The sequence below is a fragment of the Lissotriton helveticus genome, chromosome 3_1 (genome assembly GCF_964261635.1).
Source record: "Lissotriton helveticus chromosome 3_1, aLisHel1.1, whole genome shotgun sequence".
In the NCBI taxonomy this organism is placed as follows: domain Eukaryota; kingdom Metazoa; phylum Chordata; class Amphibia; order Caudata; family Salamandridae; genus Lissotriton; species Lissotriton helveticus.
Window position 1 is genome coordinate 1,957,758,940 of NC_136061.1, and position 144,179 is coordinate 1,957,903,118.

General features: G+C 46.2%; 1 protein-coding gene across 1 annotated transcript; it reads left to right on the top strand.

The window, feature by feature from the left end:
* The first annotated feature begins 27,102 nt into the window (after positions 1-27,102).
* On the top strand, positions 27,103-75,256 carry SKOR1 (SKI family transcriptional corepressor 1). Its single transcript, XM_078684074.1, has 8 exons — positions 27,103-28,944; positions 35,294-35,414; positions 36,347-36,457; positions 37,076-37,147; positions 39,665-39,739; positions 40,457-40,531; positions 41,042-41,107; positions 74,536-75,256. The coding sequence occupies exons 1-8, from the start codon at positions 27,121-27,123 to the stop codon at positions 74,643-74,645; spliced, it is 2,454 nt and encodes an 817-aa protein (XP_078540200.1). The 5' UTR covers positions 27,103-27,120; the 3' UTR covers positions 74,646-75,256.
* The last annotated feature ends 68,923 nt before the right edge of the window (positions 75,257-144,179 follow it).

Consider the following 144,179-nt stretch of genomic DNA (forward strand, 5'->3'; position numbering starts at 1 on the left):
CTTACTTTTTGTCCCACAACACAGTTTAATTACACAAATGTAAGGATTGATCTGTATAAATACATTCGAAAATTAAAACTGATGAAAATACACAAATTACACCCAAAGGTACAGGATGCAAGAAATGAAAGTGCTATGGAGAATCACGAACCTCTAACAGGAATGGACTTAGAAGCTCTTCGCACTTTGAGGGAACTCGAAACTGAGACACTAAGTGTCCCTGGAAACAGGAGTGAAACAATGGAATTCCTGGATGAAATAGGAATCACCCAAACTGGAGCCGCGAGTACTTTAAAGAACAAATCACGCTTTAATCCACAGACAACATACGATGCCATTGATACATTCCAGGACTTGGTAATAGAGGACCTGAGAAATTTGCAAGCAAGGGGTCCCAATCTGAGCAAAGAAAATGTAACAGTAGTACAGAAAAAAATAATAACCAATTTGAGTGCGGATGATAATATAATAATTAAAGCATCTGATAAAGGAGGTAACGTGAAGATAATGGACAAAATAGAATACCACAATGAAGAGGCAACTCTCGGACAAGGAGTGTTATAAATTAACAACACACATGAAGTATGAAAAAGTATGCAAGACTTTCATGAATTGGCACAAAAATGGAGAGAAAAAGGGATATTGAGAGAAGCGGATTTTAAATGTATATATTGTGAGACACCTGAAATACCTTCCTTCTACCATCTCCCGAAAGTGCACAAGAGTCTATCCAGTCCTCCCGGGAGGCGAACAATATCTTCTAAGAACAGTTTGTTAGAAAATGCTTCTATTTACATTGATTGTTTTTTAAAACCATTGGTGGTGGATCTAAGTTCTTATGTAAGGGATACCAAGGACTTTCTGCGCATCATTGCGAACATTCAATGGGAACCAGACATGCTGTTGATGACTTTAGATATTACAAGCCTCTACACAAGCATAACACATCAGAAGGGTTTGGAGGCCATAGAATTTTTCTTAAAAAAACAAAACCTAAAACACTATGAACATAACACTATGCTGATGGAATTGACAACATATTGTCTTAAAAATAACATTTGTTTTATTTGCAGGATAACTGTATCACCAACAGCAGGGTACTGCGATGGGCACGTGCTTGGCCCCCAGTTATGCAAATGTATTCGTGGGCTGGTGGGAGAAGCACGTGGCCTGGGTAGGACAGAATGAGAGATGGCTGGATAAAATAGTCCTATGGTCTCGCTACATCGACGACCTTTTTATTTTATGGAGGGGTCGATAGAAGAAGCAACTGAGTATATAACAATACTGAATAATAATGACATGTACCTAAAATTCACAGGATGTATTAGCAAAACCAATGTACGTTATTTAGACCTGATGGTGTACATAGAAGATAAAAGGATCGAAACAACAGGAAACCCACAGCTGGAAACAGCACACTACACGCAAATAGTTTCCATCCAAAAGCGTTATCTATGGGGTTCTCTATGGGGAGTTGATAAGGCTGAAGCAGTATTTCTCACGAGATGAGGAGTAACCCTGGGCAGAGCACTTGGCTCCGCCCAGGGAGTGCACGTAGTGTTGCCTACTACGTGATTCGCAAAGTAGGCATAGTAGGCAACACTACGCACACCCGTGGACGGAGCGAAGTTGCCCGCCGCCCTCTTCTAAACCCCTAATTTGGATTTGTAATAGTTTAAAAGGTAAGGAAAAGCACTTACCTTTTATGCGGCGTCCCGGGGCTTCATCTTCTTCTTTGCGCCGACTTCATCCAACCAAATGCGCATGCGCGGGTGCCCGCGCATTTGGTTTGGATAACAGATATGTAACAGATAATGTAATTGGACCTTTAATTCCACTCAGTCCCTTGATTACATATCGAAAAGGCCCTGTGCGTAAAGATCAATTAGTCAGGAGCCATTTCACAAAGGGACCAAAAAGAAAAGATTAAGTGACAGGGTTTTACTCATGCATGAGCTGTAAGGCCTGCAAAACTAGCCAAAAAATCATAGAATTTAGTATTCCAGGAAGGAAAAGTAAGCGTCAGATTAGGAAAGTTATGAATTGTAATTCAGAATGCACAGTATACTGTTTGACATGCCCGTGCAGCAAAAACTATGTGGGGAGTACTATACATCCTACAAATTAGAGCACATGCGTGCTATTAAAAACCATGATTTAACATACCCTGTGGCACAACACTTTAAGGAGAAACACCAGTCCAATGCCAATCTGCTCAAGTTTTTTTGTTTAGATCAGGTCCCGAAAAATGCGAAAGGTGGGGACAGAACAAGAAAACGTAGGAAGTTAGAATCGCGTTACATTGTTGAGCTACAGACTAAGACTAACCCTGGGCGTAGTGGGCGGAGTGGGGCTCCGCGGAGCTACGTGAAGTGGGCGCACAACTACGCCCACCCACGCACTCCGCGTAGCCCCACTCCGCGCCGCCCGCCTCCCTCCCGCCCTCACTAAATACATAAATAAATGAATAAAAAGCTTTTAAAAACACTTACCTTGTCTGCCGCGTCCCCGTGGCTCCCTCTCGCCGTCCCGCGATTCGCGCCGCCACCGAATCGGATCCTAATGCGCATGCGCGGGCGGCCGCGCATGCGCATTCCTCACGAGAAATGCGCATGCGCGGCCGCCCGCGCATGCGCATTAGGATCCGAAATGGCGGCGCGCATCGCGGGACGGCGAGAGGGAGCCCCGGGGACGCGGCAGACAAGGTAAGTGTTTTTAAAAGCTTTTTATTCATTTATTTATGTATTTAGGGAGGGAGGGAGGGAGGCGGGTGGCGGCCGGCTACGCACCGTCTGCGGAGCGCGCGTAGTGCCGCCTGGCTACGTCCTCTACGCAAAATGCGTAGGAGACGGCACTCCGTGCACTCCGTGCACGGAGCGTAGCTGGCCGCCCACCCTTAACTAAGACCCCCGAGGACTAAATAATGAAGAGGAGCTCTGGGTCCACTTAGACTAGATTAGGGTCTATATGAGGATGAATAAACTAATTGTATTTATGTGAAAGGTGAGAATTTGTGCTTGCTGAAAAGAATCCCGTCTAGCCACAGAAAGACAAGATTAATTTGGGTAGGAGGTAAAATAAGGGAGGAGGAAACAAAAAGCATAATAATGCAGTCCCATGGTGTGAGAAGAAAATATATCCACACAGTAGAGATAGATCATTCAGGGCAGACTCAGTGTGAACTGTAACTAGAGTTTCAATAAGGATGAAGTAAAAATAATTAATTAATTTGGAAAGATTTTGGAACATTAGTTTTCTGTAAAAGAGGCCCATTCAGGGCGTGATTGATTGGACGCATATTATGGTGTTACAATAACATTAATGATGGTAGATTCATGATGTAATTAACAGCATATTGATGACAATGATCTAACTATGTGGTGTGATGGATAAAATATTAGTACGGCAAAAAAAGAACTGAGGGAATATAATGAATTGATTTTAAGCATCCATAATGGCGGCCCAGATGATTTGCAAAAACTGTATTGGTTACTTGTCCTACCTTTATTTCTACACCTCAAATGAAATGTTTTGTCCTCTCTTTATATTAATGGTTAAAACTCCTTATTTTAAAAATGACGCTGTTTTTCCCAAGCAAGTGACATTGAGAAAGGCGTGCAGCCAAAACGCGCCTGCCATGACCACTGAGGGAAGATTATTTTCGTGATATATATATATATATATATATATATATATATATATATATATATATATATTACACAGTGGCAGCCTCAATTGTAGTCATTTAAAATAGCTATAACTCGCGTCAGTAGATAGTTATAGTTAGGACCTAGTTTCCATAGGAAAAGCATTTTTGTTTTCCCAATAACTTTGGCGCCGGTTGATGAACCTTCCAAAATTTTCAAAACTTGTGGCCCGCTCCTATCCTGAAAGTTTTGGGATAATTCGGTAAGCGGGGGGGAGAAAAAAGGGGGGTCCCAAAACGTGTTTTTTTCCATGTTAATTTCCATAGGAAACTTTAGACACGGCTACAGCCCGAACTGCTGAAAGGAATTACACCAAATTTGGCAAAAAGGTAGGCCTTATTTCAGAAAGAACTCTTTTTGTTAAATGGTGTGAATCCGTTCAGTAGTTCCTGAGAAACTTTTTAAAAAAAGAGGTCGAAAAATGAATTTCCCATAGGAATCTTTAGACATGGCTGCAGCTGGAACTGCTGAACGGAATTACACCAAATTTGGCAAAAAGGTAGTGCTTGCTTCAGAAAGCATCCTTTTTTAAAATGGTGTAAATCTGTTTAGTAGTTGCTGAGAAAATCAAAAAATAAAAGTTTCCATATATAGAGGCGCGGTGGATCCGCGCACCCTTCCGACCACGAGCTTTATTCTAATTGGCTGTCAGCACTCCAAACCAGGAAGTGTTGGCAGCCATCTTGTGTCTCTGCTTTTGTATGGTACAAATGGTGTAAATTATTGAATTGGTGGATTTGAATTTGGGGTTTCTACATACTCTCATCATATATTCCAAATATTTGGACCATTCCTTGTCTATGATTTACTTGCCGATCTTAATTTCCTATTTACCTTCCAGCCCTCTGGTAGCTGCATTAAATAAAGTTAGTGTTAATGTATATATTGATAACATGGTTCCTTCAGTGTTACCATGCATCAGCATGAGCTGTAGTAGTACTGATTTAGGCAGTTTAGCTTCTACTTCATTGCAAGTTAGTGATGCAGCTCTTATCAATGCTATAGATGTCATGAATTAGCCCACTGCACTAGTATGCATATCCCTGATGTATTTGATGGTGCATATGATACTGTTGTCATATAAGTAATTTACAGTCTTAACCCTAGTCTCCAACCATGGGTGTTTATCCTGTATCTGAGTTATTTTTTGGAATTAAGAAAGATGTCAGATCAGTAGATCTGGTGCATATGCTGCTTGTGTATTCATTTATTTATGTATGTCTGCCAACAGTGTCTGGCTGTGATCCATAGACGTGGATATTCGGTTGTAGTTGTCATTTTCCCCAACACAGCTTCACCTATTGTTCTGGTGGCCAATTTAGCTCTTTTATCTACTCTAGAAACAAATCTTGAAAATAATGTAGGCAGGCAGTGGAAACTAGTAGAATTATCTGATGGTCACTGTGATCTTATTATACCAGTGAAACCTCTATAGTGTATGTTATGCTGCTGAATGTGTGAATATTCTGTTGAGTCACTTCATTTTACTTACTTAACTTAACCTGATTTCTACAGCATTTGTATCTTTATAGATTCACATGCTTTAATCATTCCCCATCCTCTGGCTGGAAATCCCTGGTACTTTTTGAATAGCAATAAACAGCAGTTTAATGGTCATAGACTCAACAGCGTGTTTGTTTAGCAGCACATCCATACCATCTGTAAGAGCTGAACCTTTAGCCAATGTTGTGGTAGTGCTGAACTCTACATCCACTAGTGGTTATTATAACTCATATTTCATAGAACAAGTTTGAGGATAGAGCAGCGCTTAATTTGTAAATAAATAAGTGATGGGGCCCTCAACACCACACATTGCCACTGCACGTACAGAACTACTAACCATCACACTGCTACAAGTGGGACAATTCAGGCTGTTTGAGGCCGCCAAAGCTTTAAGAATGGCTTGGGTGTCAGGCATTTGTTATTTTTAATGTATATTAAACTAACAACCAACTGTGTAGGATCTGGCAATTAAGTGCTGGTGCCGAGCAGCAGAAACCACTTCCTCAAATTAAGCCCTGATGTGAGTATTTACTGTGTCTCTTACCAGGGACGATGGGGGGTCTCATGTGACTATGAAACATACGAATGCTGGGGAACTGAAGTTAGAGAGGAGTAACTAATTTCTTCTCCAGCATTGGATCTTCATACATTCATATGCTTGAATAAGAATAGCAAGCATTACATCAAATTTCAAATAACCCGGAAGCAGGCTCACCTTTAATGGAACAGGTTTTCGCAGAACTGCCTGTCCCACTCAAGTCAAATCAAATCAAATATAAATCTTTATTCGGTTTATACATAGGAAACCATAAAAGTACACATAAAATAATGCAATTATTATCTTACGATTTAAAAATGTCACACTTAAAAACAGAATCACATGTCTCAATACCCACTCCTGATGGCTGTCCAGTGATAATTTGAGTTTAGTAACACAGGCTATATAAACCCAGAAATAGAAACCTACTTTGTGGCCTGCCATGTTAATGGGGGTATTTACTTGGTTCTACTCTTGCGTGTTCTGAGCAATTCATGTCAAATAATTTAATAGTACAACCATAAGAGTTAAAAAGATAAATCACTGAGAGCAATTCATAGTTTTTAAATATTACAATATTACCTTTCACACCGCCAGGTGTTAAAAACTCTATACTTGAATCATTTCTAGGTGATAATCCCTACCGGCACTAACAGCCTCACATGTTTTAAATAAAGTGCATAGTTCTGCGTGATCGGACGACAGCACAGAGAAAGTGAGTTACAACAACACATGTTTCATCATCTATGGGGCATTGTAATGCAAGAATGGTTTGGGCAGTATTCACTCTCATTAATGGAACCAAGAAGCTTTTAGTGACCAACACATAAAATTTACAGAAAAAGAGAACGTGAATCATAGACTGAGTAGCACCATCACTACACGGGCATGAAATTTCATCTAAGTTGGTCTGATACCCTATTCGGAAGCAGTAGGTATTTTGTTGTGTCCGTCCTGAAACTAAATAATAAAGAGTGCTCCCAGGTCCTCCTTGGTTTCCATAGATAACTATCTGATGCAACCTCCGTGTTCATGGACTGATATTTTCCAATCATTGCTTTCCCTGGCTCCTTCAAAGCTCTCTTATCATGCAATTGTGCTAATAAAATTGATGAAACTTATTTTAATTGATAAATGCACGTGAGGTGGTATCAAAAAAAGTGTGTGATAGACAAGCGTCATCAAAGGAACTTTTCACGGATGCCAACCATTGGATTGCCATATCTTAGTCACAATTCAGGCAGTCACTCATTATAGTCCCTGTTAGTAGGGCGTCTTCATTTCGCCAGATAGAAAGCCACAGCAAGGGTGGTTTCATTCGTATGTGGTCACTCAGATATGTGAGCCTCAGTTCGCTGTGACTACTAACATTTAATGAGGATCCTGGTATAGCCAGCAATCTCTTACAGAAATTATTTTCATCCCTCTGTAATGGTGTACAATCAGCATAACCCCAAATGCCTGCCCCATAGAAAGCTGTGGGCGAGCATTGCGCAGAGTAGATGTGCAGTACTGGATCCAGAGGCCAACCCCAGTGGGGCGTGGGAGACAAAGGATGAGCCCAAAGATCTAGCCAATTTTGCCCTACTTTGCTGGACATGTGCCACCCAGGATCCTGCCTGTCCCACTCATGCCAGCCACTGCATTCACTGTGGTTCCTGTCAATGCATTGAAAGCTTGAGGGACGGCTCCATCAACATGGCGAAGCTGTACGACAAGCTTTTCAAAGCAGAAATATCGACTCAATTGGCGCGGAATGGAGAAATATGATTTACTATGCTCTGAGAGTGAAGGCTAAAGATAGCTTCTTTGTGTTCCATGGGCACAAAATCCCGCCCGATCCAGCTGCCTTTGGTAACTCTCCTGTCCAGATGCAACAGTGTACAGAGTATAATTTGCAATTTATTTTCATTGTCAAGTAAGGCGAGGAGCATCATGACCCACTTGAAGCTTCACCTCTCGTGGGTCATTGCCTCTATTGTCAAGGGTAGGCAGAAGGCATCGCCAGCCTTTGGTGTGGAATTCAATGCATCCAAACAGAAATCCACCACCAGGCAATATGACAACGAGTATTTGAATCCACTTCCCAGATCCGCCTTGTGCTCTGGATGATACTGATCACTGAGATCCTATAAATCATCCTTTTGTGTCAAAGGGACTTATGTCCAGTTCTTCACACAAGTCATGTAGCCATCAATGTGCAAAGGAGATGCACAAAATGCATCTTTTCTGATAAAAACCGAACCAATGCATTCTGGTTTGCAGTTTGTGAACTTTGCTTCAACAGCTTATGCTGTACCAACGTTGAACTTCATTTCCAGTGTCTGAAAGAGCAATTATAGTTTGGAAAAGACACAAAAAAATATTAACCGCCTAGGTCAGTCTTCACTAAACGTGGCATAAGCAGGATCACCCGTTTAAATGGTGTGTTAAGTTTGGCGCAGCTGCGTCAGTGGGCACCAAAGTAATAAGTGGTCAAAGACTTATTTTTCTAACTTCTATGAGAATAGCTGCTTAAATGTATGTTGTATTGTGAGTATGTGTGTAAAATGCACAATGATGGTTGCTACTGTAACAAATGTTGCACCAAATCATGCTCGCAGTGAAAACAAATTGCAATAAATCTGGTAACTGTGTGTTTACCATTTGCGTCTATCTGGGGTGAACATGTTTGCTCCTTTAAACTCTGCAACTTAACATTTGACTGAAGAATATGTGATAAAAGTCGAAGAACACGGCCTCCTGGGGATACATAAGGAGTAAGGTATGAACTCCTACGAGTGGTCTCAGTGTTCGCTTGTCATACTGTGCCTGTGAAACAAGCATGGAAATAATCACACTACAAGGGGTGCCCTTGGGTGAGCCCTGTCCTGGGATGGAAGGGCCGAGCTTCCCTGGTCCAGAGCGCTGTTCTCCCAGCGGAACGAGGCGGCCCTGTCCTGTGCAGTGGCCAGCAGGGCTTGTCCTCCAAGGGTTATGATTCAGGATCGGTTTCTGCCCAAGACAAGATACTAAATTATTAAAGCGGGAAAGGTCACCGGGCTGCTGCCCCCATCTGTGGCGATACACAGCGTCGGCGCATCCTGGGCAGCTGCTGAAGTCACACTGGACAAGAGAGAACATGCACGATTTACTGCCTCCAATAGACTGCAGCCGGGAGGACGGACTGTACATAATTCATGTGTGGGCTTATCTGACCCCTGTATTATTTAACGCTGCCAAATGCCTGTGTCTGGGAGAGGGTTGTGAAAGTGCACCGGTGAAAGCTGTGAGAGTCTTGTGGCTGTGCTGAGGCAGGAGTCCTGCTTTCCCTTTGTCAGGTCCTCTGCCAGCAAAGCTTGCCACAGCTCGGTGTGTGAAGGATTGATGCTCACGGTGAGCCGTGGTGCGTACTTGACACCTGAGTTATGCCCGGCGTGTCCTGGAGGGGGTCTCTTCAAACTCATATCTATAAATACACGTGTCTCAGCCACGGCTCTCCGGCAGGCTGCCCGGCGCTGGAGTCGCTCGTCTTAGCAGAGCGAGGTGGATATAGGAATTGGTTCAATGGGCGTCGGTGGTGATGTGAGAGTAGGCATAGTAGGGAAAGTGAACCCTGGGGTCGTCCTACAGCGCGTGGAGCTTTGGCAGGGGTCAGCCGTCATCTCCGGCCGTTTCTGGGCAGTTATCACACTGTATGAGGACTGCCGGGCAGGCGCCTGCACAAGCTGGGTCTCGCGAGCTTAGGGTCTTATGTCAAGAATGCAAACCGAAATGTTAAACCTACACTGCGTTTCTGGCGGTTTTATCACCAAGACGGAGCGCCTGGGACGGCCTAGGAACATTATCAAATATTATATATCCAATATGTATCTTCCGTGTGCTCTTGGCACGTGGATTTCACTGTTCAGTGAGGTGCCTAACACTACAGGAAATGTGAAAAGCGTGATATATGATCTGAATAGTGCGTTGACTGTTCGCAGTGACTCCAGCACATTATATTTACTAGCACTGTTGAAAATAAGCCTGCGTAATACGTTGGTAGGTATATACGTGCATGGATTAGTGCATGTAGACTTATAATTATACCATGACATTCCTTCCACACATGTGTGCGACGTGTTTTTAAAAATGGTAGATGCTTGCAGGCTCTCTTTACTTCCAAGTGCTGTAAAAGAATTCGGCTGTAAAGCCATGCTCGTTTTGTGTTTATATACCGAGCACGGGTGATAAATATTTAAGTACGCATTTGTTTAGAGTCCGGGCGGCAGCAGGCTGCAGCCAGCACAATGGGTCCTGGCAGTAAGCACAGGGACTGCTGCTAAAATTACAAGTGAAAACTCTAATTAAAGCCACACGTCGTGTCACTGCCGTGCTACGGGGTCGGTCGGAGGGCTTCTATTGTCCGTGAAGGCCCTCTGTCGGACTGCGGGTTCATGTGACCATGCGGCCCCTGCAAGAGCCGGTCACAATGAGTCCTGCCCTGGCCTTGAATAATTAAAAAGTGGGGAATAATTACAGAATAAGCTAGTAATTATGGCTGAGCGGACAGGCGTCGCCTGGCTAGCTGCTGGATCGGGTTCGCCTCTGTTCGGCTTTTTCCAGACCCCATAAATGTTGCATCGTCCGGGTCCCGAGGGCATGTGCTCCAGCATTGGGCGGGCCTCTGGCAGCCCCAGGGGGCCCTGTGTCTGCTCACACCATGCTGCGATGGGGACGAGGAGCCTTGCCCGCCCCGGTACAAACACAGCTTTTCCTAGGTAACTGGTTGCCTATCACAGCCAGACACTATTGGTAATAACAATGCAATCGGCGTCCACATAAGAACAGGTGAAATACGAGCAAACAGGAGCATCCCATAATCGGGTACTTGAAGGGCACGTGTACACCACAATGATGTCACGAGTGACAATATAATAAGAGTAAAAGAGAGGTAGTAAAATTATAAACCCACCTCGCCGTATTACACATTCGAAAAGTACAAACATGAAATACCAGACACAAAAGGTAAAAATTGTATAATTCGAAATGAAGAAAAAATCCCATTTTTTTCTGAAACATTACAGATATGCTTTCTTTACACGTGTGTTTAAATAACTCAGAATTCAGAAGTGCGCTTTTATATTTTAGGTGCACATCATTGGGATATTATACTAGGAGGTCGATATGTGTTTCGATGTGAGCGCGCACATAGACAATTTAAATATTTCTAAAAATGTAGGACTAAGGTGTGAGACTTAATGTAGGGAGCTGTTATGAGTACCGACGATGTTTATACAAATCTGTAGATTAACAATGTGTGCAGAAGGCGCTGCCCCGGAAAGCCGAATAGCCTCAGAAATTCGCTTTAATTTCAGCCCATCCATTTGAGAAGGAAAACGTTTGCATATTCCGGAAAAGGAAAAAAAGATTTATGAAGGTAAATTTGCTTTCAAGGACAAATACACTTAATGATACATTATGTCCCAGAGGGCAGTATCATTTTAATAACAATACTTGTTTTAATATGTAACACATATGTTGGGCCGGGGCAAAAGCTGTTCTGGTTGAACGGGAGCCTGCTTAACAAAAGTGATAGCCCGGGGCTATCGCGGGCCGTTATTAACTTCTGTTTGATTAGGGTAATTGTTCAAGTTTGCTCCGGACAGTATGATTAATTACAGTTTAATTAACGTGTCCATACAGAGCATTTGAAGCCATACGGCCTTTATAGGAAAGAGCCTCGGGAGCTAGGCTGTCTGAAAGGAAAAGGTTGCCCGCTCAGATGCGCTCACAATCCATCAAAGCCCCCACAAGTCCAGGCTGCGCGCGCGGCCCAGCGCCGCTCTCGGCGGCCGCCGCTCCTCGCCAAAGCGCTTTACGGGCAACTTAACTCCACTTGGAGATTGTACTTTGAAGGAGGTGAATGCAAGCCTCCCCCGTCAGTCTGTACCGCTCTGTCCAGTCCACGGTAGAAGCAGCACGCCCTGTCATCCCTCTTTACTGCCAGGGGCGAGCGGCCACTAGTGCAGCAGGTGCAGTGGTACCAGGGCCAAGGCCTGCCCTCCAAAGATGACATTTTACCACCGAGATTGTACTTTGGAGAGGGTGAATGCGGGCCTCCCCGGTCTCAGTCTGTACCGCTCTGCCCAGTCTACGGTAGAAACAGCACGCCCTGTCATCCCTATGTACTGCCAGGGGGTAGCGGCCACTAGTGCAGCAGGTGCAGTGGTACCAGGGCGAAGGCCTGCCCTCCAATGATGAGATTTCACCACCTCACTATGAGGGAGGGGGCAGGCCCCTTGTTTGCATTAGGGCCCGTGACAGCCGTCATCTATGCTGCTCTGATAGGGTGACCAGGCATCCCCGATTTGCCCGGACAGTCCCGGGTTTTCCCCCCCTTTCGGCAAATTTCGGCAATTTTGGCTAATGTCCCGTTTTTTAGAGGGGGTTTCCTGAAACCAGTGAGAGGCACTTATTGGGTCTGTGCTAGTTAGCAGCGGTTAAAAGGAAGCAATTTAATTAACAGGTAGGAGGCTGGTTTTAGGAATGACGCTTTATTTATTTTCTTAGGGCTTCTTCTGTGTTCCTATCTTGATAGTTGTCATTCTGCGCAGCACCATTGATGTAAAATTGTAGTCCTTTTTCTGTTTTTGCAAAATGTCCTGGTTTTTGGTTCTCAAGATCTGGTCACCCTATGCTCTGCCCTCCTGTCTGCTTGAGTTCTGCAAGAAGCGAAGACCGTCGTTTCACCCCCAGGTGCACGGCTCGCCTAGGCCCGCACCCCTGCGCGGCCAGGATACCCTTACAAATATGTGGGTCTGTCCATCGGGGGAAGTAAAGAAACAACGTTCCAATCTCTGGACTCGGACCAGGAAAATGGCAGAGGCGACGCTTGAATAAGTGAGCAGCTTTTTGTTGGCGGCCACTTGCAGCCTCCAGCGCGTCCACCTATCCTCTCGGCTCGGAGCCCGTGTAATCCACCCTCTACCTGTCCTGCCCCTGACCCGGGGGCCTCGGTAAACAGCCACGTTTACTGGGCGCTTTATAGCTGCCACTGAAATATTCATCCGCCTTTTATTCTGCACGTGAATACAGTTTAAGGCGCGCAGTCCGGGGCAGCAGCGGGCCCGGCCATGGATAGCTCCCCGCAGAGCTGGACGCGGTATTGATCGGCGCATGAATAGTTAATCCGGAGCGGCTCGTGTTCCACCGCTTCCCGGGGAGGATTGCACACATAGATCAGAGTGTTTGCACACAGACACGGGGCCGGGGACATATGGGGCCAACACAGCATGCCCTCCGCCCCCCCTCCCCCTCCATGGATGGGAAATGAGCAGCGCCCGAGGAGGGCGAATCCGCGGCGCGCGAGGAAGCCCTCCGGCCCCCTTTGAATGCAAAGTTTAAAAAACAATCAGCCGCCTCCTCTTTTTACAGCCACTTCTAATTATGCAGCCCAAAAGATCATTAGCGAGAGCCGGGATGGCTCTGCTGTCGAGATTTCACGGCGTCTTTACTTTAAAACAAGAATTGATTCGACTCTCTCTCGGCGCCCGCCACCCCCCACACCCTGATAAATAGTACAGTCCGGAGCGTTCCCAGCATCGATTACCCCGATGTTTGGGACCGCGAAGGACTCTGCCACTGCGCCCTAGAGGAGGGGTCGTGTGTGCCAGGCGGCCACATGGTGGACTGGCAGGGCCCTCCAGAGATCTGGGTATTCTTCGTGGGGGTGGGGCGCAGGTGCAAAGATGGGCTTGATCTGAAAGGACAGTTTCAAGGGACAGGAAGAGAAGTGTGATTAAAGCGCGTGACAAAAGCAATACCCACGCTGCTCGAGTTTTATCTTCGGCCAATAAACATTTACTGCAGTTTTTAGCTGGATTGCCAGATTCGGGACAGGACTGATATCCCAACCGAGCGCTGTGTACGCGTTAATTAAAGATGTTGTTTGTAGATAGCGCACTCAGTGACACGCCAGAAAGGTATAAAACCCAAGGGAAGAGGACAATGGCTCAGCCTGGCAAACCCCTCCAGTAGGAAAAACTCGCACTGCCCAGAACACACTGGCTAAGAATCCGGAGAGAAGTCTGAGGTTGTGAGTGAGTCAGCAGGTGTTTGTCGGAGTCCTTTTCACATGCACCATATTTATATCATAAAATGGCATAAACGGTAGCACTGTATAAGGAAAGGCCCCACATCAACCAGGGGCTCTTCTCTGCCTGTGACCTGTGCGCCCCGCTTCCAACACACAACAACCAGCTTATCTCTCCCTGCCAGAAGCGCCTGTCAGGTGCTTCCCGTCCTTCAAAATTGTGACAGTGCAAGGTGTACAGAGGGGGTTCCGCTAGGGGGTCGCCTCAAGTCTCTTTTTCCGGTCTGGGAGGTGCTTGTCAGGGATCAATGGGTCCTGGGGATTGTCAGACTGGGGTATCAGATCGAATTTGGAGAGAACCGGGGGAGGTGTTCCAGGCTATCCCTGTTCCCAAGTCTCAGATCAAGTGTCAGGCTCTTTTGGCTTTTGGGGGGGTGGGGTTGGCAGGACCTGGTTTACAAAGGGGCTGTGGTGAGGGTGCCTGTGAATCAACAGGGACGGGTGGTTTATTCAATCCTGTTTCTGACCTGTAAACCCAATGGGGACTTTTGTCCTGTTCTAGACCTGAAGGCCATGAATTTGTGCATCCCTCATAGGTCCTTCAAGATGGTGTCTCAGCAGAGGATTCTGCCTTTCCTGTCGATGGGGGATTTCCTCACTTCTCTGGATTTCAGGGAATCCTATTTTCATGTACCGGTGCATGAGGTTTCACAACGATTTCTTGTGGTTTTTTGTGGGCCTCGACCATTACCTGTTCCAGGTATTGCCCTTTGGTCTATCAGCCTCTCCTAGGGTGTTTACTGAAGTGCTGGCACCCTTGTTTGGGTTGTTGCATGCTCGGGGGATCCAGGTGTTTCCTTGCTTGGATGACTAGTTGATCTCTTGCTCGTCTTTTCTTATGGCTCGGTCTCATACTCGGGATGTCTGCTGTCTCCTGCAGAAGTCTGGGTGGATCCTGAACTCGGAGAAGTCCCATATGTTCCCCACTCATGAACTGCTGTTCATTGGGGGGGTCTTCACCAGAAGGGTGGGAAGGCATTCCTGTTGGTGCCTCGCAGACTGACCCTGGTGCAAGAACAGAGGAAGGTATTGGTCTCCCTTTCATCCACAGCTCAGCAGTGGTTGAGGGTAAAGGGGTTGATGTCTGCAACAGTGATTGTTGCAAAATATATATGTATTTCTATATAAATTCGTTTTTATGCACTTCAAAAGATATCATGCTTAGATATATCACATTAACATGAGGCCTGGAGCGCCAAAGGGCTTCCTATCTGACCTTGACTGAACAAGCTCCAATAGCTATTCTGTACCCCCTTAGAGGTCATTTTCCTTGTCCTGACAACATGATATTTCTTAATCTGGTTGTGCAAGTTGCTTACACAGTGCCGAGCCAGCCTTTCTGGTCTGCCCATATCTGGCTGTTTATAATTGGCATGGTGCAGATCTTGCACATCCATGTTAGCCATATTTGGCTTAGTGCCTTATTCTAGTTCCGCTGACATGGCATTACTAAATGTATATAGCACCCAGAAACCAGCCACTCTGGGAAGAAGCAGGCTGAGAGCCCCTAAGGCCGGAGACCTGACTTCTTCCTGGCTAATTAGCAATGATGCATCCATTTTGTACCAATAAAATACATTTCGCTCTGTTTCTGAGCAAACCTGCTATGTCTGGTGAGTTTCATTCATTTGCTCCTGGGAGGGTGCCAGTATTTCCCCATCAGAAGGGTGTCAGAAGAAGTGGGACATTGGAGGATTGTGATGTCATCAGTCGGAAAGTGAGCGCCTTGCTGCAAGTGACCTTTCAGTCTTTCAAATGTGTATTTAAAACATAGTACTAATATAAGGGGCATTAACTGGAATGTAAAATAAACAGGGGACTGTAGTGAATGCTTTTAAATTATATTCTCTGTATCAATACTTAATTTATATGGGCATACACTGCAAGAGAGCCTGGGTTAGAGAATAATTTATGGTGACTGGTAAGTTACTTTATGACAATACTATTTATTCTATTTATTTAGAAGTTTTCTATAGCGCTAACAAGCCTCGAAGGTAGCAGATCGCTTTACAGTAAAAGGAATGAAAAGGTGAACAACAAGACACGTAACAAGTAAAGGCGATCAACGAAAGACAATTTGGGAGGAGGAAAAAGTTCGTACAGTAGGACTTCTTGGTAATAGGATACAGAGATACCACATAGTTCTGAGGATGCTTGCTGATCCTAGTTACCCACGACCTAGGGAACGGATAAGGAACAAGGATTGGAGTTGGCTCTTGAATTCCGCATAGGACGGTATGGTTCTGATGTGCGGGGGGATAGAGTTCCATATTTTGGGGGCATTTCCTGTGAAGGAGCAGTCCGCAGTTCTCTTCTTTCTGGTTTTTGGTAGGATGAGCAGCAGGGAGTTAGAGCTTCTCAGATTTCTAGCTTGGCCTGCTTTTTTGAGCTTGTTTGCCAAGTATTCTAGTTTTCCGGTATGGAGGGCCTTGTGGGTTAGGCAGGCTGTTCTGAAGGTACTACGCATTTCCACCGGGAGCCATTCGAGTTCTTTGAGTGCTGGGGAGATGTGGTCAGATTTTTTGCATCCTGTGATCATTCTCGCTGCCGCATGCAGTGTTGTTTTTAATGGGGCAGGTGTGATTTGGGGATGCCTGTTAGGATTGAGTTCCCGTAGTCTAGTCTAGATAGGACTAGAGATTGCATGGCTAGTTTAAGGTCCTTGTTGGGAATGAAAGGTTTGATTTTGTTCAGAAGTCTGAGGTTAAAGAATGCACTTTTTGCCGAGTTCAAAATGTGGTTTGTCAAGGTTAGTTTGGGGTCTAGGGTGAAACCCAGAGATTTTACTGAGTCAGCTAGCGTGAGAGTACCTTTAAGAGCATCGATCGACTTCAGCCACTTGATGACTTGAGGGTTGTCTTCTTTGTTTGAGATGAGAAGAGTTTCGGTCTTGTCGGGATTGAGTTTCAGGTGATTCTTCGTCAGCCAATCTTGAACATCATTTAGGACAGCATTAAGTCTGTGGATGTCATTAAGAGAAGAGGTTTCTAGGTAGATCTGCGTGTCATACGCGTAGAGGTGGAAGTGGATGTTGGCATTCCTGAGTAGTTTGGTGAGCGGTTCCATAAAGATGTTGAAGAGCTGAGGAGAAAGTACTGATCCTTGGGAGACACCCTTGTTGACTTGCTGAGTTTCGGAGGTGAAGTTCTTTATTTTTATTATTTGCGAGCGGTTATGTAGAAAGGAGGAAAACCACTCTAGAACTACTTCGCCAAGGCCAGCTCTTACTTGCAGAGTCTTGATGAGGAGCTTATGGTCCACCATGTCGAAAGCCGCGGATAGATCAAGGAGTATGAGGAGGCAGCACTTGTCTGGGTCAAGAGAACCGTGAATGTCATCAATGATGTTCAGCATCACGGTTTCTGTGCTGCGGCCTTGTCTGAAGCCGGATTGGAGGGGGTCCAGGAGATTGATGTTGTCCAGGTGATGCGTCAATTGCAGGAGTACGCAGCGTTCCAGTGTTTTTGCGAGCAGAGGGAGGTTAGATATCGGTCTAAAATTGTTCAAGTCAGTTGAGTCAAGACCGGGTTTTTTCAGCAGAGGGGTGACTTGTCCCATTTTTAGACAGTCGGGGACCACTCCGCTTTGTAGGGAGCTGTTTATGATTTTGCCCCAGATGGGTGCTAAGGTGAGCTTCATTTTTTTGATTAGTGAGGGAGGAATGGGGTCTGAGATGTGTGCTGATGGTTTGGAGGTCGAGATCAACGAGATTATCTCAGTTTCCTGCACGGGGCGAAAGCTTAGCCAAAGGAGGGGAGAGGAGCCAGATGGAAGGGCCTGTGGGATAGCCGCGTTGCTCTTCTGGAGGTGTAAGTTGTTCATATCTATAGATAATAAAAAATTTAAGACCTTGTCGTTGAAGAAGCTGGCGAAGTTATCGCATAGTTCTTTGGACGCCTGCAGGGGTGTGGGCAGAGGCTTGGATGTTTGATGTCTGATTATGTTGTAGAGCTCCTTAGGTCTGTTTTTGGAATTGGCTAGTGACTCTCGGAAGAAGCTGGATTTCATAATACATTTATACATGGATGTCAAAATACATTTTGACAAATAGCTAGGCCCTTCAAGGGTCTTATAAAAACCATTGCAGAAGAACCTATGCTAGGATGGGGTATTGATTTTCCCCAGAAAAAGAAACTCTCCCCGAATATAGTGAGTGGAGCTTCTGATTTGTTGTTTGCACCGGAACACAGGGATATGATTTTGAAATATGCGTAGTTATGTCATGGATGAATGACTGTATTTAAATAGGGTATTGATCTTCAGTACTGGACCTCTAGGTTTCCTTGAAATGTTTCTTTGATTTATATAAAAAATGGGGCACAGTATTTCCCCATCAGTGATGATTGTTCCCTGGGCCCGGTTGCACCTGCTCCCTTTGGTGAATTGTGTTCTGGGGCATTGGTGTCCAGGGTCTTAGGATTATGACCATTTGATTCTGGGATGTGTGGAGATTTCCCAGGACTTTTCCTGGTGGCTGGAGGAACAGAATCTCTTGCAGGCAGGGCTCTCCGTTTGTGTCCCAGGAGCGGTTGGTGCTGACTACGGATGCCAGCGAGCTGGGTTGGGGGGCTGTGATGGCTCAGGAGTCCGCTCGAGGAATCTGGTCGGTCCAGGAAGTGGGGATGCATTCCAATTATGGAAATAAAAGCTGTTCAGTTGTCCTTGGTGCACTTTCTTCCTTGGATCCTGCAGCAGGGTGTGCTTGTGAGAACGGACAACACAGTGGTGGTGTGTTATGTCAACCATAAATCTATATAAATGAGAGAAGCACTCCTGAATTTTAATGGTTGATATAAAACTCTGAAAATGTTTGAAATTGCATGCTACAGTGGTGGCCCGTTTGTCTAAACCGTGCCCTTAATTCAACCAACCTAACACAAGTCTCATGGACTTGACCACTATGCACAATTGCTCAAAGTAGTTATAACCAATTGTTTAATTTGTATAAATACATACAACAATTGATTCAGAACTTTTGTGCACACAGTGCTTTCTAGAGGTAACTCATTCAAAAAACTCAACTCAATCTCAATGGCTTGACATCCAGCCATTGAGATTGAGTTGAGTTTTTTGAATGAGTTAGCTCTAGAAAGCACTGTGTGCACAAAAAGTTCTGAATAAATTGTTGTATGTATTTATACAAATTAAACAATTGGTTGTAACTACTTTGAGCAATTGTGCATAGTGGTCAAGTCCAAGAGACTTTTGTTAGGGTGTTATGTCAACCGTCAGGGGAGTATGAAAGTGACTTCCCTCAACTTGTTAGCACAGCAAATTGCCAGTGGGCAGAATTGAATTTGTTGTCTCTGAGGACCCTGCATCTGCCGGGGGTGTTGAACTCAGAGGCGGATTGTTTAAGCAGGTTATTTTCCTCCCTTTCGGTGATGTGGTTGACGCCGGAGGTGTTTGGGGTGCTCATGAGAAGGTTTGGGGTCCCTGTGGTGGACCTGTATGCAGCCCCGGGGAACGCCTTGAGGGAGAAGTATTTCTCTCTGGTTCAGTCCGACTCGCTTTTGAGGGTGGATGCTCTGTCCTTTCTGTGGGAGGGGGGCTTGATGTATGCCTTTCCTTCAATTGCCTTGATTCCGAGGGTCCTACTGAAGGTCAAGTTGGACTGGGCGTCAGTGATCCTGGTGCAGCCTGCCTGGAACCGGAGGCCTTAGTTTCCACTGTTGTTGAGGTTGGCGGTGGGGCCTTGCTGGCCATTGCCTGTGGCTCGTTGTCCCCTGTTGTTTCTTCCTATGTCCCGGTGTTGTCTGGTCCGGTTGCATCTGGCAGGCTGGCTGTTGAAAGGATGAACCTCTTGGCTATGGGGTGTTCTCCTGGGATGGCTTAGTTTATCCAGCAGTCCCAGTGCCCTTTGACTCCTAAATCCTATGCTTGGCATTGAGTGCCTTTTCAGGGTTGGGGTGCGGATCGGTCTGGTCTGCTTTGGAGGTGGATCCTGTGTGTGTCTTGGATTTCCTGAAGGATGGATTCGACTTGAGTCTCGCTGTTTCCTCATTGTGGGCACAGTGGGCGGCAGTGAGGGTCTTTCGAGGTCCAGCCTGTGAGCTGGTTGTTCCTTTGGTGCCCTGGATGTTGAGGAGTTGTTTCCTCAAGAAGCCGGTGGTTATATGCTTTACACCAGGTTGGGATCTTCCGTTGATGCTGAGGCAGGGCCGGACTGGCTAGCGGGCGTTTTGGTGTGCTGCTGAGCTGGGGACTGATTTCACTGCGGTGGGGGCTGATTTCGTTGATGGGTACCTGCGTGGGCTCCTTAATAAACAAAGCAAAACAAATGGTTTTAAGCACCCGCAGGTCCCCATCAACGAAATCAGCTACCCTGCTCGGCAGCACACCAAAACGTCCGGTAGCCAGTCCGGCCCTGTGCTGAAGGCTTTGCAGTCTGCTCCCTTTGAGCCTCTGGAGGAGGTGTCTCTGCGTTTTCTGATGATCAAGGTGGTTTTCCTTGTCACTATCACCTCGGTCTGGAGGGTTGGGGAGCTTGGCTCGTTGCTTTGTTCTGAGCTCTTTCCAAGGTTCTTTCAGGATCAGGTCGTTCTCCGGCCTGATCTTTCTTTTGTTCCCAAGGTTCCTTCTTCGTTTCACTGCTCGGAGGATCTGTTTTTGCCTGTGTTGCGTCCTGATCCTCTTTCGGTGGCGGAGGTGCATCTGTACTGTTTCAATGTTTGATGGGCTCTTGGGGTGTACTTGGTTTGTACACGGCTATTTCGTATGGTGGAGTCTCTTTTTGTGACCTTTGGCCTGGCAGAAAAAGGGTCTGAAGTTTTTTGGTGCTACTCTCATTTGGTGGCTGAGGTGGGCTGTTGGGGCGGCCTATGAGTCTAGTGGGGTGCTGGTGCATGGGTAGGTTCAGGGTAGATCAACTCAGGCTGCTTCCTGGGATTGTTTTCAGGGGACGCTACTTGGAATACAACACACACCTTTATGTCTCATTATCGTTTGGTGGTGGATGGGCCTGTGTCTGCTGGCTTTGGGGACACTGTATTGCGTTCTGTACAGGTGGAGTGACTATCTGCTCTTTTGTGCTAATAAAGGCGGTTTACTGCTCTGTGGTGAAGCAGATTCTTGTTTTGGTATCTGCTCATGTGTTAAGGACTGTGACGGGAGGTCTGACGAGGAGGTAATGGCTAGTTACTTACCGGTAATATTCATTACTCAGAGTCATAGACCGGCCCATCACAGTCCTGGTTCCCATCCATCCCTCCCTGTTTGGCTTCTTTTGCTTGGTGGTACAGGATGTGCTGCTGTAGGTCAGGGGTTATGTGCCACAGGATGTGGTAGTGGCCTGAAGGGTAGGGATGGAGCTGATGGAGTTTTGCTTGGAATGTCTGTGAGGAGGATCTATTGCTTCTGCGTTAATGACTGTGATGGGGAGGTCTACGACTCAGAGTAATGAATATTACCAGTAAGTAACCGGTCATTCCTCTCACATTTAATGCCATTCCCTCTCTACCTGCCTGACCCCCTGTGCTGCGGCCCTCTGCCTCTGCTCTACCCATTCCTCTCACATTTAATGCCCCCTCACTCTCCCTGCCAGAGACCCACTGTATCATGACCCTTCTGCCTGGGCTCTACCTATTTCTCTCACATTTAATGTCATTCTGGGGCTCCAAGTGTCAGGGGGCCTTCGGCCCGCGTTCTACCCACTCCTGTGACGGGTAATGCCATTTTCTCGCCATGACAGAGGCCCCCAGTGTCGGAGGAGCCCTCTCTGGTGCCCTGTTCATCCCTATCCCCGTTAATGTAATTCCCTCTCACGCTCCAGAGACCCCAGTGCCGGATGGAGAACTCTGCCTGCGTGACCCCAGCCATTCTTATGACAGGTAATGCCCCCCTCACCCTGCCAGAGTCAGAGTCCATCGGGATCAGAGGAGACTGTCAGCGCCCCAGCTTCACCTCTCACACTTGATGCCACTCTGCCTCACCCTGTCAGAGAGTCCCAGTGTTATAGGAAGGTGGGTGCTGTGCCTTCGCCCCAGAGTGCTATCGCAGTTAATGCCAGGGTCCGTACCCACCCCTCTCGCCCTATTTGGCACTACCCCTCATGGCGAAGGCTGGAGAGCGCTGCCAGTGCGGAGGGGTGGACAGCGCCTAGGTGCTGATCTGGAACAAAATACTTTGCCTTCCTTACACATATCGCGCTCCATCTATTCCCCGCCCCTGGGCGCGCGACCTGTGGGGCGGTGGCCCCTCCCACTTCTTAAAGCGAACACCCAATCTTGTGACGCGTAGCCTGCCTCGATGACTGACAGCTCCGAAAGTCCCGGCGGCAAAGAGTTAACGTGCACATGGCGGCGCGGAGTGGGTGTGCCTTCGCCATCCCCCCGTCACTGGGTCGGTGCAGACCGTCCCGCGCTCAGGCTGAGAGCAGCATCCTTCCCAGGAGCTGCCATGTGGCCAGTCTCCAGCTTGGACCAAGACAGCGCGACCCGCTGCTAGAGGACCGGGGCTCGGGGAGCTCCATGCACCGAAGGTTGGAGGAAAGGGCTTCCCTGGCACCTGGGGACACCGGCACCCCGCACTGAACGCCCTCGGCACCTTCAGTGGACCGCAGCGCATTCTAGCCAGGGGACCACCTCGGAAAGGGACTCCGATCACGGGCACCGCCACCAAGGTAAGAACCCCCCCTGCGGCACCCTGGTGCTTAGCCCTGTGCAGATCCGCTGGACTGCTGCGAGTGTCCCAAGCTACCCCATGATGGTGGTTAGTGTCACCTCGGAATAGCCCTCAACTCCGCACGGTGTCTTCCATCTCACTCTTTTCGTAGTATAAAGAAAAAACTCATCCTGGCGCGAGGTTAAAAGCTCCACTCACACTGAAATACCGGGGTCCGCCCGCCTGCATAGACGGGCCGGGCTTCCATTCTGTATAATTACAAGCAAAGCTGCTTAATACCCTGATCCCTTTACGATAAGCTCGTTTCTTCGGTGGAAGGTCCCCTCTGCGCTCTGCGTGTCAGTCTTATCTTCCCAACTACTAATCTGCGCTAAGGACATTACCAAGGATGTACTCGGAGATGCTTAAATTGCTTCCTTTTTCAATTTAAAGCGCATGTTTTAACTACGGGACTGAGCGGCGCGCAGGGGTGGGCAGTGCGCTCAGCACTAGCGGCACTGCTTGACCCGGACATCTTCGTCTCTGCGGGGTTAAGAGGTTCTGGCAGCCAGTCTCAGGCAGATTAAGGCTAAGGACAGCGGGTTTATTAAAAGAGTACTTCGTGTTAGCCTCTTACTGGCATCCAAAGTGGAGCAGTCAGCCTGCCGAGGTGTTCATTTGCCAGGCTCCCGCCGGACTCAGGGCTGAAGCGTCCGACCGGCTTTCCTTCTCTTTAAACACCGGAGTTTCATAACCTCCTGGCTTTAAATGCTAGGGAAGAAATCACAGCACATTGGAACAACAGAGCTCTGGTACTAATAGGTAGACAACAAAAGAAGTCACTGACATGATTACCATATATCGATAGTAAAGGTTTTTAAGTGCCATGCAGATGCCGCTTTCTAGGAGCTGTTGTAATGGGGAAGACGGGTCTGCGCGTGAAGAGTGATAGCAAACAAACATTATTCAAATAACGGCCATTTTTAATATTTCAATTATTTGGTACGAGATGGGCAGTGTTTTCTCTTGGCACAACAAATTAGAGGGTAGCGCAAGAAACACGTATTAAAACATGGTAAACAATAGAAACCAAAAAATACAAAATAGAAGTATTGCGGGAAGTATAAAAAATGTTTTCAAGTCTCTGTTCTGAGCTAAATATTTCACATGGGCTGTTCTGCAAGATTTGTTGATCAACGAGATTTAATTCTTGCAGGGAAACTGGTCTACCCAATGAGAACGAATTATACCCAGGTTTCGATCCACAATATATCATTTTGCAACAGTTGATGCACATGAGCAGTGAAAATGATGCGCGTAAATCATTACATATTCTGATATTTTACTCCTCAGGAAGTGATACTGTGTACTCTGGGTTCCACACGGATTCTTGGAGCTACGAAGGAGGCCACTTCCCCAGGCAGGATGTTTGCAAATAACGTAGATTTGTAGAGATAAACCACTTTAGAGGGTTTATTAATAACCCGATGCGTTTCACAATATGTAAAACGAATACAAATCTCGTAAGTAAAGTGACTCCTGGGTCGGCTGAAATGACATTAAATTGGTCTTATCCGGTGTGGACATCACGCACCCTGTTAGCCAAGCAACGTGGTCAGTTCTGCTCGGAGTGTACTATAATAACCTACTGACATTTGACTTTGCATTATTTACCAATTATGGTACATTTATTGCCTAACGATGACGTGCAGATCAAATATTAGGTGTATACTCTTGGCAAGCCTCGCCGACGTGAGAGCGTCAGTACCACTGGCGCCCCTTGCACACACACTGAATGAATGCTTCAGCCACAACCTTTGTAATTTGGGGTATGGAGGAGCGGGACAGGCCGCCCATCCCCCACGGGCCCGAGACTGCTGCGGCCCAAGGTAGCAGGGGTGGCATCCGCGTACTCTGGGTTCCAAATTTCGGACACGCAGAGTCTAAATTAGGATCGCACACACCCCGTTGTTGTTGTAACCTCGCAAGTGTGCCACCCAAACACATGGCGCATTGATGCCCCTTTCGTGCGCTTCCCTTCGCGTTTGCGCTCTCAAAGATGGCCTTTCATGTGGGCAAGAATTAAAACAACAATAACGTGCGGATACGTTTTATTGAACCTGAGACACCGATTGAGGATAAATATGGCAGAGGGCGGTAATACTCCAATATGTGCCGCATCACATCCTTTCCCTCGGGCGGGTGTTCCTTTCCCCGGATGTTGTACACATGTGTAGTTTTGAAGGTCCCTGTCGCCAACTATATGCGTTCATTAAATCCCATCACGACTATTTTGAGGCGAAATCTCCTCAACGGTTTATGTAAATCGTTTTGATAAATCCTAACATTTAAAGTCTATGCAGATTTATCGCAAGCTACATTTCAAATAGTTCTAGTGTTCAACTCCAAAGATGCTCAGTTACCGGCTAATGCCAAACACCAGTAACCTGTCCCTTCTTGTTTCCAAGCATAGGCAGGGATGCGAACACCTTCAGTGTGCACTGTATCAGCCAAGGCGCCCAGAATCTAAAACCAGGGCCACACACCTCACACTGCAGCTGCGCCATTCAAGCCTAGCTCCAACCATCTGAAGCTGGCTCCACACACAAACCCTGAGGGTTCACTGTACCAGCGGAGGGACCCGGATTTCAGTAGGGTCACACATCCAATACATAAGGTGTAGTACCAAGAATCTGAAGGTGGGTCCACACACCCTGCATTGGGGGTTCACCAGAACAGCTGGGAAACCCCGAATATAAAATCAGGGTCTGGCAGCCAAAACTGATGATGCACCATCTAAAGTGTAGCATTAAGAATTTGAAGGTGGTTTCACACACCCAGCATTGCAGATTCACAATAAAAGCCGGGGCATTCAGAGTCCAACACTAGGGCCACACACCCAACACTGAAAGTGCATCACACAATTTAAAGAGCAGGCCAACAATCTGAAGTTGGCTTCACACACCCAGCTCTGAAGGTTCACTGTAACACCGCAGGAATCCAGAAACCATCAGTAAGGTCAAACACCCAACCCTTAGGGTACACCACTCAAAGCGTGTGTTGCACCAAGAATCTGACTCTGGGTTAGCATACCAAATACTGAAGGTTCACCATATCAGCCGAAGGATCCCGTCTAACATTAGGGGCACACGCCCAGCACTGATGGTGAACTTCTCAGAGTACACCACCAGAAATCAGAAGCCAGCATCACTCAACCGAGACTGAGATTTTATCAAATCAGAGGAGACACCCAGAATCTAACACTAAGGTCACATAACCAACCTTGAGTTCATGCTATATGAAAAATAACACAGAGAATTTGAAGCTGGGCTCGTGTGCCCAACATTGTTGGCGGCCTTTGAAATGAGGCTCCCAGGAACTATAGTGGGATGTCACAATGGATGGTATACAATCTTAACTGTGGCACCTGTTGTGTAGGAGAGAGGTCAAATAACAGTATTAGAAGATAACATGTCATAAGAGGTACTCGAATGTATAACTTGGGTGTCATCTCAAGTGAGTCAGTTTAGGAATGGAACTAGGGACCCACACCTCACATTCATGGAAGCATTCTTAAGTTCTGCATCAAGACTTAATAAAGGTGTATTCCAGCCAGTGCTGGTGACATGATCTCAGTCCTGGCTTTCGAATTTCACATCATATATGAAACACATAGGATCTAAAATGAGGGGTGTTACACACTCAACACTGGGGCTGCATCTTATTAAGTATAGTGCACAGCTTATGGAGCTGTCGATCTCATGCCCAACGATGGATACATGGTCTCTACTGGGCCTACTGTGCGGTATATGTTATCACTAGTGTGGCCACTAGAATCTGAAAATGTGGCTCTCATACATGCAAGGAAAACACACTGCTTGAGTGTTGCAACCAGGATCTGGCGCATGAGGGCACCCACTCTCTGCCAAGGTGGCATTTTCAGATCTGGAATGTACTGTGTCTTTTAGCAGATTTGATAAATGACTAAGCGAGCAGCGTTACCTTCCTTTAAGGTTGACATCACCAATGTATTTTTTCACTTTCTGCTTCCCCAAATCATATTGTATATTGATGCTTTGTCAACACTCTTGAATGTATGTAACACAAGGCTGATCGTGTAGGGCGAGGAAGTGTTCGCTCTGGTCCCCACAGTAAGAACAATACTGTCAACCAATTATTTTGACTGATAGACCTAGAACAGTCCTCCTTACTTTGAGGAACTTCACTCTTTGTTATAGATGACTGTGGTGCAGATCTGGACCCCCTGTATTGCCAGGTCCCTCCACCTCAACAGGACACCATGCTTCCATTCCTGAGCTTTCTATTTACACATCATTGTTTCCCTGTTGCTACCCATTTGATGGTTAACTCCTCTGACTTTATGTTTTCGGTATCACAGTATACACTCGTGAGTTAAATATATGTAAAGAAATGCCTGATGAATGTTCCATATTTTGGTAAGCTTTTCTAAGTAGATAAAATGAGCAGCTGGTAGGTCGACAGTAGTGTCACCAAGTGCGAAGTAGTCCTATAAACTGCATGAAAAGAATCTGTTGTAGTGTTGCATGGCTTAATGAGTTGAAGTTCCACGACCTGTGATGCGTCGGCCTTACTTCTGTCCTTTCTCTGTGTTTCTTTCCTCAGGCTTCGCTGGCATGGAGGCCCTCGCCCCTCAGCTGGGTGCTGGCAGGGAGGGGGCAGCAGGAGGAGGCCCACCGTCCCCTGCCTCCAAGCAGGAGCTGCATCCGTACTCCAACAACCTGAAGCCCAATCAGGTGGGCGAGACCTCTCTGTACGGGGTTCCCATTGTCTCCCTTGTCATCGACGGGCAGGAGCGGCTGTGCCTGGCCCAGATCTCCAACACTCTGCTCAAGAACTACAGCTACAACGAGATCCACAACCGGCGCGTGGCCCTGGGCATCACGTGCGTGCAGTGCACCCCGGTGCAGCTGGAGATCCTGCGGCGCGCGGGGGCCATGCCCATCTCCTCGCGCCGCTGCGGCATGATCACCAAGCGAGAGGCCGAGCGCCTCTGCAAGTCCTTCCTGGGGGAGCACCGCCCGCCCAAGCTGCCGGAGAACTTCGCCTTCGACGTGGTGCACGAGTGCGCGTGGGGCTCGCGCGGCAGCTTCATCCCCGCGCGCTACAACAGCTCCCGGGCCAAGTGCATCAAGTGCGCCTACTGCAGCCTCTACTTCTCGCCCAACAAGTTCATCTTCCACTCGCACCGCACGCCCGAGGCCAAGTACACCCAGCCCGACGCGGCCAACTTCAACAGCTGGCGGCGGCACCTGCGGCTGAGCGAGCGCACGGCCACGGAGGAGCTCAGCCACTCGTGGGAGGACGTCAAGGCCATGTTCAACGGGGGCACGCGCAAGCGCACCTTCTCCCTGCACTCCGGGGGTGGCGGGAGCGGCTCCAAGGGCGGCGGAGGCGGGCACGCGCACCACCACCACACGCACCACCCGCACCACGTGCCTGCACAGCCTCACCACCCGACGCACGGCCTCCACCCGCCCCCCGCCTCAGGAGACCTGCCCCCGCCCAAGGCCCTGCGCTGCTCCTCCGCGGACGACGAGAGGCCCTCCCCGGGCTCGGCCCCCGCGCCCTCCTCCTCGGCCGGCCTGAGGCCGTACCCCGTCATCCCAGTGCCCAGCAAGGGGGGCTTCGGCGTGCTGCAGAAGATCCCTCCGCCGTTATTCCCCCACCCCTATGGCTTCCCGGCCTTCAGCCTCTGCCCCAAGAAGGACGAAGGGAGTGGACTGGGCGACCCGGGCAAGGCGGGCGGGGGTGGTGGAGGTGCGGCGGGGTTACCCGGCATGTTCTGGCCCGCAGCCACCACCAAAGACGCCCTCTACCCGCCCTTCCCCATGTTCTGGCCGGCGGCCGCGGGGGCGCTGCCCTACCCCATGAAGAGCGCGGTGGGACGCGTCCCGGAGGCGGCGCCGCCCGCGGGCGGGGATGAGACCAGCGGCCGCAACACCCCCAAGGAAGCGGGGGAGGGGGACTCCCGGCCCGAGGAGGAGCCGCCGCGGTCCGGAGACGAGGAGGGGGCCCCGGGGCCGCCCCCCGCCCTCACCCCGCGCAGCAGGCTCAGCTACATCTCCGCCTTCAGGCCCGTGGTGAAGGACGCGGACAGCATGGCCAAACTCTACGGCGGCCGGGAGCTGCCGGGCCTGTACGGGGCCCGCGGAGGGTATCTATCCCCGGACCCCCTCCTCAGCGAGGGCGAGAGCCTGCGCTCGGCCTCCCCCGACCTGCGCTCCGCCTCCCCCGGCACCGACCTGCGCTCCGCCTCCCCCGGCACCGACGTCGATGTGGAGTCCAACCGCTTCCCCGACGAGGAGGACGAGGACGAGCCTGAGGAGGAAGACAAGTTAGGACGGAGGGAGCCGCAGCCCAGCACCGAGGAGGACGAGGAGGCCCCAGTGCTGGAAGAGGCCGTGCACAGCCCTGTGAGAGGCAGCCCGGGATACCAGGTGAGAGGACAGTGAGGGGCCTGGGCACTTTGAAAAGTACAGCACAGAACAAATGTAAATGTCTGACAAGGACAAGTGTGAACTTTATCAGATAGGCATATGCATCCTCTGATACACTGAAAGGTTTAATACACTGATCTAATTTGGATGTGGTCAATTATAATCTCATGCCTAAAAATCTTTATACATTTGCATTGTCTTAAAATATCTATACAAATAAAGAACTGTCATTTATAAAGCACAACAAGCGCAAAGGAATCACAGCTAGAATACATAGGATTGAACGCAGGACTTACACAAACAGCAATACATGATCTACCATTTCAGAACAGCTCGAATAAAACCGACTTCGCACCACCTAAATGTATAAAAAAAAAGAGGAAACAGGAAAACAGGAACAAACTTACTTTGAGTGGAAACTGAGCTGGCTGTTATCACCACCCTGTCTGTAATGTACAAGCTAAAACACGCTGGGAACACCTGGGCACATGAACTGTGAGTCAATGCTAGTCCTGGCTGTATTGTGGCCACAATAAGTTCCTATCACTCTGACGCAGTTAAGAAAGTAAATAGTATCTACTGAACCAATGGTTCTGCTGCAAACCAGTGTTCAATGTTCTAAATTAAAACAGCATATGGACCACATTGTCCCGGCAGTGGAGACTCACATCACGTAGCCAAAGGTGCCCCAACTGCATCTATCTGCCCATCACTCATGTAGTGCCCTTGCTGGCTTGACCCCCCTCCATCAGCAGTGGAAAGAAACTAGCGTCACTGCTGTGCTCCGGATTTGTATTTTGTCTCAGAGAACCGTACAACGTTTCTGTGACTGCTGTTTTAAATGCTATTTTGTGATGCCCACTTTCTCTTAAGCTAATTTCTACTTGTGTATCACCTCAAGAAATTCTTTCAAGACTAGCGAGTCACAGAACATTTGATTATGCAAACCCCATTGTTCACTTGAAGGGTGTGTGCACTCACTGTTCTGACTCAATCCCCGAGAACCATGTAAAGAATATTAAAACTACTCTGGTGCTATGGCTGAAATGAAAACAGCACTGCCTCTCAAAACAGGGTTCAGAAAAGGCATTAAAAATAAGATCTGTCTATTGCAATGACAACTCTGCATTCATTCACTTCATCCTTGCCCATTAAAATGATCCCAGACCTAAAATAAAGGCAGCAAACATCACCAGTTAATAGGACTATCCCCTCGTGTGTTTCTTCAAACAATGGAGCGGCTGAACATGTTAAACGATATTGTAGTGCTATGATATAGAGCTGATCAGTAACGCCAGTTTCTGGCCTCGATCTGAAGTATAAATCACATGGTCCAGTCCCAGGCACTTGTCTTTTGTGGGAAGGTTCAAACGAAAGTCCTGAACAAGCATTTACACAACGCATTCTGAGAACCTGGGCCAATCGTTTATGCGGTCCCAGGGGGCACTGGAAAAAGAGCAGCCCGAGACCAGCTGTGCAAATAATATGTACTATCAATAGTGAGGCTGGGGCCACACCTCATGGAAACTGGTAGAGGACTATTACAGTTAAGGTAGATCCAGGAGGTATGCAATATTACCAAGATATCAAGATAAAGGTCATTGAAATAATGAATGGAGATAGGGGTCAGATACTCGGTCAAAGGGGACCCTCTGTAGACCAACGCTGGGTACACGTACTTTACTGTAAACAGTGCCATGCACCAACAGGTGTCGCTGCATCTGGGGTGGTCACCGAAAGCGCACAAAGTCAGTAGTTCGGGAGTAGTGGCTGCAACTTGCAGGCTGCAAGCTGTCAATCCCTTTGTGTTGGTTGTGTCTCCGTTGCGCTCTCTCATATGTGTTGCCCTGAGTAGCCACCGAGGTTTGCCTCCTTTCAGACTGCTCCGTGTGGTCTGTGCATTTTCAACGCCGCACAGTAGATAATAAGCCAAGGACAGAACAAACAACAAATAGCTTTGCCTTTGACTTTCTTTGTCTTCTGTCCCTAAACCTGTGCTCCAGGACCTCTTTATGCGGGTCAAAACAACTGCCTGTAAGACGAACATCACAGGACTTGTGCCAAGGCCGGCCCGATGATCTGTTATAAACCTTTTAAAGAGGGCCTGAGCAGTGAGGGCTGGACCTAACCCAGATTTGTAAACGATTGTACGAGTTTGAAAAAAAGCACATTTAAAGTGAAGAATTGGACAAAGATTGGGCGGAAGCCTATTTCACCTGACAGGGCATCCGCCAAAGAGGTAATGGCAATTTGGCAAACGCCACCAGCCTCATGAATTAAACGTTGATTCCGTCCAATTAAAACCCCGAGCCACTTGGGGATGAAATGTCTTCGCATCCACAAAAAACGAAAAGCTTTAGCGGGATATCGAGCCTTTTGGTGGTCTTGTGTTCCCTCAGCAGTCTTCGGGGGTATTATTGTATCCCTTCTAAGCAGCACTGTGGATGACAAAATGTCTATAACGAAAGTAATAATCTGTCTTATGTTATCATACCTTCCTGCGGTTATATTACGCAACTGGTTGAATGCCTTGCATTATACAGAACTGTTTTGGTGTTGGCGTGACTCTTTCCTGCCCCTTAAGTGTCCCAATGCACCAACAAACTACTATCTACGATGGCTGTTTGTTTTCTAGTGTTATAATGATAAACGAGGGAGAGCTCTGTGTGTGTGTGTGTGTGTGTATGTATGTGTGTATGTGTGGTGCTTATGCCTTCAGGTGGGCAGTTATAGCCGCGAAGCCACGATCTTGACATTAATTCCCCTATATTGAGGTCCTGGTGGATTAACGTAGTACCAAACCACTTTTATGGCGCTATAGGTATTACAAGCACAAGTTTAAAAAAAAAAAGCTAAATGAAAAGACAAGTGCGGAGGGGAGCAGCTGATATGCAAATTGCTTTAATTATTTCGGCAATATTATATAAAAATATTGACTGCCTTGTTTAAAATCAACGCAAGAACAGTTAAATAAATTTTTAGTTTGTTTGCTAGTGTTTAAAAATACATTAAAAAAACTGTAATAACATCAGCAGTTTCAAGAATAGACCGAATTAATTATTGCTTTCTGCTTTAACACGACGTAAAACATTTTACAGCAAAAACTGACGCTATTCTGCCAAACATTCCAATCTTCTGTTAATGGGACCCTCTAGAAAAGCGCTTAAAGCAAAACATGACAGACGAGTAAGTAATACGTAGATTTGTAAAAATCTGGTCGGCTGCTCCTAAAATTGTTAGACTTTAACAGCGGACAACAGAGCTATTACGAATAGACAAATAAAAGTCACGAAAAAAATATAAAGTACATCATCCCTGGGAATCTCTTGGGAAACGGAGTAAAAGGTCGGCCATACAATACCCAATCTAAACCGGGCCAAGGGACGGGGTTTATAAGGATTCAGTACCCTGCTAAGGAGCAGCTGGATTTCCGACAACGTTTTAAGCATAAAACAGGTTCACACTTACATTTTTGTTAGTGGGCTAGAATGACTAACACATTATTATCGATCTCTGAACGTTTTCATTAGCCAACGCTTGTCTGGAAAACAGTAATATTCTGACTGAATCAGCTTTATTCTTGGCTCTGTGATATATCTCAGCCACAATAGTTTCTTTATATTCTTACAACTTCTAAGTATTTCCCGGCTCAGACTTGAGGCTGGGTGTGTCCATATTGGCACCAGGCTTGTTAATGCCATTTCTCGTTTCCACGTGCCCCTGCTTCTTTCTGGAGAGGCGCTGTACTTCCTAACAACAGTTTCCTCCTAAGTGGATGAACAATGCCAGTTGGCTGTTTGGCCAGAAGGCGGTGACACTGCAGGGGCCGCCGATACTCCCAGGTACAGCGCCGTTACCCGGGGTACACCCCAGCCTTCATATAAGGCATGTTTTGTTGTTCTTATGTCGCAAGTTCGCAAACCCCCTAAAACCACTGCTACTTTCCCACAAACCCCAACAGAACAACACTGCAACTTCGGATGACGACATGAAAACTCCCTGTTCTCAATGCCCAGGCTCGCACAGCTCCTCCTGTGCTGTGGGCTTTCCCACTCGAGCTTGGTGTGCTCATGTATGAGGCGCTAGCTCGAAGACCCTGCTGGTGTTTTACATCAGACATACTCCCCACCGCTCAAGACAAGCCTGAAATTGTGAGGGGAGATCAGGGGCTGTTCCAACCCGCAACAGGGCAGATGTCTTGACAGGGTGGAAAGAAGAAGCCCTATCATGCAACATTACGAGATCGCTGTACATACGTTGTGACCATTCAAGTTCAAGTTCAGAGATTTGTATAGCGCACTACTCACCCAGAGGGTCTCAAGGCGCTTCGGGGAGGGGGGGGGGGGTGTATTACTTATCGAATATCCAAGTTTTGAGTTGCTTAACTCACGTCTGTACATTTAATTACAGGAAGGGGAGAGGATGTGGCCTTACGGCCAATCTGCCTAATTTGAAATTGGGGAACCAGGTTCAAATCCCAGCGTCGCCTCAATATCCTGTGATTCTGGGAGAATCACTTCATCTCCCCATACATTTTTAAAAAGTGACCTTGGGTAATGTAACTTGTGCTCGCGTAAAGCGCTTTAATACCTTCGTGTAGAGTTCGCGCTCTATAAAAACTGCAAAAAAAATATAAATTAAAGCGGCCGGTCGTGCTGCCATGGCATCTGTGCACAAACAACACTAGCACAAGAGAAAGCGTGACAACTCCCGCCCAGTGCAAGCACATAGCTCATCTGGATGTTCGTATTAAGTGGTATTCTTTCGAAAAGTGATGATCGATGCACAGCATCGCGCAACTCGCCTAAGATCCCGCAGGCTGTCAGGGGCTGCGCCGATGCACTGCAGCAGGCAAGACGAGCCACTTAACCAAGAGACAAAACACCTCAGTTCGGCACGCCTGGACTCGCCTGCCTCGCTCACTTTCATGCGATAAACACCCTGGTGCATTAAAGGCTCAAACACGTATATAAAGGGGCATGTTTGTTTTCATGTACAGTATTTAAACGACTTAGGCACATGGTCCACACGTTTGCTTAAGGGATGCTTACGCCACCGTTTTAAGTAGGCACACAGATTTCCCGTTTGCTTTCGTGTCTAGTTTAAAAATAATTCCTTTATATTGTTGCTAAATTGTATTGATTTGTAGTTCTCTTGTACATATGGATACATTAACCCCGCCCTTGCCTACTTTGGGGACAAAGTTATGTCTGTCCTGATTCGGGGTCGCGTGCAAAGGTTTCGCTTATAACCCGAATACAAATATCTTCCTCGTTTATTGTTTTACATTGGGATACGCACACTTGCAAGTGTGCCTTATCCCAATCTAAAACAATAAAATAGGAACTTTTATCTGGGACTCCTCTAGCGCATGTCTTCTTTTTTCCGGATTTAACAGTGGGCATTTCCGGGTTTATGGTCACTTCGGCAAAATTAAGACATTAACAGCAATTGCAGCCGCATTTCTTGCTTTTATTTCAAAATTGTGGGCTGCTGTGAGATGTTAGGTGAGGTTGCGAGATAATTATATATATAAACGTAATTAATTACCACTAAAATTGAATTGGAATATAAGGCTGAAGGCTCGCAAAAACGCAATTCTAAAAACCATTTGTCGCACTGTCCTATTTAAACGACCGAGGCCCGGTATTAATAAGTGTCTTTAATCTTTGTCATTGTGCTTTCTTTGAAAACTCGACTCTGTTGTCTGCCGCCCCTCCCCGGCCTCCCAAACGGCTTTTTAATACTAAATGATATGTTTAATCCTTTGTCTGCTCTGTATGCATGCATGCGCGCGCTGCAGCGGTTTGATAGAAGGATGATGAAAAGGTGGTTAATATTACATACAAAGATAAAGCAATTTTAACATCAAAGGCACGAGGACCCCGGCGATGAGACAAATAGAAGCCGAAGGGACGGCGTTTACATTATAAAGGTATCTGAGTAAATATTGTGAACTCCTGTAAATGAACAGCTCCAGACGGGGACTACGAGGGATAATTACCCTGATTAGAGCGCACTTTGCGGGTCTGAAAATTACCCCAAATTAGGCCTTTATGGGGGCCGCTGCCTTTCAAAGCCTCTCCGTTCTCTTGCGCCTGAATTTTAATTCGGGTAATTTTCTCTGGAGAACCGACAATTAGTGTAATAAAACGGTTGTGTTCAAGCTGCGAGTGTATTTTGTAGGATGGCAGAAGACGGCCAGTACCCATTTTGTGAAGTCTCCCCTCCCCCATTTCCTGAGGGAAGTGGGTGCTGTTGGCCGACGGGAGGTCGGTGGGCTGCATGTGCTACGGGCCCCTCCCCTCCGCCCCGGTCTCACTGTGTCTCCTTGTGTCTTCCTCTGCAGGTGTACCCCCAGGACCGAGATCCGGCACCCGGTCTCCACAGCCCACACCCCGGGGGCTCCGCCGCCGCCACCTCCTACCTCTGCAACTCGGAGGCCCCCCTCTGCAACTCGGAGGCCCCCGGTAAGTAGCAGTGTCCACTGACGGAAGTGAGCGGCTTGAAACTGAAAAGTACAACTCTAGACGCACACACACTCAGGCAGCTGGGGTACATACGGACGTGTCCTTGCGGTTTCAAGTGCACTGAACTGGATGCACGTCTGTGTGATACGGGCATCGCTTTGCACTGTCAGAGCGTTATTGGCAGCTCACCAACTCGGATACACCGCGCATGTGATTGATTTTAAGTCCCCTCTCCTGCCTTTGGCAATGAGTGGTATGGACAAACATGCGTCTAATGCACCCCGCATGTGATTTGAAATGCGAGTGGTACGGACAAACATGCGAGTAATACACCTCGCATGTGATTGGAATTCCCCTCTCCTGCGTTGGGCAACGAGTGGTACGAAAAATCATGCGTGTAATATACCTGGCATGTGATTGAAAATCCCCCCCCCCCCCCCCCCGTTTAGCCGTTTGGAGGTGAATGGTACGGAAAAACATGCTTGTAATACGCCTCCCATGTGATTGAAAATCCTCTGCTCCGCGTTTGAGGGCGAGTGGTACGGAAAGCATGAGCGTAATACACCTCGCATGTGATTGGAAATCGCATGTCCCTGTTTGGGGGTGAGTGGTAAGGACAAACATGGGTGCAGTACACCTCGCATCAAGTGACGTAATACACCTCGCATCATGTGACTGGAAATACTATGTCCCTGTTTGGAGGTGAGTGGTAAGGACAAACATGGGTGCGATACACCTCGCATGTGACAGGAAATCCTATGTCCCTGTTTGAGGGTGAGTAGTACGGACAAACATGGGTGTAATACACCTCGCATCATGTGACTGGAAATCCCCAGTCTCGCATTTAGGAGTAAGAGGTACTCACAACCATCAGTCTAACGTACACTGTACTGGACTTGCTTGAAGTTAATAATTGATTTATTTTCTACTAGAGCCGGACGCAGAGGACAGTCACTCGGCGACAGAGGAGTCAGAGACCAGAAAGTCATTCCAGGAGCAGCGGAACCCCGTTCCCCAGACCAGCCCCCCCACTTCAGACAGAGGTAATCCCATGCCGCTTTACAGTTTAAACACAAAGGCACCTGTACATACAGATGGCTACCTAAATAAGCATACCAAGAACCAAAAGTTTTACAGATATTTTACTCCTTGGCTTATATCTATGTAGAAAGTGTGTTTATGATTTCCTATAAACTAGCGAATAATAAATTCATGTTTGACAATACGTATCCACATAGGAAAGGACATTGTGTAAGACGGCTCTTCCATGTAGGTTGTTTTTCTCCTGCTTAACGTTCGAACACCCCGATATAGTGCAGAGTTCTAAAGGCAGACTTAATACGTTTGTGTGTACGAATTTAATAGCCGGCAGGGCATCCAGGCGGCCTACTCTTCCGAAATGAAAACGCTGGCTGGTGCAGCAGTACAGAAAGAAGAGATGCCCCTTATTTGCTCTGGAGGGCCTCATGAATTATTCAGCCCAAAAAGCGGGGACGGTGTGCTCAGAGTTAGAACTCTTGTGTGGGGATTTCTCTCATTTGGACCCACGTGTTGACATATGACAGACACACAAACAGGGGCTAACACACCAATTTGTTCTCAATAAAAGCAGTCTGTGTTTCTCCAGAGGGCCACTCACAGTTCTCTCTGCCTCTTTCCAGATGACGAAGGGGTCAGAGTCGAAGTTACCGGGACGCACCTGGTAGAGCGGGATATTGAAAACATGGCAAAAGGTGAGCATTTCTGAAAACTGTAAGTTCGGAGACCAGATGCATGCTACGACGTCTTGCCACTGTTTTATTTTCAGTGCACATTTACTTACATTGTCCTGGCGTTTTTAAAATCGTAATAAAGATTCGCAATCCTTTTAGCTGTGAACACATGCTTGCACAATTTAAAAAAATGTTAATCATCCAAGAAATGTTTTCTAGACGCCCGAATAATCCCGCACTGAAAATAAAATGCTTCCTATCATACTCATTTCACTATATTTAGGCATCCATGCGTTAAATTACATACATTTTCTAAACAAAGAGTATCCCTTCGTAAAGCCAAATATACATTTTATGAGCGATTTCACACTCAGAGTGCAATGAGGAGGGTTACACAATCCAAAAAGGAGGTTACTTATCACACCCATCAATACCATACACGTAGCGAGACGGACAAGCGGAGTGCGGACATACCTATATGTGGTACTTATAGCAAGCAGTCAGACTCGCTTTATGTTTTACCCCTGTTAACGCAGAAGTGCGAGCTGCATGAAAGCCCATACACGTCCGGAATGATATTCTGAATCATAAACAGCCAATGAGCACGGAAGAATATTACGTATTTGCTAAATACGTTACGGACTAAATACATACGTATTATTGGTATCCAACAAACACATGCCACGGAACTCGTGGCATTTACAACTCACTCACTCGTCCGCCACTGGAAGCCCCGTTTGGTTTCATGACAACAACGAGCGGGTCCGTTAAGTACGCTCCGTACACATCCGCGCGTGCACATCTACGCCTGCTATCTGACGTACGCAAAGACGTCGACGTGCGTCCACGTCGACGAGTACGTGTGCGCGCTGCGTGTGCGCCTGCGAGTGCCGTGCGCCGGACGCTTTCAGAGGCGTCGTTGGGTGCCCTGTGCCGACCCTGGGTTGTTAGTGAACACACAGCACCTCCCCGGCACTTTGGAAGGGCTTGGTCCCATATGGCTGCCTCTACACCGAGACCGTCAGCTGTCTACATTGATGGATTTGTTATGGATAATAAAACGGACTAAACGAGTCCATTAATACATCTGTCTCAGCTAGTGAGCTCTGATAAAAAGAACCTACCCTATTTAATTGACATTTAAAAATCACTGTGCCCGGTAAACGAAAGTGCTGAGTATTTGTAATTTCTCAGAACACTTTTCCTACTTAAGGAGAAGCTCGATCCTGCCCGGAATCGTCCGCTGCAAGCCTGCGGTTGACGTTGTGTTTTATTTTTAATGCAGGCGATGAAGTGCCTTCGGGCAGAGGGGATAATTAATCTTTGTCGCGCTTCTGGGCCGGCTGCAGCCTCTGACGGGAGGCGAGGCGCGCGCTGCGAGGATGGCGGCTCGCGCGCGCAGCCTGCCAGCACCCACTGCCTCACTTCGTGTCTGCGCGCGCCTCGCCGGCTTTCTCTCAGCTGGCCCCGCGCCGACTGAGCCTCAGTGGAAGGGCCACGGATAGGCGCGAGCGCCTTCAGTCAGAGTCAGAGAGTCTCGCATACGGGCCCTTCTCAACAGAACGAGCAGCACACTCACAAACGCAGAACCGAGCACGGATCAAAACTAGGCGCGCGCGCTGGACGCTTTTTTCCCCTGCCAGCCCTGCAACTCATTCCTGGATTATTTGCTAAAAATGGATGGTCAGTGTAGCCCTGCAACGCATTGCGGCCAGTGGCTAGCGAATTAGGCTTCTTTTGTATACAAATATAAAAGCAGCACTGGCACGAGGTTAAGCATAAATCAATCGACACGTTGTTCTGTACTTTCCGCGCACACTTTGCTTCAGGTCTTGATGTAAGTAGGTGTGGGCACTTCGCGCATACTTCTTTTAAAGAATATATCTCTCTATATATAAGAACTGCAGTCCAATAACACACGTTAACTACAACTGTACTAATAAACACATTCATGAGTTAAATGTCGAATTCGAGTTTATTACCCCAGTATTTAAAAAAATGACACATGGAAACCACTTTTTACTGCCTCACAGACCACATATTTACACTATATAAATATATGAAGAGAGAGAGAAGGATAGATCCTGCGAAAGAGTCTCTGGTGGGTAGTACTGCACGCCTCCAGTGAGTTTTGCTTGCAAGTAGAGACAATTTTACGCGTGTTTTCGTGGGCTGTTAGTAAAAACAATTGGAACTGCCCTTGTTCTTATCCTGGACTGCACTTTCTATTGCAGATACCACTTACTAAAAGCAGAGGCACAACATTACTCTATGTCGCATGTTTAAATAACCCCAGAATCATATTTTACCACCAACCACAGTTTATACCTAGTATTGTCGCATTTTGCAATCACTTTAAGGGGCGATATGATAAGAAGAATGTTAATTTCACTCTTTATGTAGCGCTTCAAACGGTACTTCTGTCTTCACACGCTGTTGTCACTGGCAACTTTGACTGACTCTTGATCAGCTAAACTTGCGTCAGGTTTTGGTGTTATTTTGAATGTTGCCTTGTTCTTTTGTTCCTTTTTTAAACAGATGAGCTTCAAAAACTGCTGGTGGAACAAATGGACCTCCGAAAAAAACTGGAAAGGGAGTTTCAGAGCCTGAAAGGTACTGCTCCTTCTCCATGCTTAAACGCGCTTGCAATGCTACGACCGCAGGAGCAGCCAGCGACTAAAATGCGCACCCGGCATGCAGGGGGCAGACTTGTTGTCTTCTGCGGATGTCCCCTGTGATATTCAGAAGCAGTTATTGGTTTGTTTACAGCCTGCCATGCGAACACCTCTTACGAAACGTTAGTCTCCTGACGCAGCTGCATGCCGACCTGTAAAGTAGAAACCATTATTTGGTGGGTTGATTGAAAGACTTAGACAACGCTGGGTGGTTTCAGGACGCGCCGTTAAATATTTGAGTGGGCCAAATTAACGCCACGGTCAATCACAGGTGACCCACGTGTAAAAGGCCATCAAAAAGCCAGCATGCACAGGATGACTTCAGTCCAAAGTAACGCAGACATTTAGGAACAGATGTAGAAATTAAGAGGAGCGGAAGATCCATAAAAATAATTCATACCAACCTCAGTGAGTATACAGAATAAATGGTGCGCCCCATACATTCATTAACTAGGAAAGGATTTCAGAATTCAACTTGGCAGATTTTCATCTATCACAGAAAAATTGTCAATACTGATATTTTTCAGTTTTCATATACTGCTGCTGCTGTTTTAATGGTGGCGAGAACGGAGCATGCACTGAAAACAAGGGTAGAGGCTGCGACTGCCGCGTGCCTGGATGTATGTATGTTCACCACTGCCATCAATTTCCACAGATAACTTCCAGGACCAGATGAAAAGAGAGCTTGCTTACCGGGAAGAGATGGTCCAACAGCTGCAGATAGTAAGAGGTAAGTGAACCAAGCCAGGTTGGGAGAGGGGGCAAGGGGGCGGGAGCGACCCACTCTCCGCCTTTGCCTACAGAACTGAGTCATTTACGTTTAAATAGAAGGTAATTTAACAATTATTTTTTTATTTAATATCCTTTGTACACACTCCGATTAGCCTCAGAATGGCAAGTAAACCCAACAAACGGCTGGGAGGCATCATTACCAAGGAGTGATTATACTCCCTCACACAGTCGTTTCCATGGGTTTCTAAATTAAAAACCGAGGCGTAAAATTACCTGAGTGGTAATGCCTAAGTTTGCTTTAATTTTGGTTGCATCCATCTGCCTTAAAGCACAAATTCTCAGCATTTCACTCTCACTGTAATTCAATCATAACAAATTGCGCTCTTCTCTTTTTACTTATTTCGCTTTTTTTTGCTTAAATGCTTCTGATTAAAAGAGGATGTGTCCCTGAATCTGAATTAAATTAGACGGCATTTGAGTTTGCCTTTGTTTCTTTCTTCCCACTCAGACACACTCTGCAATGAATTGGATCAAGAGAGGAAAGCTCGCTATGCAATCCAGCAGAAATTGAAAGGTATTTTTAATGAAAGATTGTTGCTGTTTGCATTGAGAAAGTAACCCTGGTGTCGATGGGTGGGGAGACATGTCTGGATTTTAGACTGTTGGAGCATTAACCATAAACGACTTAATGGAAGACACCGTTTCATCATAAATGGATTTCAGTACAGCGTTTTTGTCACATTTTGAGGTTTCCGAGTACTTTAAATAAGGAGCATTTTTGAGAAGCCACCAAATGCTACTTATCGACATCAGAAGGGTGAAACGCCGAATGACCCTTCAGTATTCAAACACGGCACACATGTTATACTTATCTACAACACACGCATTAAGCCACTGCTCACTCACCCGTCTTACAGCAGTGGAGCTTAAGAGCTGCTCACGGGAGAATTCAAACCTTGTTTGTAAATAACTATAACCTGTGACTCGTAAGAGATAAAACAGCAATTCTCAAACGCCATTTTTCTCTTCTTATTTGCAATGCTCTATGAACAGTGGCTTCACAAGTGTATGAAATCAGTATATTTGCATGTGAGGGATATTTGAAGGTAGTTTTTTTGAAGGAATCATGAGACTGGTTGTCTCCTATTTTACACTGGAGATCCTTAGAAGCATGGCCAACTATTGTTTGCTTTATAAGTGAAAAACCTCAGCTACTTTGACCGCATTTAAGTTTTCCCTATGAACAGCACACCTATCGAGTTTTTGGCTAACTAGTACTCATGGTAGCTGGCCCAAACCTATTAACACTAGGTGTGTGACACCAAGTCACTTCTCAGTGTTTATACACAACTCAATACACAACGTTAGTTTACTTATACAAGACTTTGTGGCCTTGTGGCAGGTAAGGAAACCGAGAGAACCACACAAATAAGGCAAATGAGGGAAGGCAGCATAACAACTCTGGTGCCTACCCTGCTTCCTAAGTTTTCACCTGGGCCAATTTATACCAAAAAACGTAGGCGTGTCTAAAATTGGCCAGACCTGCTGTTAAATGAAGGCAGATTTTGATGCACAACCAGTTTGTTAGTGAAGGCTCTTTGTGCATGGAATAAAACATTTCACTTTGAAATGTGAAACGGGTTTAAAAATAGACACCAGTTGAGATGTACACGTCTAGCTTAGGTGTGGGTGAGTAGAACAAGACCGGTCTTAGCTGCCGAACTGTTCTCCTACCTCAGCTTTTAAGAAAGTCATGATATGCGGTTGTGTAAGAGCTGTTGTGCTGATTTTTTAAGACCAGCCCAACATTTTCTGCTTTGCTTGAAGTATCCAAAATCTAGCCGGTCTTTGTGGCAGATGGACAGTGATAGGCAACACACCTAAGAGGCACTTATACCTCTGGAAGCAGCCGTGCTAGCACTGCCACGTGCTGAAGCGTTTGTTTTTAGGTCGAGCATGCTATAGCGCATGCACTCTTGCTTCCAACAAGTATTGTTTACAATAAAAGGATTAGAGCCCGTGCATTGCTTACATTAATTTGTTGGCTTTCTTGTCACTCTTCTTTGCGAACTCGTAATTGTTCAGCCCATGCAAAGCGTCACTTCCTTTCCTTTCTCTGGAGCATGGTCCTAGCACAGATTGGTTCAACTTGATTAGTTACCGTCTGCTGTTCACGTTGTGATTGAGGTAATATTTTTTCTTTCATTCTCACACTGCCCCCTTGTGCGCGGTGCTTCTTTCAACTCCAACCCACTCCTTCTCCGGGTTGCTTCCCCCATCTGGTGCTCCCTCCCTCTCCTCCCCACACCTCCCTCGTTTTGCTTCCCTCCTTTGGTTGTTGCTGCTACCTCCTTCCTCGTCTTGCTTTCCTTCGTCCCTCACTGTTGCTGCTCGCACTCTCCTCCCTCACACCTTGCCCCAATAGTGTTTTTAATTTTTAAACCTACTGCACAGCAGCATGGACTGCTGTGCAACATGGCTTAAAAAAAGCACTATGATGCAGTCAACGCTGGCCACGTCATGTCGCTTTTTTTCTTGACATTAAGTCATGCTACACAGCAGCTCATGTTGCTGTGCAACACGTCTAAAAAACACATTGGCAAAGTCAGTAGACCTTACAAAGGTAAGACCTATTGTCTTTACCAATGTTTGTTTAGGCATGGGGCAGAAGTCTCCTTGAAGATAAGTTCTACATAGAGCCCGGACCCCCTAGGATGTCCCCCGCCCTCATGCAAACCCACAATAAATACTTGATAATCCAAGAGTGTGGGTATAAACGGGCATGTTTAATTACAATTAACACACATAAACATGACAAAAATGCAGTACTATATATTTAACATTTCAATTCAATATTAACACTTTTAATATCTACAATCATAATCACATATCATAACCACCGGTTATGCGATCTTCACTTGCTCCAGCACCAAGGGGCCCTCTGGCTCGCATCTCCTAATCTGAGAACCGCGCAAGACGCAACCCATCTGCATCCTTGAGCGGTGAGCCCCAGCTCTCTGGTCCTTGTCCACCATTTATGGGGCCCACCCCTCTACCACCAGGCTGCCAAGGAGGCTCGTAGGGAATTACCAGGGGCCGCTGCGGCATGCCCTAGCTCGTAACCTGGCGACCTTGCCTCCCCAGCCGATGTCCCCATTCTCCCTGCGGAGAGCTTACCGTTTCTCCCCTCAGTGCTGGCCATGGGAGTATGTAAGAAGGACTCCCATTAACCCTGCAAGTCAATGTTCTGTGGCCTCTTTTCCGCCACTCTCCCCCGCCTATCCTCCCTCCAAAATCTCTAATCTCAGGGACGTGTGGGTGGGAGATTGATGACCTCGAATAATCCTGCGGCCTGGTGCGGGAAAAAGAGGACGTTTTCAGGTGTCCCCCGGCATGAATAGCCCCCTGGCTCCACCCCTCCCTGCGCCTGTCCCCCGCCGGTAACGTGTCACCGCTGACCCGGAAGTATTTAGTAAGGCCGGCAGCCAATCGGGCTACCCGGCCGGACTATGGGGGCGGGGCGTGGGTCCAGGAGGCCGGGCCCTAATGGCGCTTGTTAAATCTTGCGCTTTCTACTGTCACTAGAAGTCAGTATCTGCTCATTTCAACAGCTATGTTAAACTAAGGACCCTGTTGCCCAGTCCAGGACTCACCAAGAATGTGTGGGCTGTATATGAATTTAATGAGGAACCATATGATAGAAAACTACTATTACCAGTAAGTAACTTTTCTTTATTTTAGTATCTTCGTTACCATTTACGAACACTGAATAGAACAGCAAGCTCATCCCGTACACAAGATACAGGAGACCAAGCTTAATAGAAAAAAAAATGAGAAAATAGCAAAGAAAATGCAAAGCAGACAGTCAAATCAGTGCCACAAAGAAGCTGGTCAATTGTGCATTCGTTCTGGAGTCACCTTTCAGAAAATAGCGTCTCATAAAATGACGGACTGACTTCTATGTTGTATCTGCAAATCACATTTATGGGAATGTTTCTCTTTTACCTCTACCTGAATGGGCACTAGAGTAACCCACATTGGTATATTGCCCCCCTACCCACAAACACACACGTTGCTGTGGACAGTTTAGATGCTGCTGGCCTTTACAACAAACAGTGTAACTATAAACGGGTTGCTTCAATGCCAAACATCTCCTTAATCTTGTCAAGAGCTCAACTAGAGCGTAACTTTATTTCTCTACAGGAGAAGATGGGTTAACTGTTTAGGGGAAACAATTTGTCCAAATTATAATAAACCTAGAAATCACAATAGGAAGAAAAGAATAATGCGTCCTTGGAGTTGCCATATAATGATGAACTATTGTGTAAGGTTCATAAAGGTACATGCTTGTATTTTGCTCATGTTCTAACCAATTAAACGACAACTAAGAAGGCCACTGTTTTGCAAGTAGTCTAAAATAGAGGGCTTACCAGTTGGGAAATGACTCCATTTATTTCCCTGGAGATGGGTAATGTTTTCTCAATGTACAGCATTCTGACTGCTAATCATGTAAAACGCTTAATTAGTGCGATTCTGAATACGACATTTATTTACGCCATAATGGACACAAACTAAACCATAATAGAGTACAACTGTAATATGATTTAGCTAAAAAGATGAGTGGTGGTAGTATCACCTTTTCTCGATTAGTTTTCGGCTCAATCTACTTACCTATCAAAGCACAAAGTGATGAATGGATTGCTTGAATTAATCTCAGCCACTGCCAATCACTCAGGCCGCATCCCAATCCATCATTTTTCGCCCATCATGCCATCTAAGTTTGGACCCAGCCATATACAAATCAGCTTTGACCCTACTCCAATGGGTACTGAGAAGAGGGGTCCCAGAACGTAAAGAGTAAAGAAAAATAAGTACAAGTAGTAAAAATAGACATGAATCTTAAGGTTGTCACAACATTGTTGTTTAATCACAATGTGTGGGTAAGTTTCATTACGAATAAATGTATACAGTTCAAGCGTATTTCGTGCCCCAGGAGGGAAGGGGAGAAGGAAGTGCTGGTGTAGGGAGGAGTGTGGGAAGATTTAGACAAGTGACATAACAATGGTCAAACGACCTTAGTATACTGTAAAATCATACGATTTACAAACATCAGGACCAGCGGTTCAAGTATACTATTTAGGCATCATGCTTCCAAAAAAGTAGTACAATCCTATGATACATAAGCGGAAGGAAGCTAAGAGTGCAAAAAGCTGTTGACGTTTCGACCCACGAATAGATGCAGGCACAGGATGATACCTTGCTAGGGGGTCTTCATCAGGACTGGGGTGGGGCGGGTTACCTGAATCAGGGTAATGGACAAGTAGTCATTTAACAGGATGAGTTAATCATGAAGATTGCACAAACATATGGTCGTACGGGAGACTGTTATAATTACCATGTAGTATGGAATACTGGATACATGGTAGAGAAAACCTCAAAGTAAGACAGGAACATCAATGGTATCAACTACGGAGGAAAAAACATGGGCAGTAATTAAAAAGGGGCTTAAAGAGTTAAAAGGGTAGTAGTATGGGTATTAAGCGCAAAATGTACATGGTACAAAACTCACAAGATGTTGGTCAGGCCACGTCTTTGTATAATCAGGCGACATGTGAAAGTGTTCTCTGTGGCTATATAAAACTGCAAAAAAATACTTGGTAGGGGGCCTTGTGCTGCTTTTGGGGAGCATTGAATCAGATAACGTAGTAAAATTACAAAGAGCACGGCGCAAGAGGCCTTTCACATCACCATAAATTCATAAACAGCCTCTGAAGATGTATAACCAGTAGGCGCTTTATACAGCGCTATATATGAAGCTGTGTGTGGTCTGCGGTGCGCAGTGTGTCTACATGAAACAGTGGAGACTGAGAGGGATTCATGAGGCCAGGATTGAGGCCCTCGCCCAGGACCATATATGTAGGACGACGAGGCCGCACAAGGGCTTCACAGGAGGACGTCCTCGAAGAAGCAGAGTAGGAACACGAAACTGAAAGACAACGCACCACACTCTCCAACATGCAGCAGTCATGAGTGACGACCCCTCAACGAGGAGTGATGCAAAGACAGAAGCTGGCAGAGTGCGGCTGCATCAGGGCATAAGGCGCCCACCCAACGCTCTCCACCAGGCCCCTGACCCCGCACCCACCCACCCAACGCTCTCCACCAGGCCCCTGACCCTGCACCCACCCACCCAATGCTCTCCACCAGGCCTCTGACCCTCTACCCACCCAACGCTCTCCACCAGGCCCCTGACCCTGCGCCCACCCACCCAATGCTCTCCACCAGGCCTCTGACTCTCTACCCACCTAACGCTCTCCACCAGGCCCCTGACCCCGCACCCACACACCCAACGCTCTCCACCAGGCCCCTGACCCTGCACCCACCCACCCAATGCTCTCCACCAGGCCTCTGACCCTCTACCCACCCAACGCTCTCCACCAGGCCCCTGACACTGCACCCACCCACCCAATGCTCTCCACCAGGCCTCAGACCCTCTACCCACCCAACGCTCTCCACCAGGCCCCTGACCCTGCACCCACCCACCCAACGCTCTCCACCAGGCCTCTGACCCTCTACCCACCCAACGTTTTCCAACAGGCCTCTGACCCTGCACCCACCCACCCAACGCTATCCACCAGGCCTCTCATCCTGCACACACCCAATGCTCCTCACCAGGCCCCTGACCCTGCACCCACCCAACGCTCTCCACCAGGCCCCTGACCCTTCACCCACACAACGCTCTCCACCAGGCCCCTGACCCTGCATCCACTCAACACTCTCCACCAGGCCCCTCACCCTGCACCCACCCATCCAACGCTCTCCACCAGGCCCCTGACCCCGCACCCACCCACCCAACGCTCTCCACCAGACCACTGACCCTGCACCCACCCTACGCTCTCCATCAGGCCCCTAACCCTGCACCCCCCCCCACCCAACGCTCTCCACCAGGCCCCTAACTATGCACCCACCCAATGCTCTCCACCAGGCCCCTTACCCTGCACACACCCACCCAACGCTCTCCCCCAGGCCCCTGACCCCGCACCCACCCATGCAAAAACACGATTCCTCGGGGTTTCAGCTGACAGGGCTTGGTATGTAAAGTGCCAATTATTACAGCAATAGTCAGAGTGGCCATGCAGGGGCTCTAGAAGGGGTGAAAAACCAACAAAGCGTCAGTAACAAGGGAATGTTCTTTTAAAGACCTGTGAAGTACTGGGTGGGGGGCGGCTATGTGTGTGCACAGGAAGCTGTTTCAGCCCGGGCTTCTCCCCTCTGCCTTGCACCCTTCTCCCCTCTGCCTTGCCCCATTCTCCCCACTACCATGCACCCTTCTCCTCTCTGCATTGCACCCTTCTCCACTCTGCCTTGCACCCTTCTCGGCCACCCCCTTGCACCCTTCCCACCCAATGGAGGGGGCTGCCACCTGGAACAATGGCACCATTTCAAAAGCATGATGGACTCCCCGTGCCTAAAAATTAATGTTTCTGTCTGTAACGCAACTGGTGCAAATGTAAAGCGCTCTGATGCCTTCGGGTGGAGTTTGCGCTATATAAAACTGCAAAAAAGTACTTGGTAGAGGGCCTTGTGCTGCTTTTGGAGAGCATTGAATCAGATGACGTAGTAAAATTACAAAGAGCACGGCGCAAGAGGCCTTTACATACCAAGCCCTGTCACACAGGGGGGTGGGGCGGGTAGAGCATGCACTGCCAGCAACCTGCCAGGCCAGTGCACAACACTTGCATCACCCTCTCTCTGCCTGCCATTATGCTCCATGCTTCTGAAAGGTTAAAAAAAAACGGGCAGTTGTTTTTCAAATGTCCAGTCCTGCAGCAGCACACTTCCGAAGCCCATACATGCCAGTAACCCGATTCAAGGCCACGTTCTCCCGATTTTTTTTTTTTTAATCTCCCTCTTTGCTCTTCTGAAATGTTGGCATGTATGAATATAGTGCAGCTCCAGAGTTGTGTTTCCACCAGCCAGCTATCAGCCTCCGAGGTGGGTGGCTGGATGGAAGAAAGGGCTCTGTCTTCATGCAGCACTGACCACCCTCAGTAAACCCTGGTGCTTCCCAGGGCTATCCAGCCACAACCCCACTCACAGGCCTCTCCGCCCTCCCAAGACTGCGGGGCAATGTCTGGCATGTGTGAGGCTTTCTCCATCAATCACTCATTGATATGCAGAGTGACCTGGCAGCACAATTTTTCCACAATCCACATCCTGTGCCGCGGCGCCCCTGGCATCTAATCACGGCGCACCGGGGTGCCGCGGCGCACACTTTGGGAACCACTGCTTTAAAGGGTTGGGATGATGTTTAAAGCACAAAATGTCAACAAGTAACTGTTGTGAGCAAGACCGCTGTAACGGTCGAAACATGTTCCCAGCTGCCGAAATAAACCAATGATTATAACCCGAGCGTGTCGAGTCCTGTAGAGGAGGAACGGGATGTTGATATATCCAACGAAGGCATCCCAAAAAGAAGCCAGAGGACACAGCGGGGAGTATTCAGGAACACCTTTACTGACAGCTACATTGGCATGATGCATTTCGGCATTTTTGCCTTCCTCAGATGCCTCTAGCTTGACAGGGAATCTCCTCCTCACACCCTCGAAATACTACGGTCCTCCTAATATGTGGAGGTCAGCTGACTCCTCCTGATTCTTCCCAGCTACACAGCAAGGTGGTGAATACAGTCGAAACGCGTCTGGGCTGTTGCATTTGGAATAAAGGAATCTTACTTTGAAAAGTATTCACGGAGCCAGCGCCTTCTTTTGAATAAAAAGTTTGGACTGGTTTGGTTACATAATTTGGCCGCTTGGTAATATGCCCCACTGTTCGTCACTTTTGGAGTGGACGAACAAGCGGACCTGCATGTTTAGTTGTAGAAATGTGCAGTTACAGTATGACCTATGTGGCTGAAGTGCACCAGTTCAGAGTCTGGTCGTGTTGTAGCATATGTGGCACTGACTGTGTGCATACTCATATTTAAGGGTATGTGTGAGAAACGGATTGTGCCTCAGGCAGCTTGAAATTCCCTCAAATTGTTAATTTCTTGTCTGATACATGTATTGTCCTTTTGTGCTTTTTAATTGATTTGTTTCAGGGTTGATGGAGGTTTTAAAAAAAAGATTTTATAACTATCACCAGTGCATGATAATATGTCTGATATGGTTCTGGGATTCAAGTGTAGGAGTAGCCTGTCGAACCATTGTAATTGTATTTATGAGATATTTATGGGCTGCTGAGCAGACTTTGTTCACGTCCTTTAGGCAAGATGTTGGGAGTTAGAGCTCGAATTCTGTAGGGGAAGCCTAGGTAGTGTAAAATCCATCTTAAGATTCTGACTGTATCTGTTGAGGATTTTACTACTGTGTCCATTTGTGGTTCCTGAATAAGATTTGTATCTAGGATGACTCAGGCTTTTTGGTGTTGCTTGTCTGTGTGGTCTGCAGGCCTAGGCACGATCTCCTGCGCTAGTGACCAGTTTTCACAGCAAATGGTTTGGATTTTGTCCAGGTTAAGCTAAAGGTGGTCAGACTGATTTGCATATGGCCATGTCTGAAATGGGGTGGTGGAGTGAGCTAAAGAATGATTATGGTTTAAACCCAGATCAGTTGACTGGGGGCGAGTGCTTGCAATGTTCAACACTCCGTCCATAATCCCCTTTGGCTTTGCTTTGTTCGCCCTAAGTTGGCAGGGTATGCCCAGACATGGGTCCCTTGCTCACTTTGCCACTGGATTCAAGCTAGCCTGGATGATGATGGCTGATTAGCCAGAAACCGGTCCCAGGATGCTTGTGTCAGGTCCAGGGAAGACATGGCTTGGCAGTTCGGGCCGGACTGTTCCCATGAGCCACAGGGTAAGACTAATTTGCATATGGCCATGTCTGAACTGGGGTTGTGGAGTGAGCTAAAGAATGATGATAGATTAAACCCAGATCAGTTGACTGGGGGTGAGTGCTTGCAATGTTCAAACTCCGTCCATCATCCCCTTTGGTTTTGCTTTGTTCGCCCTAAGTTGGCAGGGCATGCCCAGACGTGGGTTCCTTGCTCACTTTGCCACTGGATTCAAGCCAGCCTGGCTGATGATGGCTGATTAGCCAGAAACCAGTCCCAGGATGCTTGTTTCTGGTCCAGGGAAGGCATGGCTTGGCAGTTCAGGCTGGACTGTTCCCATGAGGCACAGGGTCAGACTGATTTGCATATGGCCATGTCTGAACTGGGGTGGCTGAGTGAGCTAAAGAATGATGATGGATTAAACCCAGATCAGTTGACTGGGGGTGAGTGCTTGCAATGTTCAACACTCCGTCCATCACCCCCTTTGGTTTTGCTTTGTTCGCCCAAAGGTGGTAGGCATCAACCAGTTTATTACCATGATCAGGCATGGTGCCAATCCTGATTCCATGATGTTATTTAGTGTCTTGAGTTTCAGGATTATCTGTGTAACTATAACAAGACAAGCCTATAGGTTATATTAGTCCACCCAGAGGACTGATATAGATGCTGAAAAGGAGGGAAGAGATGGGTAGGGATGGGAGAATAGAGTAATGCAAGTGGTAGGGCTTGGAGGTAAATGTGGCTGTGAGATAATATGGCTCCTATTAGATAAGAAGGAGGCATTCCAATCAAAGTCTTTGGGTGATGTTGAAAGTGACAGTGAGGTTGAGTAGGATCCAGGTGGTCGCTACATTAGCAACCACATGTGTTCATAGTCCATCGAATAGAGATACTAGTATACATAGTGTTCCTCTATATGGACGGAAGCCAACCTGGGCATCTGAAAGAGTTTTTTTCAGTAAAAGGCTGTGATTCAATTACTTTAGCCAAATAGCATTTGTTACTGATCTGTAGCTCACACAGATATCTTCATCCAGAGCATGTCCCTTACGGAGCAGTTTAATAAATGGGCATTTCAACCGAACTAGATAAATGCATGGTTGTGGAGAAAGAGGTGTTTAAATCTAGAGGATGTCCCAAGAATGGACATAGAGGGGACTTATGTATATCCCCAACTACAGAAATGGAAATGTCAAGGAATAGTAGATATTCTCCTGAGATGATTGTCTGACTGCCTTCACACTGTAATGCATTCTGTACCTGATGTAATAAGGTTAAAATGTATGCATACCTGTGTTTGTGATTATGCGGAGTTTGCAACTTATTAAAACAAAATCTTTAAACATAAATGGGCATTTCAGCTCCTTTGGCATGGAAATCAAAGTAAGCGAAGTGTTGGCTTTGCAATAGGTCTGATGGATAGGACTTTCTTTAAGCTAGTCAGATGGCATGTGTGAGTTGCATATCCAGGCATTTTGCTGTGTGATACCAGTTGTTTTAATGACTGATCTGATAATGCTGAAAATATACTTTAGGGTGCTTGTTATGTTATGTGGATTTTTATAGTGGCTAATCACCTGTGAGGGTATCCTGGTGCTTTGCAGGTGTATTGGGCTTGCCTCGAAGGCCTTACTCAAAGAGTCAGGTATTCAGCTTCTTGCGGATTTCAAGAAGTGAAGAGGAGGCTCTAATTTGGTGTGGGATGTTGTTCCATGCTTTAGGGTTGATGTATTAAAAGGCACAAATTCCTTAATTGCTTTTGAGTATGTGTGACAGGTGTACTAGTCGGAGTCCCACTGAATGGAGGTGTCTGGTGGGATAGTGGAACTGCACACAGCTGTTCAGGGAGGCTGGACCCGTGTTGAGTCGTGCATTCTATACATGGTTGAGAAGTTAGAAATGTTTGAGCTTATGCATAGGAAAAATAGTAGAAATATAAAAAAACCCTGTCTCCGAAAAACAGCAAATAGCTGATGTGAAACCTACTAGGGGTGGTCTGGGTCAGGGGGGTCTATTCTTTACCAATCTATAGGTTGTACGTGCCAGTTAGTACCATTACAACCTATTAGAATGAACTTTTGAACACACTTGAGTATACCAAACAAGAAGAGTTTTGTATGTTAAAAAATAATCAATGATGATTTATTCACCTCCCAATAGGGTTACAATCTAGCATGTTATCACAATGTTAAAAATAATTAAAAAACTCATAACATTCAGTTATACAGTCATATATATAAAAAAAGTCAAAATTTAATAAAAAAAAACAGTCGACGCAGCGTTTCGGTGCTTTTTTTCTTTTTTCACACCTTCTTCAGGACTTTACAACATTTTGACTCCATTGTTTTCTGTATTTAAATCAGAAATGAAGCATTACGAAAAAATCCACATGAATTTACCAGCTACTCAGGTTTGTTGATATCCTTTGAGCTCTGGGTCTAGTCACCTCTGTGTTGTATATGCACGGAGGAGCCACCATCAATTCGGGCAGTAATTCGGGCAGTACTTCAGAGGGTGTTGATTACACAACCTTTATTGCGTTCTTGGCTGATTCAAAAGTGGGCATCCACGGCAAGTAGATAGTGCACAGCCTCACTGTCAGGATTTCTCTCTTCACTGGTTCAAGGCTCTTGTATGTCGTAAGTGGCCTCCCTGCTCCTCCGTGACGGCGTCTTCCTGGGAATTATGCCCACTTTTGAATCAGCCAAGAACGCAATAAAGGTTGTGTAATCAACACCCTCTGAAGTACTGCCCGAATTACTGCCCGAATTGATGGTGGCTCCTCCGTGCATATACAACACAGAGGTGACTAGACCCAGAGCTCAAAGGATATCAACAAACCTGAGTAGCTGGTAAATTCATGTGGATTTTTTCGTAATGCTTCATTTCTGATTTAAATACAGAAAACAATGGAGTCAAAATGTTGTAAAGTCCTGAAGAAGGTGTGAAAAAAGAAAAAAAGCACCGAAACGCTGCGTCGACTGTTTTTTTTGATTAAATTTTGACTTTTTTTATATATATGACTGTATAACTGAATGTTATGAGTTTTTTAATTATTTTTAACATTGTGATAACATGCTAGATTGTAACCCTATTGGGAGGTGAATAAATCATCATTGATTATTTTTTAACATACAAAACTCTTCTTGTTTGGTATACTCAAGTGTGTTCAAAAGTTCATTCTAATAGGTTGTAATGGTACTAACTGGCACGTACAACCTATAGATTGGTAAAGAATAGACCCCCCTGACCCAGACCACCCCTAGTAGGTTTCACATCAGCTATTTGCTGTTTTTCGGAGACAGGGTTTTTTTATATTTCTACTGTTTAATCCCCCTCCCTGTTGCACAAAACCAGGGGTACCTCCAATTGTTTTTGCTTATGCATAGGAAACCAGTGTAGTTACCTTAGGTGTGGTGTGATGTGAGACTGGCATGGGCGGTTAAGGACCAGTCTGGCTCCTGCGTTCTGAATGTTCTGAAGTCTTATGAGTTGTTTATTGATTACCATTGGAGGGTGCTCCCGTTGCCCAGTCTGCTAGTAAGAGGGCTTGGATGATGGTTTTCCTGGTGTTGTTGGGAAGCCATCTGAATATCTTTTTCTGCATCACCAGTGTGTGAAAGCAGGCTGCTGTGACGGCAGTGATCTGGGCTGACGTGTCCAGCTTGCTATGGGTAATGATCCAGAGGTTTCTTGCTTGTGTGCTGAGAGTGAGGGTTGGTCTGAGGTCCATAGTCCACCAGGCAGAGTCCCACAGCACGGCCTGTATCCTGAAGATCACTACTTCGATTCTGTCTATGTTAAGTTTGAGGCAGTACGACTTCGTCCACAAGTTGAAGTTATTTCTGATGTTGAATGTTTTGTCCGAGCTATTAGGTATGTGTTGTCAGCACAGGTGAGTATGGTGATGTGTGCGCGGAATACATCTAACAGCAGTGTCATGAGTTTATGGGCTTCTGAGCAGTCTGGTGGCAAGCTAACTGTTTGTGTCCTTCTGGCCATCAAGGTGCAGATCTATAGGAGGTAAGTCCTTGGATGCCAGCCTTGTGAAGTCCTCAGTGCAGGATGGATTGGGAGACTGTGTTGACTGAAGAGAGGTCGAGTAGGATGAGAGCTGCAGTTTCTCCTCTGTTGAGGATCACCTGATGTTATCTGTTGCAGTGATTAGTGTTTTCTGTGTCCTGTGATTTTGTCTTAAGCTTGATTTAATGGCGTCAAGGAGCCGATGATAGGTGAGGTGTTCTGCACGGCGTCTGTCGATATCTTTATCTAGGACTTTAGCTGTGCATGGTAGGAGGGAGACCGTTTGCTAATTCACAGGTTTGGCTCAGTCTACTATCGGGTTATTCAAGAGGGTGGTGAGGGCTGCATGCTTCTGGGATTCTGAGAAAGTGTCTGTGCCGATGGAGAGGTTGAGGATTGGGGTGAGTATTATATATCAATGGGGACACCAATGGGCTACTAGACCTGGGTTACACATACGGTACAACAAAGAAGTGGTCGAGTAGCACTGATTGCTTAAAGCAGAAATTAAACAAATAATCACATTCACAATACCGAATTCTAAATATCACATTTGCAAATGTATGCAGTTTATTTGTATTAAAGTAGTGATTCGCAATCGTGGAAATGCAGTTGCTCTATCATCTCAATTGAAACCAAAAACATTTGCAACATTTGGTGCTCAGGTTTGGGTAAGTTCAGCCAGGGTGGAGTCTTCATTAGGACTAGTGAGATAGGGAGCACCTAATTTGCCATTGGTAGTGTTGAGTGGGCAAGTCAATCGATCACTGTCAATTTCTAGATCGATCTTCTGGTTATTCCCCCGGCTCCATTGCTACATCAGATGTACGTACATCCACTTGTTATATAAGAGCTCAGCTGAACCCCACTCAACACTACCAATCAGCCCTTAAGGATCACGTTGGATGTCAAATTAGGTGCTCCCTATCTCTCTAGTCCTGATGAAGACCCCACCCTAAGGCTGAACTTACCTAGCATATCCACTAGGGGTCGAAACGTCGACTTCAACCTGAACACAAGCCAGTACAACTGTAATCAATGTGACCATGTTCATATAGTGCTATGTGTTTTCTGTGGAACAATTGACCTTTCTCTAAGGCCGGCTCAGCACCACCATATGATGATGATGTATATATGTCACACTACCCTGCCTTGTCCACTATTCCCACATTTTCACTTTAATCACTACCACATTCTATCCCCCATTCCCCTAAATCAGAGCACCAAATGTTGCAAATGTTTTGGTTTCAATTGAGATGATAGCGCAACCGCGTTGCCACTATTGCGAATCACTACTTTAATACAAATAAACTGCATACATTTGCAAATGTGATATTTAGAATTAGGTATTGAGGATTGGGGAACGGGCATTGTTGATTGGGATTGTGCCTTTGTCAAAGCATGGTAAGACAATGGTCAGACTGGGCCCTGACGTGAATGGTCTTCAAGATTGCTGTAAGTTCCTCTGTGGTGATAGGGTTCAATATTGTCAGGGTGTTGCTCTGTCCAATACTGGAAGACTTATTGCAAGGTTGATGGGGCCTGGTTGTGGGTCAATTTCGCCGGATAGGTGGCTTGTGTGTTCTTGTTGGTTTCTGGGGAGAGCGACTGCACAGTCCACCTCAGATATGTTATTCCATTACAGTTAGGCCTTGTTATGGTGGTTCTTTTTTAGTGGGGAATGTTGATTGACAAACTGGCAATGGCGTGATCGGTTCAGGTGACAAAGTGGAAGTGTGGATCGTGATACGTTTGAATGAGGTAAAAACAGGATCCATACATCTTGAGTGGGAGCTGAGACTTGTTGGCTTAGTCTGAGGTTTCTGAGGCTTTTCAAGGGTGCATTCGAGTTGGGGTTGGTGAGCCTTCTAGGTGAAAGTTGAGGTCTCCAAGGAATATGTAGGTGCTGGAGTCGATAATTAGTGGGGCGGAGAATCCCGGGAAGTTGTTGGTGAAGTTGGCTTGGGGTCATGGGGTTGGTAGACTAGGGTTCCACTCAGGGTGAAGCTTGTTTTGCCGTTTTGAAGTTGTGGTGTTCCATGTAGTTGGTTCCGCTTTCTGTGTTGCTGGCACAGCTGATGGAGTCCCAGAATTCCTCCTCTGGTACTGGGTTGGTGGTCATGCTTAACGATCTTGAAAACAGCGGGGATGGCTGTAGCAATATGTGGTGTTAATGCTACATTTAACCATTTTTCAGTGACAAAAAGAAATTCCGTGTGGCATTGTTCAGTAGGTGCCACATCTCGGTTGCGTGTTTGCTGAATGAGTAGGTGTTGCAGAGCATGCATCACATTCAGGACTGTAGTGCAGGTGGGTGTTAGTTTGCGGGTGCTTGAGTGTATGAGGTGTTGGGTGGTATCTGTGTGATTGTGGTTATCCAGTATTATGGGTATCTTTCATAGATTCACATGCCTGAATCATTCCCCGTCGTCGGGGTGGGAGTCCCCGGTAAATAATTATAGTAATGTCACATGGACATATACTTAGTACTAGGCCAGAGGCCTCACATTAGTAGCCTATCTAGGTCCTTATGTAAAAAGGACCAAACTTTGGCCAGTAGCCAATCAGCCCTTATCACCCTCCTGACCTTCCTGGAAGGAGCCCTTGTCCCTCAGATTTTCTACCGCACGTCGTGCTGAAGGGAGTCTCCACTGAGCTCTGCTCAGGTTTTTTCCTATATCTTTGGATTTTATCCTTTTATCCTTTTATTCTTCAAGTTTTGGTAGTAAATATGGCTACTACTCCTAAAAAAGGGCTTTTTAGACCCTGTGCCTCTTGTAGTAAAATGAGGTTACATATAGAGGACAAACATGAAGATTGCCTGTATTGCCTCTATCCTCAGCATTCTGCCAAGGAATGTAAGATTTGTCGCACTCTCCCGGTCAAGACTTTGAAGGACAGGGAAGGGCGACTGCTTCTGTGGCTCCAGAGACTAAAGAACAAAGAGCAGGTAGTCTCCTCAGGTGAGAGCGAGTGTTCCTTCAGGAGCTTCCACTCCGCTTCAAAAAGGCCTGGGCAGTCATCTCCAGATCAGTCTGTGGCGCCTCCTCACAAGAAGCCAAAGTCTGTTGAGAGTCATCCTAAGGTCAAGCCTTCTCTTCAGATGACAGAATTCAAAAAGCCTGCTATAATGTCGTCTAGCCTGCCTGTGACGTTGTCGACAGTCTCCATTTCGACATCCACGGCGTCTACTTTCTCCATGGCATCGACTTCTACCACATCGTCGACGATGGGTAGGTCAATATCTTCTGTCATTCCTGTCACAAAATCGTCGTCGTCGCCTTTGACAGCGCTCCCGTCGACGTCTGCTTCATCATCGACGAAGGCAAAGCTTCCAGCGTCGACGAAAATCCCATCGTCGACGAGGACTTCCTCGTCGACGATGGGATCTTCGTCGACGAGGAAGATCCCATCGTCGACGAAGATCCCATCGTCGACGAAGACACAACCGTCGAGGTCGTCGACGCCACCGTCGACGGGCCTGTCGACGACGAGACCGTCGACGGGCCTGTCGACGACGAGACCGTCGACGACGAGACCGTCGACGGCGCCGTCGCCGTCGACGGTGGCATCGTCGTCGTCGAATGCTACAGTGTCGACGCCGCCGTCGACGAGGACGTCGTCGTCGTCGACGAAAACATCAATGACAATGAAAACACCTGAAACATCAAAAATAGTAGACGCTACACCATCAACAGACACCGCGTCAAAGGATTTCCACTCCAAGGGCTCTCCCTCATTGAAGTATACATATACACACTTTAAAATGTCGTCATGTTTGGTCACACCAGAGATGACCTCACCCAGCAAGGTCCAACAGTTGTTGCCAACGCAGTTTTTAGACACGGAAGATCCAGAAGATCAGTCCATGTTTCCCATAGCATCCAGTCCCTCTCATCTCAACATCAAAATTCATGAGAGTTCGGACTGTGAAGATTTTGAGGAAATTACAATTCAAGAATCAGTTCAAGAGCATACCACTGTTCAGCCTATGGTGTGCCTTCCAGCTTCAATTGTTTCTGACCTACAATTTCTAATTTCAGATTATAAACAAAGATTTCCATCATCTGCTCCTGCCTCTGGAGTACAGGTACCACAGGAAACACCAGCTCCTAAACATCGACAGCGGCCTCTCCCGAGGGATGTGCATCAGGAACAAGAGACATTTCCTCCTCAAAATTCTACGGATGAGGAAGAATATGAGGAAGAAGTGGGAATTGATGAGGCCCAGGATGAAGAAGGCGAAATACATGATGACGATGATATGGATTCTGATTATAATGCTAACCCAGATCCAATATCCCCAGACCAAGTACAGGACGATTCAACCCCTGAGGACTTAGGGGGATTCCATAATATCGTAGGAAGAGCGGCTGCAAGATTCAACATCCAAATAGCATCGGAAACGAAGGACTGTTTTCTTCATGATTTCAAAGAACCCTTCAAGAGATCAGCTCGCTCCATTCCAGTAATCGATTATATATGGGAGCAAGGACAAAAAATAATGAAAACTCCTCTCTCTCTCATTCCAGTGCCGGCTAGACTTGAAAAGAAATACAAAGCCCCAGACACTGCACCCGCATGTTTGACGGGTCAAACTAAACCTGATTCAGTTATATCTCAGGCCGCTCAGCGGAAGTCCAGGAATCCGTCAGCGACCATGACCGCTCCTCCTGATAAAGAAGGAAGAAAGCTTGATGCCATTGGCAAGAGATTTTCCTCCATGTCCGCCCTATCAATCAGGGCTGCAAATTCTCTGGCTTTACTAGGTCGCTATAAACGACAGATATGGGCAGATATAGCCCCATATCTGGGGGCGATTCCAGAAGACCAGAAAGACGAGGTTAAAAAGATTTTGCTGGAGGGTGAACGCTCTGCTTCAGAGATGATTGAGGTGGCCCTGGATATTGCTTCCACAGGGTTCCGTCAATTGGCGGGAGCAGCAGTTTTAAGGCGCCAGGGCTGGCTTAAAGCCACAGCATTCCGGCCTGAAGTGCAAGCCAAAGTCCTCAACATGCCTTTTGATGGGGAGCGCCTTTTCGGTGAACATATTGATGACATGCTGCAAGGCATTAAGAAGGATACCGAAACGGCGAAAGCCCTAGGCACTCTACAATTCAAGCAGAATTTCTTTCGAGGCTCCAGAGGTCGAGGACAACAGTCTCGTGGCAACTATCAAGGTTACAAGTCCTCTTATAATTCTTCCCAGCAGTACAAACCTCAGTATCAGCAGAGGCAACAACAACAAGGACAATCCTCATATAACAAGTCGTCCTTTCGAGGAAGAGGAGGAAAGAAAGACAATAACAGACGTCAATGACTGCTTTCTCCAGCTGGCCTCCACCTCTTCTCCACAGTTCGTAGTTGGAGGAAAAATTACCAACTTCCTTCACAATTGGAAGAAAATTACTACAGATCGTTGGGTGTTGCAGTTAGTCCGCTTCGGACACACTCTGGAGTTTCTCGAGCATCCTCCTCCAAATCCACCATGTCCGGCGCAACACAAAAATCTAAACATACTTCAACAGGAACTCTTGCTAATGCTTCAGAAAAAAGCAGTGGAAAGAGTTCCTCGAGAACAAAAGGGGAGAGGATTCTACTCCCGATTCTTCCTGATCAGAAAAAAGGAGAAGAAGCAGTGGAGACCGATACTGGATTTGAGAAACCTAAACAAATACCTCAAGAAGCAGTCTTTTCGTATGGTTACCCTTCAGGAGGTTTTTACACCTGCTCAATTCAAAAGACTATATGGTATCCTTGGACCTCCAGGATGCCTATTTTCATATCCTCATTCACAAGAGTCATCGACAATTCCTGAGGTTTACAGTGGCAGGCAGGCACTACCAGTTCAGAGTCTTACCATTCGGCCTGAAGTCAGCTCCGTGCATCTTTACAAAGTGTCTGTCTCCGGTAGCAGCATACCTTCGCCAGCATCATCATCAAGTCTTTCCCTACCTGGACGACTGGCTTGTCAAGGCTCCTACTCGAACAGGCGTGGCCAAGTCCTCTACCGCCTGCCTTCGTCTCTTCGAGAACTTAGGCCTAACGCTCAACCAGGAAAAGTCAAATCTACGTCCATCACAACGTCTCAATTTCCTAGGAGCGACATTGGATACACAGCAGGAGAAAGCCTTCCCTTCCAGGGAACGTCAGGTCAAGCTGAGAAACCTGGCCGTCCAAATTCAGACCAAAAAGAGAGTCAGGGTTCGACTATTCAAGTCGTTGCTAGGAATGATGTCTTCCAACATATTTCTCATTCCGCATTGTCGTCTCCACATGCGACCTCTACAGGAAGCTTTAACAAATCAGTGGATCCAAAGTACAGGATCTTTCGACGACTGGGTCAAGATCACTCAGGTCATGAAAAAGGCTCTGAGATGGTGGCTTCTGGGCGACAACTTGAACAAAGGCCTTCCTTTTTTACTCCCAGTCTCCCCTTATGTCATAACCACGGACGCATCACTGGAAGGATGGGGAGCGTTCCTTCAGGAATTGCAAGTACAAGGTCAGTGGTCAGTGGCAGAAAAACGACTCCACATCAATTTGCTAGAGTTACGAGCAGTACGCTTAGCTCTTCGGGCATTTCTACCCCGAATCAGGAGCTTCCCAGTGCTTGTGAGGACGGACAACACCACCACAATGCACTACCTAAACAAACAGGGAGGTACTCGATCCAAGACGTTGTCTCGCGAATCTCAGCAAATTTGGAGGTGGCTACTCCAGCACAACATTTCTCTGCGGGCAGAGTATGTCCCAGGAGTAGACAACATCCTGGCAGACTCGCTAAGCAGACAGCGCTCAATTTGCCACGAGTGGGAGCTCGACCAGAAGACGCTCGACTCAGTGTTCTCCCGTTGGGGCAAGCCTCACCTGGATCTCTTTGCGACGGAAATGAATGCGAAATGCCAACGTTACGCAAGCTGGCTTCCCCAGAAAAGATCCCTAGGGAATGCTTTTTCGATGACATGGTGCAAGACCTTTGCTTACGCCTTTCCACCGTTTCCCCTAATCCCAAGGGTTCTCCGGAAATTGAAAGCAGAGAGTTGTACCATGATCCTGATAGCCCCAGCGTGGCCGCGCCAGCACTGGTATACAGATCTACACCTTCTATCGCTGGAACCTCCAATTCTATTCAGGACATGCCCACATCTCCTTACAATGAACCAGAGACAAGTCCAACATCCGGATCCAACATCTCTCAAATTATCGGCTTGGCTCCTGAGTTCAGAGAGTTCCAGAATCTAGATCTTCCACAGGAATGCAGAGTCGTTCTAGCCCGGGCCCGGGCTGAAAGTACTAATAAGACATATTCCCTTAAGTGGAAAAGGTTCTGTTTGTGGTGTAGGGCTCCGAAATTGCATCCGTTCACTTCTACTCCAGCACAAATTCTGCCCTATTTGCTCCACCTAGCCAATTCAGGGCTGGCACACGCTTCAATAAAAGTCCATCTGGCGGCCATCTCCAGGTTTAGACGTTCTTCGTGTGGCGCTTCACTATGGACCAACAGACTGGTCAAGTCGTTTCTGAAGGGATTATTCAGAACTTTCCCTCCAGTACGAGCGTCACCACCTACATGGCAACTAAACGTGGTACTAGCTCAACTAATGAAACACCCGTTCGAGCCAATTCACAAAACAGCTCTTAAATATTTGTCATGGAAAACGGCTCTACTACTGGCGCTCACGTCAGCAAGGAGAGTGAGTGAACTGCAGGCTTTTTCTGTGCAAGACCCTTTTATCCAGTTTAAGAATGACAGGGTCATTTTAAGGACTAATCCAAAATTTATACCAAAGGTTCCGTCCTCTTTCCATCTCAATGAACCTATTGTCCTAAGATCGTTCTTCCCAAATCCATCATCTGCGGCTGAAAGATCTCTGCACTCATTGGACCTCAAGCGATGTCTCAAATTCTACATACACAGGACTGAGCAATTTCGGAAGTCTAACCAATTGTTTGTTGCATTTAGCAGGCCCAGGAAAGGCCTAGCATTGACTAAACAGAGCATTTCCAGATGGATTTCAGCGGCCATCGCATTCTGTCACCAACAGGCGGGCCATCCTCTGCCTTCAAAGGTTCGAGCACACTCCACTAGAGCGGTAGCCACCTCCATGGCGCTCTTTGCTGGGGTACCCATTGTCGACATCTGCAGAGCGGCGACATGGAAGACGCCGCATACGTTCACCAAGCACTACTGCTTGGATTCTGAACTTATGAAGGATGCAGCAGTAGGACAGGCTGTCCTACGTCATCTATTTCATTAGAGGTGAGCCTTCTTCCTATCATCCCACCTTCCAGGTAATTTACCGCACATTTCTTATCAGGTTGTGAGTATCATGTAAACTGTGTAACAACTTATGATACGTTTATTATGTCTTTCAAGATGTATGTGAGAAATGTGCTCATTATTGCTTGCTATTCTGATTCAGGCATGTGAATCTATGAAAGATACCCATAATACTGGATAAGAAATGCGTTACTTACCTGTAACAGCAGTTATCCAGTATTGGTATCTTTCATAGAATCACATGCAACCCACCCGCCTCCCCTGGAAGGGCTCACCTAAGTCTTCTCAGTAGGTACTACTTGGCACGGTGCTTACGAAAATCTGAGGGACAAGGGCTCCTTCCAGGAAGGTCAGGAGGGTGATAAGGGCTGATTGGCTACTGGCCAAAGTTTTGTCCTTTTTACATAAGGACCTAGATAGGCTACTAATGTGAGGCCTCTGGCCTAGTACTAAGTATATGTCCATGTGACATTACTATAATTATTTACCGGGGACTCCCAACCCGACGACGGGGAATGATTCAGGCATGTGAATCTATGAAAGATACCAATACTGGATAACTGCTGTTACAGGTAAGTAACGCATTTCTTCTGTGTTGTGAGGTACAGTGCGGCAGCAGCACAGTGAGCTGCAACTGGGTTTTGGGGTATGGAGGAATGCGGACAGGTTGCAGTGTAGCAGTGGGTTGGGGTTTCTGACACTGGGCGCAGACCTGACAGATACAGATGGTCTTGCCCTTGTGCCTTTGTCTGCCATTAAGTAGCTCTTTGGAGGAGGGAAGAGCAAAGGCAGTACTCACAGGGGCGTGGGAGAGAGTGGAAAAAGGGGCACAGTGAGGATACGGTAATAAGCCATGGGAAGAGAGGAAAGGGGTGCAGAAAGGACAGGAGCATTGAAAACAGGACACACAATATTGTAAAAAGACAAAGAAAAATCACTGGTATAAAACAAGGTGATTCAAAAACAAGGGTACGAAACGAGGTGAAAAGGCAAGACAGAAACGAGTGATAAGCAGTAAAAATGACTGCCACAAAGACGAGAGAGAGGCAAAAACAGGGGCACAAAAATGAAGCAAAATAAATGAAAAAAGAGTGAGAGTAATGATGATGAAAGACGAGCGAAAACAGTGGTGAGAAGGGCACAAAACGAGAAAGAAGCAGTGAAGAAAGAGCCATAGAGAGAGAGAGAGAGAGAGAGAGAGAGAGAGAGAGAGAGAGAGAGAGGGGAGCTAGGCGGGAGTCTCAAGGTTTTTGAGCTGGGTGCGAAAGAGCCATGACCTGTGGACGGACAGGTCACAGGTAAGCACTAGGGCTAGGCAGTTGTTTTGGTTTGTGCTTTGGATTAGGGTGCGTGCAGATTCTTGGTCCAATTTAGCTAAGGGGGTTTTGCTTTTTGTTTTCTTACGAAATGGCGAGAAGGCAATGGCTTCACTGGAGCAGTTTAAAGAATCTTTCTCTTCAGCAATGATTCTGAAGGCTTTTTTTGCAGGGCATGGTGCAAAGACGTAGCAAGATGAGTAGTATTGCTTGTTTTCTTTAATAATGGTTGCTTTGTAGTTGACGAGTCTGTCAGTTTTCACTGTGCTTGTCCAGGTTTTTCCTCTTTTAATTGTCATGTGTTCTGTTAGTGTTTTTGAGTATTGAAAGCTGTTTGATGAACCATTTTACCAACCTGGAGAAATCTGAGTCCGATTTCTTTCCTGCGAGATGATAGTGTCAACAGGCTTTGCAAGTCATCAATTGACACATGGGATTGCTGATACCTTGCAGCTGAATGTTTCTGCAGTATATTTAATGGTTGTCATTAGTGTGTCCAGGTTGTCCAGTTTCAGCTTTTTCCAGGTGCGTTCGAGTTCTTCAATGATACTTCCTAGGAATTGTGATGTTGTGGAACAGTGATGTTGAGAGATGGAATTGGAAAGATGGTCACTCCACGGGTCTGGAGGTGGTTATATTGCCAGTGTTGTCGAAATGAGGTTTGATTGGCTTAGGATGAGGTTCTGACCGAATTACATAAATGTGTTGCAAATTAGGTGCGGTGCTTTTATGGGGGACAGTAGGTAATCCAAAACGGGATCGCACCATGAGCGTAGCTTGGTCAGTAAGATTGGGGTGTGTGAGTTGGCACATGATGTTAAAATACATTATACGACAAGCAGGGCGCACTAGAGGGGCTTAAGGGGCAGCGGAAAGGGAGAGGAATACTGATTGGTATGGGTACTAAGTGAGGAAAAGCTCATTATTTTGCGAAATAACTAATATTTTTGAAGGCTTACTAAACACTGATTGGGAGAGAGAGTGTGTGTGCGTTTTTGTCTGTGTGTAAAAATTCCTGGTGAAAGCCGACAGACACCTCACCATACCCGACTGAAAGCACCTGCACCCAACTATTTAGCACAAAATACTTTTATTAGTGGGGTGTAACACCCCAAAAACCTCCCCTGAACCTACACTTCTGGATCGAGCCAATAGTGGAAGGCTAGCATTTGACAAATAGACATTCACTTTCTGGTGCAGAGCACTTGTGTCGGCAGGAGCTTAAGGATTGTTTATGCACATTAGGGACATCCTACGACATTTCATTAGGGCAATTATTTTTTTAGCACAATGGTGGCTGCGTCATCTGATAGCCACGTTTTAGCTTAAAATAGCCAGTCCAGAAGTCATGTACAGGTTTACTCTTTGACATAACTCTTGTAAGCATAAATTTGAGGTATTTTTTTATGGGAGTCTGATTGGATTTGAGACACTGTCATTATAGGGTAAGAAAGCTCATATATTTACATTTCCAATATTCTAGACTATATCGAGTTCTTTTATCCATCCGTAGTTTAGAGTCCAAGGGCCAGATTTATCAAGGTTTTACTTTGCCCTTGTGCTTTGCAAATTTAAGTGAGAATTATCAAGCTACGCAAGGCCACCTTGCGTGGCCCTGCAATGCTTGATAAATCTAGAGTAACATAAGGCAGCTATGCTGCCTTGCGTTGCTCTGTCCCAGGGAGGTTTTCCATGGGTGGAGCGTGTGTTTCCATGCATCCAACCATGGATTTGGGCGCATTCCCAGTTTTAACATTGGTGGTAGACCTGAAAATGTGTCAAAATGCTAGACCTCCCTAGGTGAGGCATAACAAGGAGAAATATCTTTATTTCTCTTCATTCTTTACTCTTTCCATGATCTGTAGCACACATAGAAAGAGGAAAATGGCTCTGAGGATTGTTTTTGTGCAGGAAGGTGTCTTTTCTTGAACAAAAACAATCCTGCATACAACACATTCACCCATGCACCATGATGCAAGTGTGTCTGCGTTGGTACTAGGCCGCCAAAGTGCACCAGCGCTGGGAAAGGACAGGAATGTGCCGTATAATGCTAAATACTCTGCATTCCTACCCTCTTCCATTCACCCAGTGCAGCAAGGTGGCTTTCTGTGCTGCATGAAAAAATGATAAATACGGGCCCAGATTTCTTTGTTATATTCAGGTCATGTTGAAAGGGATTGAGTAACATGCCTGTTACACATAAGGGTAGGTACTTGGAGATGATTATGTTGCCAGTGTTGTCAAAAATTCTGACAAGGAATTGTCCTGAAGAGTGTGATGGGTTGGTAATAAGCTGTGTCTATTCCAAACCACCACAGCCCAAATAGGCTTTTCGAGCCATGTATCACCCAAAACGATGAAGTATTGTTGGCTTAGACTGAGGTTTCTGTTGCAAATGCAAATGTTGCAAAATAGTTACTTTACGGTGTAAGGAAATAGAACCGCCCAAAGGCAATAGAGTAGATAGGGGAAGGCTGGTGTTTGACTGGGAGACATTCACGTTCAGGAGCAGAAGAGTTGTGTAGGTACAAGGTGTTTTTTGATTCAGACAATTTTTCGATGATAAATTTACATGCTGGTGGTTTTGTTTTGTGCATAATGGGGGCTGCGTAACCTTGAAGCCTTGTTTCAGTCAGTTATAAATAGCCAGTCTGGTTAAATGGCCCTGAAGAGGTCATGTCCAGGATTATTCTTTAACAAAGACTTTGCATTGATGGGCACAAGTTTGAGATCTTTAGTTTTAAAAAGAAGACTGGATGGGTTTGGGAGAGTGAAGTTGTCTGTTAACCGCTGCTCATGTCAATACAGTTGTAATGTTTGTAGGTACATTACCGTGGCTATTTTTCATATCAGGGTGTGAAATCTCTGTGTCATGACAGAACTTCATATTGCATGTTTTTGTGGCATAACCAAGTTGGTTCATTTTGAGCAAGTCTTTATGTTTGCAATGTTTGGATGTTTTTCAGTTCCGGGATGAAGTGTAATTGGCTTATTTGGGAGAATGTATTTAAAGTTAGTCGCAGCTTTGGTCCTTGTCATTACCGCAACAGATAGACGGCCAGCATGAAATGTTTACTCGGGTGATTTCTTGGTTCTTTGCTGTGCCAAACAAGAAATAATTTAACGTGCTTGTTTAAACTTCGGATCAGACGTGACCTTTGTAGTGCAGATTTTGTTTCTTGGGGACTTACCTTACCCTAGTCATATATTGGATAAAAGGATAAAGCATCCTGCTATAAGGAGAATGGCAGTAGGTTTGGTAGTGGGATTATAGCACACACAAGCCCAAGTTTTTTCCATGTAACTTGGATGTCCGAGTGGGGAGGGAATCTGGTAGGGGAGAATGAGAGAGGATAGGGATGCCAGGGTGCTGTGGTTTATTGGTAGATCTTTTGAAAGGGAGAGAAAGAGAGTGTATAATTGTGGGGACGCCCTTTAGACCTTTGCCTTGCTGCTGTTTTGAAAGGATTTGACACCACTCCTCGCGGAACCCGCTTCGCGGGTCCCGCTTCGTCCAGGCTGTGCATCTGAAGTGTTGGCCCCTGCTGGGTGAGTGACAGGGCTGCGAGCGCTGGGACCGGGTCTCGCTTTCCCAGGAGTCCCGGCTATCCCAAGGCCGAGTCACCTGGCCCGCTCTCCCTGACCGCCCCCGCCCCGCCTAACCACTTCAAAAAGACCCTGCCTGCTGCTGCTACGTGGGACGCCCTTTAGACCTTTGCCTTGCTGCTGTTTTGAAAGGATTTGACACCACTCCTCGCGGAACCCGCTTCGCGGGTCCCGCTTTGTCCAGGCTGTGCATCTGAAGTGTTGGCCCCTGCTGGGTGAGTGACAGGGCTGCGAGCGCTGGGACCGGGACTCGCTTTCCCAGGAGTCCCGGCTATCCCAAGGCCGAGTCACCTGGCCCGCTCTCCCTGACCGCCCCGCCCCGCCTAATCACGTTTCCATGCCCATAAGAGACGGTGAACCCCGCTGCGCGGGAGCGCCCGGGGCTAAGCCCGGGCAAAGAGCGGGCCCTCTGTGGCCCTCCGAGGCCTGAGGAGACTGGGCTGGGCCGTACCCCCTGTTTGTCTATTACCCCATTGATCGCACGGTGGGTAAGTCTACCCCGGACTTCTGGTTGGTGGCGGGTTTACTCATTCCAAATGTCATTGCCAGTCCTAAGCATAGACGCTGAAATGTCGGACAGAATCGGGGGGGGGGGTTTCAATGGAACCTTGGACAATTATTTTACCAAGGCCCCCACTGATGTCCACAAGGAACTCACCTTAGCGGAACGGCGAGCAGAGCGCCGCCGTTCCATAGAAAGCATGAAAAACACGTCAATGATTGAGTCACCCTTACTTGCTGCATCTATGCCTGACCTGAGTCATAAAAGCAATAATTGTGTAATAACACTAGACAGTAGCCTCTCTGTACCTAGAGTATGCTCTCTTACATCCAGCACCGGCCTGAAAACAACTGTAAATGACTCGCTGTCTTCTAACCCTGTTGGCTCTCTTATTGTAACCAAGGTTCTAATTACTCCTGCTCCAAAACCAAATAAATTAATTATGACAAGGGCAAAGAAAAACTTGCCGCTAAAAAACTTTGGGCCACCCCCCACCAAAAAAGGAGAAAAAGGGGAGATTCTCAGAAACAAAAGTTGAGTCATGCGGACTTTGGCATTAAGGCTAAAGTCCCTTCGGGGAGTGTTAAGACCCCAATAGCCGGTCCTGATGCTTTGGTATCAATGTCAGCTTCACCGCAACTTATTGATTTAAGTGATGAGACTGGTACCGACACTCTATATGCTGACATAGAACCTCAAGTAATACATAACAAGGTTACTCTAGAAAGTATTGAATGTTTAATTAGGAGTTTTTTGTTAACAATTATAGAGAAACTAAAACATTTGGAAGAAAGGTTGGGGAAAATAGAGCAGGAATTGGGGAAAAAGGAGATCCCTCTCAAGGCTGCTGCAAATATCACCGCACAACATACTATAATGCCCACTCAAACCATTACAACATGCCCCCCCCTGTAACTAATTTAACTCCAGCTCCTCAGAAACCACCCGAAACCAAAAAATATAAGCAATCTAATTTACCCCCCAATATGGTAACAAATAAACCCGTCCAGACCCCAGCTACCGTTGTTGTTAGATCATCAAAGGATATGGGAAACGTATTTATGGGGATACCTTCAAGGGACGATAGAAATTTCAAGCATTCACGGGAGATACAATCTAGCACCCCCTTCCAGAACTCCCGCCGGAAGCAGTGCCTTTCGTGGTAGTTCTTACAGGGGTACCCGAATTAGAAGGAAATAAGCGGGAGGGATTCGCTCAGCTGAAGAACAAAATCATGCATTGGCTGAGCCTATACAGACCCATCGCAAATAACATCAGCGGAGATATTGTTCACGTTCGCCGCCTTCAGTGGTTGGAGAGTAGACCAAAGGATATTTTGGGGGACGTGGTGGTAGTGAATTTTAGAGATCAAAATGCTGTCCAATATATCTTAAATTGGCCCTCAGGAAACAACAATAATAGTATCATTCCAAGACCACTGACGTACTTTTACCCAAGATCCTTGGTATTCTCACATCAGCATCAACCTCCCCAACTCCCGCAAATACAAACTTATCCTAATCCATTCCCACCAAATGTACAGTATGCCAGGAATCCATCATATATTCCCTATCCAGCATCGGTCGCTGATCCTTATGGATGGAACTTTGTACCTCCCAGGTCCAATACAACCATAAATAGGAGAATGGAACACCTAAAACCATTCACAAAATTGGAGACCACAAATAGGTTTGAGATATTTAATGGGTTAGATGATTGCGATTGAAGTTTTTGGAGCTCTGGGGCCGAGGGAAGTGGTATTTACACCCATAGTATGATGGATAATGTTAACGAATCCGATGTGATGTGGATCACTAAAGACAAAACTACATCTAGAATGCCTGTGAAACCCCGCAGATCCATGGGACATGTTAGCACCCCGAGCCATCCTATTCCTCTTGAGGAAGTTTATTTGCACCACAATCAGACCCAAATGGAACACTTCTGTGTCCCGGGGGAGCAGGGATCTTCGGGCTCTTGTTGGGATGTCGCTAATGGTCCTTTTAGAGGTTGCTCAGTTAATGAAGAGGAGTATTCTGGGGTGCCTTCGGAGCCAATTATTGCTCCAAATGCTAATCTATTTGATATGGTATCCCCGCCATTATTTACCAACATTCAGTCTCCAACTGTATTACCGAATAGGTCTGTGCACCCAACAGACATTGAAACTATTATTTCCGAGGAAGGTGTTGCCCCAAGCAAAGGATATAATCTAATGAGTTGGAACATTGCAGGGTGGTGTAACAAGGCCGACCGCCTTGGCTGGTCGGATTTTTTAACCAAATTTGACATTCTTTGTCTCCAGGAGACGTGGTGCACTGATGATATCTCCTTGGATGGTTTTGTTGCCTATAATTGCCCGGCCCTGAGTTCTAATATGGGTAGAGCCAGAGGGGGACTGGTTATTCTGCTGTCAGTAAGCTTTCCATTACGAGTTAAAACCCACATGACAGTTGGATCACACTCTCAAGTATTATGGCTGCAGCACCAGGGCGGCCGGTACGTTCTGATAATTAATCATTATAATAATACGTTTAACCACTCCAGCACTTTAGTGGTCGATGAACTTGATGCCGCAGTCGACAAGCTGTGTGGACAAACCAGCGTACCCTTTGATATCCTATGGGGAGGAGATTTTAATATTCATATGTGCCCTCACTCTTTCTCGAGGGTGTGCGGGTTTGGAGGCGAGGATGACAGGGATCAGGCTCATTTCCTACACACAACTTATGGTGACTCATTAAATATCCTCCTATCTAAATTGGATCTATTGATACTATCCCCCAAATAAGATAATGAAGGCAAGCCGGTACCTACGTTTGTGGGAAGGAATTCCGCTACCATTATTGATTATCTTATTGCTTCGGCAAGTTTGATTACCATGTGTAGCCCCCCAGAAGTAGTCGACCTGGCTCTTAGTGATCATAATTGCCTTACCACACATTTGTTGATATGGGGGGAAAAGGCTGATGTGTCTCATGGAACAGTGGCGGATTTAATTCCGCATAGACCGAACGGCCCCAGGATCAAGTGGGGGAGGAAAAATGAGGAAATGTTGTTGGTAGAAATTGTGTCTGCATGTATCCAGGAGGTGGAAAGCTGTCTTGATCCCAACACAGGCTTAACAAGTATTTTAGCTGGGTTTGAGTCTATTAATGTGACCACAAAAAAGATCTTGACCTCTAATAAGGTCAAGGGGCATGGTGTCCCCAATGGGTGGTTTAATAAGGCATGCACAAAATCCTTGCAAAATCTGAAAAATGCCCTTTCTTTTAAACCCAGGGATAGGGAAATAGTTAAATCCCTAAGGCATACTTACAAAATGCACTTAAATATAAGGAAGCAGGAATTAAGAGAGGAAGCGTGGGACCTGATGTCCAAGGCAATAGAACTCCGTGACACCAAGTTATTTTGGAATACGGTTAATAGCCCTTTTTTACATAACGAGGCACATCCCGTACTTTCTGCCCAAGTAAATGAGGATAGCTGGGTGTCCTACTTCTCTAGTATATTTAACCCAGAAGGGACATCACTAGAGAGAGATGTGGTCTTGGATTTTGATCCACCTATTGCACTTAACATCACTATTGAGGAGGTGGAAACTGCCATCCGCGGCAGCAAGGGAGGAAAGGCACCTGGCCCTGATGGGGTCCCTATTGATCTCTACAAAGCAGATGTATTGCTTTGGAGTCCCTTGTTGACCAAGGTTTTTAATGCTGTTGCTATGGTCTCCGCTCCACAGTCATGGGGAGAGTCGATTATTATTCCCATCTATAAAAAGGGGGATAGAGGCGAGGCCAAGAACTATCGCCCCATCTCCCTTCTCGACTCTTCCATGAAAGTAATGAGTAGGGTGTTATTGATCCGCTTGGAGGAATGGGTTGAAGAGAATAACATCCTTGCGGACTCACAGTTCGGATTCCGCAAGGGGTTGGGCACCATAGAACAGTGTATTAACTTAGATCTTATTATAGGCAAGTACACGCGTGCCAAACAGGGTTCGCTGTTCCTATGTTTTGCAGACCTCTCAAGTGCATTTGACCTGGTAAATCATGGATTATTATGGACAACTTTATTGAATATGGGGGCACCACCAGAAATTATTTACTTTTTGGCGCACCTATACAGTAATTTGTCCGCCAAGATTCGTTTTGGGCAAATGGGTGAATGTACTTCTAGCGTTAAAGTAAGGTCGGGTATTAGGCAAGGCTGTGTTCTCGCCCCTCTTCTTTTCTCCCTTTTTATTAATGCCATGGAGTCGGAATTGCGTTTAGTAAATGCCGATGCTCCGTCTGCGGACGGTATTACCATCCCGGTTTTACTATACGCAGACGACACGGTACTGCTATCCAGAACCCCTGTTGGGCTGCAAAGACTCATGGATAGATTTTTGGATTTTATTAATGGGAGAAAACTCAAGATTAACAATTCGTAAACTTTTATTCTGGCTTGTGGCAAAAAAAATTAAAAATTAAGACCTTTTTCATTTAAAGATGAAATTATCCAAGTGGTTGATAAATTTTGTTATTTAGGTGTTACTTTCAATAATGGGGGTATATGGTCGCATGAGATGATTAATGTTAGGGCCAAAATGAGTAAATGTGCATTTGGTATTTTTAAGTTCGCTTCCAAACTGGGCTCAAGGCGTATATTTGATATGATGTTTATCTACCGTCATAGATGTGTATCTCTGGCCCTTTATGGGTCAGGGGTATGGGGACACTGTAATCATAATATGCTCCAAGTGGAAGAAAATAATTTCATTAAAAAACTCCTCTGTTTACCATCTTCATCCTCTACCAGCTTGATCCATCAAGAGGTTGGTCTGGAGCATTTAACAGATCTTATTAGCCTTAGACCTCTACTGGTATGGAGGTCTATTTGGACTAAGGAACAAACAAGTTTCACGAGGAAGATTATTAATGACTGTCTCCACCTGGACAAGTACAATCAGATTCCCTGGCTCAAATATATCGTCTCCACATTCAAAGACGTTTTTAAGTTAGACGTACGAAATAATCCCTACAGTGTAACGGACATCCCTAAAAAGGAGCTAAAAAATGTGTATATGATGGCCAAGGAAAAAATGCGTAGCGTTACCGTTAGCCAGTACTCCACACATAGTTTTTATAATAAGTATAACCTGGCTGAATCTGGTTTTGCAAATTATCTAAAAATGGTAACTGTTCGTTCACATCAGTATGTACTTACTAGACTACGGATGGGGTCAGTACATTTGCTTGTTGCCTACCCACATATTAAGTTGCATACCGTAGTCCCATGCCCATGTGATGGGACATCCAAGCAGAGTACCGAACACTTTTTATTGATTTGCCTCCTCTACCATCAACTTCGTATTGCCTATTTGAAACCACTTTTTATAAAATATAATGCATTCTCTATGAACTTGGCCATCTGCCTTTTATTTTCTCTTGCTGATTCTGATGTGTGTTTTTTTACCGCTGTATATATTTTAAAATCTGTTTCTGTTAGGAAATGTATACCTCAGTAACTTTTTACATCTGTATAATTGTATTTTTCAAATGTTGTACGTGATGTATTGTATGCACTTTCATGATTATTTTTAAAATAATCGACTAAAGTTTTCTGAATTGAATTGTATAATTGTGGGGAAGGTGTAGCAGTTGTTAGGGATGAAGGTAGAGAGAAATGAGGGTTCAAGTGGAATTACTTTCTATAAACACCATTTTTTTGCAGCTCATTTTAGAACTTCTGTTTGATTTATCTGACATTTTGTTTGACCTGGGCTCTCTCTCTCACCTGCTTTGTCTTAAAATCATTCCTTATCAATTTCCATGAAATCTAAATGCACAATGTGCTCAGTTGCCAATGAGCACATGGCAAGATAATGATCTTTCAACGTTTCTAGTGAACACATATACAGCCACTACTATCTTCTTTCTTTACCTCAGTGCCTACCTTTAATACCTGAAGCTTTTCATACTCATTTTATCTTCTGGCCAGACTTTTACGTTCTAGGTGAGCTTGGGAGAGGTAAACGTGGCTGCTGATACTGAAATATTGGCGGCAGAGAGCAATCAACAATTCCATTTGACAAAAAAGGACATTTTATTATCTAGGCTTTGTTTTTCCTAGACTCAAGGCAGGCTGCTTCTATAATAGTTAAGATTCATTTGCTGTTCATTCATACTCTATCTGATGGCCGAGGAGGTATTTCCATAGGTATATTGGAAGTTATCCATGCATAAGTACAATAATAGGTAAGTATTTTTCACATTGGTATGACGAAGAATATTAGTGGCAGGACTTATGTAGACTCTGCTCTTGTTATCATGGCCTCACATACCCAAATGACTAGAGCAGTGTAGAAGGTGTTTCCAGGGGGAAAAGTAATGTATTGGTGGTGTCTGTTCTTCTTCAGAGGCCCATGATGCTCTCCATCATTTCTCTTGTAAGATGCTGACACCAAGACACTGCACCGGGAACTGCTCCTTCAGGCCTCCTCTCTTGCCCCAGTGAGCCACATCTGGATACCCCGGAAGGCCATGTTCCACACCACTTTGTAAGGATTGAAGATATCAACCCAAGCCATCATCACCTCAAGAAAGCAAACAGAACCCAAGCCATTTTTGCAAGAAATCACCATGTATATACTCCGGACCACTGTCTGCCTGGTTCATAAAGACAGGACTAGGCATCTCTTGTAAATAATGTACATTGAATTCAGGACGTCGCCCAGAAGATGTTACTGGACCAAAAGGAGTCAAAACCGAAGGTCCATTGTAGATATAAACAATGATTGTGAATAAAATATACATATATAAATATATATACAGTATATATATATATATATCGCAATGACTCTTGAAAAAATGTTTGTGTTCATATTAGACTGAAGTCTAATTCATACTGTATGTCTCAATCTCTCAAAAAAGAGTATCCATCAATGGAAGCAAGTGGCTATGTGCAATGGATATAAATGTACTGTGTTTTCCTGGATCAGTATTCGTTGCATTTTAATTTATTTGGTATATTTATTTGCGTTCACCATCCTTTCTACCAGATCAATGTAAACAGCACTTTAAAACAGAAAACCATCGCAGACAAGTGTACAAAATGTTTTTGGGGGGCCGTTGGAGGGGATCTCTGTAAGTGATTTTGGTTCTTAAATAAAGAAATTGTCAGAACAACTGCAGTAGTTTGGAAAGAGAATGGGTAAAAGAACAGATGTACTGGCTCAAGGTAAATTGAAGAAAGATAAAGAGATCGCAGTATTGAAGCTCGATATAACAGAGAGATGTGCAATGTAGATTCATAGAAAAGACATACGTTACAAAACATCTGTTGATCAAAAAGGCATTCTTACTTTTCAATTAATTCTTTCTAGCTGGGGCACCTCAAGTGCTGCACACAACAATCCAGCGTGCTCCATGTATCTGCATTTAAAGAGCTTCATGTAGCAGGACATCTTAAGGGCTCTGTACATCCAGTTCTTTACGCAACAGGGAATGTAACATTTTCATGCAGCAGAGCATCTGCACTGCTTTACACAAGGTATATAAATAAGCATTTGGAACACCAAAATGTAAGCTTTGTTATACGGCTGTGTATCCAGAGTATTTTATACAGCAGGAATTTTATCATGTCTCATAAAGCAGACAATTCAAAATACTTTAAAGCTGACCATCTCAAATGCTTCTCATCTTAAATGCCTAATCTGAAGCAGGGAATTCAGGGTGCTTTTTAAGGCATCTAATATTCTTTGTCCGACGGTTTATCTAAAGAGCGGTTTACCACTGTGCATCTACAGAGCTTTACAGAACAGGAAAGTGGTGCTTCAGTAAGCAACAACAAGGGGTGGTGATGGACAGAGTTTCTGAATTAAGCAGAATACTCTCAACCAGTCAAGAGATCAGGGCTAGATCCAACACCGTTTTTTAGCTCACTGCACCATCCCAGTTCAGAACCTGGCTATATGCAAATTAGTCTGTTCCTGTCCCAGTGCATGATGGGAACAGGGCAAACCAAACTACCAAGCCAATTCTTACACTGGGAAGGAAACAAGCTTCCGGGGACCGGTTTCTGCCATTTCAGGCGTCGTCGGCCCGGCTTGCTTGAATCCTGATGGTGCAATGAGCAAGGGACTCACATCTGAGTATACCCTTCCACGCTTAGGGTGGACAAAATATTTAACAACAAGGGGTGGTGATGGACAGAGTTTCTGAATTAAGCAGAATACTCTCACCCAGTCAAGAGATCAGGGCTAGATCCAACACCGTTTTTTAGCTCACTGCACCATCCCAGTTCAGAACCTGGCTATATGCAAATTAGTCTGTTCCTGTCCCAGTGCATGATGGGAACAGGGCAAACCAAACTACCAAGCCAATTCTTACACTGGGAAGGAAACAAGCTTCCGGGGACCGGTTTCTGCCATTTCAGGCGTCGTCGGCCCGGCTTGCTTGAATCCTGATGGTGCAATGAGCAAAGGACTCACATCTGAGTATACCCTTCCACGCTTAGGGTGGACAAAATATTTAACAACAAGGGGTGGTGATGGACAGAGTTTCTGAATTGGACAGAATACTCTCACCCAGTCAAGAGATCAGGGCTAGATCCAACACCGTTTTTTAGCTCACTGCACCATCCCAGTTCAGAACCTGGCTATATGCAAATTAGTCTGTTCCTGTCCCAGTGCATGATGGGAACAGGGCAAACCAAACTACCAAGCCAATTCTTACACTGGGAAGGAAACAAGCTTCCGGGGACCGGTTTCTGCCATTTCAGGCGTCGTCGGCCCGGCTTGCTTGAATCCTGATGGTGCAATGAGCAAGGGACTCACATCTGAGTATACCCTTCCACGCTTAGGGTGGACAAAATATTTAACAACAAGGGGTGGTGATGGACAGAGTTTCTGAATTAAGCAGAATACTCTCACCCAGTCAAGAGATCAGGGCTAGATCCAACACCGTTTTTTAGCTCACTGCACCATCCCAGTTCAGAACCTGGCTATATGCAAATTAGTCTGTTCCTGTCCCAGTGCATGATGGGAACAGGGCAAACCAAACTACCAAGCCAATTCTTACACTGGGAAGGAAACAAGCTTCCGGGGACCGGTTTCTGCCATTTCAGGCGTCGTCGGCCCGGCTTGCTTGAATCCTGATGGTGCAATGAGCAAGGGACTCACATCTGAGTATACCCTTCCACGCTTAGGGTGGCCAAAATATTTAAGAACAAGGGGTGGTGATGGACAGAGTTTCTGAATTAAGCAGAATACTCTCACCCAGTCAAGAGATCAGGGCTAGATCCAACACCGTTTTTTAGCTCACTGCACCATCCCAGTTCAGAACCTGGCTATATGCAAATTAGTCTGTTCCTGTCCCAGTGCATGATGGGAACAGGGCAAACCAAACTACCAAGCCAATTCTTACACTGGGAAGGAAGCAAGCTTCCGGGGACCGGTTTCTGCCATTTCAGGCGTTGTCAGCCCGGCTTGCTTGAATCCTGATGGTGCAATGAGCAAGGGACTCACATCTGAGTATACCCTTCCACGCTTAGGGTGGACAAAATATTTAACAACAAGGGGTGGTGATGGACAGAGTTTCTAAATTAAGCAGAATACTCTCACCCAGTCAAGAGATCAGGGCTAGATCCAACACCGTTTTTTAGCTCACTGCACCATCCCAGTTCAGAACCTGGCTATATGCAAATTAGTCTGTTCCTGTCCCAGTGCATGATGGGAACAGGGCAAACCAAACTACCAAGCCAATTCTTACACTGGCAAGGAAACAAGCTTCTGGGGACCGGTTTCTGCCATTTCAGGCGTCGTCGGCCCGGCTTGCTTGAATCCTGATGGTGCAATGAGCAAGGGACTCACATCTGAGTATACCCTTCCACGCTTAGGGTGGACAAAATATTTAACAACAAGGGGTGGTGATGGACAGAGTTTCTGAATTAAGCAGAATACTCTCACCCAGTCAAGAGATCAGGGCTAGATCCAACACCGTTTTTTAGCTCACTGCACCATCCCAGTTCAGAACCTGGCTATATGCAAATTAGTCTGTTCCTGTCCCAGTGCATGATGGGAACAGGGCAAACCAAACTACAAAGCCAATTCTTACACTGGGAAGGAAACAAGCTTCCGGGGACCGGTTTCTGCCATTTCAGGCGTCGTCGGCCCGGCTTGCTTGAATCCTGATGGTGCAATGAGCAAGGGACTCACATCTGTGTATACCCTTCCACGCTTGGGGTGGACAAAATATTTGACAACAAGGGGTGGTGATGGACAGAGTTTCTGAATTAAGCAGAATACTCTCACCCAGTCAAGAGATCAGGGCTAGATCCAACACCGTTTTTTAGCTTACTGCACCATCCCAGTTCAGAACCTGGCTATATGCAAATTAGTCTGTTCCTGTCCCAGTGCATGATGGGAACAGGGCAAACCAAACTACCAAGCCAATTCTTACACTGGGAAGGAAACAAGCTTCCGGGGACCGGTTTCTGCCATTTCAGGCGTCGTCGGCCCGGCTTGCTTGAATCCTGATGGTGCAATGAGCAAGGGACTCACATCTGAGTATACCCTTCCACGCTTGGGGTGGACAAAATATTTAACAACAAGGGGTGGTGATGGACAGAGTTTCTGAATTAAGCAGAATACTCTCACCCAGTCAAGAGATCAGGGCTAGATCCAACACCGTTTTTTAGCTCACTGCACCATCCCAGTTCAGAACCTGGCTATATGCAAATTAGTCTGTTCCTGTCCCAGTGCATGATGGGAACAGGGCAAACCAAACTACCAAGCCAATTCTTACACTGGGAAGGAAACAAGCTTCCGGGGACCGGTTTCTGCCATTTCAGGCGTCGTCGGCCCGGCTTGCTTGAATCCTGATGGTGCAATGAGCAAGGGACTCACATCTGAGTATACCCTTCCACGCTTAGGGTGGACAAAATATTTAACAACAAGGGGTGGTGATGGACAGAGTTTCTGAATTAAGCAGAATACTCTCACCCAGTCAAGAGATCAGGGCTAGATCCAACACCGTTTTTTATCTCACTGCACCATCCCAGTTCAGAACCTGGCTATATGCAAATTAGTCTGTTCCTGTCCCAGTGCATGATGGGAACAGGGCAAACCAAACTACCAAGCCAATTCTTACACTGGGAAGGAAACAAGCTTCCGGGGACCGGTTTCTGCCATTTCAGGCGTCGTCGGCCCGGCTTGCTTGAATCCTGATGGTGCAATGAGCAAGGGACTCACATCTGAGTATACCCTTCCACGCTTAGGGTGGACAAAATATTTAACAACAAGGGGTGGTGATGGACAGAGTTTCTGAATTAAGCAGAATACTCTCACCCAGTCAAGAGATCAGGGCTAGATCCAACACCGTTTTTTAGCTCACTGCACCATCCCAGTTCAGAACCTGGCTATATGCAAATTAGTCTGTTCCTGTCCCAGTGCATGATGGGAACAGGGCAAACCAAACTACCAAGCCAATTCTTACACTAGGAAGGAAACAAGCTTCCGGGGACCGGTTTCTGCCATTTCAGGCGTCGTCGGCCCGGCTTGCTTGAATCCTGATGGTGCAATGAGCAAGGGACTCACATCTGAGTATACCCTTCCACGCTTAGGGTGGACAAAATATTTAACAACAAGGGGTGGTGATGGACAGAGTTTCTGAATTAAGCAGAATACTCTCACCCAGTCAAGAGATCAGGGCTAGATCCAACACCGTTTTTTAGCTCACTGCACCATCCCAGTTCAGAACCTGGCTATATGCAAATTAGTCTGTTCCTGTCCCAGTGCATGATGGGAACAGGGCAAACCAAACTACCAAGCCAATTCTTACACTGGGAAGGAAACAAGCTTCCGGGGACCGGTTTCTGCCATTACAGGCGTCGTCGGCCCGGCTTGCTTGAATCCTGATGGTGCAATGAGCAAGGGACTCACATCTGAGTATACCCTTCCACGCTTAGGGTGGACAAAATATTTAACAACAAGGGGTGGTGATGGACAGAGTTTCTGAATTAAGCAGAATACTCTCACCCAGTCAAGAGATCAGGGCTAGATCCAACACCGTTTTTTAGCTCACTGCACCATCCCAGTTCAGAACCTGGCTATATGCAAATTAGTCTGTTCCTGTCCCAGTGCATGATGGGAACAGGGCAAACCAAACTACCAAGCCAATTCTTACACTGGGAAGGAAACAAGCTTCCGGGGACCGGTTTCTGCCATTTCAGGCGTCGTCGACCCGGCTTGCTTGAATCCTGATGGTGCAATGAGCAAGGGACTCACATCTGAGTATACCCTTCCACGCTTGGGGTGGACAAAATATTTAACAACAAGGGGTGGTGATGGACAGAGTTTCTGAATTAAGCAGAATACTCTCACCCAGTCAAGAGATCAGGGCTAGATCCAACACCGTTTTTTAGCTCACTGCACCATCCCAGTTCAGAACCTGGCTATATGCAAATTAGTCTGTTCCTGTCCCAGTGCATGATGGGAACAGGGCAAACCAAACTACCAAGCCAATTCTTACACTGGGAAGGAAACAAGCTTCCGGGGACCGGTTTCTGCCATTTCAGGCGTCGTCGGCCCGGCTTGCTTGAATCCTGATGGTGCAATGAGCAAGGGACTCACATCTGAGTATACCCTTCCACGCTTAGGGTGGACAAAATATTTAACAACAAGGGGTGGTGATGGACAGAGTTTCTGAATTAAGCAGAATACTCTCACCCAGTCAAGAGATCAGGGCTAGCTCCAACACCGTTTTTTAGCTCACTGCACCATCCCAGTTCAGAACCTGGCTATATGCAAATTAGTCTGTTCCTGTCCCAGTGCATGATGGGAACAGGGCAAACCAAACTACCAAGCCAATTCTTACACTGGGAAGGAAACAAGCTTCCGGGGACCGGTTTCTGCCATTTCAGGCGTCGTCGGCCCGGCTTGCTTGAATCCTGATGGTGCAATGAGCAAGGGACTCACATCTGAGTATACCCTTCCACGCTTAGGGTGGACAAAATATTTAACAACAAGGGGTGGTGATGGACAGAGTTTCTGAAATAAGCAGAATACTCTCACCCAGTCAAGAGATCAGGGCTAGATCCAACACCGTTTTTTAGCTCACTGCACCATCCCAGTTCAGAACCTGGCTATATGCAAATTAGTCTGTTCCTGTCCCAGTGCATGATGGGAACAGGGCAAACCAAACTACCAAGCCAATTCTTACACTGGGAAGGAAACAAGCTTCCGGGGACCGGTTTCTGCCATTTCAGGCGTCGTCGGCCCGGCTTGCTTGAATCCTGATGGTGCAATGAGCAAGGGACTCACATCTGAGTATACCCTTCCACGCTTAGGGTGGACAAAATATTTAACAACAAGGGGTGGTGATGGACAGAGTTTCTGAATTAAGCAGAATACTCTCACCCAGTCAAGAGATCAGGGCTAGATCCAGCACCGTTTTTTAGCTCACTGCACCATCCCAGTTCAGAACCTGGCTATATGCAAATTAGTCTGTTCCTGTCCCAGTGCATGATGGGAACAGGGCAAACCAAACTACCAAGCCAATTCTTACACTGGGAAGGAAACAAGCTTCCGGGGACCGGTTTCTGCCATTTCAGGCGTCGTCGGCCCGGCTTGCTTGAATCCTGATGGTGCAATGAGCAAGGGACTCACATCTGAGTATACCCTTCCACGCTTAGGGTGGCCAAAATATTTAACAACAAGGGGTGGTGATGGACAGAGTTTCTGAATTAAGCAGAATACTCTCACCCAGTCAAGAGATCAGGGCTAGATCCAACACCGTTTTTTAGCTCACTGCACCATCCCAGTTCAGAACCTGGCTATATGCAAATTAGTCTGTTCCTGTCCCAGTGCATGATGGGAACAGGGCAAACCAAACTACCAAGCCAATTCTTACACTGGGAAGGAAACAAGCTTCCGGGGACCGGTTTCTGCCATTTCAGGCGTTGTCAGCCCGGCTTGCTTGAATCCTGATGGTGCAATGAGCAAGGGACTCACATCTGAGTATACCCTTCCACGCTTAGGGTGGACAAAATATTTAACAACAAGGGGTGGTGATGGACAGAGTTTCTAAATTAAGCAGAATACTCTCACCCAGTTAAGAGATCAGGGCTAGATCCAACACCGTTTTTTAGCTCACTGCACCATCCCAGTTCAGAACCTGGCTATATGCAAATTAGTCTGTTCCTGTCCCAGTGCATGATGGGAACAGGGCAAACCAAACTACCAAGCCAATTCTTACACTGGCAAGGAAACAAGCTTCTGGGGACCGGTTTCTGCCATTTCAGGCGTCGTCGGCCCGGCTTGCTTGAATCCTGATGGTGCAATGAGCAAGGGACTCACATCTGAGTATACCCTTCCACGCTTAGGGTGGACAAAATATTTAACAACAAGGGGTGGTGATGGACAGAGTTTCTGAATTAAGCAGAATACTCTCACCCAGTCAAGAGATCAGGGCTAGATCCAACACCGTTTTTTAGCTCACTGCACCATCCCAGTTCAGAACCTGGCTATATGCAAATTAGTCTGTTCCTGTCCCAGTGCATGATGGGAACAGGGCAAACCAAACTACAAAGCCAATTCTTACACTGGGAAGGAAACAAGCTTCCGGGGACCGGTTTCTGCCATTTCAGGCGTCGTCGGCCCGGCTTGCTTGAATCCTGATGGTGCAATGAGCAAGGGACTCACATCTGTGTATACCCTTCCACGCTTGGGGTGGACAAAATATTTGACAACAAGGGGTGGTGATGGACAGAGTTTCTGAATTAAGCAGAATACTCTCACCCAGTCAAGAGATCAGGGCTAGATCCAACACCGTTTTTTAGCTTACTGCACCATCCCAGTTCAGAACCTGGCTATATGCAAATTAGTCTGTTCCTGTCCCAGTGCATGATGGGAACAGGGCAAACCAAACTACCAAGCCAATTCTTACACTGGGAAGGAAACAAGCTTCCGGGGACCGGTTTCTGCCATGTCAGGCGTCGTCGGCCCGGCTTGCTTGAATCCTGATGGTGCAATGAGCAAGGGACTCACATCTGAGTATACCCTTCCACGCTTGGGGTGGACAAAATATTTAACAACAAGGGGTGGTGATGGACAGAGTTTCTGAATTAAGCAGAATACTCTCACCCAGTCAAGAGATCAGGGCTAGATCCAACACCGTTTTTTAGCTCACTGCACCATCCCAGTTCAGAACCTGGCTATATGCAAATTAGTCTGTTCCTGTCCCAGTGCATGATGGGAACAGGGCAAACCAAACTACCAAGCCAATTCTTACACTGGGAAGGAAACAAGCTTCCGGGGACCGGTTTCTGCCATTTCAGGCGTCGTCGGCCCGGCTTGCTTGAATCCTGATGGTGCAATGAGCAAGGGACTCACATCTGAGTATACCCTTCCACGCTTAGGGTGGACAAAATATTTAACAACAAGGGGTGGTGATGGACAGAGTTTCTGAATTAAGCAGAATACTCTCACCCAGTCAAGAGATCAGGGCTAGATCCAACACCGTTTTTTAGCTCACTGCACCATCCCAGTTCAGAACCTGGCTATATGCAAATTAGTCTGTTCCTGTCCCAGTGCATGATGGGAACAGGGCAAACCAAACTACCAAGCCAATTCTTACACTGGGAAGGAAACAAGCTTCCGGGGACCGGTTTCTGCCATTTCAGGCGTCGTCGGCCCGGCTTGCTTGAATCCTGATGGTGCAATGAGCAAGGGACTCACATCTGAGTATACCCTTCCACGCTTAGGGTGGACAAAATATTTAACAACAAGGGGTGGTGATGGACAGAGTTTCTGAATTAAGCAGAATACTCTCACCCAGTCAAGAGATCAGGGCTAGATCCAACACCGTTTTTTAGCTCACTGCACCATCCCAGTTCAGAACCTGGCTATATGCAAATTAGTCTGTTCCTGTCCCAGTGCATGATGGGAACAGGGCAAACCAAACTACCAAGCCAATTCTTACACTAGGAAGGAAACAAGCTTCCGGGGACCGGTTTCTGCCATTTCAGGCGTCGTCGGCCCGGCTTGCTTGAATCCTGATGGTGCAATGAGCAAGGGACTCACATCTGAGTATACCCTTCCACGCTTAGGGTGGACAAAATATTTAACAACAAGGGGTGGTGATGGACAGAGTTTCTGAATTAAGCAGAATACTCTCACCCAGTCAAGAGATCAGGGCTAGATCCAACACCGTTTTTTAGCTCACTGCACCATCCCAGTTCAGAACCTGGCTATATGCAAATTAGTCTGTTCCTGTCCCAGTGCATGATGGGAACAGGGCAAACCAAACTACCAAGCCAATTCTTACACTGGGAAGGAAACAAGCTTCCGGGGACCGGTTTCTGCCATTACAGGCGTCGTCGGCCCGGCTTGCTTGAATCCTGATGGTGCAATGAGCAAGGGACTCACATCTGAGTATACCCTTCCACGCTTAGGGTGGACAAAATATTTAACAACAAGGGGTGGTGATGGACAGAGTTTCTGAATTAAGCAGAATACTATCACCCAGTCAAGAGATCAGGGCTAGATCCAACACCGTTTTTTAGCTCACTGCACCATCCCAGTTCAGAACCTGGCTATATGCAAATTAGTCTGTTCCTGTCCCAGTGCATGATGGTAACAGGGCAAACCAAACTACCAAGCCAATTCTTACACTGGGAAGGAAACAAGCTTCCGGGGACCGGTTTCTGCCATTTCAGGCGTCGTCGACCCGGCTTGCTTGAATCCTGATGGTGCAATGAGCAAGGGACTCACATCTGAGTATACCCTTCCACGCTTGGGGTGGACAAAATATTTAACAACAAGGGGTGGTGATGGACAGAGTTTCTGAATTAAGCAGAATACTCTCACCCAGTCAAGAGATCAGGGCTAGATCCAACACCGTTTTTTAGCTCACTGCACCATCCCAGTTCAGAACCTGGCTATATGCAAATTAGTCTGTTCCTGTCCCAGTGCATGATGGGAACAGGGCAAACCAAACTACCAAGCCAATTCTTACACTAGGAAGGAAACAAGCTTCCGGGGACCGGTTTCTGCCATTTCAGGCGTCGTCGGCCCGGCTTGCTTGAATCCTGATGGTGCAATGAGCAAGGGACTCACATCTGAGTATACCCTTCCACGCTTAGGGTGGACAAAATATTTAACAACAAGGGGTGGTGATGGACAGAGTTTCTGAATTAAGCAGAATACTCACACCCAAGCAAGAGATCAGGGCTAGATCCAACACCGTTTTTTAGCTCACTGCACCATCCCAGTTCAGAACCTGGCTATATGCAAATTAGTCAGTTCCTGTCCCAGTGCATGATGGGAACAGGGCAAACCAAACTACCAAGCCAATTCTTACACTGGGAAGGAAACAAGCTTCCGGGGACCGGTTTCTGCCATTACAGGCGTCGTCGGCCCGGCTTGCTTGAATCCTGATGGTGCAATGAGCAAGGGACTCACATCTGAGTATACCCTTCCACGCTTAGGGTGGACAAAATATTTAACAACAAGGGGTGGTGATGGACAGAGTTTCTGAATTAAGCAGAATACTCTCACCCAGTCAAGAGATCAGGGCTAGATCCAACACCGTTTTTTAGCTCACTGCACCATCCCAGTTCAGAACCTGGCTATATGCAAATTAGTCTGTTCCTGTCCCAGTGCATGATGGGAACAGGGCAAACCAAACTACCAAGCCAATTTTTACACTGGGAAGGAAACAAGCTTCCGGGGACCGGTTTCTGCCATTTCAGGCGTCGTCGGCCCGGCTTGCTTGAATCCTGATGGTGCAATGAGCAAGGGACTCACATCTGAGTATACCCTTCCACGCTTAGGGTGGACAAAATATTTAACAACAAGGGGTGGTGATGGACAGAGTTTCTGAATTAAGCAGAATACTCTCACCCAGTCAAGAGATCAGGGCTAGATCCAACACCGTTTTTTAGCTCACTGCACCATCCCAGTTCAGAACCTGGCTATATGCAAATTAGTCTGTTCCTGTCCCAGTGCATGATGGGAACAGGGCAAACCAAACTACCAAGCCAATTCTTACACTAGGAAGGAAACAAGCTTCCGGGGACCGGTTTCTGCCATTTCAGGCGTCGTCGGCCCGGCTTGCTTGAATCCTGATGGTGCAATGAGCAAGGGACTCACATCTGAGTATACCCTTCCACGCTTAGGGTGGACAAAATATTTAACAACAAGGGGTGGTGATGGACAGAGTTTCTGAATTAAGCAGAATACTCTCACCCAGTCAAGAGATCAGGGCTAGATCCAACACCGTTTTTTAGCTCACTGCACCATCCCAGTTCAGAACCTGGCTATATGCAAATTAGTCTGTTCCTGTCCCAGTGCATGATGGGAACAGGGCAAACCAAACTACCAAGCCAATTCTTACACTGGGAAGGAAACAAGCTTCCGGGGACCGGTTTCTGCCATTACAGGCGTCGTCGGCCCGGCTTGCTTGAATCCTGATGGTGCAATGAGCAAGGGACTCACATCTGAGTATACCCTTCCACGCTTAGGGTGGACAAAATATTTAACAACAAGGGGTGGTGATGGACAGAGTTTCTGAATTAAGCAGAATACTATCACCCAGTCAAGAGATCAGGGCTAGATCCAACACCGTTTTTTAGCTCACTGCACCATCCCAGTTCAGAACCTGGCTATATGCAAATTAGTCTGTTCCTGTCCCAGTGCATGATGGTAACAGGGCAAACCAAACTACCAAGCCAATTCTTACACTGGGAAGGAAACAAGCTTCCGGGGACCGGTTTCTGCCATTTCAGGCGTCGTCGACCCGGCTTGCTTGAATCCTGATGGTGCAATGAGCAAGGGACTCACATCTGAGTATACCCTTCCACGCTTGGGGTGGACAAAATATTTAACAACAAGGGGTGGTGATGGACAGAGTTTCTGAATTAAGCAGAATACTCTCACCCAGTCAAGAGATCAGGGCTAGATCCAACACCGTTTTTTAGCTCACTGCACCATCCCAGTTCAGAACCTGGCTATATGCAAATTAGTCTGTTCCTGTCCCAGTGCATGATGGGAACAGGGCAAACCAAACTACCAAGCCAATTCTTACACTAGGAAGGAAACAAGCTTCCGGGGACCGGTTTCTGCCATTTCAGGCGTCGTCGGCCCGGCTTGCTTGAATCCTGATGGTGCAATGAGCAAGGGACTCACATCTGAGTATACCCTTCCACGCTTAGGGTGGACAAAATATTTAACAACAAGGGGTGGTGATGGACAGAGTTTCTGAATTAAGCAGAATACTCACACCCAAGCAAGAGATCAGGGCTAGATCCAACACCGTTTTTTAGCTCACTGCACCATCCCAGTTCAGAACCTGGCTATATGCAAATTAGTCAGTTCCTGTCCCAGTGCATGATGGGAACAGGGCAAACCAAACTACCAAGCCAATTCTTACACTGGGAAGGAAACAAGCTTCCGGGGACCGGTTTCTGCCATTACAGGCGTCGTCGGCCCGGCTTGCTTGAATCCTGATGGTGCAATGAGCAAGGGACTCACATCTGAGTATACCCTTCCACGCTTAGGGTGGACAAAATATTTAACAACAAGGGGTGGTGATGGACAGAGTTTCTGAATTAAGCAGAATACTCTCACCCAGTCAAGAGATCAGGGCTAGATCCAACACCGTTTTTTAGCTCACTGCACCATCCCAGTTCAGAACCTGGCTATATGCAAATTAGTCTGTTCCTGTCCCAGTGCATGATGGGAACAGGGCAAACCAAACTACCAAGCCAATTCTTACACTGGGAAGGAAACAAGCTTCCGGGGACCGGTTTCTGCCATTTCAGGCGTCGTCGACCCGGCTTGCTTGAATCCTGATGGTGCAATGAGCAAGGGACTCACATCTGAGTATACCCTTCCACGCTTAGGGTGGACAAAATATTTAACAACAAGGGGTGGTGATGGACAGAGTTTCTGAATTAAGCAGAATACTCTCACCCAGTCAAGAGATCAGGGCTAGATCCAACACCGTTTTTTAGCTCACTGCACCATCCCAGTTCAGAACCTGGCTATATGCAAATTAGTCTGTTCCTGTCCCAGTGCATGATGGGAACAGGGCAAACCAAACTACCAAGCCAATTTTTACACTGGGAAGGAAACAAGCTTCCGGGGACCGGTTTCTGCCATTTCAGGCGTCGTTGGCCCGGCTTGCTTGAATCCTGATGGTGCAATGAGCAAGGGACTCACATCTGAGTATACCCTTCCACGCTTAGGGTGGACAAAATATTTAACAACAAGGGGTGGTGATGGACAGAGTTTCTGAATTAAGCAGAATACTCTCACCCAGTCAAGAGATCAGGGCTAGATCCAACACCGTTTTTTAGCTCACTGCACCGATGACGCCTGAAATGGCAGAAACCGGTCACCGGTTTGGTCTGCCCTGTTCCCATGATGCGCTGGGCCAGGGACAGACTAATTTGCATATAGCCAGGTTCTGAGCTGGGATGGTGCAGTGAGCTAAAAAACGGTGATGGATCAAGCCCTGATCTGCTGACTGGGTAGGAGTGTTCTGATTAACTCAGATACTCTGTCCATCACCACCCCCTTTTTGTAATTACTTTGGCCACCATGAGTGTGGAAGGGTATGCTCAGACATGAGTCCCTTGCTCATTGCACCATCAGGATTCAAGCAAGCCGGGCCGAAGACGGCTGTAATGCCAGAAACCGGTCCCCGGAAGCTTGTTTCCTTTCCAGTGAAGAATTGGCTTGGTAGTTTGGTCTGCCCTGTTCCCATGATGCGCTGGGCCAGGGACAGACTAATTTGCATATAGCCAGGTTCTGAACTGGGATGGTGCAGTGAGCTAAAAAACGGTGATGGATCAAGCCCTGATCTGTTGACTGGGTAGGAGTGTTCTGATTAACTCAGATACTCTGTCCATCACCACCCCCTTTTTGTAATTATTTTGGCCACCATGAGTGTGGAAGGGTATGCTCAGACATGAGTCCCTTGCTCATTGCACCATCAGGATTCAAGCAAGCCGGGCCGAAGACGGCTGTAATGCCAGAAACCGGTCCCCGGAAGCTTGTTTCCTTTCCAGTGAAGAATTGGCTTGGTAGTTTGGTCTGCCCTGTTCCCATGATGCGCTGGGCGAGGGACAGACTAATTTGCATATAGCCAGGTTCTGAACTGGGATGGTGCAGTGAGCTAAAAAACGGTGATGGATCAAGCCCTGATCTGTTGACTGGGTAGGAGTGTTCTGATTAACTCAGATACTCTGTCCATCACCACCCCCTTTTTGTAATTATTTTGGCCACCATGAGTGTGGAAGGGTATGCTCAGACATGAGTCCCTTGCTCATTGCACCATCAGGATTCAAGCAAGCCGGGCCGAAGACGGCTGTAATGCCAGAAACCGGTCCCCGGAAGCTTGTTTCCTTTCCAGTGAAGAATTGGCTTGGTAGTTTGGTCTGCCCTGTTCCCATGATGCGCTGGGCCAGGGACAGACTAATTTGCATATAGCCAGGTTCTGAACTGGGATGGTGCAGTGAGCTAAAAAACGGTGATGGATCAAGCCCTGATCTGTTGACTGGGTAGGAGTGTTCTGATTAACTCAGATACTCTGTCCATCACCACCCCCTTTTTGTAATTATTTTGGCCACCATGAGTGTGGAAGGGTATGCTCAGACATGAGTCCCTTGCTCATTGCACCATCAGGATTCAAGCAAGCCGGGCCGAAGACGGCTGTAATGCCAGAAACCGGTCCCCGGAAGCTTGTTTCCTTTCCAGTGAAGAATTGGCTTGGTAGTTTGGTCTGCCCTGTTCCCATGATGCGCTGGGCCAGGGACAGACTAATTTGCATATAGCCAGGTTCTGAACTGGGATGGTGCAGTGAGCTAAAAAACGGTGATGGATCAAGCCCTAATCTGTTGACTGGGTAGGAGTGTTCTGATTAACTCAGATACTCTGTCCATCACCACCCCCTTTTTGTAATTATTTTGGCCACCATGAGTGTGGAAGGGTATGCTCAGACATGAGTCCCTTGCTCATTGCACCATCAGGATTCAAGCAAGCCGGGCCGAAGACGGCTGTAATGCCAGAAACCGGTCCCCGGAAGCTTGTTTCCTTTCCAGTGAAGAATTGGCTTGGTAGTTTGGTCTGCCCTGTTCCCATGATGCGCTGGGCCAGGGACAGACTAATTTGCATATACAACAACAATGGGAGAGGTAGGGAAAATCAAGGACACTCTCTTGATCCCCAACTAGATGCAAATAACCAAAAAAAGAGAGGTCAGATTAAATTCTGCAAACCACAAAAAATGGAGTCATATAAAGTTAGCACACCCACTTTGGGTGGGAAAGAAAGCCCTCACACACCGACCTAGTCAGTGTCATGCTTCATCATCGGGCCCCACCAAAGAGGCCGAGTGCCTCTTTGGTGTGCTGCGACGCCAGAAAGACTGCGGAGCTGGTTGTGAGAGGGGCGTGCTGTGAGGTAATACTAAATTATAAAAGTGCCTAAAAAAGGTATCAAAAGTTAAATTTTAATAAGTGATCCCTAAGGCACAGAGTATTATGTGTCTGAATTTTGCTGCCAAGGTATTAGGATTGGTAAGATTCAGAAATACTTATATTAGTTATTCGCTTTGAATTAGCCATAACTAAAAAACCTAATCTGACTCCCCTGGCATTAGGTATAGAACGTATGACCCGGCTTTCTTACTCTACCTGGATCACGGGCCATCTGGAAATTACCTGATATGTGATAGGTTTAGAATGTATGACCTGGCCTTCTTAATTCTACCTGGATCACTGGCCATCTAGAAATAAAAATGTTTACGCTATACATACATTCTCCATGATGTTCATTTGAACTCTAGTACTCTCTCCCAACATTCCGTGATGATTGATTACCATGTGCCCAGGCATTCAACTTGGATCGTGGGCTATCGAGAAACAATTTCAGACTCCGATGCCATACTATTCGGGAGTCTGCCACGCCCTACCGGCACACAAACCATGCCGATTGGTCTTGATATCCAAGCCTCGTTTTAGATCCAGACCGCGCCCCCGCAGCTAGGGCGGTCGTGTTCCCAGCCTCGGCCTGGCGGGACACGCCCACCCGGAAGAGCAGGACGCGCGGCGAAGAAACCTTTAAACACTGAGCTCCCGGCCCCGTTATTTCATCTCCGGGGTCCGGTATCGAGGGAGCAGCTAGGTTTTCAGCGGGTTGAGAGCGCAGAGGGCGTGAGTACACCGCGCTATGTAGATCGCTGAAATCATCCACTACCAAGCTAAGTGTATACTCGTTTTCATGGTATTTTCAAACCATGCCTCTTTTCCTTGCAGGATGTGCCAGGTTCGCTCTAACCCCCCTCCTGAGACCCATGGTGCAAGTAGCGCCCTGTTTTAAAGTGAGATATTACCTTAAGATAACACCCAAATGGGTCACAGACCTTTGGTCCATTGATCCCTTCATAAGGAGTACACTTATCGTGTTTTTAACCCTCATTCTTTTATTTTTAATTTACACCTTTAGCACTTCACTTCCAAGAGTTATCCGATATCATCCCCCCAGGGCTAGTCGGATGGTGTTAAAAATTAGAGTTTACTCTGAAAAAACCACTCTCGCCACACCTCATGGAGCACTGTGTTCAAACAGTAAGGCTGAAATTAATAAGATGTATGTTTGTCTTCTGTTTGTCTATGTCTTTCATTCTACAGGTGCTGACTCACTCCACTACTGGGAGTTTTTTTGAATGAGCAACCCGCTCTTCTTTTAAGCACTTTTTTCACCTTTTTTAATTTTCACTTTCACGCCCCCAGGTTAGGGTGGACGATTAGAGAGTCCATACCGCCGGGGTTTAGTCCTGACGAATGCCTTGGTAAATTTAAACCACCCATATGGCAGAAACATGTTGACTGATATAACTAATATAAGTATTTCTGAATCTTACCAATCCTAATACCTTGGCAGCAAAATTCAGACACATAATACTCTGTGCCTTAGGGATCACTTATTAAAATTTAACTTTTGATACCTTTTTTAGGCACTTTTATAATTTGGTATTACCTCACAGCACGCCCCTCTCACAACCAGCTCCGCAGTCTTTCTGGCGTCGCAGCACACCAAAGAGGCACTCGGCCTCTTTGGTGGGGCCCGATGATGAAGCATGACACTGACTAGGTCGGTGTGGCTTTCTTTCCCACCCAAAGTGGGTGTGCTAACTTTATATGACTCCATTTTTTGTAATTTGCATATAGCCAGGTTCTGAACTGGGATGGTGCAGTGAGCTAAAAAACGGTGATGGATCAAGCCCTGATCTGTTGACTGGGTAGGAGTGTTCTGATTAACTCAGATACTCTGTCCATCACCACCCCCTTTTTGTAATTATTTTGGCCACCATGAGTGTGGAAGGGTATGCTCAGACATGAGTCCCTTGCTCATTGCACCATCAGGATTCAAGCAAGCCGGGCCGAAGACGGCTGTAATGCCAGAAACCGGTCCCCGGAAGCTTGTTTCCTTTCCAGTGAAGAATTGGCTTGGTAGTTTGGTCTGCCCTGTTCCCATGATGCGCTGGGCCAGGGACAGACTAATTTGCATATAGCCAGGTTCTGAACTGGGATGGTGCAGTGAGCTAAAAAACGGTGATGGATCAAGCCCTGATCTGTTGACTGGGTAGGAGTGTTCTGATTAACTCAGATACTCTGTCCATCACCACCCCCTTTTTGTAATTATTTTGGCCACCATGAGTGTGGAAGGGTATGCTCAGACATGAGTCCCTTGCTCATTGCACCATCAGGATTCAAGCAAGCCGGGCCGAAGACGGCTGTAATGCCAGAAACCGGTCCCCGGAAGCTTGTTTCCTTTCCAGTGAAGAATTGGCTTGGTAGTTTGGTCTGCCCTGTTCCCATGATGCGCTGGGCCAGGGACAGACTAATTTGCATATAGCCAGGTTCTGAACTGGGATGGTGCAGTGAGCTAAAAAACGGTGATGGATCAAGCCCTGATCTGTTGACTGGGTAGGACTGTTCTGATTAACTCAGATACTCTGTCCATCACCACCCCCTTTTTGTAATTGCTTCAGTAAGCAAGACACACCGTAATGCTCTAAAGCAAAATACTTAATTGTTTCCTCAATTTCATGCAGCCAGAAATGTTTGTACAGTCCAGCACTGTCAGGAGCAGGGCAATATAATTAACTTCCACCACTATTGATGAGCCCATAACCCCAGACGCACCATTTTTGAGACTCCTACTCCATGTGATGACTTCCGGTCTACTATTTGATAACCAGCACGTCCGTAACCTCTTTGCTTTGTTTTCCATGTTAAGTGACCAGCATGTAATGGTAATATCCATATGGTACATGGAATTAGACATGATTAATTAACTATATGATTCTCTCTTGCTATCTAACACCAATCTTTTCTCTTATGCCTTCTGTATTTAGATCATTCTTTTATTCTTCTCTCCAGCTCATTATACTATCTACCTTTCTTTTAAGCACAGGTTCTTCTCCAAGCTCTATCTCTTTTACTCGTTCTTTGCGTCCTCCTGCCTCTCCAGAGTGCTCTCTGACCTCTTTTTATTCTTTTGAAAGGCTCATCTTTATTTTGACAAAAAAGCCATAGATAACTTTCTATAGCACTCTGCTGTTCACGTTTTTAAGTCTGAAAGGGAGACTGGGTCTCTTGCTTAACGATCTATCTCAGAGTGGGCCCTAGATCTGAGAATCTCCCACATTTTTAGACCCTATATGTAAATCCGTTTTGCTGAATACATGTTTGCCTTTACAATTCGTGTTCCAAGGGCTATTATCCTGTATCACCCAGCTAATTCTAAAATCCTTTCTCCAAAGTATAGTTTGTGGTTGCCAACAAAATACAATAGTTGTTCGATAGGTTCCAAAGCAACGAGATGACTATACTGAGTAATATTTCTCTCTTTTAGTTTGAGACATCCCCAAGAACAGTTAGGTCTTTTGTGAGGATAATAAGGTTTTGTATAGCTCTGACTATTATTTTGACAGGCAGCATTAAAATGTTCTCTCATGTGAAAACATTGATGCATGCGCAACGGTGTCCATTTACCGAAATACATGAGGGATTCATTGAAGACAAATGCAAAGAGAGTGTGGAAGTAGCCACTGTTTCATATGAGGGAAAATAGCTTGTGGGATAGCTGGAGCATGGCTTTTGTGATTCCTTCTTTGCTCAATGAGAAGCCTTCTTTTAAAAAAATCCAAAATGTGGATAAGAATATATTTATAAAAATATTGAATAAGAAGTCTTTCCACACAGTGCTTGGGTCCTGCATCATCAAAGAATAAAAGCTTGTAAGAAAACAAAATAACTAACCAATTGAAAACTGAGTTGCCTACCCTATTCCTCAGCCTATACGTCTTTCAATATATCCTCTAGCCCAACCTTCTGACTCATCTCAAACTTCTTTCTACTACTCTTTCCAATGCACTACCCTATCTCTCACCCTATACATCTATCAATATATCCTCTATATCCACTCTCTCATTTATCCCAAACCCCAAACCCCATACCACTACTATAATCCCCAAAACAACCCTTTCTCTACCCCTCCTTGCATCATCTAACACCTCTTTTACTATACCGATCCCCCCAAACAAACCTTTCTAAACTCTTCCCTTTGGCTCTTCCCCTCAAAAACACCATTTTACTCATCCAAAAGCCTCCTCCTACTATGACCTAAAAATGTTCTTTTTAATCTCACTCTTCCTTCCCTCCACTATCCTTTTCAATCAAAATAACAGACTAACATGTTCACGTCTCAAATTCCATATTCCACTATACTAATTCACCACTAATCCTTTATGGGTTCCAGAGTAGTGTGCTACTCGCCAAAAAAAGCATTTCAACACCCCATCAGGGTAACCAGTGCTATATAAATGCAAACCTTTTTCCCTTTTCTACCCCTCCCCAACCCTTCTCAATTCAAATAACTGACTAGCATATCCACCACTCAAATTACTTTCATGTTTTTGCCATACTAATTCAACAGTAATCCTTATGGGTTCCAGAGTAGCATGCTACTCCCCACTAAAGCACTTCAAAACCCCATCAAGGGGTAGCAAACGCTATATAAATACAAACCTCTTTACCTCTTCTATCCTGCATCCTACCCTTCTCTATCCAAATAACTGAATAACATATCCACCACTCAAATTACTTCATACTTCACTATACTAATTTTCAACACTAATCCTTTATGGGTTCCTACTTGCCAGAAAAGCGCTTCAACACCCATCAGGGGTAACAGGTACTACATGAATGCAAGACTTTCTTCTCTTTTATCCCTCCACTATCCTTCTTACTCCAAATAATTGACTAATATCCACCACTCAAATTACTTTCATATTTCACCATACTAACTCTGCACTAATCCTTTATGGGTTTCCGGAGTAGCCTGCTTCAACACCCCATCAGGGCAGCCACGGCCGGTAGTAGGTGTAACTGCAGGGCGATGATGTGGGGAGGGGGAGGGGCAGGGTGGGGGGTAGTAATGTATGGATTACGGACTTTAACAGGTAAGTAAACATATAAATAAATAAAACACATTTTGTTGTGTGCACTGCATCACCAAATGTGATGCAGTGCGCGCAACGAAATTCGTTTTATTTATTTATATGTTTACTTACCTGTTAAAGTCCGTAATCCATACATTACTACCTCCCACCCTGCCCCTCCCCCTCCCCACATCACCGCCCTGCAGTTACACCTACTACCGGCCATGGCTGCCTCAGGGGTAACAAGTGCTATATAAATACAAACTTTTTTTTTTCCTCCTCTATCCTTCTGCTATCCTTCCGAATCCAAATAATTGACTAACCTATCTACCACTTAAAATGTACTTGCATGTTTCACTATACTAATTCAACACTAATCCTCTATGGGTCCCAGAGTAGCGTGCTTCTCGCCGAATAAGCGCTTCGACGCCTCGTCAGGGGTAGTAAGCTCTATATAAATGCAATTACAATACAATACAATATCTAACGTCTACCTCCATGACCATGGACCATGGACCATATCATCAAAGCCCCCATCTACCAGTACCGCTAAATTGTCCGTAAAACAAGGCGCCTTTAAAGTTTAAACCCTGATTATGGAAATAGTCCTGGTTTTTGGTAGAAAATTCTACAAGAGGTGAAAGTTGCCACTGTATAGTGCTCTCTAGGGTGCAACAGGAACACAAGTATGCAGCAAAGCATTATGGTTAAAAACTGTGCTATTAGTCTGTGTACCATCAAGAAGTCATAACCTTTAATACAGAATATATCGAAATAGAGACGTCTCATAATCTTCAGCTATTGCTTCTGAGCATGAATCCAAATGTCATGCTACATAAACTCGCAGTTATTTTACACTAATATTTTAATGAAAAACAATGGCTAAAATAAGGCCTTCTGAGGTCTGTAAACCGTCATATCACCAACATTGCAACAAAATCAAAAGCAGTCAGTGTCTTCAAAGCAATAATTGCTGCAAAACAGGTAAATGCAACAGTTTACACGTTTGGTGTGTGTATTAATGTGGGGGCGACTAACTATTTTACTTTTTCCGCAACTTCCAATTTTTTCTACTAATTCCTGAATGTTACTACTGATCTGTTTTTAGTAAACAAATATGACCCACTCAAACATAGTGAAATCGCCCAAAAATAAGTATCAGTCCAAAAATCTACTATCTTCCCCAACATAAAGTGATGTACACATTAAGCAAATAGGTAATGAGTTGCGGAATACATCATCTTTGCAAAAAAAACAACTGGTGCTGGTCCCAAAGGTCACCAGGGGGCATATTATCAAGACAGGCTATAAAATTATCGCTGCTTTAGCAGCAGAAAACTGCAGCTAAAACGGCGTTAATGGGCTTGATAATTTGCTCTATGGTATTCCAATTGAAGCCCATGCTAGATGTCATTCACATCTAACATGGGCTTCAATTGGAATTCCATAGAGCATATTATCAAGCCCATTATCGCCGGTTTAGCGGCAGTTTTCTTCCGCTAAAGCGGCAATAATTTTATCGCCTGTCTGGATAATGTGCCCCCACATTCTTTGACCAAGCCCACAAACAAAGAGGAACACCGCAAATGAGAAATCAGAGTACTGCCAAAGATGCACTTACACCTTAATCACATTATGTTACGAAAGCAAGGACAACAAAAAAACTGATATGCACAAATGCACATTTTACAGACCCTCCTACCAAAAAACAAACAGCCACAAGTCAAATAACTAAAATGTACAAAACTCTATCACATCAAAGGAGCATGAGTCAAAGGGTACTTTATTTTGAAGAAAGCTAACACAAAAAGCTAAAGCACGATCAAAATATACATAGCTAACGAGAAAACATTAATCAAAACCACATCCCCATCAATGCACGGCAACCTACAATTTGCAGGCAATAAAGATGGCATCTTGTGCAATGCTTTCACTAGTGTCCACACCCTACTTTAAGTTTCTGCTTGCCTGGAAATGGTTAAGGTGTCAAAAGGCTTAAAGAGAGAAATGTCAGTTTGTTCTTCTCAGCACACTAGCAATTAAACCCGGCTCAATCAACACTGACTGCTGACGAGCGTAGGAGCCATTTTTGGATCTGCTAACCACACTTTGTTACATGAATAAGGAAGTGAAGTTTTGTCGCAACCAAGATTCCTCTAAACTGGAGGCATATACTCCATTGGGACGGTGGGTACACCTAATAAAGTCCTGATGAGGATCCTGCTTTAAATAATCTTTGGAGGTTGAAACATCGACGAAAGGTCTCGTTATGGACATCTTGTATTGAATGCATTTTCAACAAAATCAATTAGATTTATTGGTAGATGTGTCCTGACACTTTTTGCTATTGCAGCCATATACTTTGCAAACAAGAATTGCTGTATGTTTTTGTCACTTAGTCACAACTTGTGTGCACTGCTTTCTTTTTGAAGCAGCTTACAAGTTCATTGATCAGTTATTTTAAGCATATTTGATGAAAGCTTAAGTCTGTGAGTTCTATATTATGACTGATTCTGTCATGAGAACATTCCATTCTCCTAAAAGTAGCTTAAATAGTATAGTATAGAATGAATGAATTTTGTTTGTAGTCTGCTCAGGTTCTTAGGAATATAGGGTTGCCCTATGAAATATTACTGCAACTCGCAACTTAAGTAACAGTCAGGCAATAAAAAAAGGCGCTTTCTTCATTACAGTACTGAGTTAAGAACGCCAAGCTACTTTCAAGAAATTACAGAAAAGAGCATAGCTTGTCAAGGATTTCTGAAAAAAACTAAAATATTTCCGAAAGAAACAAAATCTACTCCCCACTATTAAACCTCCAGAGAATATTCCTCAACCTGGCTCCGACTCCCATAGATAAAGTAACACTTCGTGAACTGTGTCAGCAATTGAAAAATACATCGAAATACTGTTGCATGATTTAATCGGAAACTCTGTGCTATAACTTTTAAGGTTTGTACATATGAATATAGTGAACAGAAGTGATGTCTGACAAATATTGAGGCATATTACCAAGCGCAAGTATCGCCGCTTTCACGGCGAATTGTGCCGAGAAAGCGGCGATACTGCCAGAGCCCTATTCACAAGGGCATTTTAAAGCCTGCCCCAAGCCCACTTTGCATGTCGGCGATAAACATCGCTAATGACATGCAAAGTGGGCGTTCCCACGTCCAACCACATGATAAATGTGGTTGGAGGTGGGAACACCCTATTACCAAGGAAGGCGATGGGAGGAAAAGACCTGCGATAAACTCATTTATCGCAGGTCTCCCAGCGCCTGCTCTGACCAGGCGTTAGGCATTGATAACATGGGGGTGTGGATCATAAAGCTGAATCCACCCCCCCATATTATCAAGGCCCACATTAGCGCATGAAAACAACGTTTGTTTTCATGCGCTAATGTGCCATATCGCCGACTATCGCCGGATTTCTATTTGTCTGCCTGATGCGCATTGATAATTGCGGGCAAATGGCGATACGGCAATGTGCGTTGTGCGTTTTCCAACGCACTCCTCGGTAATATGCCCCGTTGTTTACAAAAATATTGTCTCATTGTGGGTAGTTCTAAAATTATGAATTCCAAAAGAATAGTGCGCTCACAACGTGCAACTTTCCGCCCCCTACTGAAACGACTCCCAAGGAGATAGACAACTGCAAATAATGTGGTTTAACCAAGGGCGTAGCCTTTTATTCACACAGCCACATCGCATCAGTGAGGAATGATAACCACAGTTAAGACATACATTATTATTATGAGAATACTGTAAGATCAGCCAAAGACATTGTTATTAGAATACAGGACGTAAGATCAGCAAAACAGCTCAATAATTTTGCAAGCAATAAAACAGTTGTCTTCACTCATTACAGCACAACACTTCCGAATGCACTTGTAAGATCAGTCCAAAGCCATTCTTGTTCAGAGAATACCGTACTTAAGACCAGCAAAACAGGTCACAGATTGTGCAAGCAATAAAACAGTTGGCAACACTTCGGAATGCAGAAAGTGCCAGCAGAGCCCTTTTCCATATCCGTAGCTCACACCCTCAACCCAGGGCATCCGGGGCATATCTTTGTGACAATTTCTCTTCCATCACTCAGAGGGATGGGCAATACCCTACCCGCAGTTCCAGATGCACCAGGGCACCGGATAGCGCTCCGTCCCTGCCGGGGTACCCTTCACCAGGCAAAACCCCCAAAATGTTTAACTCCAGGCAACCCGGCATATAGGACCACCATGCCAGTCCCCTCTCCTGCCTGCCCAGTGCCCGCACAGAAGAACACCCCTTCAAGGTGTAAGTTCAGTAAATCAGTCCAAATTTTAGGTCACCCGCCCCTTTTTCTGCTGCAAGAAATTCCACCAATTTCTCCTTCTTCCAGCGGTGGGTGGGTGTTTAGTGTGGCATGCTGGACGGGCGCGGTGGAGAGAAAAAGAGGCCGATCTCTTGCCACGTGATGCCTAATAAGCTGTCTGGGCACCCCCAGACGATTTCACTGGTGACCCTCTCCACTTCCTTGCCACAGACAGAAGAGGGACTCCCCGGTTTGGCTCCTGCACATGGAGCGGCTAAGGGCGCACCCCATCGCTATTTGCGGGGGCGCCTAATTAGGAACCAGTATTTATGTCCGATGATATTCTGGTACCAAACCATATCGAAGTGCAAGTCAACTTAAGAAGTAGGGCTCATAACAGGACACACGTTTTTTTAAAAGTAGTAAACATGTATAAATGCGTATTGACCCTTGTGTAATGGAGAATAGCTTTTAATTATGAGACACTGAGGAGATGGAAACTTTTTTTCACACCAAAGTACAAGGCAGCTAATGCAGAAACTCAATCTGACAAAATCAGACACAATCAACCCTACTGAAGAGGAAGGATAGCATCATTTTCCTCTTATGTTTGAATCAGTTTCTTGCCTTAAAACCAGGCTCTCCAGTAGATACCAATACTATTACAAATCACACAAACGGGAACGATCTGGCAGCCCTGCCCCTCAGTACATTTATTATACAATCTTTGGTGCAGGACTTGGTGCCATACTCTTTCAAAACAAGTATTCACAGAGAAACTACGGCTGGCTTGCATTATGTGTCCAGCAGGGCCAATAGGCCTGGCTTGCATTTTGAGTTCAGAGTTAATCATTAACAAAAGCCAGCCACAGTAAAAAACTAAAAAGTTTGCTTGCTGTGTATAAATCTATGAGATACATAATTTAATGAATAATGATTCAGTAGCATATTCAGAAACTACATTTTGTAGAACGTTTAGCAGTACTAAAATAGTACTACTAATGTACTACAAACTGCTACTCCCAAACTACGAGTGAAGATCTACACTTCCCTATCTTTTCTATGGGGAGATCCTCACACATATATGTTTATTACTCAGTATTAAATGTGGGAGTCACCGGTAGGGTGTGGCTGAAAAAAGGAGCATTCTTACTACTAAATGGGAGAGGTTTAGGGAGGAGTACTGAGGAGTTAGGGGAGGAGTTTAGGGAAGAACATGCACCCACCCAAAAAGAGAAAGCCCATTGATATTCACAAACAACACTTTTAAAGTTGCTACAGCCAAAAAAGGATCCAAATTAGTAGTAAATTACTCCAGCTCAGAGCTGGAGTATGCCCTAAATATTAATGTAGTAAGTGTGGAGTAAAATCTTAAAGGATCATAAACTTAATTTTGAATTAAATCTTCAATTTAATTATATTAAATTAAATTAAAATAACGTTTCTGAAGCTAAAGCTGAACCTAAAGTTATTATTTTAATTAATCATTAATAACAGTGATATCTAGAATTGATGTAAAGGGATTTAATTACATTTCATACAATTAATGTTACATTAATTTGTAAATTAAAAAAAATTAAAATATTTTATCATTTATATAAATATATATTCTTTTGAACATTTTTAACAATACATTATATTTATTTAAATTGCTAACTATTCTAAATAATTTAACTTTGACATATTTTTCTATTATGTTATATAATAAGTCCATATAAGACCATTATCAGTGGTTGATCATGTGTGGTGCTGGACTTTCTACTGTTTCTTTTTTTGGCATGCTTGCACTCCCTAGGAAATTTGTCTAAACCCCTTTTCCAGGTGGCGGAGACATGTAAGTCTACACTTCTGAGTAACTATACAATCAGATTTTGTGACTAGCCAAAAGTAGTAATGTTTTTGGTTTTTTTGTCCTCATTTGTGTGATCTTGTTGTGAAAAGCAACAGGGCCATCTCTTACTATGGGCCCTTGGGGAAGAGGTAGGGGACCATGCCTGAGGCCAACAGATTACCATCTTTACATGGGTTTATACATTGCTGTCCCAGCCCCTATAAACCTCATGCGGCTCCTGATCGCATTTATTTAAATCATTGGACATCCCTTTCTATCCTACGATCTATAAGTGTCCCACAGACCCCAGTACTTTGTACGCTTACTTTCCCCTCTGAGTCTATCCAAGTTACGGATTTGTCTTCTGACCTAACCCAGTCTTCTACCTTAGGGGGAGAGGGAAGAATCCAATTTACACAGATCTCGCGCCTGGCAATTAATATAAGTGTAAACAAAAGGTGTTTATGGTTCCTTGTTAGAATAGTATTTAGTTCACTGGTATCTAATATGCCAAAAATAACATTAAAGGTTCTTACCTTAATAGACGTTTTTAAACTTTCACCAATAATCTTACCGATTTCACTCCAAAATATGTCTAATTGAATACACGAATGAAACATATGGATATCATTGGCCTCCCTCTCTCAACATTTTGGACAATTCTTAATCGCCTGGGTATTAATTTTGGATAGCCTTTCGGGGGTCCAATAAGATCTGTGCAAAGTTAACATTGATTATATAGCCCAGACAAACTTAGAAATAAAATCTAAAGAGATGAGGAAATTATTGAAGTCCTGGAGTTGCTTATCCCTTACCTTTATGGGGAGGGCCAATGTTATAAAAGTGGCCATCCTTCCGAAAATTCACGTTTCTTTTCAATACGATTCCTTTGGAGTTTGATTTACGATATTTGAAAAAAGTTCAGGGCGAAAAAAATTCTTTCATTTGGGCATCCAAAAGTGTCAGGATAGCTTGGAGGAAATTGAGCCAGAAGAAGAATCAGGGGGGGATAGCTAGCCTTCCAGTTTAAGAACATAAGACATATTTTCCGAGGATATGAGTCATACCCTCCTTACTGGAAAGCAGTGATTAAACACGATCACGGTTTATATAAGTTTAGCCACCAAAAGCAAAAAAAAAAAAGTAGGTTAAAGATACCAAGAGCTGCTTTCAAACTTTCAAAAGCTATAAGGAAACTATGGCGGTATCCATACTATACTCCCCCATCTCAGGTATGGAACTCTCCTGGAACACCTGAATGTCTGAGAGACTCTTTAGCACTTCCATTGAAAAGGGCGGGAATCCCCAGATGGGGAGAGTTATTGGAATTCAGCGAATTAAAATCATGGGACGAGCTAGTGGAAACGACAAAGAACGAAAAGTAGTAAAGTTACTAAAAACTGAGAAAATGAAAATTATACATGTAAATTACTCACAAGTGTAAATTACCTTTGTGAATCACCATGCATGTGTACTTTTGAGATGTAGAATAGTGCCTCAAGCATGATAATGCTACCGTTCCAAAGAAGGCAGAATCACACATCAAACAACAAATAGCATGCCGTAAGAGAGCAACACTCCTATGGGGGAAGCCAAAGCACATTCTATGTATATTTTAGGCAGCTTGTAACAATAAGTCAAGTGGGAAACTATGCTGTTGAGTCACACCTAAATAAAGATAGTGAAGCTATTTAAAAACTAGTCGGAATCTGAAAATTCCATCTAGTTACAAACCAAGTAATGTCTCTGTCTCCTTTCATGTCTTCAAGCTGCAAGTTTGACTTCTGGAAATCCACAGGAATCCTTCCTAGTGCAGCTAGACTAAGGGTAATCCTTGTGACTGAGAAATTACCTTAGGCACAACCACTCTGTTGAGATTCCAAATCCTGCAATCAGATGTTTGGAAAGCATTATAAAAGCATTTAGTAACACTCCTACATTTTTTTTATTCATTTGTTGGCAAGTTTGAGGTCCAAAACTCACTTTGAAGTGTTAAATATTTGGATCTTTTTTCTGTAACAAAATTCTCTTAAATACCCTTGCATTTGTTAGATGAAGTATAACTTGTTTTGTAGTAGAATAGCTTTCTCTTTTCCAGCTACTTTAAATGGTGTTTGAGTGCATATTATGGAGGAAAAGACAGAGATGGTGGTGGTGTTTTGCAGCAAAGTATTTAACTGTTCTGGATTATATTTGGCACCCATTTGTTGGAAGTGACCACTTGCCACTCTTCAAGATGATTGCAGACAATCCTTGGCACTGGAGTCGCATACAGAATGGAGTAAGTGAGAGAATCAATATCTAAAATATAAGGGAGCCATCCCTGATGAAGAAGACTGCAGCTCCCGGAGGCATCTGCCTATCTAACACATATAATGGTAGGAACGCTGCTGCTGGTTTAGTAATTGCAGCAGAAAGGGGATTAAACCTTATCTGAACTGTTGTTTGCGGAAGATTCATTGCCTTCAAATGAGTCTCATGTCTGAGTAAAGTAAGTCACAACCATAAAGGCCTGAACAAAATGCCATACAGCAAAATTCAGAGATTTGTATAGCAGCTTAGACTATCAAAAGTGATTATTTAGTTAAAAAACAGAAGGCCTTCATGGACAATCTCAGTGAAATCTTCAATTTCTTTGAAGGTTTTCCCATAAGGGCCTGTGGTACCTCCCAGAAAGGGCAGTGGTGCTGACTGCTTTGAAAGAGGTCACCAGAGTACCACACACTTGCCTATATCAATCCTCTTTCTCTCTTGGTTTGGAAGGACAGACGTTTCCAGAGCAATTATATGTCTCTTCTATACAGAGTGTAGTTTCGAGTAATTTCTTAGATAAGCTAGCTCTTGTTCTGTAGCCTGTATTTTAAAGAAGCCTCATGGATTCAACCTCAGTAGTAGCAGGTATCAAGAAATTCTCCTCAAATAATTCCTCAAGCCTGTTGAACGAATGGCAATAACGGTCTTGGTGTTGAACGAGGTTGTAAGGGTTCCATAATAACTTTAACAGTGTGATATTTGGAATTACAGCAAAGCTTATTTATATCTCTGTTCCTTGGAGGATCAAACGTGTTTTTGAGTTGCCTCCTTTATATGGAAAGCCATTTGCATCAGGAAACATCTTAGTCATATGGATGGGATTAGCTGATGGCCCCAAACTTTCATTTATCTACACTTTTGGAATTGGCACCACACGGCGAGGCAGTGGTCTGCTAGTCCAGCCATAATGTTTTGTTTTTATGTAGGTACTACCATGACTAAGAGCCTGATTTATATTTTGGCCGACGGGTTACTCTGTCCCACCGGTGACGGGTATCCCTTCCCCCGAAATATAAATCCCATAATATCCTATGATATATATATTTTGGCAGACGGGATATCCATCACCGCTGTGATGGAGTAACCCATTTACCAAAATCTAAATCAGGCCCTATGTAGGACTGGAGGATCACAATGCTGCAGAAATTGATTTTGAAAGTCATGGTTAAGCAGGTGCACCACTTCATTCTATACTAATATAGAGGACTCTAGTTAGAGATTTTGGTTTTCCACAGTATCGTGGTTAACATGCTGTTCTTTATGTTAGAACTTTATCTTGGAAGTTATGGGGTCATCATAGCATGGCAATTTTATTAGCCGTTGTTAGGTTCTAACCAGACTGATTTTGGCACACTAAGCAGCACAGGCACTTTGTGACCCTAATGGACCAGTCTAAACTTATTAAATTGCATTCGAACTTTACAGTGAGTTGGCGGGCCTTATAATTTGCCATAGTAAGTTCGCACTGCTATTTCTTGATGCATTTTGAAATATCTTACGAATCGTGTGACATTCTGTTTTTACTGCCAGTAATTTGTTGTTTTAGTTTTATATTCCACATTTTATATGTTATTTTGTATATCTCCCTATCTTTCTACATGTCACCAATGTCGAGTGTAGAAATATTCTAACGCATCATGGTAAAGTTTGCACTCATAAGCTTACTAAGCCTGATGCAACGACGATATGAGAAGGTATTTTCTTATGCATTTTGGGGATTGTTATTTGCATTTTTATGGTTTTATTTAAAAACCGAATAAAGATTTTAAATTGAATCGACTGTAACAGTGGTCTGAGACGCTTCCATTTGAATATTCAGTCCAACTGCTATTCTACGAACGACTTGAAAGGTGGTCATGTCCTCTGAAGGAGGTGACCTTGATGGTGAATAAGCTGGAGGGGAAAGAGTGTATGAAAGAGGGAATAGACATCCCTTTCTCCTATGTTTGCATGGGCATTATCCTGCGTCTGCAGGTGGCGTGATGTGGTGAGGGGTAGAAGGTGATTGAGGCTGCTCTATAGAAGAACAACCATAGATTTGATTAGTGACACAGAAGTATATTTTGAATCATGACAAACTTAGGAGAAAGTAGTGGAGGTAGGATCATGGGTTGTAGTGATACCCGAATCAGACCCTCTTCTGGAACGGTCATCAGTGCATGAGCTGATTGCATCTGAGAAGGCAGAGATGAAGAAAGCCTAAGGCACATTGTTGGAGTAGACACAATTGCTTATTATGAGTGTTGCAACATCAATCTCCTCAACATTTAACAATACGATGTGTATCTTGACCCAGAATTGTTTGCTCTACAGTCATTATGTCTATGCTCTTCTGCTTCCATATCTTGCTCGCCTATACAACCCACTGTCCCTCTCTTATTCCCCTTTCAGTCAATACTAGCATGCTTTCCTAAAGGCTGCCTCTTTATTTCACACCTCCTGCCCCCTCAACTGCCATTCTGCACCCCTGAAATGTGCCCATCGCTCAAATGTCCATCATAAAAGACACAGACCAGGCTCACCCACTGATGATTCTTCATGTCTGACACCCTTGTTTGTCTCGATTCCAATCCCATTTGCCATCCTTTCCTTCACATCTCCCCTATCTAGAATTCTAATATTTATCAACTACTTATAAGAACATTACCACTTAAACATCCTTGTACATCATTACTCTAAGTACCTCTGGTGTCCACGCTGTCTATATTCAATCAACCTCAGTGGTTGGACTATACTGCTCTTAGAGAACTTTGATGAACCTCTGTCATCTATACATTTTTTCTGGAATCCAGAATGGCCAGAATAATCAATAGACTATTTACCAGAAAGATCAAGGCGCCTACATCGATTAAGGCACAAGAAAATGCTACCTCATTTTCACTACTCTCATCATATGCCCTCTCCAGACTAATCATCAACATCATCTTAGTTAACATACTACCCAGAGCCATCACCCAGAGGAACAGATAGAGCAGTTGTCTGCCTTCCGAACAAAGTTGAGGATTATCATGAAGTAACTTTGTGCCAAGAGATTCCACAGAAGCAAAATACATTTCTCGGCTCTCTCCTCCCACCTGTGCATGCCAAGAACCAGTGAATTTATTTTACAACACCTCAGCAGGGAGGAAGGGGCATGGGGATTAGAGAGACTCAGGGCCCTGCCCTGCCTTCCTTCAATTCGCTTTGGCACTCTTCCTTTGATTTGTCAATCATCCAGCAAATGGTTTGGCGGGATATAATTGGCATCTAAAACCGAGCCGAATATTACTGTCTTATACACATTCTCAATATATAAGTATATCAATCAAATAAATATTATTCACTTAAGTAAGCATGCTTTCAATTTTCACACATGCAGTGTTGTTCATATACAATTTCGTTTACAAATGGTTTTTGATATAACCTGCACTCCCTGAGACTAATTGAATGATGGCATATAACATGTGTCTATCTGAATGGTCTTCAGTCTTTTAGTTCTCCTGAACTAATTGAATATTATTATCCTACAAATCTTCTAAATATTTCTTTTGTAAGTATATATATATTTTTTAAAACTGTAATCAACTGTTAATTATTTCCTTTAATTATTAAAAAAGTTTTTGTCTTTCTTTTATCAATCTTTTTTCCTTTTTACCACTTGTTCCTCACATAAAACCTCACCACTTAGTAAGTTTGCAGTCCTTCTAATTGAAACTTCTCTCATGGAATTCTAGAAAAAAGGGGAATAACCCATGGTATGCACACTCTAAGAAATAAGGTTGATGCTCAAAAACTGAGAAAAATGCTCTGAGGAAGCACAACTTTGAGTCAATGCTCTCCTGAGCAATCAACAACTGAAGTGCACAGCGCGACTCACACACTGTGTGTGGCTCTTCTGGGTTGCTCATACCTAAGGCAGAAGAACTAGTCTGCCAACCATGGTTTCTTTTCATTTTGGTCACCATCTTGGAATCCTCTATTTTGCGGCCACCAAGCAGCTTCAGCATCACTTTGAAGACTGCCTTCAGGTAAAGATGTTGATTGCGCCGGATTCATATCTCATCCTACATAACTTACCACTCTTAAGAATCCTCGGCCAACTGGATTTTTTTATCTTCTGTAAAGTGTAAACCAACACATTCACCAGAAACCATATAGACCAATTTACTTAGACTCGGGAAGAACCACTGACTCCAAATTACAATTTAGGGGGTTTATTACAAAGTCAGAAATAACTGGACATACAGGCACCTCATGACGAGGTTAAAGAAATACATGGGCACTAATACAAAGTTCACTCTACGCACCAATCTAATCCTGAGTAGCATAAAAAGAATAAGCACCTCCAAGAATACTAAACAGGCAATGACTGCTCCAACATCTAGATTAATCTTCATTAATATCTGTAGAGGAAATCCGTTATTCTGTCCCTACTCTATCACTAAGGTGGCATCCCTACTTAGCATGTCCCAGGCAAGATCGAGAAAAGGTGTCAGCTCGTGAAGACTTCCCAAGAAGTACAATCACATTTCAAGGGTCAGTAGCCAAAGCTAAGTCTTCCTTCTAAGAATCGATCTCTTCTTCTACCCTCCTAATGGCTCTCTGCTAACTCATCCCTCGGGGCACTGTCCCTAATACAAAATGAACGTTCAATAGAACACGCCCCTGAAACACCTCCTCTGGCCGGACACCTCTCGTAGGTAACTTTCCATCAAAACTTGTACTCAGTCCAGCAACAGTTGGTGTGTCCTTGGGTCTCAGACTTCTTCAGTGGGCTTTTAATTATCGGCATTTTTGGAAACTATGTAGCAGGTCTCATCCATACCTAACTCCTAAAACAAAGAGCATCAGTCTAACTAACGAGAACGATGTCCTTGCACCTGCAACAGAAGCATGTGAACGAAACAACCTTGTACGCACATGAATTTTGCTGACTTCCTTCAAATGAGAGCTCTTCCAGAGAAAACACATTTCAGGCCTACACAATTCAGCTAACATAAGAAATACGAATAGGCCTTTCATAGCAAAACGTGAATACTCGGTTAGGCCTTACACAACAAGAATTACACACAGTAATAAATGTTGCATCTGCAAGCACTACATTTCATTACATTCAATATACTTTTGATCATTCCTACACGTGTAGACTTTAATATTATGCACGTTTAAATCTAATGTATTACATTACACACAAACTAATTCATTAGGCATTTGCAATGAGCAGTTGCATTTCATAGTTGTTTTACCTTCTCAACTAACACCAACTAATTGTCTATCATTACGCTTACACGGTTCATTATTACATTAACATTCTAAAGATCAGTCTTTAGTTCAACAAAAGAATATATGCGGGTAAGGACTTTCCATGATCATAATGCACCCCTACGATTTGCAAAATATCATGCAGTTCTGCACCACCATCGTACTTATCGACATCTCTCCATCAACAAGTATCAATGACTTAGCTGTATTAGTCGACAACTTGTCGACAATTGTTGCCAACTTCCTAATCTTCACATCATTCAGAATCACTCCCAAACTTGGTATTACTGCTCCAAACATATCTCCAATCACCGCTCCTGCACTTGCATCTCTCCTCGCTCTAGAATGCTTCTCGCATTCCAGAAGTCCTAATTCCTCTGCGTGGTAGATCTTGGGTAAAATAATCCCCAGGTAACTCGTACCATACCAATTCACAAGTAGTCTCACATCAGCATTCCTTCCACACACGTAAGACACGATTGCCACCACCTGTACCCAACCTTGCAAAAAGTTCTTTGCAGACTCTTCCATAGTAAAAACATGATCACATGCACTCTGTCTTACATAGACCTTATTGTAATAGGTCTGCACACTTTTCACACACAACTTCCCCTTCTGCACCAAGTTCAATGCTATCGGGCCATAGCTTCCCTTTACTCTGTGAGCTCTCTCCTCATCCATCCAATCTACTGGACTCTCTCCGGTGTGACATGTTTGTGTTAGCTATCTATATCTATCTTCTACTTGATCTACACATTTCTTCTCTACACCTGTCAGTGAGCATGTCAGATTATGCCTATGGGCATAAGCTGTATCTAACGGTGCAGTTGGTTGAAATACTACCCAATCCTATCCTCCAGTTTATAATCATAATACTTGCTTAGGTGCTTATAAGCTGGTACTTCTGAAAGCACTGCATCATAATTCGAAAAGAAGTACTCATAATGACCTCTCCCATAGAATATACTAAGCAACAAACTACATGAAGTTCCCATAAGTCAGTGGAAGATGGTATTTAATACCCTCATCCACTGAAGCAGGCAACTGCATACACACATAACAGTCCTTCGCATCCATCGCCTCAACATATTCGTTTAACAGCTTAGCATACGCATTAAGCTTAAAATCGCCTCTAGACAAATCTACATGCAATCTACGATTATTCCGATCTAGCATAGCCTTTTCAGCTCATATGATGCCTTCTTTCTTGGTTGAAGTACTAGGTTTAGGTGTTCCCTTCACCTCTCCGACTTCTACCTCATGTGGAATAGCAACTGATACTATGATAACTACTATTGAAACTATCACTCCTACTATGAGTGTGCCTATCATACATTTGGACATATGGTTCGGATTTCCAGCCTCCATTCTCGTTGTCGGGCTGGTTTTCAGCAAGCTAACACTTAAAGTCTTTTCTCCACCACAAGTTGCTGTTTAACCAGTTGAAACACCTCTCCAGAAGTGCTGGAAATTCCCTTTACAGTACTTAAGTTCTTTATTTACACAGTTCAAAAAGACCTTAACCCTCGTTCTTCTGATATGGAAAGTCCCTAAGTTGGTTCTTCTTCCCCTCGGGCCTAGGTTATCTTCTTTAAACACCTATTTACAAAACACAGTTCATTTGCAATCTGCGATGAGTTCAGATCCAATTACAGCTAACACATGTTGCAAAATCTTAAGACTAACATCTACGAGTTTATGAGGTGATGGTTCGAATCCTAAGTTGGAAAAACTAATCTGTGCAAAATCAGGACACACACCTTGCTCAAGACTGGAGGTTTCAGAGCCGTGATTGTCAACACCCCTTCGATTTCAAGTCCTGGAACTAGCAGTCCCACATTGATTTTCAGCAGAGGATTCCTGCTGACTACTTTCACGGACCCCAGCCCCCCGGAACTCCCTACTCCCAGCATCAGTTACTGTGTAATCTACTCCAGGGCAGCGTATCTCTGGCAAGGCATCCTTGTCCTCCTTGATCTCCTCTGGCCTTGAATCTGTTCTCCTTCGCTCTCCTTTGATTCTGAGACCTCGGACACAGGAGCAAGGTCTCTCTCGGGAACCAGTCTCAGATTCAACCTTCTCTGTCTTTCGGGCCACGCTTCTTCTGTACTTCTAACCCTTCTGCTTTCCTCTCGATTACTCTGCACACCACTTCCTTCTCCTGAGTCTGACTCTAGACCACTCCCAATGCTACTTTCTTCCTCAGAGTCAATGTCTGGGTTATGGATTGCATAACCCTCCTCAGCTTGGTCTGGTAAGCCACCAGTTTCACCAGCAACTCTGACAGCTTGACTGGTCCCCTCTTACGGCCCTGCCGCCACAGCTGGATTTTCATTCGTGAGAGGGGCTGTTTCTTTCAAGGGTGCTGAAACTCTGTGGGTGTGGGATGCATATACCAAATTTTGCTATCCTCGACACTTCACTGCCGTCTTTGTTACCAGAGTCACCTGATAAGGGCCTTACCACTTCGCATCCAGGCAGATCTTCCTCCCATGCTTGCGGACAAGCGCCAAATCCCCTGCGCACAGGTCGTGGCAAGGATCACTTGAGGCGGGAACAGCGGTAGCCTGCACCTGCTGAGACACAGAATGGACCACATCAGCTAGTCTTTTGCAGTAATCAAGGATTAAGTCATCAGTGATGGTTATCAAAGCTGGCAACTGCATCACCCTACCCATAAGTACTTAATGCGGGGAAGGATCGATCCTTCTATCTGGGACACTGCCAACACTCATCAACACCAAAGGCAATGCATCAGGCCACTTCAGGGATGTAGATGAACATACTTTTGTGATCCTTTCTTTCAAAGTTTCATTAATTTGCTCCACTATCCCCGAAGCCTCTGGTAGATAGCTACAATGAAGTCTCTGATCAACACTTAAAGCAGCGCAAAGCAATTACATGATCTCGCTGTGGAAGTGTGTTCCTCTATCCAACTCCAAAGAGGTTGGAAAACCGAACCTAGGAATCAACTCCCTCAATAACAGCTTTGCTACTGTGAGGGTGTCACGTATCCGTGTTGGGGAACCTTCCACCCACGGTGAAAACACACACACCACCAATCAATCAATCAATCAATCAAGACATTTATAGAGCGCACTACTCACCCGTAGGGTCTCAAGGCGCTGGGAGGGGGGGGGGGTGCCGTTACTGCTCGAACAGCCAGGTCTTGAGCTTCTTCCTGAAGGAGAGGTGGTCTTGGGTCATGCGCAGGTCGGACGGGAGTGAGTTCCAGGTCTTGGCAGCCAGGTAGGAGAAGGATCTTCCTCCTGTTGTCGCTCTTCGGATGCGGGGGACGGCGGCGAGGGCGTGGCTGGTTGATCTGAGGAGGCGCGTGGGAGTGTAGAAGTTGATCCGGTTGTTGAGGTAGCTCGGGCCTTGGTCGTGTAGGGCTTTGTGCGCGTGGGTGAGGAGGCGGAAGGTGATTCTCTTGTTGACCGGGAGCCAGTGCAGGTCTCTCAAGTGTCCGGAGATGTGGCTGTGTCGGGGGATGTCGAGGATGAGTCTTGCTGAGGCGTTCTGGATCCGCTGGAGTCTTTTCTGGAGCTTGGCGGTGGTTCCGGCGTAGAGGGCGTTGCCGTAGTCCAGTCGGCTGGTGACGAGGGCCTGGGTGACCGTCTTCCTCGTCTCGGTGGGGATCCACCGGAAGATCTTCCGTAGCATGCGCAGGATGTTGAAGCATGACGAGGAGACGGCGTTGACTTGTCTGGTCATGGAGAGGGAGGAGTCCAGGATGAAGCCCAGGTTGCGCGCGTGGTCCGTCGGCTTGGGTGCGGTGCCCAGGGCGGGGGGCCACCAGGAGTCGTCCCAGGCGGAGGGCGTGGAGCCCAGGATGAGGACTTCCGTCTTGTCCGAGTTCAGCTTCAGGCGGCTGGTCGACATCCATTCGGCTACCTCTCTCATCCCTTCGTGCAGGTTGGCTCTGGCGGCGTCGGGGTCGTTGGTCAGGGAGAGGATCAGCTGGGTGTCATCGGCGTAGGAGATGATGTTCAGGTTGTGTTGGCGTGCGATGGTCGCGAGGGGGCTCATGTAGACGTTGAAGAGGGTGGGGCTCAGCGAGGATCCTTGGGGTACGCCGCAGATGACTTCGGTGGCCTCTGACTTGTACGGTGGTAGACGGACTCTCTGCGTTCTGCCGTCGAGGAAGGAGGTGATCCATTCCAGTGCCTTCTCCTGGATTCCGATGTTGCTGAGGCGCTGTACAAGGGTGCGGTGGCAGACAGTGTCGAAGGCCGCGGAGAGGTCCAGGAGGATGAGGGCCGCTGTTTCTCCGTTGTCCATCAGAGTTCGTATGTCATCGGTGGCAGCGATGAGGGCGGTCTCGGTGCTGTGGTTCGCTCTGAAGCCAGACTGTGAGGGGTCGAGGGATCCATTCGTCTCGAGGAAGGCGGCCAGTTGTTTGTTGACGGTCTTCTCGATGACTTTGGCCGGGAACGGGAGGAGCGAGATGGGTCGGTAGTTCTTGAGGTCGGTGGGGTCTGCTGTGGGTTTCTTGAGAAGGGCGCTGAGTTCGGCGTGCTTCCAGCTCTCAGGGAAGGTGGCGGTGTCGAAGGAGGTGTTGATGATGTCCCGCAGGTGGGGTGCGATGACAGCGTCGGCCTTGTTGAAGACGTGGTGAGGGCAGGGGTCGGTCGGAGATCCGGAGTGGATGGAGTTCATTGTGCGGATGGTGTCTTCGGTGCTGATCGGCGTCCAGGTGCGGAGGGTGGTGGTGGGTGGCGTTGTTGCGGTTGTGGCTTCCGTTGGTTGGTTGCTGAAGCTGTTGTGTATGTCCGCGATCTTGTTGTGGAAGTAGGACGCGAGGGAGTTGCAGAGGTCTTGCGACGGGGTGATGTCGTTGTTAGCGGCGTTGGGGTTGGAGAGCTCTTTCACGATGTCGAAGAGTTCCTTGCAGTTGTGTGCGTTGTTGTCCAGCCGGTCCTTGTAAGTATTTTTCTTGGTGGCGCGGATCAGTTGGTGGTGTTTCCGGGTGGCGTGCTTGAGGGTGGTCATGTTGTTCGTAGTTGGATCCCTCCTCCAGACTTTCTCGAGGGCTCGACAGTTCTTCTTGGAGCTCTTGAGTTCGTCGGTGAACCATGGTGTTTTTCTGCTGCAGGGTCCGTGGGGTGGGGTTCTCAGAGGGGCGAGTTCGTCTGCGCAGTTGTTGATCCACATCGTGAGGTTGTCTGCGGCCTGGCTGGGGTTCGCTGAGCTGGCGGGAGGGTGCTGGCTCAGGGAGGCGGTGAGCTGGTCGGCTGTGATCTTGTTCCAGCTTCTTCGGGCAACCTGTTGCTGGTGGTGGTGGATCGTCGTTCTTTTGAAGGTGAAGTGGACACAGCTGTGGTCCGTCCAGTGGAGTCCTGTCGCGTGGCTGAAGGTGACGTCTTTGCTGGATGAGAAGACGGCGTCGAGTGTGTGTCCGGCGAGGTGGGTGGGGGAGGTCACCAGTTGCTTGAGTCCGAGGTTGGCGAGGTTGTCGAGCAGGCTGATGGTGTTGCGGTCGCTGTTGTTCTCCAGGTGGAAGTTGAGGTCCCCCAGGAGGATGTAGTCGGCGGAGGGGAGGGCATGCGGGCTGACGAAGTCGGTGATGTCCTCGCTGAAGCGTGTGCGTGGTCCCGGGGGTCGGTAGATCAGGGTGCCTCTGAGGGTGGTCTTCGGGTCGGTGTGGATCTGGAAGTGCAGGTGTTCAGCGGTTGTCAGGGTGTCGTCGGTGTTGGTCGTGATGCGGATGGTGTCTCTGTGGATGATGGCAATGCCTCCTCCCATTCACCACTAGAATGTACCTCAATCCATTGCACTTAGGCATCTTGATGAAATCTAACTGCATCCTATTGAAAGGCCCACCTGACCTCCCAATGTGGCTCAGCGTAACCACAGTTTTTTTTCCAGCATTCATATGTTAACAAGTAACACACCTCAGACTGACACACTGCTTCAGCACCGCACGAAATCATGGATTGTTCCACGTCAGTCTGAACACTTGCACCATTGCATCCCTTCCAAGGTGCACAGAACCATGAATCTGCCTTGCCATTGGGCTTAATAGGTCATCGGGTAACACTGCTCGACCATCATTTGAGACCCAAATATCAATATCCCCTTTCTCACATCCTGGTTTAATCCATAGCTCTTTTTCCTGCTCGGAAACCTCTTCCTGCAGGCGCTTGAGTTCATCCCAAGTGTCTGCCATGGCTAACATGTTGAGCTCGGTTCTCTCTTGGCTCTCTCCTGTGTAATCTCCAGTAAAAATACACCCTTGTTCAGGGCAAAAAAGTGCGACTTCATCGGCATACTTATTGCCGAGAGAAACAAAGTTGGTTCCCCTACCATGGGCTGCAATTTTTACTACAGCGATTTCCATTGGACACTGTCAAGCTTCCAGCAACTGTCTCACATATTCTCCATTACTGATGGGAGAACCAGATGTTGTCATGTAACCCCTCTGAGACCATAGCTGTCCAAAATCATGAACCACACTGACCCCATACTGGCTGTCGGTGTAGATGGTGATTCGGATCTGATCAGCTGCCAAATAGGCTTGAGTCAAGACAATGATTTTGGCTACCTGTGCGGAGTATACTCCTTCTAAGCAAGCGGCTTCAACCACTCCCGTAATGGTACATACAGCAAATGCTGCTCTCAACTGGCCAACATTGTCTCTTAAGCATGAACCATCGATAAAGAAAATGTCATCGGGATCACTCAGAGGTTAATCCACAATGTCAGTTCTCGGTTTGGTGCTAAGTTCAGTCACAACGAGACAGTCATGGTCTTCACAATCTTCATCATCTCCATTTGGTAATGGCATCACTGTAGCAGGATTTAAAACAGAACACCTTCTCAGAGTCACATTCTCCGTGGCAAGTATATCTTACTCGTAGCGTGTGAGTCTATTGTTGGTCAGGTGCTGTGTCTTAGTCTTCGACATCAACTGTTCAATAGAATGCGGAACATAAACTATTAAAGGATGACCCATAACAATACTTTTACACCTCTCAATGCTGACACCTGTTGCAGCAACGGATTTGAGACATCTGGGCAAGGCTAAAGCTACTGGATCAAAAGTAGCTGAGAAATAGGCAACTAGTCGACGGACACCTCCATTTTTTTGTAAGCAAATTTTATTCATTACCTTCAGATGCAAATACATCTACAGTCAGATTATAGAATGCGCATAGGATTACATTATTTAACACGTTGGACATATGTTATGTCATAGTCGCATTCAGTTCAGCCTCATCGAGGCCCTCATCGCCATCCACAGTCTCAGAGCTGTCTGCCCAGCCATAAGTGCTAGGATGATGCGACCTCCCACACCAGTTAGGTCATCCAAACTTTGCCGCTCGAGGCTTGCCCATAGTCCGGGTCATTCCGACATTCCATGAGTTAACTGAAAGACAACTCCCCCTCTTCCCCTCTGCCCCCTCAAGCCCTACCCACCCCCCTCCCCGTCAGACATGTCGCTCTACCCCGCACCTCACAATGTCTCACCTCATTCACTCCTACAGTCCAATCGGAATCATCATGTCAAAAAGAAAGCTTCCACTTAGGGGGATGCTCTCCTGCCAGTCTCACTACTTAGCATCTACACCCCCTGTTCACCAAAGGCAATGTTCCGAGTCACAGGTGCGGGTCCCCCTTTTTAGAGGGTCAGTCACCGTCGTCAGTCGGGCTCTTGAGCGAGTCCACCATCGCTACCCATGCCCTGGCCGCTTCCAACAATTTGTCATTGTTGGTTCTCTGAGCCATTTGTAGTCTGAAAATCCCCTCACAGTCAGCCCGCTTTATAAATTCCCTCATCCAATGTGAGGCACTAGATGCAGTGACCGCCTTCCAATGGCTAATAATCTCTCTTTTGGCTACGACTAATCCCAAGTCCATAAATGTACTGGTGACCTTATTGCGGGCGGTGTGGGGGAACCAGTATAGAAGGCAAAAACCCGGGGTTTGCTGAATCTCCCTGTCTGTTACCTCATGTAGTCTGGTCATGACCTCCCCCCAAAACCTGTGTAACAGTGGACATTCCCAGATCATGTGAACAAATGTGGCATTCACTGGTTTGCACCACGGGCAGGCTGTGCAAGATCCGAAAAGCTCGTTAATTTTGTGAGGTGTGAGATAAGCTCGATGGAACACATAAAACTGTATTAGTTGAAATTTCGTGTTTCTAGAGCATTTCCACGCCCGTTCCATTATCATTTCCCACGGCTTTTCCTCTGTAGGTGTCCCCAGGTCTGCTTTCTATTTAATGCGCAGCCCCTCTAAAGAATCAATCAGAAATTTATAGAGCACGCTACTCACCTGTTAGGGTCTCAAGGCGCTGGGGGGTGAGGGGGCGCTGCTACTGCTCGAAGAACCAGGGCTTGAGGTGCATCCTGAAGCTGAGGTGGTCCTGGTTCAGTCGTAGGTGGGTGGGGAGGGCGTTCCAGGTCTATGCTGCTAGGTAGGAGAAGGATCTTCCTCCGGCGGTGGCTCTGCGGATCCGTGGGATGATGGCGAGGACGAGGTTGGTGGAGCGGAGCTGACGGGTGGGTGTGTAGAATGTGTCGGCTGTTGAAGTATTCCGGACCCATGTTGTGGAGTGCTTTGTGTGCGTTGGTGAGCAGTCTGAAAGTGATCCTTTTGCTGACGGGGAGCCAGTGGAGATTTTTCAGGTGGGTTGAGATGTGGCTATGGCGGGGAATTTTAAGGATGAGTCGTGCGGAGGCGTTTTGTATGCGCTGGAGATGGTTCTGGAGTTTGCTGGTTGTTCCTGCGTAGAGGGCGTTCCCGTAGTCCAGTCGGCTGGTGGCGAGGGCCTGGGTGACCGTTCTTCTGGTTTCGGTGGAGATCCATCGGAAGATCTTCCGGAGCATGCACAGGGTGTTGAAGCAGGAGGATGAGACGGCGTTGACTTGAAGAAGTTCTGAACCTCTGCGTAATTCACCTATACAGACAGGTAACCGCCTTGACCTTTTTTGCTGAAGAGACCACATATTGACAGGGGCGAAAGGTTGGTGGTTCCTTCATCCCTTTCCTCCAATGTTTATGAATGGCTGCCGTCAATACTGCGTGTAAGAGAAAGTCTTGTCTGGGTATTTCATACCTTTCCATGAGGTCTTGAAAAGGTAAAAGCGTACCATCTTCATAAAGGTCCCCAATATTGGAGATCCCCAGGTTTTCCCAGTCCCGCAACCTCCGCCAATCTCCTCCCTGCGGCAACACCTCACAGAGCCATAATGGAATCTCAGGTGTATACGAGAATCCCATATTATTTCTCCTAGTGGCGCGATTCCAGCATTGACGCACCACCCACAGGTTCCTCGGAACCTCCCTCTTGCGCACCGGCAGCTGAGTCCGAGAGAGCTGGCAGAGGCCCAGGTCCATATCCCTTTGGTCCTCATCTACCCGCAGCCTCCCCGCCATCCACAGCGTGAACCATTGAAATTGGGCCGCGTGATAATATGCCTCAAAATCAGGGCTGCAAACCCTCCCTCCTGCCTAGGGCGCATCATGGTGTTCAGCGCCATTCTACGTCTCCCAGAGCCCCATAGAAAACCCGTAGCCATGGTGTTTAGTTGGGTAAAATATTTCCCAGGTATCCATATTGGCAGTGAGCCAAAATAGTAAAGTAGGTGGGGCAGGGTTACCATCTTTAGCAACGCCACTCTCCCCGCTACTGACAGAGGCAGAGTCCCCAAAAATTGAAGTTGCTCTTGGTAGCTCTCAATGCCCCTCCTATATTGCCTTCGAACAAGTCAGAAGGCTCATGATAAATCCTAACTCCTAAATAAGTCAAGCAGCTGTTTTCCCATCTCACATCCAGCCCTTCTGGTGGTTCAGCTCTACCCCTGCAGACCAGGAAAAGACATGTCTTATTCCAGTTGACTCTGAGCCCTGCCATCCGCCCCAAGCTAGCCAGCAATTCTCAGGCCCCCTGTAACTCCTCAGCAGCATTGGCGAGGAACATTAAAAGGTCGTCGGCGTACAGGGCAATGTAGTGTGCCTGACCCATTCCATCCAGGCCCCTGTAATACCATCCCGTTCGTGCATGGACAGCTAGTAGCTCTATTGCCAGAGCGACCAGGAGGGCAGACAACGGGGAACCCTGCCTCATCCCCCTGCCAACGCTGCAGGCCTCTGAAATCACGCCTCCCGTTCGAACCCTGACAGTCGAGCGGTTATATAGAATCTGCGTCCAAGCCACAAATCCCTCACCTTGACCAAATGCCCGCAGGACCCTGAACAGATATGGCCACTCAAGAGTATCAAAGGCCTTTTCAATATCAATCGATAGTATGCACGCCTCTCCCTCCTCACCAACCGAGCCATGTACCAGTTGACACAGCCTTCATATATTCATAGCCGTATTCCGGGAAGGAATAAACCCAGCCTGGTCCCAATGCACAAGTGCAGTCATATGGACCATCAATCGACTGGCCAAAATACTACTTAAGATCTTATAATCGAGGTTAAGCATCGTGAGAGGGTGATAGGCAGTGCGATCCCACGTTGGTTTATCCGGCTTGAGGAGTGGTATAATTACTGCTTCTGTAGTTGAGCTAGGCAGGTAGCCATCTTGCTTTGATCGGTTGTAGAGGGCTATCAACTTGGGGGCCAACAAATCCACATACGTGGCATAGAACTCAACCGGCAGCCCATCGGTGCCAGGGGTTTTGTTCCGGGCCATACGCTTTATGGCTCCTCTGATCTCTCCCAGCTCCACTGCTCGACCAAGGACCTCTGCATCCTCCGCCTCAACCTGCGGTAATTCAATGTCCAGGAATCCCCCCTCCGCTAGAACTCTGGGATCTAGCCGACTATGGTACAGTGTAGTGTAGTGTAGTATGCCAGAAACTGCGTGTTGATAGCCTGTTGCCCATAATATGTTGTGTCACCCTCGCCTCGCAGCTCTAGAATTGGAGTCCCCCTGCGCGCCGGGTTGGCCAGCCAAGCCAACAGTGCCCCAGATTTGTCCGTCTCTGCGTGTGCCCGTGCTATGTATGCCCTATAATTGAAACACCTTAACCGATATACCTGCGCCGCCAACTCCTCCCTGGCCGCCACGAGATCCCCCTGTCTGTCCTCACATCCGGGTCTTTCCCTTTCTATATCCCTGAACCGTTGTTCTGCCTTCTGTGCATCATTCAATAAGGTTTTACGAACTCCCACCGCCTCCCCGATGAATCAATGTCGTATGACTACTTTAAATGCATCCCACTCATTATGTAGGCTAGTGGACGTGTTAGTGCTGTTCTGGAAGTACTCCTCCATAGCAGTACGTATGGTGGTTCTAAAGATCTCCCCCCGGGAGCACAGGGCCCGTCAAGACCATTGCCGGTTTCTGAGATAACTGTGCAAAGAAAGCAGGTTGTTCAATATTAGGGGCCTATATGCTTCCTATCGTAATATCCCGGTCATCCAGGTGCCCTACCTTCGGTGTCGGTAATCTGCTGGATACATTGAAAATGGCACCCTTGCTCAAACCCACATGTAGTATGAAACACCTGCCCCCTCCAACGGCGTTACAACGCTGCCCCCTCTGTCTTCGTCAAGTGGGTTTCTTGTAGTAATGCAATTTGCACTCCTCTGCGCACCAGGTAGGCATGAATTTTGTGTCACCGGCCCATAGTGTGCATCCCCCTAACATTCCAGGGCACAATTTTGATTCCTACGGAGGTACCCATGGCTCCAAATCTAGGCCCTGTAAGGATCCAGGAGCAGTTTCCGCAGGAGTGCCAGGAACCAAAGACAGGCCCAACCCGTCCCCCCTGCACCTGTTGTGTCTATCAAACCCTAGAACACAACGGTGGTATGGAGGGAAAGGAGGGAAAAAAACAAGGGAAGGCAGGGAAAAAACAAGACTCCACGGACTGGTACCCTCAAGGTGGAAGCAGGTGCTAGAAGGAATGTTTGAGGATTAATATACAACAATAGAAATCAAATTACAATAACTTGTATACTCTCTGTGTATTTACCTAAATGCTTTTAAGATGTTTTGTATGAATATTGACCAAATCGATCTTAAGTGTATCTCTGCAACACGCCAACAGCGAAAGAACTGCCACTTGCCTGGTTAGAATGAAAGGTAGATAATTCTCCAAGTTTCACTAAGTTATGTAAAAGATATTAGGCTCTGTTTTCTCTTACCCTGTGGTGCAAGGGTTAAACTGAGGAATTAAACTTGTCTTATTAACGGGTTCTCTGGTCTATTATATCTGAAACACAACAATACAAGCATAAGCATAACAGTCAGAGATGTAATTATAAAAGGAGCGCCAAAAGCGCTTTACCCGTTCTTCTCTTCTCAAGCACTGTGACGAAGGCCAGCCTTAGTAAATACCAGGGAGTCCAAAGAAAAATAAAATAGGGAATAATGGAATCCTCCAAGCGGACCACCCCGAACACGAACCCCTAGGAGCTACCCCACACCTGCTCTACACAAGTCCGGCCAACCGATGGAACGCTAGTCCGGCCGATGGGCGGAACCGGGAAACGCAGGCTGAGGCTCCTGGAGGGAAGGAGAGAGGAAAGCCGGCAAAGGGGTAATCAGAATGCCAGGAAATATCGGGTCCGTCTAAGAAACTAAGGACGGAGACGAAGTGGGGGTAAAAGGCCATGCTCCAGATAATAGAGCGAAGAAACCCCAAAGGTGTAGCAGGGAAAAGATAAGTCAAGGACTTTCAGATTCTGACGCGCGAGTCCGGACGCCAGATAGCATAAGTGTGCACTAAAGGACGGCTTTGCGGAAGTGACGCGACGCAACAACAACGAGACACTAGATCCCGAAGCACCACACAATGGGGAAGTCAGGCTTTAGACTCTGCCTGACCTCCCTCGCACATGCGCATTTTCGGGCGGCCATCCTTGTAGGATAGCGCGAACTGGCCGGCGAGCTAGCAGGCGTGACAGTACACCCCGCCTACAGTCCCCCCCCCCACAGGTTTGGGCTTGTTAGGGTGTTGCCTGTGGAACTTCCTGACTAGCCTAGGTGCGTGTACCTGACTAGCTGGTTCCCAAGTACGCTTCTCTATACCATACCCTCTCCAATGAATGAGATACTGTAATTTCCGCCTGACTCTCCTGGAGTCAATAATAGCTTCTACTTCATATTCAAAACCATCATCTATGTTTATAGGCGGAGGGGATGCTGGCAATCTAGTACCAGGCTCAACAGGTTTCAGTAGTTACACATGGAATACAGGATGTATCTTCATAGAGGTAGGGAGGTCAAGTTTCATGGCTACAGGATTCACTACCTTTAGGATCTTATAAGGACCTATATACCTAGGTGTGAATTTACAGGCTCCTTTCAGATAATGTTTTTAGATGACAACCATACTTCATCTCCCTGCAAATAAGGGGGCTCTTGACGTCTGTGGAGATCAGCTCCCTTCTTGTACCTGGTCTTAGCCTGTTATAGGTTGTCTTGTGTGCACTTATGTTTTCGTTGTATATCTTGTATCAGTTCACTGGCTGCTGGCGTAGAGCAAAGAGAAGAAGAAGTGGACATGGAAGAGTGGCTAGGCATGAGTCTGGGATGGTAACCATAAGTGCTGAAGAATGGCGTGAAATCAGTGGATGAGTGATGACTGTTGTTGTACGCCATCTCTGTTATCCAAACCAACTCATCCCACTCCGTCAGGGATTGTAATGCCTGACATCTATTGTATTGCTCAAAACACTGGTTAACCCTCTCTGTCTGCCCGTCTGTCTGGGGTGGTGACTAGATGAGAGTCTCACATCTACCGATAGGAGTGCACACAGACCTTGCCAGAACCTGGATACAAACAGGGTACCCCTATCTGTAATCAATACAGAAGGGAATTCATGTAACCTAACCACTTGTTGTAGAAACACAGAAGCCAATGTCTTAGCAGTAGGGAGTCCGGTCAACGGTATAAAATGAGCCAACTTAGTGAACGTGTCGACTACAACTAACAACGTATTGTGTCCCTTGACTGTGTGAGGCAACTCCACGATAAAGTCTAAAGAAACTGTATGCCATGGACTCGGAGGTGTGGGTAACTGATGTAACAGCCCTACAGGGTTTTGATGGGAGACCTTACTCTGGGCACAAATGTGACAAGTCTGTATGTACCTTCTGGTATCCTTTCCCATCCCTGGCCACCAAAAAAACCTTTTCAGGGTTTCTATGGTTTTTTTATACCCAGGATGCCCCGCTAACTGATGGGAATGGCACCATTCAAGTGCTTGATGTTGTAACTCTGTGGATGGAAGAACTAGACCACAGTTAACATAGTAGAATTCTCCCACCTTGATAGCCTCGTGTGTCTGTGTGATCTGTTCCATCTCATCTGACTCTTGTTCTCTCCTCACTCTAGCTAGGAATTCTTCCTCTGAACTGACCCTCCAACAAATCTGTCTTGGGCTATGATGGGAGGTGGTTCCCGATCTTCTTCAACAGGATCATAACCCAACCGGGATAAGGCGTCTGCTTTGCCATTCTTGTGCCCTGCTCGATACATAATAGTGAAATCATATTCCCCAAAAAACTGAGTCCACCTAAGCTGTCTCATAGAGAGTGCTCTAGCGGATTTTAAGAATTGGAGGTTGCGGTGATCAGTTACCACTGTCACCGTATGGTTGGCCCCCAACAGGTATTGCCTCCACTCTTCGAAAGCCTTCTTAATGGCCAGTAGTTCCTTGTCTCCTGTACAGTAGTTTATCTCAGCAGGAGTGGTTTGCGCGAAAAGAAAGCCACTGGATGATACATTCCTGTTTCTGGATCTGCTTGAGATAGTATGCCTCCTACTGCCACTTGGGAGGCATCTGCTTCTACCAGAAAAGGATAGGCTGAATTAGGATGACGCAATATAGGGGCTTGAGTGAAGGCTGTTTTCAAAGTTTCAAACGCGGTATTAGCTGCTTGGGTCTATTGGAAAGGGACACCTTTCCTTAACAAAGCCGTAATAGGTACTACAACTCTGGAAAAGCCGTCGATAAAACGGCGGTAGAAATTAGAAAAACCTAAAAGGCTTTGTACTTCCTTGACACACCGTGGAGTAGGCCACTTATGGATTGCTTCCACCTTTTGTGGATCCATACGTAACCCAGTAGCTGACACAAGGAAACCTAGAAAGGCTACTTCCTGAACGTGAAACAAACATTTTTCTAGTTTGCAATAGAGATTATTATCTTTCAACCTCTGTAATACCTTCCGAACGTGACTCTGATGCTCCACCATGGAGGAAGAGAAGATTAGTAAATCATCAATGTATGCTATAACACATTCATCCAGTAAGTCTCTCAACACCTCATTGATGAAGAACTGGAATGCCGCAGGGGCATTACAGAGCCCAAACGGCATCACGAGGTACTCGTACAGTCCGAATTTAGTGCAGAAGGCCGTCTTCCATTCATCTCCCTACTTGACTCTCACAAGATGGTAAGGCCCCCTTAAATCCAATTTCATGAAAGGAAGGAGGGAGGAAATCAAGGGAAGCGGGTACCTGTTCTTGATGGTTATGCCGTTTAAAGCTCTGTAATCGATGCAACACCTCAAGCCCCCCTCTATCTTAGGGATAAAGAAGAGAGACGAAGAGGCAGGAGACCGAGAGGGACGAATGAATCCTATCCTAAGCATGTTATCTAGATAGTCACGTAAATACAGGTTCTGCTTCTCAGTGAGTGAATACACTCTACTGCAAGGTATTTTAGCACCTGCCTGTAGATCAATACGGCAATCATATGGCCTATGGGGCGGAAGGCTCGTAGCTTGCTCTTCATCGAAGATACCCTGAAAATCGTGATATTCTGAAGGCAAGGCAGGAATTTCAGAAGAGGTTAGGATTTCCTCTGTCTTCTTCTCATACACTACCCCTACCACATGTTCTCTGCAAACCTCCGATCTGAACTCTAAGGTGGCATTAATCCAATCTATACAGGGGTTGTGAGTGCGGAGCCATGGTAACCCAAGTAAAACAGGAAACTGTGGGGACTGAATGAGGTCAAATGCTAGATTTTCTTGATGTCCTTGTAGTAGCACTAATTGCAGGGTTACCGTTTGATGGGTGATGGGTCCTGATTTTAACACACTACCGTCAATCGTAGTGACTTTTTCCCAAACCTCCTTAGGTTTCTGTTTAATGAGATGCTGATGTGCCCAGTTCCTGTCCATAAAATTCCCTGTAGCCCCAGAATCCACCATGATGTGGACTTCCACAGTCCTATTGTCATATATTAAACGAGCCGGTACAGAGAAATGACTCGGATGGTTCGTCTTTATGTCGAGGGAAGAGACTATCAAACCAGAATTACCTGAAACCCCAGTCTCACAGGGCCTCGGGCTCTCTAGTTTTCTGATCTTTTGGGGTGAGAGGGTTTGGTTGGGCAGGTCTCAGAAAGTGGCCAGCTTTACCACAATAGAGACACAGCTTATTGTGCTCCTCCGTTGCCTTTCTTCGGGACTTAAAGGACCTCTTATTGTCCCTATCTGCATTTGTTCTACCTCGTCTACTGTTTTTTCAGTCTCTGTTCTTTTCTAATAGACAAAGGGCTTGTGATCTGAACGTCCTCTCTCTCTCCTTCGTTCTTGTATTCTGTGATCTAACTTTACTACTAAGTCAATGAGGTCTGGACAATTTTCAGGTGGGTCTACTACTTGGGATAATGCATCCTTAAGGTCATCATGTAATCCCTTATAAAACAAAGCACTGCGTTTTTCGTCTGGCCAACCGGCTTCTGCTACTTGTCTTTGAAATGTAGTAATATAAGCAGAAAGCTCCTTTGTTCCCTGTTTTAAGGACAACAGTTCTGTATCTGGGGAATGTGTAAATGTGTGTTTATCGAAGAGCTTCTTCAGTTCTCTCCTAAATGTCAAGTAATCATGTAACAGGGGATCATTCCTCTCTATCAACGGTATGGCCCAATTGGCTGCTGACTAAGCATGGGCGGATTTTGCGGATTGGCAATCCGCGAACTTGCGTATTTACGGATTCGCAATCCGCGAAGATCCGCGAACTCTAGCGGACTTGCGGATTTTTCCGTTTTTTGTGTTGGCGCGTGTTCGCGCCGATTTTGGGACAAGTTCGCAATTGCGAACTTACTTTTCGGCTTGCAACGGCCGCGACTATGTTGTTTCTACGTCTGGTTTATCATCACAGGTTCACAGCACCCTCTGTTTCACCACTGCCACCCTCTGGGACACCCATGCCACCCTCTAGTACATCCTCACAGGCACCTATTAGGTTTATTTATTACTGTAGATTATGGTGGTTGAAAAAAGCTAGCACACCTGCCCTTCTTCAACTGCCATCAATTAATTTGTGTTTCATTAATGTGTCAGTAATTTTGAAAGTTCCAGTCTGGCTGGCACCTGCTTCCTTCCTTATCTGTAATTTGCTTTTTGTTGCAGTGAAATTTTTTTTTTACAGGACCTTTATGGTGCTATTCTATGAGCCTGCTGTTTGGGTCATAGCAGGGTCATAGAATTGTTGCAAACTCTGGAGGGGCCCATCAGGAAGCACTACCTTGAATGTTACTAATGTTAAGTTTGAACTTTTGCACCTGCTCATTGCTTTCATTTTAGCTAAAATCGTTTTTTTTGCAATTTCGCGCGTTATTTGGGGCGCGAATCCGTGCGAGATCGATTTCGGAAGCCGCGAATACGTGCGAATACAAAATTGTTTTTGTTGCGACGTGTATGTTCGCGTGATCTTGCGCGTGTTCGCGAGGCGCTTCTAGCTATTCGTTTGCCAAGTTACCCTATCGGTCGTACACGGGCGCGGCCATCTTGTTGGCGTGACGTAATTCCGTTTCCGCCCGCTATGTGTAATCTCGCAAAGTGTGCTGCTCGCGAGTACAAGTTCGCGCGTACTCGCAAGGAAAATCTCGCGCGAACTTACCCACGCGGTCGTGAACGGGCGCGGCCATCTTGTTTCTCATTCATTGCTATGGTTCTGGGCATGCTTTCTCTATCCTCTCTCAATCTCTGCCATCCTTTGCTTGTTTGAAGTTTTTTTGATCTAATTTTACTTATTATCTAACCCTCTATTTTTCTAGCTCTATATTTTTGTGTTTTCTGCAGCTTTTAGTTACTTTTAAACTACTTTTTTAAACTCTTTTATTTTCTTCTTCACTATTCTATTTCTTCTTTATCATTTAAGTTTATTTCTGCCCAGACCATGGTAAAGGGAGCCGGGAAGCACCCTGAGAAGGGGAAGGGTCCCGCACCCCGTGCCCGGCTCCCGTGCGGGCGTTTAAGGGGGGAGCAAGTGGTCCCGAGGGAGATCTTTAGCGCGGAGGAAGTGGCGGCACTGATCTTCCATGTCCAGCGCCGCCTCCCCAAGACGATCCTGGGAGGCGGCAAGATCGCGACCGGCTATGGCATCCGGGAGCGCCGCCAGCGGTGGGAGAAGGTGTGCCGGGCCATGTACAAGATCTCTGGGGTCCGGCGCACATATAACCAGGCCACCCACCGCTGGACCGATGTCATGGACCGGGAGCGGGACTTGCTGGACGCGCTCGGCGTAGAGGTCCCCGGGCTTGGTGAGTAGTAGTAGTAGTACATTTACTACTCTGTTTTATCCTGCTCTGTTATTTGCAAATCTTTGTTCTTTACCAAGAGCAATAATGCTGCCGATTACATTGAGGTAAATTATATTTCAAAATCTTCTATGCATTTCATTTTCAGGTGCACTGCTCTCCTTCTCAGTAGCCTTGCTTGCTACTATGCTTCTTTGTTTTGTATGTTGTGTTCAGAAGCATTTCATTGGCCTGAGAAATTATGTATCAGTGTACTGTAAAGAAAAGAACTGCGTAATGCTAGACAGTAAGGGTCATATTTTCAATTACCGGCGCATCCCTGCAAAGTAGCAGGGATGCGGCAGTAATTGTGTGCCATGCCACCACCACCCATTGGCCCAAAACGTCACAGAAGCCTTACGCATCTGTGCCGTAAAGGCAGCGCATTGCTGGAGTTGCGTGCCAACGATGGCGCAGCTCCAGCAATGCTCTGGGGTACCCTATCTCCCCAATGCTGCATCAAGCCGTACGTCGGCTTCAAGCGCGCAGGGTTTGAGTCATGCATCATTGTCATAAAAATGACTGATTGACATCTTGTAGATTTCCCTCAGCCACTTTTAGGATTCGTTCCTGCGCAGGTACGCCCTCCCTTGCGCCGGAACGCCCCCTGATGGCGCAGGGCTTTACAACGTGATGCATCGCCCATATGCCCATATGTGTTTTTTTTTTTAATATATACGCCGCACCAACACCATGGCGAGTCTTTTGTTCTGCCGCTGCGTCAGAAAAGGCACGCAACAATGGAGGAAAATCAGCCGCAACTTCCGCAAGGGACTTATAAATCAGCCCCAACAGACTGAAGTCCAGTGTCCTTCCTTTAGACAGTCACATGGCTATCAGAAGAAATAGTGGCGGTGGTGGCGGGTGGATTGATAGTTTGAGTATTCACTGATCTGCAAGCAGGATGGACTTTGTCTGTCACGTGTTGTGCACTACTGCCTGCAGTGCCAGGCCTAGGCAAACCTCTTTAGTAGTCTGTTTATTGAGTTACATAGGAACTTTCTAAGTCAACGTTCCGCAAATCAGGCAATACGAATAACGTAGTATACCACATGAGATAGATCCCGTGGAATAGTTGTCTATCTATTTGCTATTTTTCCAAAATATGTTGTTATTGTTCTTTTGAAATGTTTGATTTGGTTGAAAAATCTCATCCATGTTTTATGGTTTTTCTTTCTTTCATGTTGTACATCAGCTCCCCCCAAGGGCAAGAGGACACAGGAGGAGGGTGCTGAGGATGCAGGCCAGGATCGGGCAGGCGAGGGCTCCTTTGCTGGCCCCAGTAAGTTTACATTTTACTAAACAGTACCTATTTTTTCCTAGCGTTCCTCATTCGATTTTTTCTAAATCGTCTTTGATCTTCTTGTAGACTGGATATAAATTCTTATCCTGCCTCGAATATGATGACTCCCTGTGGTATTACTAGACTATTCTTATTAGTCTGTCTGTGTAGCTAACTAAGATTGGACATTTGGCAATTCCATTGGACTCCCATTATATTCAGCAATACCTCTATGCACTGTCTCCTTACTGACTAGATAGTGTGGCAGAGTCATTCAGCTCCCGAAGTCACCGATTATAGATCCCCAATGATCTCTAGATTATCGTACGCAGGACAAGAGAGTAGTACGGAGTCACAGCACAGTCAAGAAGTGTCAGAGGCACTCATGCTTGCAAAAATTCCAAAACCTTTAGCTCATCCACTCTAGTCTAGAGGAACAAAAACCACAGAGTCTATTTAAGTGTAAAAGCTTTATTAAAAGTAAACACATTTATTGAAATCTACTTTGTCATAAAACTATTTAACTGTAAACGGAAAAGTGGTTAGTGCTGACGATTAATTGGACACATTTCTTGTGGTCGAGCCGAACTCTCACCTACTTTGAACTTGATCCTGGTCGTGTTCTTAGGACTCAGGAGTCAAGCTTCTGTCTGTTAGGAGAAAAAGTGGTGCGTGTTAAAAATCAAAAGCAAGCATTCATCAGTTGTGCATAAAAGTGCAGCAAGACAACAGCCTTCCCTGGAAAATGGGACATTTTTACTATGGAGTAGACAGTCACAAATTATTACATTGTATTCTGTTTTTTTAACATTTCTCCTAGACCAAATATTATATAGTAGTGAGTGGTGTATTCTAACTTTCTTAAATGTACTTTGTAGGTGTAACATCTGGTGACGGGGCCAGCGCGGAGGTGGCTGATGTGTTGGACTTGGACTCGGAGGCCTCTGGGGAGGATGCGGCGGTAGAAGAGCTGGTGGCCGTTCCTGTGGGGGATCAAACGGTGGTGGCGGAAACAGGTAAGCTATATATTCCTTACTTATTGAGATTGAAGACTGCATAGTGTGCTTTCTGCACGGGTGTATTACAATTACAAATCAACCAGGTAGTAGCCTCCTCGAAATGTACTTCGACTTAGCTGTGAAGTTTTTGGTGAGAAGAATCCCAATAAGTTCTTAGACGAACGTGATGGATGGGATGAACGAAAAGCGAAAGAAGGGTGTAAGTAAGTGGGACGCGAACTTGTATGATGGCTGGCAAAGAAGAACGATATGTGTTTGCTTGGACCCAGAGGTGGCTGGGAAGGAAAGAATATGGTATGGTGCATGGCTGGGTCAATGATGAAGCAAGGATGGGTGGAAGGACAGCAGCCTGGGTGGGTGAAACAGAAACTGTATGTGTGCGTATACTTTGAATGAATGGATGCCTGGAGCATGGTATTCTCTGACTCTTACATAGCAAATGTGTATCTAGAGAGAGTAGATGGTCGCCAGGTGAAGTAAGTGTTACCTTGAAGAGCATGTACCACCGCACCCGCACGTCCGTCCCAGTGCAGGGAAGGCAAGGAAAAGAAATTGTAAATGTGTCCAATACTTCCATGAATAGTAGCAGTACTTTGTATTGCGTTTGCATTCACAGCATATATCTGGTCATTACGGTGGACACTCCGTACCTCTCTTAATAACTTTAGTTTACTTGTAGTACGTCATTCATGTGTGGGTGTATCACTGTGTTCACTCAATATTAAGCAAAGCACCTAAAGTCATCTCATCTGTCATTAAATACGTCCCATGTGAAGTGATAGATAATCAAATTAGTTAGCTTCTTCAGTTTCCTTTTCTAGTACTCATTTGCACTGTAGGGTGAAAGGTAAATTAATTAAGCAGTAGCCCTTGTAACAGAGTATTCTCAGTGCCACCCATAATAGAAAAGTAATAGCTTCACCACCTGCATGTACTGGACCGGTACAGTAACGCAAGTCTGTCTCCATCATCATGGTGTGCAACTTTTTTTCTCGGGTGCAACTTCACTGTGCTGTGTCCATGTCATTCTGCCGGCTTGCATAAGATAACGTACCCATTTCCCTAAACAAGAGAGAAGAAGAAGAATAAGACTGGTGTACTGTCATAGTCGACTGTAATGGAAGTCCATAGTGGTCGTAGAATTAGTTCATTAAACTACCACTACTGTTAGAGCAAGGATGCAGAAGTGGGAGGGTTACATAGATACTGTCCTCAATAGTTATGTACTGTGCTTTCAATTTGCTACTTGTACTCTGTGACCCAACTTTCGGCTCAATCACTTTGTGTTATTAATAAGGAGCATTGGTTACAGACTATGTCTTTCTTTCTTCATATAGTTGCTCCTTCTTCCAAATCAACAACAAGGAGGGAGCAGGCTAGATTGGCCCGGCAACGGAGGCTGGAGGCCACAGTCGCCGAGTATCGGCGGCTGGTGGCCCTGGAGGAGGAGGAGGACACGCAGTCGAGCGGGGCAACATCTTCGACTGCATCCTCCTCCGTGACTAAACCAGCGGGACCGAGCCGGGCTAAGAAAGCCGACCGCCACCGCCAAGCACCCGAAACACCAGCTGCCCCCCACAGGAGCTGCAAGGAACGCCAACACCGCCTACGAGTCCGCATGTCCAACCTGGAGCAGGAGGTCCTGAGGTATAAGACCTTGGTTAAGGGCCTCCGCTCCGAGCTTGCCACCCTCCGCAAGGAGTATGATGCCCATGCCGCATCATGCACCAGCACCAGCACCCTCCAGTAGTGGAGTGTCCCTTGCCCTTTTTTTATAGACTTTTGGGGGGTGGGATTTGGGAGTTGGGATCGTTTTGGGACGTTTCAGAGACAATCGTTGGGGTTAGGGTGGGTGAGGGAGATTATTTTGTTAGGGATAAATAAATATATTTTTCAACTACTTTATCTGACCATACCTGTTTTTTACTGCTTTTCAGTCTGGTGGGTGGGGGGCGGGGGTGTAACAGTAACTTTGTTTTCCTGAACAGTCGTAGGACTTTAGTAGTACAACCGTCAAACTCTTGTCTACTCCGAAATAATACTCCATTATACTACCTCCCACCAAACGCTTATCTTACCTGTAATTTGTGTTAGAAATTAGGGCTAGGCCCAGGGCTGGCTCCAGGTGAAATGGGGATTAACGTTGTCATTCCTGGGCGGGTGACATTTCCTCATTGCGGTGTTACTAGTGGTGTGACACAGTGGCAGTTGCATGCCTATGGAAAAAAAGAAAACGAAACCTTGTTTGTACTCCTTACTGTAGCATTACAACGGTTACGGTACGATCGAGAAAATAGCAGGTGACAGTACACTAGAACAGTGCCATAATGTAGCCTAACAAATGGTAAAGTATTGCAAGTATAACTAGTACTTGCGTTGAATTTATTTGACATTGGCTACTACTACTAGAAGATATAGTACTGAAGCTGAGTAAGTCTAGAAGATATCCTCGTATTCCTTCACCAGCCTGTTGCTGCTATCACCTTATCCTCCCCAGCAAGTGTGTGGAATTATTGATGTCATTTTAGTCAGACATCAAGCAAAACAACACAGCCCGGGGGAAGAGGGTTAGGGTTTGTAAAATGGATGGGAATGGGGGTTTCTTTTTGGGTAGGTTTTGTTGAGAGAAGAAAAAAAAAGCAGAGCATGGACAAACAATAATTGAAGATACAGAGTTTACAGACAATCTTTGGTTACAAAGTAAAGGTAAGCACATGCAGTCACACTCATAGAATAAAAGACAACAATGGATACTGTATCTGTATTGCGTATGTTGTTGGAGTTGTCCTGTTGAAATTGGTAAGTAAGTTGCATGCAGCAAACAATTCCTCTTATTGGCGGCACTCCTCCATTCCAGCTGACGCTTCGTCCATCAATGTGGTGGTGACCACTGACAGAAGAGACACCCTGTCCACTGCCTGCCTGGCGGATGTTGACTGAAACCCGGCCTGTAATTATTGAACGGAAAACAGGAAGTGCTATTACAATACCACTGATAAATAAATAAAAGGTATGTACGCTGTGTGGTTCAAAAAGTCACACTTTGATGATGCCTAGCAGAAAAATGGTTACAAAACGTACTTTGAAAGTAACAGTAGACCCAAATACAGACCGTGGATTGTATTCAAACCACTTGCCTGCAAGCAAAAGTATCCATAGCCAGCATCGCTCCAACAGTGCTCTACAACAACAGAACCGCGTTGCAATAGAACCCCCCTAAACACATGCAATCCTGCTGCTAGGGCTAACCCTAACGAACCCTAACTTACAAAGTGCCAAAACTGGTGTTTCCTTATGGATTTTGTCCAACTAACTTCTAGCCGGTATTAGACCTTCCCAGGAATGCCCCAGGCAAGACCCGCCAACCCACCCGCAAAAAAACACCCGACACAACACCACCAAACAGCGAAAAAGCTAAATCTCATACTTACAATGTCTCTCGGCCTTCGGTCCAAACGCGGCGCTGTGCAGCTAGGTCGTCATCATCATCATCAATCATCATAACTCCTGTTTTCCACCACGGATTTCCTGAAAAGCAAATGCAATCAAGATTAGACTGTCGCAGCAGTGCTTCGACAGAGACCCCGGCCGCAACCCACCCACGAACAGCAGGAAGCCCCCCAAAACGCTACATTGAGCAAGATGTCTGAAGAAATGGCAAAAAAAAGGCTGTTCCTTATGGATTTTGTCCAAAACACTTGTATCCGGTATTAGACCTTCCCAGGAAAGCCCCAGGCAAGACCCGCCGGCGCCAACCCACCCGCAAAAAAACACGCGACACAACACCACCAAACAGCGAAAAAGCTAAATCTCATACTTACAATGTCTCTCGGCCTTCGGTCCAAACGCGGCGCTGTGCAGCTAGGTCGTCATCATCATCAATCATCATAACTCCTGTTTTCCACCACGGATTTCCTGAAAAGCAAATGCAATCAAGATTAGACTGTCGCAGCAGTGCTTCGACAGAGACCCCGGCCGCAACCCACCCACGAACAGCAGGAAGCCCCCCAAAAGCTACATTGAGCAAGATGTCTGAAGAAATGGCAAAAAAAAGGCTGTTCCTTATGGATTTTGTCCAAAACACTTGTATCCGGTATTAGACCTTCCCAGGAATGCCCCAGGCAAGACCCGCCGGCGCCAACCCACCCGCAAAAAAACACCCGACAACACCCCCAAACAGCGAAAAAGCTAAATCTCATACTTACAATATCTCTCGGCCTTCGGTCCAAAGTAACGCGCTGTGCAGCTAGGTCATCATCAATCATCATAACTCCTGTTTTCCACCACGGATTTCCTGAAAAGCAAATGCAATCAAGATTAGACTGTCGCAGCAGTGCTTCGACAGACACCAAAAATTACACACAAACCCCCGGAACCCCGCCAAAGAGCACCTCAAAGGCAAGCAAGTCAGCAAAAACGGCAAGAAATTTTCACCTCATATTTGGTCCAAAACACTTTTGTCCATTATTAGAGCTTCACAGCAATGGGCCCAAAACCGTCAACTCACCCGCAAAGAAGTACAACACCCCCACAAGTGCTGAGTCTTTCTTCATTGTGCGTAATCCAGCACTCTGCTTGGAGGGAAATCGCAGTCTGGAGGAGGAGGATAGAGGAGCATGTTCTTCAGAACTTGTGAACCTGAGGAATGTAGACTGCGGCACCTTCAAATCAATAAGCAAACAAGTGAAGACAGTTCTGATGATGGTCTTCTTTTTGGGATTAGGTGATTAAAGTTTGAATTAAATTAACTGTGCAAAACAAAGAAAGAGAGACACAAAGCACACAGGAATAAAAGTGAATAAGGACGAAAAAGAAAGTTCTTGATTGATTGTCTCATTTTCAGGGCTCGGTGTCAGGGAATAAGAACAAGATTTCGTCATCATACTCTGCGAATTCAGGCTGGATGAGGTCAGTGGCACCGAACAGAGAAAAAATCCCCTCATCTACGTTGCTGTCCTCATCGTCTTCATGTGGCGTGCTTTCTCGCACTTTGTAATCTGGTGGTATGAGGTGCTGATTCATCTTGATCATTGTCAGCCGCTCCACATTTTTGGGCGATAGGCGGCTCCGTTTGGCAGTTACAATGCCACCAGCAGCACTGAAAACACGTTCAGAAGACACACTTGCGAGTGGGCAAGACAAATAGTTTATAGCCAGGTTGTAGAGCTGTGGCCACAATTGTTTTTTGCCATGCCAATACTGCAATGGCTCCTCATTAAGAAAGACCACTGTTGAGTCATTCAGATAGTCCTGCACCATCGACTCAAGGTCATCAACTGTTCCTCCACTTTGCTTACTTTTTGCTGTGCCTGTGACATTTTTTAGAGAACCATACCCCATCAAACTTAGCCAATCCTCCTCCCCAGCCACTGTTAGTGTTGTCATTGTGTGTGGTGCAGATGATCCAGTTGCCGGTGTCTTTAACGGCTGAGAGGTCACTTGTGCCCCAGCCACAGGTGCAGAAGTGGATTCTTGTGACTGCGGATGGCCTGCTGATGCTGATGCTGATGTACTGGCTTCTCCTTCAATAACCTGCCGTTCTTTTTCAAACCTCTTGGCTGACCAGGCTAACCAATGTTTGTACTTTTGAACATCTGCATCAGCGAAAGGAAAGAATGCGTTGTCTGCCAGCGCCTTTTTGTAGCGTGGATCCAGAATAGTAGCACAAATGTAATGCTGATCTGAGTTGATGTTTTTAAGACGTTCATCACCACGTAGGCGATGTAATAATTTCTCAGACAAAATGAAATGTTTTTTTTTTTTTTCATCTTTTTCAAACTCAGAAGAAACCGCCATCAGTTGGTGCTCCAGTATGCACAACAATGGGATAGCTTTTCCCAAATTACAGTCCTCCTGGCTGACTGCACGCGTGAAGAACTCAAAAGGACGAAGCATGTCTGTCAGGCTTTTAACTATGGCCCATTGCGCCTTACTCATCCGCAGGTCCTCCTTCTGAGATGTAGCCTCTGTCAAGAAATAGTGATCGAGTACCGTATACTGCTCATGCAGACGCTCAAGCATGTAGAAGGTTGAGTTCCAACGTGTTGCCACCTCCTGGATGAGTGCTTTCACTGGCATTCCACGTTGAAGTAGCAGTCTCCGCAGATGCTTCCGGGCCTTAAAAGAATGGCTGAAATGGTTGCACATTTTGCGGCAGGTGGCCATTACCTCGAACGCTGGACTCTCTTTATCACTCAAGAATTTTTGAACTACCAGGTTGATACAGTGCGCCAAACACGGCACTCTAACATGGTGACCCTGTGACATGGCCTTAACTACATTGGCGCCATTATCCGTGGAAACATAACCAATCTTGCGTTTTAGGGGGGATAGCATTGACAACACCTTTTTGTCAAACTCTTCCAAAAGGTTTTCTGCTGTGTGACTTTTCTCCAAGGCAAACATGGCTAGTGTTGCATGTTTCCGAGCAGCTTTGAAAACTTGGTCCGGGTCAACACCTGCGTTTAGCTTTGCTATAACACCTGAAAAAGAGACCCAGTGTGCAGTGATGCACATGTAATCATCGCCTGGGCCACTGGTCCACATGTCTGTTGTCAGATGTATTGTGTGAACAGCACTCTTCTGCAAAGCTGCCCCAATCGCCTGCAGCACATCTTCATGTAGTGCTGGAACCGCAACTCTGGCAAAATAGAACCGGCTCGGAACCTTCCATTTAGGGCAGAGCGTTGCAACTAATTCAAGAAAACCTACCGCTTCTACAAAAGAAAAAGGTAGAAGGTCCACAGCTAGCATTTTAGCCAGCTTAGTGTTATACAGACGCGTCAGTGGGTGGTTGCGTTCATATGGCACGTCTGAAGTAAGCATTGTTCTAATGTTGGCCTGGACCAAGCATTTACGGGCTGATAATGACTTCGTTGACCCAATTTTGCTCGCTGGTGAACTTTTGTGCGTTGGTGTCTCACTCGCTCCAACACTCTTAGTGTGCCTCACATTGGGTGTGCTGCTGAGAGGGGTACTGGGTGTAAGGGAAGTGTTTGACACGTCTTCTTCCTGCTCGTCAACATCAGATGAAACATCAACGTTTCCTTGATTTTGGCCTTTCTTGATCGCAGCTAGGTGCGCAAACCATTGGACACCGTGCTTTCTGTCAAGATGACCACTCTGGCCGCCGGTACCATAGTTGCTACCTGGCTTACCACGACTAACTGCAAGCTTACAAAGGGTACAAATGGCAAACCTTGGATTTTTGGGACAAACAGTAAAGAAGTCCCAAACTGGGGACTTGAAGTGTCTGTGGGACCTGGAGGAGGCGGCGATACTGGTGGTGGTGGTGGTCATGAAGCTAATGCCAGATGAAGTGGAGGATCTGGATTGGCCAACTTTTGTACGTTTTCCACTTTCACCGCCACTAATTAAGGTCGAGGTTGACGCAGGTCTCTTCTTGCCAGAAAGAAATATGGAAGCGGGACGAGTTGGTGTACTACTTAACTCCAATGATTGTGGTGTTTCCACTGCCTCCTCATCGACAACATCATCATCATCATCATCACGCGCAGCAGCTCTTCGGGCTAGGGTCAAAATGTCTGTTTGCTGCATGCCCGCTGGGGCTGCAGTGACCTTTATGATGACTGGGTCGTCGTTGGCAGAGTCTTCATCAGCAGCAGTATCCGCCACTTCTTGTTGAGCCTCATCACACTCCATAAGTCTGAGACTTTGGACGAGCTTCCTTTTACGCTTAAGTACCTTTGTTGGATCATGGTGTGCCTCACTCTCAGACGGCTGTGGTGCTGGTTCCCAAGTTTGATCCGTATCATCAGAAGGAGGTGTGCTTGAAGAGGATGTAGACACCACCCTTGATCTCTTCCTTGCTAGGGTTGTGGAAGACAATGAAGGATCATCAGGAGGAGTGGCTTCCTCAAATGATACCTCGCCTTGATTGTCGATTTCCTGATGTGCCCCTACTTCGGGAGGAACAACTATTGTGGGCACTTGTTGTGACCCTCCATGCACCTCTGCATGCGCATCTCCTTGCGCTGCCTCTCCTTCCACATGTACTTGGGCTTGTACTTGCACATGTGATTGTTGTTGCCGCTGTGGTTGTTCAACACTCGTCAGATGAGCTACAACAACCTGTGTTGATTGAGGGACATTGCTGCTGCTTTCTTGCGATGAGCCAACATCACTGGTCGATGGTGATTGAAGAAGTATACTGGCTGCCTCTGCAGCACTCAAGGGCTTGGACTTAAGTTGGCGTGGTGGTGGTGGTGGCACTGAGCCCAATGGAGCGGGGGTGCTGCTGCCAGCTTGGTCCCCAGCAGATCCCGCTGCAGCTGCTGCAGGCATACTTTTTTTTTTACTCACAAAAAAAGGGGCGGGCGGCACACCAGTGTCCTTGGTAACTTGCTTCTTCTGCTCCTTACTGGCACCTTTCTTGCTAGAGGAGCTACGGGTTACTTTTTTTGGGGCCATCTTCTTCAGAGCAGGTCAGCAGGCAGCAGTTGCACGAGTTGCAGAGGGTTCTGTGTCCAGACGTGACGTCGCGTGACGTTATGCTGCACACACCGCTGCAGGACTTCTTCCTGGCACTGGTGGTTCTATTGAGTCTTCTTGTGCACCTAAAAGCAATGGAAGACAGAGGAACATCAGTTCAGTTATACACCCCAAAAAATCGACAAAACACAGAAAAATGAGCACAATCCCATGCCATCCATGATGTTTACATTGAAGACACCCCACAGAAAGACTAGGGACATGCAAGTATGCAACACTCACTACCCCTGGGCATAAGGGATGAAAAGTAGGCAAAATAAGTGCAGGCCTCAGACACTGCCTCTCCTCAAAATGGCCCCCTTACACCCCAAGCACATGTTGCTGCCTGTACCAGCCAGCACTCAAGATGGCCACCACCACCACCCACATGGCCAGTCCACATCAACAGTACACCCCCAAAAAACAGAAAAACAGCCAGAAATCACCACAATCCAATGCCATCCATGATGTTTACATCAAAGAGAGTGAGACAACACCACAGGCACACTCAGTCCATGCACCACCACCACCCCTGGGCAAGCAAAAGGCCACACCAGCAGCCCCCCAAAAACGACAAAAAACAATAAAATAAGCACAATCCCAGCCCATCCATGGCCTCAATTATGTTTAAATTCAAGAAGACACCCCACAGAAAGACTAGGCCCATGCAACACTCACCACCCCTGGGCAAAGGGCCACACCAGCAGGGCCAAAAAAACGACAAAAAACAATAAAATCTGCACAATCCCAGCCCATCCATGGCCTCAATGGTGTTTAAATTCAAGAAGACACCCCACAGAAAGACTAGGCCCATGCAACACTCACCACCCCTGGGCAAAGGGCCACACCAGCAGGCCCAAAAAAACGACAAAAACCAATAAAATCTGCACATTCCCAGTCCATCCATGACCTCAATGGTGTTTAAATTCAAGAAGACACCCCTCAGAAACACTAGGCCCATGCAACACTCACTACCCCTGGGCATAAGGGATGAAAAGTAGGCAAAATAAGTGCAGGCCTCAGACACTGCCTCTCCTCAAAATGGCCCCCTTACACCCCAAGCACATGTTGCTGCCTGTACCAGCCAGCACTCAAGATGGCCACCACCACCACCCACATGGCCCGTCCACATCAACAGTACACCCCCAAAAAACAGAAAAACAGCCAGAAATCACCACAATCCAATGCCATCCATGATGTTTACATCAAAGAGAGTGAGACAACACCACAGGCACACTCAGTCCATGCACCACCACCACCCCTGGGCAAGCAAAAGGCCACACCAGCAGCCCCCCAAAAACGACAAAAAACAATAAAATAAGCACAATCCCAGCCCATCCATGGCCTCAATTATGTTTAAATTCAAGAAGACACCCCACAGAAAGACTAGGCCCATGCAACACTCACCACCCCTGGGCAAAGGGCCACACCAGCAGGCCCAAAAAAACGACAAAAAACAATAAAATCTGCACAATCCCAGCCCATCCATGGCCTCAATGGTGTTTAAATTCAAGAAGACACCCCACAGAAAGACTAGGCCCATGCAACACTCACCACCCCTGGGCAAAGGGCCACACCAGCAGGCCCAAAAAAACGACAAAAACCAATAAAATCTGCACATTCCCAGTCCATCCATGACCTCAATGGTGTTTAAATTCAAGAAGACACCCCTCAGAAACACTAGGCCCATGCAACACTCACTACCCCTGGGCATAAGGGATGAAAAGTAGGCAAAATAAGTGCAGGCCTCAGACACTGCCTCTCCTCAAAATGGCCCCCTTACACCCCAAGCACATGTTGCCTGTACCAGCCAGCACTCAAGATGGCCACCACCACCACCCACATGGCCAGTCCACATCAACAGTACACCCCCAAAAAACAGAAAAACAGCCAGAAATCACCACAATCCAATGCCATCCATGATGTTTACATCAAAAAGAGTGAGACAACACCACAGGCACACTCAGTCCATGCAACACTCACCACCCCTGGGCAAAGGGCCACACCAGCAGGCCCAAAAAAACGACAAAAAACAATAAAATCTGCACAATCCCAGCCCATCCATGGCCTCAATGGTGTTTAAATTCAAGAAGACACCCCACAGAAAGACTAGGCCCATGCAACACTCACCACCCCTGGGCAAAGGGCCACACCAGCAGGCCCAAAAAAACGACAAAAAACAATAAAATCTGCACAATCCCAGCCCATCCATGGCCTCAATGGTGTTTAAATTCAAGAAGACACCCCACAGAAAGACTAGGCCCATGCAACACTCACCACCCCTGGGCAAAGGGCCACACCAGCAGGCCCAAAAAAACGACAAAAAACAATAAAATCTGCACAATCCCAGCCCATCCATGGCCTCAATGGTGTTTAAATTCAAGAAGACACCCCTCAGAAACACTAGGCCCATGCAACACTCACTACCCCTGGGCATAAGGGATGAAAAGTAGGCAAAATAAGTGCAGGCCTCAGACACTGCCTCTCCTCAAAATGGCCCCCTTACACCCCAAGCACATGTTGCCTGTACCAGCCAGCACTCAAGATGGCCACCACCACCACCCACATGGCCAGACCACATCAACAGTACACCCCCAAAAAACAGAAAAACAGCCAGAAATCACCACAATCCAATGCCATCCATGATGTTTACATCAAAGAGAGTGAGACAACACCACAGGCACACTCAGTCCATGCACCACCACCACCCCTGGGCAAGCAAAAGGCCACACCAGCAGCCCCCCAAAAACGACAAAAAACAATAAAATAAGCACAATCCCAGCCCATCCATGGCCTCAATTATGTTTAAATTCAAGAAGACACCCCACAGAAACACTAGGCCCATGCAACACTCACTACCCCTGGGCATAAGGGATGAAAAGTAGGCAAAATAAGTGCAGGCCTCAGACACTGCCTCTCCTCAAAATGGCCCCCTTACACCCCAAGCACATGTTGCCTGTACCAGCCAGCACTCAAGATGGCCACCACCACCACCCACATGGCCAGACCACATCAACAGTACACCCCCAAAAAACAGAAAAACAGCCAGAAATCACCACAATCCAATGCCATCCATGATGTTTACATCAAAGAGAGTGAGACAACACCACAGGCACACTCAGTCCATGCACCACCACCACCCCTGGGCAAGCAAAAGGCCACACCAGCAGCCCCCCAAAAACGACAAAAAACAATAAAATAAGCACAATCCCAGCCCATCCATGGCCTCAATTATGTTTAAATTCAAGAAGACACCCCACAGAAAGACTAGGCCCATGCAACACTCACCACCCCTGGGCAAAGGGCCACACCAGCAGGCCCAAAAAAACGACAAAAAACAATAAAATCTGCACAATCCCAGCCCATCCATGGCCTCAATGGTGTTTAAATTCAACAAAACAGTTGTATCATGCACCCATAACCAACCCTGGTCCTACTGGATACTGTGGCTACCCACAATATAATTTATTTAATTTTCTGAAAAAGTTCCAAAATTGTACTTGCAGCAACTGTAATGCCCCAAACAAACTTACTTGTGAAAGTTGATTTCTAATCCAAAAGTGATCCAAAGACAGTCAAAAAGGCCTCAAATCCAAATATCCAGCAGCACCCACAAAAAGTAATCCTTCCAGCTCCAGATCCAAATGAAAGTGACCAGGAGATGGACAAAGCACTGGGAGGAGCCTGCTGGACAGGAACAGGAAGTTGGAGACTGTGGGGCACTTCCTTCCTCCCCCCCCCCCCAAAATGGACTCCTTGCAAAAAAAAAGGCCATGCAAATGTCAACCTGAGGAGTGATTCTGATAAAAATCATAATTTTCTGAAGGTTTATCCTGTTTGCTGGTGATTTTCTTGTGCGAAATTGCAAAATCTCTATTTCGCAAGTGCGAGATTGTTCCTTTCCGCCGCAACTACATGTTCGCAATTGCGAACTCTCGCGAGGTGTGCTGTGCAAGGTGGCAAGCCGCGAGTACGTATTCGCGGGCGACAAACTCCCGCGGGAACACGCAGCAAGATCTAAAATGGCGCGTCACTCGCAAAGAAAAACAACTCGGCAAACGCTAAAATGACGGAAAGTGAACGCCGTGCACCACGCCGCGTGCCGCAACCAAGCAAAAAATCCGCCGCGAGCGGATTCACGGATTTTCGACAAATTCGCGAGCGTTCGCGGATTGCGGATTTGCCGAAAATCCGAAAAATCCGCGAGCGGAGCGGATTTTACGCCCATGCTTACTGCTGACCCTCCCAAATATGATATAACAAAAGCCACCTTTGATTGGTCGGTCGAAAACAACTGGCTTTACACATAAAGTGTAGCTGACATTGACTGATAAAAGCAGCGAATTTGGCGGTATCGCCAAAACAGCGTTCCGGTGGAGCCAAGTCTTCCATGGTTACGGGGGTCATGGCACTCGGGTGGAAGAAACAACGTGGGCTTTGCGCTCTGTAAGGATCCAGGAGCAGTTTCCGCAGGAGTGCCAGGAACCGAAGACAGGCCCAACCCATACCCCCTGCACCTGGTGTGTCTATCAAACCCTAGAACACAACGGTGGTATGGAGGGAAAGGAGGGAACAAAACAAGGGAAGACAGGGAAAAACAAGACTCCACGGACTGGTACCCTCAAGGTGGAAGCAGGTGCTAGAAGGAATGTTTGATAATTAATATACAACAATAGAAATCAAATTACAATAACTTGTATACTCTCTGTGTATTTACCTAAATGCTTTTAAGATGTTTCGTATGAACATTGACCAAATCGATCTTAAGTGTATCTCTGCACCACGCCAACAGCGAAAGAACTCCCACTTGCCTGGTTAGAATGAAAGGTAGATTATTCTCCAAGATTCACTAAGTTATGCAAAAGACATTAGGCTCTGTTTTCTCTTACCCTGTGGTGCAAGGGTTAAACTGGGGAATTAAACTTGTCTTATTAACGGGTTCTCTGGTCTATTATATCTGAAACACAACAACACAAGCATAAGCAGTTATGCATCACAGTCAGAGATGTAATTATAAAAGGAGCGCCAAAAAAGCTTTACCCGTTCTTCTCTTCTCAAGCACTGTGACGAATGCCAGCCTCCGTAAATACCACAGAGTCCAAAGAAAAATAAAATAGGGAATAATGGAATCCTCCAAGCGGACCACCCTGAACACCAACCCCTAGGAGCTACCCCACACCTGCTCTACACAAGTCCGGCCAACCGACGGAGCGCTAGTCCGTCCGATGGGCGGAACCGGGAGACGCAGGCTGAGGCTCCTGGAGGGAAGGAGAGAGGAAAGCCGGCAAAGGGGTAATCAGAATGCCAGGAAATATTGGGTCCGTCTAAGAAACTAAGGACGGAGGCGAAGTGGGGGTAAAAGGCCACGCTCCAGATAATAGAGCGAAGAAACCCCAAAGGTGTAGCAGGGAAAAGATAAGTCAAGGACTTTCAGATTCTGACGCGCGAGTCCGGACGCCAGATAGCATAAGTGTGCACCAAAGGATGGCTCTGCGGAAGTGACGCGACGCAACAACAACGAGACACTAGAGCGCGAAGCACCACGCAATGGGGAAACCAGGCTTTAGACTCTTGCCTGACCTCCCTCGCACATGCGCATTATCGGGCGGCCATCC

Coding starts and splice junctions, on each gene's coding strand:
- SKOR1 (XM_078684074.1), top strand. CDS start 27,121: ATGGAGGCCCTCGCCCCTCAGCTGGGTGCTGGCAGGGAGGGGGCAGCA. Junction 39,740..40,456: donor GGAGTTTCAGAGCCTGAAAG/GTACTGCTCCTT, acceptor CAATTTCCACAG/ATAACTTCCAGGACCAGATG. Junction 41,108..74,535: donor AATCCAGCAGAAATTGAAAG/GTATTTTTAATG, acceptor TTCTCTTGTAAG/ATGCTGACACCAAGACACTG.